This window comes from Ovis aries, chromosome 2 (genome assembly GCF_016772045.2).
Source record: "Ovis aries strain OAR_USU_Benz2616 breed Rambouillet chromosome 2, ARS-UI_Ramb_v3.0, whole genome shotgun sequence".
Taxonomy (NCBI): Eukaryota; Metazoa; Chordata; class Mammalia; order Artiodactyla; family Bovidae; genus Ovis; species Ovis aries.
The window spans coordinates 239,220,900-239,328,755 of record NC_056055.1 but is presented as its reverse complement, the minus strand read 5'-3'; the positions used below and the strand labels follow the sequence as shown (position 1 = coordinate 239,328,755).

The 107,856-nt window shown below is 43.9% G+C and overlaps 2 protein-coding genes, 1 non-coding gene and 1 pseudogene across 4 annotated transcripts; all 4 read left to right on the top strand.

The window, feature by feature from the left end:
* Positions 1-6,968: 6,968 nt before the first annotated feature.
* STX12 (syntaxin 12) lies at positions 6,969-44,662 on the top strand. 2 transcript variants are annotated; one of them, XM_027965430.2, is made up of 9 exons: positions 6,969-7,180; positions 23,528-23,597; positions 25,286-25,385; positions 30,622-30,759; positions 32,895-32,938; positions 34,547-34,652; positions 39,776-39,848; positions 40,538-40,620; positions 41,931-44,662. In XM_027965430.2, exons 1-9 carry the CDS (start codon positions 7,063-7,065, stop codon positions 42,021-42,023), a joined length of 825 nt encoding a protein of 274 aa, XP_027821231.1. In that variant the 5' UTR covers positions 6,969-7,062; the 3' UTR covers positions 42,024-44,662. The 2 variants fall into 2 exon arrangements, with proteins under 2 accessions (XP_027821231.1, XP_060267409.1); XM_060411426.1 differs by lacking the exon at positions 6,969-7,180 and adding an exon at positions 7,869-7,929.
* Positions 44,663-48,339: 3,677 nt separating this feature from the next.
* PPP1R8 (protein phosphatase 1 regulatory subunit 8) lies at positions 48,340-66,473 on the top strand. The gene is made up of 7 exons (XM_004005074.5): positions 48,340-48,417; positions 50,358-50,418; positions 55,455-55,608; positions 56,900-57,120; positions 58,633-58,777; positions 63,745-63,809; positions 65,028-66,473. The coding sequence occupies exons 1-7, from the start codon at positions 48,362-48,364 to the stop codon at positions 65,379-65,381; spliced, it is 1,056 nt and encodes a 351-aa protein (XP_004005123.3). The 5' UTR covers positions 48,340-48,361; the 3' UTR covers positions 65,382-66,473.
* On the top strand, positions 51,994-52,159 carry LOC114113410 (small Cajal body-specific RNA 1). The gene has a single exon (XR_003588446.1). It is a non-coding gene; the product is annotated as a small Cajal body-specific RNA 1 (non-coding RNA).
* Positions 66,474-74,334: 7,861 nt separating the features above from the next.
* Positions 74,335-80,242, top strand: LOC121818841 (mitochondrial carrier homolog 1-like; annotated as a pseudogene).
* The last annotated feature ends 27,614 nt before the right edge of the window (positions 80,243-107,856 follow it).

Sequence of the window (107,856 nt, the reverse complement as noted above, 5' to 3'; positions counted from 1 at the left end):
TTTAAAAAAATAGGAAATTAACATGTGATACAATGGCACCCCACTCCAGTTCTCTTGCCTGGCAAATCCCATGGGCGGAGGAGCCTGGTAGGCTGCAGTCCATGGGGTTGCTAGGAGTCAGACACAACTGAGCGACTTCACTTTCACTTTCATGCATTGGAGAGGGAAATGGCAACCCACTCCAATGTTCTTTCCTGGAGAATCCCAGGGATGGGGGAGCCTGGTGGGCTGCTGTTTCTGGGGTTGCACAGAGTCGGACACGACTGAAGCAACTTAGCAGCAGCAGCAGCACAGTATTATTTGCAGGTCAGGAAGCAACAGTTAGAACTGGACATGGAACAACAGGCTGGTTCCAAATAGGAAAAGGAGTACGTCAAGGCTGTATATTGTCACCCTGCTTATTTAACTTCTATGCAGAGTACATCATGAGAAGCGCTGGGCTGGAAGAAGCACAAGCTGGAATCAAGATTGCCGGGAGAAATATCAATCACCTCAGATATGCAGATGACACCACCCATATGGCAGAAAGTGAAGAGAAACTAAAAAGCCTCTTGATGAAAGTGAAAGAGGAGAGTGAAAAAGTTGGCTTAAAGCTCAACATTCAGAAAATTAAGATCATGGCATCCGATCCCATCACTTCATGGCAAATAGATGGGGAAACAGTGGCTGACTTTATTTTTCTGGGCTCCAAAATCACTGTAGATGGTGATTGCAGCCATGAAATTAAAAACACTTACTCCTTGGAAGGAAAGTTATGACCAAGCTAGACAGCATATTGAAAAGCAGAGATATTACTTTGTCAACAAAGGTCCATCTAGTCAAGGCTATGGTTTTCCAGTGGTCATGTATGGATGTGAGTTGGGCTATAAAGAAAGCTGAGTGCCGAAGAATTGATACTTTTGAACTGTGGTGTTGGAGAAGACTCTTAAGAGTCCCTTGGACTGCAAGGAGATCCAACCAGTCCATCTTAAAGGAAATCAGTCTTGAATATTCATCGGAAGGACTGATGTTGAAGCTGAAACTCCAATACTTTGGCCACCTGATGTGGAGAGCTGACTCATTTGAAAGGACCCCGATGCTGGGAAAGATTGAGGGCAGGAGGAGAAGTGGACGATGGAGGATGAAATGGTTGCCTGGCATCACCGACACAATGGACATGGGTTTGGCTGAACTCCAGGAGTTTTTGATGGACAGGGAGGCCTGGCATGCTGCGGTTCATGGGGTTGCAAAGAGCCAGACACGACTGAGCGACTGAACTGAATGGTATTATTAACTAAAGTATTGATTTTGTTCAAATTTCATAAAATTTTATGCTAGTGTCCATTATTTGTTTTCATATCTTATTCAAGACTCCACATTGTATTTAATTGTATTGAGCAGCCTCAGCTCCATACAACAAACTGGTAAATTCTCCTTTCATTTTTATTCCTTGCAAATTATTTTCTAATTTTCCTTGTTATGACTTAGATACACCCATCACTTTAAAATGGACATTTAATTTCCAAATACATGAGATTTTAAAAGTATCTTTATATTAATCTCTTATTTTAATGATCTCTTTTCTGCAATCACCCTCTGCATTTTTTCAGTCTTCTAACTTTAGTGTGGCTTTCAAAGGCTAAGTCAAAGATCTCTCTCGGTAAATGTCATATTGCACTTGAAAATTATTTTCAAATGTCTTTTGATATTGATTTCTAACATAATTCCACAGTGATAAAAGAACAGAATCTATATGATTTCAATACCTTTGACCATGAAATTTTTGCACCTTGTTTTATGTCCCTAGATATGTTCCAGGGTCTCCTAGTTTATAATGTATGTGAACTTGAATAAAATGTGTATCCTATCGTTGCATGAAAATCGTATGAATCTTAATTATGTTGAATTGGTTCATAGTACTTTTCAGGTCTGCTATATCCTTCGACTTCTCTGTATATTCATTCTATTAATTTTTGAGAGTTTGATATTGAAGCTCCAACCAAAAATCTTATCTACTTAAAAAATAACTATAATATATAATAGAACTATATGTAACCTTGTTATGTATTTTCCAAGTCTCCTGTAAATGTGTTATTATATTTTCATAATTTAAAACATAAAAACAAAATAGATCTAAGAAAAAAACAAAGCTTCTCTGGCCTTCTTCATAATAGCTTTGAACTGGAGACAAAGTATGATCAAAAAACAAAAGGATAAAGTATGATCCCTTCTTGATGAAGCCTGAGAATAGACAAAACCAATCTCTGATGATAAAAATCAGAAAGTGATTTCTGGGGATGAGGGGAATTGATTAGAATGGAGCACAGCTGGGACTTCCCTGGAGGTCCAGTGTTTAAGAATCCACCCGCCAATACAGGGGACACAGGTTCAGTCCCTGGTCTCCTGGTCCAGGAACTAAAATCCCACATGCCCGGGGGCAAACCCGTGTACCACAGCTACTGAGCCTCCAACCCTAACTAATGACTGAAGTCCATGTGCCCTGGAGCCCATGCTCTGCAACAAGAAAAACCACCACACTGAGAAGCGCAAGCATCTCAACTAGAGACAGCTCCTGCTCACAACTAGAGAAAGCCCAAACGCAGCAACGAAGACCCAGTGCAGCCCCTCCCGCAAAAAAAGGACCACAGTTTGAGGAAACTTTCTTTGATAACAATGAAAATGTTGTTTCTCAATTGGGGTGGTGGTTATGTGGGTGTATGGGCTTCCCTGGTGGCTGGTGGCTCAGATGGAAAAGAATCTGCCTGCAATGCAGGAGACACCAGTTTGATCCCTGTGTTGGGAAGATTCCCTGGAGAAGGAAATGGCAACCCACTCATTATTCTTGCCTGGAAAGTTCCATGAACAGAGGAGCCTGGCGGGTTACAGTCCACTGGGTCACAAAGAGTTGGACATGACTGAGCAACTAACACAGTACGTGGGTATATACAAATGTCAAAATTCATTGACATGAACGTGTAATATCTGTGTATTCTATTGTATGTTAATCTTAACACAATAAAAATTAATACAGATGAATTCTGCTTAGTCATAAAAAGTGCTGGTATGAGCTTCCTAATACTTGGTTTTTGGAACACATATGATGCACACCTGTTGAGTATATAGTTAGTAGAATTACTGGGTCATAGAATATGCATGAATCATGGCTCTGCAATTTAATAGCTGCATGATGGTGGGCAAGCATCCAGACCTCTGGAGAACACCAGTTTCTTCATCTGTTACCAAGGAGCTAATCTCACCTTGATGAGTTCAAACTATGAGAAACAGTTTTTGTCAATTAGCAAAAAAGACACAATGCTGAGAAATCTCATTTTCTAAAAGTGGTGCTTTTTCAGAAAATCTGCTATTTGAAATATCAGTAAGACCGGAACATTCCACTCTTGCCTGGAGCATCTGAGTGACTTTGACACAGAGAAGCAGCCTCAATTTCCAACCCAGGTGCAGAGCTTCAGATAAGGGGTTTCTAGATACAGCATTCCACATTTATCTTCACGTTGTTAGTTTCCAAGGAAACAGGATTCTGAGTCCTCTTGTTAGCTCAGGCCCGATGATAATCCCTTTACACATAGCCTGGTATGCTTTGAGGCTATCAAAAACACTGCTTCTTTTAAATGTTACCTACAGTCCTTCCTTAAAAATTCTAGAATAATTCTCTCTCTCCCTGTGCTTGGTGAGATGCCCCATAATTCCTCTAGTTTGTAGTCCCTTTTGCAGCATTAAGTTAATAAATCTGTCAGACCATAGGTGGTCTCTATCAGATGGGTTTCATCTTGGGAATTACCAATAACTTTGTAAAATGTGTTCACATTGCCTGGATGGGCATTTAAGAAATGATACTTATTATTTATTATTCATGTATAAATTCAGTATATACTCATTTGACATCTAGTATTTGCAAGGCACAAATGTATTGCTACAAGTGACAGCACAGATAGCCATGGCACAGATGGAAAACAACTTTTTATTTTAGTTGGAGAAAAACCAGCAATAACAACCACCACTTCAAACCAGGATGAAAACCTTTACTGAACTTCACTTCGTTGAACAGAGTCAAATGTAAATGAAAACATTCCCAAGGCTACTTTCTAGGTAAAAAGTACAATGTACATGATTTACTATGGTGGTGGTGGTGGTGCTGCTGCTGCTAAATCGCTTGTCGTGTCTGACTCTGTGCGACCCCATAGATGGCAGCGCACCAGGCTCCTCGGTCCATGGGATTTCCCAGGCAAGAGTACTGGAGTGGGTTGCCATTTCCTTCCCCAACTATGGTGGTGCTTTAGTTGCTAAGTCGTGTACAACTCTTGTCATGGGCTGTAGCCAGCTAGGCTCCTCTGTCTATGGAATTTCCCAGACAAGAATACTGATTTACTCTACTATGTGTGCTGTGTGCTAAGTCGCTTCAGTCATGTCCAACTTCTTGTGATCCTATGGACTGTAGCTTGCTAGGCTCCTCTGTCCATGGGATTCTCCAGGCAAGAATACTGGAGTGGGTTGCCATGATGTCCTCTAGGGGATCGTCCCCACCCAGGGATCAAACCAGCATCTCTTAGGTCTCCTGCATTGGCAGTGGGATTCTTTACCACTAGTGCCACCTGGGAAGTCCATACAATACTACCATTGTTGTTTAGGTGCTAAGGTGTGTCCAACTCTGTGATCCCATGGGCTGCAGCACACTAGGCTTCCCTGTCCTTCACTATCTCCCGGGGTTTGCTCAAACTCATGTTCATTGAGTAGGTGATGTCATCCAACCATCTCATCCTCTGTCACCCCCTTCTCCTCCTGTCCTCAATCTTTCCCAGCATCAGGGTCTTTTCCAATGAGTTGGCTCTCATGTCAGGTGGCCAAAGTATTGGAGCCTCAGCTTCAGCATCAGTCCTTCCAATGAATATTCAGGGTTGATTTCCTTTAGGAGTGACTGGTTTGATCTCCTTGCTGTCCAAGGGACTCTGAAGGGTCTTCTCCAGCACCACAACTCAAAACCATTAATTCTTCAGCTCAGCCTTCTTTATGGTCCAACTTTCACATCCATACCTGACTACTGGAAAAACCATAGCTTTGACTATATGGATCTTTGCTGGCAAGATATATAAAACTATGGACTTCCCAGTTGGCGCTAGTGGTAAAGAACCCATTTGCCAATGCAGGAGACAGAAGAGACGCAGGGTTGCAAAGAGTCAGACACAACTGAAGCGACTTAGCCGGCAAACATATAAAACTATGGATTCTAAAAGTATATATATGGTTTTAAAAACCAGAATGAGAGCCCCCAAATATCACCTGTCCTTTTCTAAAGAGGAAAAAAAAATGCTCTTATAAATGCTCCAACAACAAAAAAAATAGAGACAGATTTGCTTATAAAAGCTCTAAGGCTGTATGCAGGCTCATTCACCCATTAAGGGTCCCCTCCCACACAGGCAAGAAGCTTCCTCTCTTGGTCATTCCCCAGAGATTGCAAAGCAGACTGGGGTGAAGTGGGGTGGAGAAAACGGAAAAAAAAAAAAAAACAGAAACAAAAACTACTGCCAGGTTCCCCTCACTTATGTCTATTTTGATCTTCCCCAAAGCAAAATCTACACTTGTTTTTCCATTTACCATAAGCTCACAAAATGCAGTCTTCTATGGAAACACTGAGGTCATATATTACAAGTTACTTAAGGGAATGATTTTAAAAATTTGAGAATCTAGTTCTCTAAGAAATCCTGGTTTGGGATATAGATGAAGAAGCTATTTGGAGGGATTTAGATGGAGAATGAATTTGGTAATATGAGAATGCATTTTAAGGACATAGCAAGATGACAATACGATTGGCTTAGTGCTTGGGTTTTGCAGTCAAATCTCAGAAAAGCAAATTAACCTCTGTGGCATTAACTTTCTCACCTGAAATAGGGAAAATGATCATGCTTGTTCTGTTACTTTACTTCAATATTTAAAAATAGATTGTCCATTATCTATGACTTCCCTGGTGGCTCAGATGGTAAAGCATCTGCCTACAATGCCGGAAAGCCAGGTTGGGAAGATCCTCTGGAGAAGGAAATGGCAACCCACTCCAGTACTCTTGCCTGGAAAATCCCACGGATGGAGGGGCGTGGTGGTCTACAGTCCATAGGGTCCGTTATCTAGTCTGAAGGTAAGAATAGTTAGGACATCGTCCCTTGGCGTGAAACAGCTTATGAATAACTGAACTGCAGTGGGGTGTGTGTGTGTGTGTCACACATAATATGTGCTTTAAAAATCTTTTCATTACTATTATTATTTTATTGTTTAGGCTTCCCAGGTGGCGCACTGATTAAGTATCCGCCTGCTAATCCAGGAGACACAAGAGACGCTGGTTCTATCCCTGGGTGAGGAAAGATCCCCTGGAGAAGGAAATGACAACTCACTCCCATATTCCTGCCTGGAAACTTCCAGAGACAAGAGGAACCTGGCGGGCTACAGCCCATAGGTTCGCAAAGAGTCGAACACGACTGAGCGACTAAGCACGCAGACTAGAAGAGGGGTGGAGAGAGAAATGAAAGTGATCTGTAAACCATAAAAGTGCTTAAAAAATCCTCCCAAAACCCTAGGGGATGAAAACAGTGAGGAATCTCAGGAGTTTGGTTTACGGATCTGGGTTTCAAGGTTGTCGAATTCTCCATATTTGGGCCTAAGTTCTCAGAATAGACCAGGATAGGATGTTAGGGCTGAGATCATCTGGTACAATTTTATGCTAATCGAAAAATTCTTGCCTTCTGTCGCCGTGCCCTGACAATAAACAACACCGCCACCCCAGATTCTCTCATCCAAGTCCCAACGGCATGACGTCATCGCTCCGCCCCGCAAACTCCAGGGCGTCGCGTCTCTAAGCTACCTTTCAGCCGCCAGCTCCGGCGGCGCCTGCGCAAATGCGGAGCGGGTCGAGCCGGGGCGGTCGCGAGCGCGTCGCGAGGGGGCGGGGCTAGTGCGCACGCAGCTTCATCCCGTCCCCGCCCTTTCTCTTCCCGGTTTCCCTGTCAGCCTGCGGGTCGGGTCTGGCGGCTGTTTCCGGTAGGAGCGCGGTGCAGGTCGAGTCGCTGTCTGCTCCTCGTCATGTCCTACGGTCCCTTAGACATGTACCGGAACCCGGGGGCCTCGGGGCCCCCGCTCCGGGACTTCAACAGCATCATCCAGACGTGCAGCGGCAACATCCAGCGGATCAGCCAAGCCAGTGAGCCGGGGTACCGCGGCGGCTGAGGGGGGCGGGGGCCGTCCTGACGAGGCTGCCGGGACGGCGGAGCCCAGCCGGGGCTACTGCCAAAGCCACACCTGAGGCCGTCTCGGGCGCTCCGCTCTGGACACGGTGGGCTGCCATCCCCTAATCTGCCAGGCCCAGGCACCCTGCGGGTCCGGCGCCTCAACTGAAGCTCGAGTTTCTTCTCAGGAGTTCTGCCCTTAAGGTGTTTTGGGGCTAAGACAGCAGTTCTGACAGCCCCAGGGTGGGAGGGTGTGTTTGCTCCAGAGCAGTGAGTGAGTCGACCTGATGCAGCGGTCAGCCGAGTTTTTCCTGTCATCTGCTTCCCTCCACCCACTTCTCTTTGACCAGTTTGGATCGGGAGTTGTTTACTGGTTTAGACTTTACATTCCGCTCAGCTTCTGGCTTCTTGAAAGTCAGCTGCTTTCAATTAAGCAGAGTGGAGAATGCATGTGTTTTGGTGACTTTAATACAATTCTTCCTGTAATGTTTGGAAGTCAGTTACAATGATTTGTATTCAAGGGGTCAGATGACTTCTATTTTAATAAAAGAGAATTCACCAAAGACACTTCAGTTTACAGTATTTTGTCTTTTGTAGCAGAAGATTTGCGTGTTTTTGGATTTCAAGCTGATGAGTCTTTTGTTTTCCTTCCCCATCTAGTTACTCTTTTGAACAAGCATGATACACAGAGAAGCTCAGGGACATGGCCACAATCACATAGCAAGTAAGACATGGTAGAATTGGTGGTGGATTTCAGAATGTCATTGCTTGTCTTAAAACTGCTTCCCCACTGTTAGGGTCTAAATGAGACTGTAGATGAGTTAAATCTTGTGCCTGAAGATCAGCTCAGAGACTTATAAACAGGAGGTCAGCAGCAGCAGCAACTACTTGGAAGGAATGGTATCATCATCCTTGTTGTTTATTATTGTGTTTTTGTGAGCTTGGCTGTACCTTGTTAATAGGTAGAACTAGTTGGTCCTGAATCACAATTGTGTTCTATATTTTAAAGAAAAATACCACTTAGCTTTTAAATTTAATATGTAATGTAGAATTTGAGAGAGGGAAAGTTTCTGATGGAAATCATTTGAGTCTTGGCGCCTTGGAAGTGGAAAGAAGACTATGTCATCTGTGAAATCCAGAAATTTGAAACAAAAATTTATATGACCACTGGTGGGATTGTCCTGGTGGTCCAGGGAATTTAAGACTCCATGCTTCCACTGCATGGGGCACAGGTTCAAACCCTGGTTGGGGAACTAAGATCCCATATGCTGCACGGTGCAGCCAAAATATAAAAATATTTTTTAAATATATGACCACTGGTTAGGAAGTATAGTACTTTGTGTTCCAGTTTCCTTTTGTGAGGGAGCTGTAATACAGGCTAGATCAGAAAATTCTGATTCAAAGTCAAAAATTTGTTGTTGAGACCAAATCTAATTTTAATGTCTCTTTGTGAAATGTTCAGTCTGTATGCATTTATTTGAGTATCATGCATGTACTGTGTATAAGAACTGGCAGGGAGCCTTTGGCATACATAGGAACTGAAAGGATTTGGTGCTATAGAAGAGATATAATAAAGTTATAGGTAGTCAGGAGAGACATCTTTTTCATGTGGGAGGGACCAGGGAAGGCATTATGGCATTTGAGTTAGGTCTGGCTGGAAAGATGGTGGAAAGGATTTGAACTTTTTACAGTAAATAGGAGAAGGGCATTTAAGGAGGGAATTAAATGAACAAGGCATGGTAGGGGAAAGCATGTGCTGTGTATAGAAAAGTAGAGTTGTTTAATTTGGCTAGCGTGGTGGATTCTAGAACGTAGTGCAAAGTAGACTTGGAAAGTTTAAGCTGGGACCCAGATATGAAGGGCTTTAAGTGCTAACCTAATGGGTTTGGATTTAATTCTGTAGAAATGTGTAAATCGAGTTGGAAGGGAGAGACTGGAATCGGAGATACCAGTTAGGAACTGAAAATGAAAAGAAAGAAAGAATAGGAGAGGTGTCTTTGGCGATAGAATTCATAAGATTTAGCTCTTGGTTAGGCATCAGGCTCAAGTAATAGTTGGATTCAGCCATTAATAACATTAACAGCTAACATTTTTGGTGCATATTGTGTGCCAGGCGATATAAGTGCTTTACAGGCATTATCTAACTTGATTTTGTAACAACCCTTTGAAGTAATTACCAGTATTATTTCTTTTTATGGGTTAGGAAACAGGCTAAGAAATTTGAAACCAGATCTGTCTCTTATGACCAACATTTAGCTTTCTTAAAATTTTTAATTAATATTACAGTTTTGTAGCAGTTAACACTTCAGCAGGTGAGAAGTGACTTTTTTTTTTTTTTTGAACTCTTCGTAGGAAGCTATGGGGAATACCTGAGCTGTGGAACTTTCTCCCCTTGTGGTCTGTCTACCTCTCCTGCTAGATTGTTAGTGCCTTTGAAGAAATGAGACATGACTTATTCATCTTTATATTTCTAGTACTTACCTCAGATCTATCCATATGATAGATTCACTCATTTGCTGTTCAACAGATATTCTTTGAGCACCTGCTATGCACTGGGGATGGAGTGACGAGCAAGATAGACAAAACCCTGCCCTGTTAGTGGGTGTATATATATGTGTGTATGAATGTGTGTATATACGTGCATATGCATGCATACACATATATAGCTAATGTTGAGAAATAATAAGTGCTATGAAGGAAAAATAAAGCAGGATAAGGAGGCACAAAGTAACCAGAGAAAGAAGTGCTATTTATCTTACATCAGATGGTCAAGGAGGGCCTCTCTGAGTAGAGCCCTGAATGAAGTGAGGGAGAGAGCCATGTGAGTAGCTGAGGGAAGGCATTCTAGGCCGAGGAAATTGCAAGAGCAAAGACCTCAGTGCCTTCAAGAATGGCAGGGAGACTAATGTGTCTGGACTGCAGTTAGAGAAGGAAGCATAGTAGGAAAAGAGGCCCTGGAGATAGCCAGGGATCATATTATTTAGGGTCTTGATGCTCAGTAAATTGTATTTAGTAGATTTGAATGAATGAGATTTTTTCTACCTCTCCCTGCCTCATTTACCTTGTGCTGTGTGGTTCCTACCACATCTTATGACCCTAGGCAGTGTGAGTTGAAATTTTCCCTTTGGGATTGTTTAGTGAGGCTCTGGGAGTTGGAAATGGGTAGGGTGACATCGTCTCTACCCAGTTACCAGGCTGGTACCCCTTCCCCAAACTTGGCCAGTGTACCTAAGTGTACAGTCTGGATGTGATACCACCCTCCCCACCCCGCCTCAGACGTATGCCCGCATCCATATAGTCCTGCAAGGACCTGTACTTATTGAAAATATGAGAGAATAGCTTGTTCTTTTTTCTCAACTTTTCAGCTGCATTTGTGGGTTTGGAATTGCTGAGCCTTTCAGGCTGAAATACGGCAGGCCACTGTGTGGGTTGTTACAGGTATAGCTAAGGTTGACTGCCTGGCACAGATGGTTGTTATCAGTATGTGTGGGCAACAGAAGAAAAATGCTTGACTCCGCCTGTTGTGAAACGAAGGGTCTGGGCAGATAGAGGGCAATAACCTAACAGGCTCCAAGTTATCTCTGAAGAGATTAAAGAACAGCATGTCTGTTCTTTAATGTTACTAATTTACTGATATGATTTTGTTTACTAAAAAATTAAAAGCAGCTAAACTTTTAAAATTGACTGTTGTGTGAAATCCTGTAGGCTGTTCTTTTAAAATTGTTTCCCTTTGCTGTTTATTTCATTGCCCTCTTTGTGAAGTCTTCATGATCTCAACATCCTTTCTAGTTCATCCCAACAATGCTATCAGCAATATGTCTAAAATCCCTCTTACCTCCTCAAGAGCCTACAGTGGCTGGCTGTTGTTGCTGCATCGGGTCTTAGCATTCCGCTTTGCTTCCACTGTCTTTGTCATCTTAATCCAAATTAGCCATATTTTCTCCTATTCGTCACCCTTTGCTCCAGGCAGGCCATTTTTCTTAACATCCCTAAACATTGATTTCTGGAGCAAGCTTTTGCTCATTCTATTCCTCCTTTCTTCAATCGTTCCCTACCTCGCAAACCACCTAAATTATACAAATCCTTTGAGTTGTGCTTAAATCCTGCCCCTTGTAACTTAGCTTTCCCTTGCTTTTCAAAGAATGAAGTCACCAGGAGCCTGGGAGTTAGGCTTAGCAGATCTGTGACAGAGTTCTTGCTCCTCTATGTTGTACTGTTAGCCTGGAGCAGTTCCCCTTTCTGTCTGTTACCCCATCTGTAAAATGAATGCTATTGGTGAAATGGGTTATTTGAAAGTGCCTAGTGTAGTGCCCGGCTGGAATATAATTGGTTGAGTCCCCTGCTCCACTATAGTTTAGTAGTTAAATGAGCGGTCTCAGGAGTCAGACTGCCTGGGTTTGAGTCCTAGGTCTGCTTCTAACTAGCTATGTAAGCATATTGCTGTACTTCTCTGTTTCAGTTTCCTCATCTATAAAGTGGAGTTAACAGTCTTTACTTCATGAGAATTAAATGAGGAAATTTATGTAAAGTGCTTGAAGCAGGCCTGCAACATTGTTTAAGAAATGTTAACTGTCATTTTGTGTTTCTTTTTGAATTCACAAGCTTAGCACTTACTTTATTCTGTATTCTGTGATTAATTCATGCTTTTTGACCTTGTTATTCCAACTGAGAGATCACTGTTAGTTTTGTGAGGATAGCAGCCATGCATTGTACAGCTCTCTTTTAACTACAGGGCCTGGCACTGCAGTGGATATGTGTTAATAGTTGGCATTCAGTATGTACCTAATTGATTTTTATCATTGCTAAGTACATTTTTCTTGGTCTCGAGTTTGATAATAATAGCTATCCTTGATTGAGTTCTTTTAAGTGCCAGACACTGTTCTGAATTTAGCTTCATATTGTCTTAATGTCAGCCTCGCAGCAGCCACATGAGGATTCTCTTGTTATTCCCATTTTTTAGGTGAGGAAACTGAGGCACAAAGGAGTGGAGGCTTTTACTAGGAAGTGTGGAACTGGGAATAACACACAGGTAGTCTCAATTCAGAGTCTATGTTCTTAACCCGTTGTGTGTTCTGTCATAGGTATGGTAAATAGAAGATTATACCTTCGATATTCAGTGTTCATGTTCAGTTTAGTTTAGTTTAGCGCTTTCCTATTATAGTGGCTAAAAAGTCAGGTCATTTTCACTATAGCTTTGCAAAAACAATGCAAACCTAATTTTCAGAGTAAGACACTGAGATGGCTTCATTGTCATGATTTATGTGCTAACATAAGCTATCATGTTCTCATTTTATGTAAATACGATTCTTTCCTTGAATATATGTTTGCTTGTTTACCTTTATGGTAGTTGCTTTCAATGTGTCTAGACTTTGATATGGACTAAGGTTCATTTGGAGATTCAGATTCTGCTCAAAGCTGATATCAGCTAAAAGTCCACGACGAGTGTTCAGTTTAGAGCAGTTCCTAGTGTAGATATTAGCTGTAATGTGCAATAAATTAGTTTGCTTTGTAGTCTTATAAAAGTTTTAGCTAGGACATGCTTTTAAACATGAGAGGTCCGTGATAGGAGAAATTGAGGCCTAGTTTTAAAAATAACAAAATGGCTTACACAGAACTGAAGAACTTTTCTTTACATTTGGCCTAGTCATCTGGTTTCCAGATTATGTAGCATTTCATAGAGGATAGATACCCAGTGATTTTCATCCCAAATATAACAAATCAATCTAAAAGTAAAACTTTCATTTACTGGAATGCTTAGAAAAGTTTTCTCATTAAGCTGACCAGAAAACTCTTAGATTTAACCCATTTTGATAAAAATTATTCCAAAAAGTATCACTTTACTTTTTAACATCTTAAGTGCATTCAAGGGAAAAATAAGTGTGTGTGTAACTGTTTCTTTTTGTGCTTTAGGTTTAAGGGATACAGTTCTTTTCTCTGTTTAACAAGAGTTATTTGTTTATTTTTGTAGCCGGGCTCGGGCTTTGTTGCTGCTGGGCTGCCGGGAGCTTTCCCTAGTTGTAGAGAGCGGGGGCTGTTCTCTAGTCATGGTGTGTGGGCTTCTCCTTGCGGTGGCTGCTCTTGTAGACCACAGATTCTAGGCTCTCAGGCTCAATAGTTGTGGCACACAGGCTGAGTTGTTCCCCACCATGTGGGATCTTTCCAGACTAGGGATCAAACCCATGTCCCCTGCATTGGCAGGTGGCTTCTTAACCACTCAACCATCAGGGAAATCTCAAGTGATACAGTTCTTGGTTGTGAAACAGATGGGTTATTGAGTCACTATTTTCAAATAAACTCTGATGTTGGGGATTATGGAGGGCATTATACAAAGAATTCTACTTCCAGTAAACAAAGACGCTACTGTCCTTATCATTTGAGTTTTGGGGCATCTTGCTGGAAACTTTTAGGAAAATATCAATATTCAGGAATTTGAATAGAATTAATGAAAGCTTGGATTCATTCTGGTGCTTAGCTAACAAGTGACGCTTCCCAATTTACATATTTGAGCAAACAAAAGAAGTCAGAAAAGACTAGGTAAAAAAAGTTCTCAGCTGAGTTTAAGCCAAGAACAGCTGATTTTAAATTGACTTTTCCCCCATAGTCTGTAAAATCCCCTTTGCTCTCTAGGGCATTTAATACATTTTGATCAGTGATTAACAACTTGAAATTTTGAAATCTCTATAGAGTTTCTAAAGAGAATGCTCTATCTAAAGACAGTCAATAAGATGAGATCTGTTTCCTTGAACTGCCATACTAGTAACATTTACCTCTATGTGTCACCCTGTAACCAATTATTTTCTGGAGGAGTGTGTATGCATGTGTGGTTATGCAAATACAAAAATGAGTAGAATGTGGTCCCTCCTCTCCAGAGGTGTATAGTCAGTCCAGTCCCATTTGTACAGAGAGGCAGAGTCTCTCTCAGCCAAACTCTGGCTTGCAAAAAAAAACTGCTTGGTTACACAGCATCATTCTGGCATTAGAGCTTCTTCATTATTGTTGACTTTTATCATTGAGCAGTAGTGGGAGTACTTGGAGGTCATTTAGTCCTTATGTAGTCGTAATAATTGAATGAGGAAGAAAGCCCCGCCCACACAAATAGTAAGTACTGTGACAGACAATAAGTACTCAATATGTGTTAGTTAAACCTGAATATCATATATAATTGGTGAAAGAGACCCAGCAACAGGAAATGATTTATCTGGTGCCGTACATATAGTTAATGGTCCTGTTTGGCTTAGAATTTAGGTCTCATGATGCCTAGCTCATGTTTGTTCACATCTGCTGCCTTGAAAGTGGCATAGCATAAAACCGAGGAAGTGAAGTAAAGTTGCTCAGTTGTGTCTGACTCTTTGGGACCCCATGGACTGTAGCCTACCAGGCTCCTCCCATGGGATTTTCCAGGCAAGAGTACTGGAGTGAGTTGCCATTTCCTTCTCCAGAGGATCTTCCCCCCGTAGGGATCGAACCCGGGTCTCCTGCGTTGTAGGCAGACGCTTAACTGTCTGAGCCACCAGGGAAGTCTCAAAACTGAGGCTAACTGAATTAATCAGCAATTGCTTCCTGCTCCCTGCGTGCTGGCACTCTGCTGGACTCCAGTAAATATGCAGGAACCTTCCCAAAGGTGGCAGGGCCTTAGGGAAGGGAGCGGGTTAGAGCAAGGGCATTAGCCTATCTGGAGGAGAGAGCTGTTAAGTTAGGGAGCTGTCAGATAAGCAGGGTGGGGCAAAGTGCAACACTGGCAAATGGAAGCCTGCCCTAAGTCACTACATTCTGTGTATTTCCTCTAAAGGTCCCTATGCCTATGAGAGAGTCTAACGTGACATAAAAAAATATATATAGTTATTGGAATTAGCCCTGGATTTGAATTCTGGTTTTTATGGACTTCCTTGGTGGCTTAGGTGGTAAAGCGTCTGTCTACTATGCGGGAGACCATGGTTTGATCCCTGAGTCGGGAAGATTCCCCTGGAGAAGGAAATGGCAATCCACTCGAGTACTATTGCCTGGAAAACCTCATGGACAGAGGAGCCTGGTAGGCTACAGTCCATGGAGTCGCAAAGACACAACTGAGCGACTTCACTTTCACTTTTATGACACTGCTTAAAACCATCGGGGGCTTCCCATTTCATTCAAATTGGAAGGCCTTGCTCCAGTTTATAGGGCCCTATGTATTCTGGCTCCCCCCGTCTCTCTCATCTCTCTCTAGTCACACTGGCCCCCTGTTTCTCCATCACAGCAAGTGCTCTTGCCTTCGGGACTTTGTGCTTCATGCTCTCTGCTCAAAACTTCTCCCCCAGATATTTTCATGGTTTGATCTTTCACTTCCTTTAGGTCTCTACTCTGTGTCACCTTATCAGAGAGGTCATCTTTGACTACCTTGTGTAAATTAGTACCCTCTCCCTACCCTGTTATTCCAACCCTTACCTGATTTTATTTTTCTTTATAGCACTTACCACTACCTGATACATGCGTATTATCTCTTCTCCTAAAAAGGAAAGCTTCTTGAGAACAATGTCTTCTAGAGCACATAACTGTAGAATAGGTATTCTAAATGAAGGAATGAGTTTTGGAACAGTGTGAGCCTCAGTGTCAGTTCAGTTCAGTTCAGTCGCTCAGTCGTGTCCGACTCTTTGCAACCCCATGAATCGCAGCACACCAGGCCTTCCTGTCCATCACCAACTCCCGGAGTTCACTCAGACTCACGTCCATTGAGTCCGTGATGCCATCCAGCCATCTCATCCTCTGTCGTCCCCTTCTCCTCCTGCCCCCAATCCCTCCCAGCATCAGAGTCTTTTCCAATGAGTCAACTCTTCGCATGAGGTGACCAAAGTACTGGAGCTTCAGCTTTAGCATCATTCCTTCCAAAGAAATCCCAGGGCTGATCTCCTTCAGAATAGACTGGTTGGATCTCCTTGCAGTCCAAGGGACTCTCAAGAGTCTTCTCCAACACCACAGTTCAAAAGCATCAGTTCTTCGGTGCTCAGCCTTCTTCACAGTCCAACTCTCACATCCACACATGACCACAGGAAAAACCGTAGCCTTGACTAGACAGACCTTAGTCGGCAAAGTAATGTTTCCGCTTTTGAATATACTATCTAGGTTGGTCATAACTTTTCTTCCAAGGAGAAAGCGTCTTAACTTCATGGCTGTAATCACTATCTGCAGTGATTTTGGAGCCCAAAAAAGTAAAGTCTGATGCTGTTTCCCCATCTATTTCCCATGAAGTGATGGGACCGGATGCCATGATCTTCGTTTTCTGAATGTTGAGCTTTAAGCCAACTTTTTCACTCTCCACTTTCACTTTCATCAAGAGGCTTTTTAGCTCCTCTTCACTTTCTGCCATAAGGGTGGTGTCATCTGCATATCTGAGGTGATTGATATTTCTCCCGGCAATCTTGATTCCAGCTTGTGTTTCTTCCAGCCCAGCGTTTCTCATAATGTACTCTGAATAGAAGTTAAATAAGCAGGGTGACAATATACAGCCTTGACGTACTCCTTTTCCTAATTGGAACCAGTCTGTTGTTCCATGTCTAGTTCTAACTGTTGCTTCCTGACCTGCATACAGATTTCTCAAGAGGCAGGTCAGGTGGTCTGGTATTCCCATCTCTTTCAGAATTTTCCACAGTTGATTGTGATCCACACAGTCAAAGGTTTTGGCATAGTCAATAAAGCAGAAATAGATGTTTTTCTGGAACTCTCTTGCTTTTTCCATGATCCAGCATTGTTGGCAATTTGATCTCTGGTTCCTCTGCCTTTTCTAAAACCAGCTTGAACATCAGGAAGTTCACGGTTCACGTATTGCTGAAGCCTGGCTTGGAGAGTTTTGAGCATTACTTTACTAGCATGTGACATGAGTGCAATTGTGCAGTAGTTTGAGCATTCTTTGGCATTGCCTTTCTTTGGGATCAGAATGAAAACTGCCCTTTTCCAGTGCTGTGGCCACTGCTGAGTTTTCCAAATTTGCTGGCATATTGAGTGCAGCACTTTCACAGCATCATCTTTCAGGATTTGAAATAGCTCAACTGGAATTCCATCACCTCCACTAGCTTTGGAGGCCCAGTTGACTTCACATTCCAGGATATCTGGCTCTAGATGAGTGATCACACCATCGTGATTATCTGGGTCATGAAGATCTTTTTTGTACAGTTCTTCTGTGTATTCTTGCCACTGCTTCTTAATATCTCTGCTTCTGTTAGGTCCATACCATTTCTGTCCTTTATCAAGCCCATCTTTGCATGAAATGTTCCCTTGGTATCTCTAATTTTCTTGAAGAGATCTCTAGTCTTTCCCATTCTGTTCTTTTCCTCTATTTCTTTGCATTGATCCCTGAAGAAGGCTTTCTTATCTCTTCTTGCTATTCTTTGGAACTCTGCATTCAGATGCTTATATCTTTCCTTTTCTCCTTTGCTTGGCTCTTCTCTTCTTTTCACAGCTATTTGTAAGGCCTCCCCAGACAGCCATTTTGCTTTTTTGCATTTCTTTTCCATGAGGATGGTCTTGATCCCTGTCTCCTGTACAGTGTCACGAACCTCATTCCATAGTTCATCAGGCACTCTTATCTATCACATCTAGGCCCTTAAATCTATTTCTCACTTCCACTGTATAATCATAAGGGATTTGATTTAGGTCATACCTGAATGGTCTAGCGGTTTTCCCTACTTTCTTCAATTTAAGTCTGAATTTGGTAATAATGAGTTCATGATCTGAGCCACAGTCAGCTCCTGGTCTTGTTTTTGTTGACTGTGTGGAGCTTCTCCATCTTTTGCTGCATAGAATATAATCAATCTGATTTCAGTGTTGACCATCTGGTGATGTCCATGTGTAGAGTCTTCTCTTGTGTTGTTGGAAGAGGGTGTTTGCTATGACCAGTGCATTTTCTTGGCAAAACTCTATTAGTCTTTGCCCTGCTTCATTCCGCATTCCAAGGCCAAATTTGCCTGTTACTCCAGGTGTTTCTTGACTTCCTACTTTTGCATTGCAGTCCCCTATAATGAAAAGGACATCTTTTTTGGGTGTTAGTTCTAAAAGGTCTTGTAGGTCTTCATAGTAATAATGCTTATCTAATAAGATAAGGAGCTTCCCTGGTGGGACAGAACGTAAAGAATCTGCCTGCAATACAGGAGACTGGGATTCAATCCTGGGTTGGGAAGATCCCCTGGAGAGGGGAATGGTAACCCACTCCAGTATTCTTGCCTGGAGAATCCCATGGACAGAGGAACCACCGGGCTATGGTCCGTGGGGTCGCAAAGAGTTGGACACGACTGAGCAACTAGCACAACAACAGGAAGATAATGCTTATCAGGAGTGAAGGGAAAGCGCTTTTCTGATGTTTCCTCCACTCTCAATACTTCTGACACCAGGTATGTGGGTTTACCACACGCCAGTGGTCAGTTTCTCTGGACTTAAGTTGGGTGTCCTACAGTTTAATTCAATTCTGACACTACCTGGAGTTAGCATCAGATTCCACAAATTAAGGGCTTAGTCCCACAAGGCTCCCCCGACCCCACCCCCTTCAGATGCCAATTGTAAGTGTAGGTTCTTATCTGTCTTTCTGACCAGTGAGCTGTATTGGAGGTGTTTCCATGAGCCCCTCTCCAGGTTCAGCTCGTTTTCTAGTCCAGCTCACATAACTCAGGAAAACATTCACTTACTGGTTTATTATAGTGAAAGAAAGTGAAGTCGCTCAGTCGTGTCCGACTCTTTGCGACTCTGTGGACTGTAGCCTGCCAGGCTCCTCTGTCCATGGGATTCTCCAGGCAAGAATATTGGAGTGGGTTGCCATTGCCTTCTCCAGGGGATCTTCCTGACCCAGGGATTGAACCTGGGTCTCCCACATTGCAGGCAGATGCTTTACCCTCTGACCCAACAGGGACTGGTTTATTATAAAAGGATATAATTCAGGAGCAGCCAGATAGAAGAGAGTCCTAGAACAAGGTATGTAGGAAGAGCTCAAATTTCTATTCTCTCTCTGGGCACTGACACCCTCCCTGCATCTGCGTGTGGTCACCAGTCAGTGCTTGTGTGCGTGTGGTCACTTAGTCATATCTGATTCTTTACGACCCCATGGACTGTGCCAGGCTCCTCTGTCCATGGGATTTCTCAGGCAAGAATACTGGAGTGGGTTGGCATGCCCTCCTCCAGGGGATCTTCCTGACTCAGGGATTGGACCCGTGTCTCCTGAGTCTCCTGCATTGGCAGGTAGGTTCTTTACCACTGAACCACCTGGGGAGTCCACCAATCTGGAAGCTCATCAAATCTAGTTCAAGAATTTATAGAGTTTAATCTGTACTTCCTCTCCCTACCCGCAGTTTCCCTTCTCAGAGGTTGGTGGGTGGAACTGAAATTTCCAACCTGCCAATTACTTGGTCTTTCTGGTGACAAACCCTACCCACCCTAGGGCTGTCAGGGCTCAGTTCAGTTCAGTTCAGTCACTCAGTTGTGTCCGACTCTTTGCGACCCCATGAATCGCAGCACACCAGGCCTCCCTGTCCATCACCAACTCCCGGAGTTCACTCAGACTCATGTCCATCGAGTCCATGACGCCATCCAGCCATCTCCTCTGTCGTCCCCTTCTCCTCCTGCCCCCAATCCCTCCCAGCATCAGAGTCTTTTCTAATGAGTCAACTCTTCGCATGAGGTGACCAAAGTACTGGAGCTTCAGCTTTAGCATCATTCCTTCCAAAAGAAATCCCAGGGCTGATCTCCTTCAGAATGGGCTGGTTGGATCTCCTTGCAGTCCAAGGGACTCTCAAGAGTCTTCTCCAACACCACAGTTCAAAAGCATCAGTTCTTCGGTGCTCAGCCTTCTTCACAGTCCAACTCTCACATCCATACATGACCACAGGAAAAACCATAGCCTTGACTAGACGGACCTTTGTCAGCAAAGTGATGTCTCTGCTTTTGAATATGCTATCTAGGTTGGTCATAACTTTTCTTCCAAGGAGTAAGCGTCTTTTAATTTCATGGCTGCGATCACCATCTGCAGTGATTTTGGAGCCCCCAAAATAAAAGTCTGACACTATTTCCACTGTTTCCCTATCTATTTCCCATGAAGTGATGGGACCGGATGCCATGATCTTTGTTTTCTGAATGTTGAGCTTTAAGCCAACTTTTTCACTCTCCACTTTCACTTTCATCAAGAGGGTTTTTAGTTCCTCTTCACTTTCTGCCATAAGGTTGGTGTCATCTGCATATCTGAGGTTCAGGTCCCCTCAATAGGTAAGCTCTGTATGCTCCAAAGGAGCCCTTTATGAATAACAAAAGACACTCCTATCACTCAGGAAATTCCAAGGCTTTTAGGAACTGTTTGCCAGGAACTGAGAACAAAGACCAAATTTGCTTTTTATTATACCACATCAAGTACATAGCCCAGTGTCTGGCACATGGTGAACACTCTGTAGCTGCTAATGTCTGTCCTCTTTCTTAAATTATTTGTTTGTCCAGTCAGTTGATGGCTTTGATTCTGATTCCCATTAGACTTAGGTAAGAAGGACATTATACATCTTAGTGATGAAAAATGGTTATTTATATCTTACATAATGCTTTTTTTAGCAGAATGTAATCTTTTGTAGTGCTTTACATTTTCCTATGGAACCATTAAGCTAAAACAATCCCCATTTAATGGAATAGTTATATTTTAGGAAAGTTTGTCAAAAGGCAACTTTTTAATCATGTGAAATCTATATTTCTGTTATAAAATTGGAGTTATATTTTTGCTTAAAAGATGGTCTTTAAGATAAAATCATGATTTGAAGTGTTACACACATATATATTCTTGACTGTGGAAACTTTTGCTTTGTAACACCCATAATGGCACAGTGATCTGGGCTACGGATGTTGACCTAAAATAGACTGCCAGATATTTCTCCAGCAAAGACAGTTTTATTCAGAGTTACCAGAGAGTTGCAGTTTGGGGGCTGCAATCAGGGCAAGCCAAGTGCAAGCCCCCTCCTAGCAAGGAAAGGGTAAAAGAAAGTTGGTAATAATACAGCAAACCCAGAGTCCATGGCTTTTCATTGGCATAGAGGAGTGTTCCTGCTGGGCTCTGCTATCTGGTAGGTGTGAGAGCTCCCCCTTGGGATCTCCCAACTCCATTTAATTGAGGTTTCCGTTTGTTAGTTTTTTGCAGGAGAAATAACTCCTAGATGCTGTTAAGGGCTAGGTTGTTCAGTTTCCCTTAGCTGTAGAGTCACTCAGTAATCACCTAGAAGATTTTGGCTAGTTATTATTTCTTAACAGACTTAGAAGCTATTAACACATCTGTGTTTTTGTAAGGTAACTGGTCCTTACTAAGCTTGCCTTTTTACTACTCTTGGTGACCAAATTAAGGTCAGGGTTATGACTGTGACCCCCAAATTTTGTTATTTAAGAAGCACCCTATCATAAGGAACAATTAACTTTTAAAATTTAAAATTCTAATAAGTGAAGTTTCATTTTTATTGGACATTGAAGCCTTGTATATAATCTGTTCCTATGATAGATACAAATTGTTACAGTAAGCACTGGTTTCCTCATCTTCTTCCCCTAAGCTAGTCATTTAGCAGTCTGGTGTTTCACAAGTGAAACTGGAGTTAAACCTGAGAGGATAGGAGAGGCCCTCACAAAGGAAACTGTCTTTTGGCCAGAGGAGCCCTATGCCTATTGTGATATATTATCTCTTGCAGTTCTGGTGAAACTTAAAGATAAGTATGTTTCCCCCGGACAAAAAGTACTTTGTTATTATGTTGTGTATTCCAGCTTCTTGCAATAGAAGACAGTTGTGAAGTTGCTCATTCATGTGCGACTCTTTGTGATCCCATGGACTATATGTAGCCTCCCAGGCTCTTCCGTCCGTGGAATTTTCCAGGCAAGAGTACTGGAGTGGGTTACCATTTCCTTCTCCAGGGGATCTTCCTGACCTGGGGATCGAACCCAGGCCTTCCGCATTGCAGGCAGACGCTCTACCCTCTGAGCCACCATGGAAGCCCTATAGAAGACAGTGAATGCTTTTAAAATGCAAGCATGCAAACAAACAGAAAAGTCATACAATGAAATTTCAGGCTCTATAAATGAATGAATCTCCCCCATCTTCTCTGCCAACAGAAAAAGAAGATAGAAAGTAGGACATAGGAAATCAGGGGCTCTGTTCCTGTTGTAGAAGTCAGTGAGCAACAAGGGTGTTCAGATTCCCAGCCAGTCTGTTTCTGACTATCAGTTCCTCCAGAACTCTGCTTTCCTAGTCCAGGGCTAGGGGCTTAAACATCTAGGATTCAAATATGACCATTCCTAATCTTAGCACAATATCTTGGTAGAGTAATCTGAACAAAGCAATGTACTATTTGTCTACAGACAGCATAGTTAAAAGAACATAGGTATTGGAGTATGATGTCCCTGGGATTGAATTTTTTGCCCTACTTCTTTTTGTGTGTGTGCTTACATAAGATATTTAAGTTCTCAATCTATTTCTTCATCTGCAAAATGAACATACATCTACTTCAGACTGTTGCTATGAAAATGAATGAGATTATGTATACAAAGCTCCTAATATAGTACTTGGCACATAGAAGTGCTCAGCTAGTGGTAACTTATTATCAATGATAAATGTATGTTGTCTTTCCAAAGATGTTTGCTGTAGAAAATTATTTTGTATTCATGAATTTAAATTTTTATTGTTGTGAATTGATACTTGGTATCAAGGCCATTCCAAAAGAGACAAACATTTTAACCAGTGCCACTGGAAATCTGGGAGAATGTGGAAGTTCTTTGGGAGTGACAAATAAAACCACCACCTTCTGCTTAGTGTCATAGTTACTCTCTAGGAGAAAGGTAGATCTCACAGGTAGATTTAGAAGAGAATAGTTTAGAAGATCAAGACCAGGGTCTTGATCATAGCATGCTTCCTATTAGTTGTACATACTTATTCAGGATATGGGGAGAGACCAGTGATCTGAGAATTAGGGTGCTTGGTTTTTTTTTTAATTTTTATTGGAGTATAATTGATTTACAATGTTGTGTTAGTTTTAGGTGTACAGCACAGTGAATCAGATATATATATATATGTATATATATATATGTATGTATGTGTGTGTGTATATATATATATATATACATATATATATATATATGTGCTCTCTTTTTTAGTTTCTCTTCCCTTATAGACCATTGCAGAGTACTGAGTAGAGTTCCCTGTGCTATACAATAGGTCCTTATTAGGTATCTACTTTATATATAGTTAGTATGTATATATCAGTCTCAAGTCTCCCAATTTATCCCTTCCCCTCTCCCCAGGGTGCTTGTGATGAATGTATTTTTCTTTTTAATAATTTTTTTTTTCCTCCTCTTCCCAGCCGCTCAGATAAAGAACTTGATGAGCCAACTAGGAACTAAGCAGGATTCAAGCAAGCTACAGGAAAATCTGTGAGTAGCTTCCTAACAAGGTTGGGATTTGTGAGGGCCTTTTGGGGACACACTTAATGCTTTTGCTGCTTGGCGGCTTAGGTTGCAGGCCTGTGAAGTCTGCACAAGAGGCAGTGGGGACATGAGGTCATAGCTGGATCTAGAAGAGGAGCAACAGACTACATTAAAGGGTTGTGATCTCCCTTGCCTCTCAGAGTCCTTAGACTCTGCTTTTCTTCCTCCCTTGGACTGCTTAGCAGAACAATTTAGGGAAGTAGAGAGGGAATCCCTACCACTCTTAAACTGCATTCTCCCTACATGAGCTTCCTTGTTGGCACAGGCCTCCTGATGATCTACAGTGCTTGTCTAATCTGTTGGATTTCCAGCTGTATATAATATTAAAGAAGTGTATTCAGAATGACCCGAGGAGAGAATAGTGGAATAGCTTCTTTTTATTATGTCCTCCTTGACTCTGTCTCTGCTCTTATAAGTTCTAGTTTTCATCGTTAACACTATTTTTGTTTCCTGTCCTAGACATTGGGAAGTGAGAGAATCACTTACTGTTAGTACTTTGAGCTTTTTTGAGGGAGACGTGAGGTAGCTGTGGGTATGTTAGTACTGTCCATGATGCTCAAGCTTCGGATTGACTCTTTTTGGGAGCTTTTGTTTTTTATTTTATTGTTGTTATTTTTTTTTGCTATACCATATGGCTGGTTGGATCTTAGTTCACCAAGCAGGGATTGAACCCGTGCCCTCTTCGGTGGAAGAGGGGACCACTGAACCACCAGGAAATTCCCATTTTTGTTTTTTGGTTTTTTGACTCCCTGTTGGTTTTGACTCTCATGGTTTAAAAAATTTTTTTTGGTTTTGCTTTTTTTCTTTTTCCTTCTATCTTGGAGACCCCTTTGCAGTGAAAAAATATTAGTAATTAGTAGTGTGGTTTCTCTGTCCTCCCTTAAAACCTTTGCAGAAATGGCCAGATAGTAGGAGAAACCATGACTGAAAGGAATCTTTTTTGTATTTCCAGTACCTTTCAATCCCACACATTTTTCCCTCTTTAATTTCCTTTCCCCTCTGCTCCTTACTTTTTTTTTTAACACAGTATAGGGCTTCTTTGTTTTGGAGGAAAGAGCCAGAAAGTCAAGCATAAAGCATAGGTAGGGAGCCAAGGATAAAGCTGAAAAAGCACCAGCTTTAAGCACAAACGTGGGAGTTGATCTTCGGAGGTTGTTCCCTAGGGTAGAAGCTATGCTTCTAATGCACATTTCATCCAACCCCCAGTGCGTGGATTCTGTCACTAGTCAGTGGACTGTGACAGACAGTAACCATGCAGAACTTGGGCAAATCAGCGTGAGAATTTTCAGAGAGAGTTCAGCATGTTAAAACTATTAGATTGAGGTGTAGGGGCAGCTGCTTTTGTATTTCTATCAGAACTGCTGAGAATGCTTTTCTTTTCTCCCCAAAGAATTAAAATACCTAATCAGCAGTTTTCATTGAGGTAGGTTCTTTCTACTCGGTAACGTGAAGACAACTTGAAGTGAGTTTGACTAGGTGGTACTTTTGGAATTTTGTTATGAACCTGAGCATCTGGGAACCCATTCCTTCAGGTGCCTTTTCATTCCCTGCATCTTGAGATGCTCTGAGACCAGACTGATCCTAACAGCTCTCAAGAAGTGAGAATATCCTAAAGCACATCTTTTCTCTCTTAGGCAACAGTTACAACACTCTACAAATCAGCTTGCCAAGGAAACAAATGAATTACTGAAGGAACTGGGGTCCTTGCCCCTTCCTTTATCTACTTCAGAACAGGTTGGTATTTTCTGGGGTTTTGATTTATTTATTTTGAATAAGAAAAATATTGTTTTTTTTGGAGAGGCGGCATGTGAAACAAACTTGGCCTTCAAACTGAACCTCAATTTCCTTATCCATAAAATGGATAAGTATCTACTGTGACAACAGAAAGAATGCATGTACCAGATCTTGCAAGGTATTAGTAGGTACTCAATATGGGTAGCTGCTGTGATAATTAGCAATAATATATTAATATATTAGTAAAATGGGCTTAACTGAAGAAGAATCTCAGTGTTTACATCTTACTGGGATTTGATTAGCAGCTTTATGCTTTCTGGCTTGATTCTAGTGTGCTTGTGTCCAGTATCTATAAATTTCAAGCAAATGTCTTTTTTTACTTTGCAGTCACTTTCATGTCACGTTTTTGTAGGTTTCCAGTTAAGGAAATGCTCTGAGAAAGATTTCTCTACTCAAGTCATTTTCTTCAGTGACCATTTATATCCTTTAAAGACACAGTTTCTATTGGAATTCAATGTTCCCTTGATATGCCATGCCTTTCCTTCACTTGTTCTTGAAGTCAAATGTGTCCCTTCCATTGTAGCTTGACTTTTTAACCTACTGTTCACGGTCTGCCTCACATCCTGTCTCTTCTAGGACAAAAATCTTCTCTATCTTAGACTATTGTGATTTTATCTTGCTTTAGTTTCTATACCATTCATGGGAGCACTTAACTTACATTGTTTTTTATTAGTGAATTTTTAAAAATAATATTTCATCTCTGATGGCTATAAAGATGAAGCCTACCATTTCCCCTTCCTGGGTTGTCTGTGAATTGTAACTGTTGGAACATAATATAATTTTAGTGTATTGTGATCACCATTTAAAAGAAATGAAACAGAATAGAAACATCAGAGTGTGTAACCATGTAATTAAGGGAAATACTGTTACATGAAACTTTTGTTTCACACATATGTGTATATATGATGCTAGGTCAAGATGTCACATTTTTATTCTGGATCTCCATTTAAAAAGTTTGAAAATTGTCAGTTTAACTCATTCCTGGCAAGGCGTTTAATGAAGTATGTGTTCAGTCTTTGGATTTTTGGCCTCCCCTTGCACAAAAGAAAAGAACCAAAACCAGGTGCTTTGTCATCCTGCTACAAAGTAGTCACCTTAACATAATCACCCTTTGACTGCCTGTGTGCTGTTTGTGTTGGTTGTTTCTCATACTGGACCAGTTCTCCTTGCCATTCATTCTTTCAAATTGTTCCCAAATCACCCCTTTCCTCTCCCAGCTGTCCACATAGGGAATACACACTTGTAGATAGTTTTAGCAGTAAAAAAAAAAAAAAAAAGGGAATCTAAGAGTCTGATGTCAACAGAATGTGCTGCAGTCCACGGGGGTCTCAGAGTCGGACATGACTGAGCAGCTGAACAGTAGCAAAGTGTTAAATAGAAGCATAAGCAAAATAGAAAGTTCAATCTGCTTAAAAAAAACTAATATATTCCAAAATCAAATAGAAATTATTTTTGGATTATGCATCTTCTTGTTTCCTTCCATTATCTTGGATCATTCAGTTCAGTTCAGTCGTTCAGTCATGTGCGGCTCTTTGTGACCCCATGGACTGCAGCTTGCCAGGCTTCCTTGTCCATCATCAACTCCCGGAGTTTACTCAAACTCATGTCCATTGAGTCAGTGATGCCATCCAACCATCTTATCCTCTGTGGTCCCCTTCCCCTGCCCTCAATCTTCCCCAGCCTCAGGGTCTTTTCCAATGAGTCAGTTCTTCACATCAGGTGGCCAGAGTATTGGAGTTGCAGCTTCAGCATCAGTTCTTCCAATGAATATTCAGGACTGATTTCCTTTAGGATTGACTGGTTGGATCTCCTTGCAGTCCAGGGGACTCTCAAGAGTCTTCTCCAACACCATAGTTCAAAAGAATCAATTTTTCGGTGCTCAGCTTTCTTTATAGTCCAACTCTCACATCCATACATGACTACTGGAAAAACCATAGCCTTGACTAGATGGACCTTTGTTGGCAAAGTTTGAATCATTAAGAACATAAAACAAATCCACAGAGGTATTATCTCTGGTGAAATATAAATCCTGGATTCCCTTCTTCCTATTGTGCTGAATATTCTTTTCCTTTTCAACTGTTTCTTTATCTAATTAACCTTAGCCCTGTCACTCATCTTTTTGCTACTGGACTATCAAACCATACATCGTACTTTCACATTTCTTTCATACTTACGCACTGTTATCAGTGATCTTCTAATTGCCAAATCCAGTGGAGGTTTTTTGCATTTTTATTCATTTCTCTTTGTTTTATTTGATCCTCCTGTTCATCCTGTCTTTACTGAAATTTCCTTTTTCTTCCCATGATTTCCATAGTAAAGACAACAAAGTAGATTTCGTGTCCCCTGACTCTGGTGACCCCTTTCTGGCCTTTTGTCTCTCTTACCCCAGGTTGAGTCTCAGCGTCTTTCTCTGACTCTGTGTCTTGTTAGAAGTGGGTGTGCCCCGAGGTGCTACCAGTGATCCTCTAATTTTGTTATTTTATGCTTTCTCCCCCAGGAGTCTTTTCTACTTTTATGAATTTCCTGTGACTTTTATGACATGGTCCCCAAATCTTTTTCAATCCCTTGCCCCTGCACCTCTAAGTACTTGGCCCATATTGCTGATTCCTGCTCTGACATCGCCTCTTTGATACGCTAATGAATCCCTTCTGTTTCACCCAAACCCCTCACTAAGCTGACTGACGGTACTTATTGTCATAAAAAAAAGTTTGTGCCTTTTGACCTAATATTTCCACTCATGCAAATGTTTCTAAGTTCTAAGGGAAAAAAACCCAGCTATGCAATCTGGGGCCAGGTTTCCTGGATTTAAATTCTGCCCTTGCCATTTACTATATGATCCTAGGCAAATTGCTTAACCTCTCTGTGCCTCATTTTCCAGATCTGTCAAATAGGTACTTTAATAGTATAGGTTGATAGATGGATTAAATGAGTTATTATATAAAGTGGTTATAACAATATGATATGTGATAAGCATTGTATAAATATTAGTGTTACAATAGGGCTTAGTTTAGCTTTATTTATTTGTAATAGTTAAAAATAGAACAATCTAGAAGGAATGCTTACATAAAATTTACTAGATCAACTTAATGGAGTATTGTATAGCAAAGACTGAATTGTGAAGAGTATGTTAACATGGAAAATGTTTATGATATACTTAAAAGATAATATTTTTGGATAGTGAGATTGAGGAATGATGTTTTTTCCCCTCTATTATTTAATGTTTATGTAAAAATTAAAATCTCAGGAATGGGATAAAAAGTCCCTCATCTAAATTTGCTTTCAGTGTTACCATCTCTCTCCCAGGTGTGAAATGTGAGTCATCCTTTGACTTTATCCTCCTTTCCCACAGCCAGTCGCATAATGTTTTTTAGACTCATTTCTTTGTGTTCTCATTACTGATACCATGTCTTCCTAACCTTAAACCTTGATTATTGTGGTCATCTTTTTGACTTATTTCATTTTCGCATTCCATTGTGTTCACCATTGTGGAAGTTATCATTTTGTACACATCATGGTCCCCTCATAGAAATCCTCATTGCTCTTTGAATCCCAAACTCATTAGCTTGGCATTTTAAACCTGCAGCGGGTGGGCTTCCTTGGGGGTCCGGTGTTTAAGAGTCCGCCTGCCCATGCAGAGGACGCAGGTTCAGTCCCTCATCTGGGAAGATCCTGCATGCCACAGAGCAACTAAGTCTGTGAGCCACAAATACTGAGCCTGAGCTCTAAAGCCTGTGTTCCGCAATGAGAGATGTCACTGCATTGAGAAGCCTTCGCACTGCAACAAAGAGTAACCCCCGCTCTAGAGGAGGCCTGTGTGAAGCAACAAAGACTTGGACAACCAAAAATAAATTTAAAAAATAAAATAAAACCTGCTGTGGGGACTTCCCTGGTGGTCCAGTGGCCAAGACTCCGCCCTCCCAATGCAGGGGGTCCAAGTTCAATCCTTAGGAAACTAGATCCTACATGCCACAACTAATAGTTCACATTCCACAACTAAAAACTCCACAGGCCACAGCTAAAGAACCTGCATGCCTGAGTGCATGGGTCGTAAGTTGCTCCCATCATATCTAACTCTTTGTGACCCTATGGACTGTAGACTGCCAGGCTTCTCTGTTCATGGGATTCTCCAGGCAAGAATACTGGAGTGGATTGCCCTGCCCTACTCCAGGGGATCTTCCAGACTAGGAGTGGAACCCCGTCTCTTAGTCTCCTGCGTTGGCATGTGAGTTCTTTATCACTAGTGCCACCTGGGAAGCCCTGCATGCCACAACGAAGATCAAAAATCCTGCGTGTGCCACTAAGACCCAGTATGGCCAAGTAAGCAAATCTTTAAAGAATAAATATAAAACCTGCAGTGGCCAGCTCCTTCCCTATGTTTTCAATTTTATCTTTTAGCTATTCTCATGAAAAAAACCTCTGGTTCCAGTCAAACTATCTTTTTATAAATCCTCTGCAAATTTCTGCCACCATGCCTTTGCTCACACAGTTACCTTGCATGGCTTTGCCTTTCCCCTTCTCTACTATTCATGCCTTACTCTTCCCTTAGTGTCCACCACCTCTTGAGGCCTTGACCACTTGGATTCTTACTGATTATACTTGCCTCTGTATAACCTATAGTACCAATTGACTATAGCAAGTGCTCTCAGTATGTGCTTTTTGAGACATAGTATCAGTAAGCTAAATAAACATAGCCTGTAACTCTGCAGAATAAGCTTTTAGGTTCTCAAAGATTTTGAACCTCACTTCAGTGTAAAGGCAAACGATTCTGTGGTGTTCAGGTAAGCTGTGAACTAACTATAGATGAATACAGTTGAACATGTAGCAAGGAAACAGTCTCTGAGTCTAGTCTAAATCCATAGGTGTTTATTCTGCTTTTAGATTCTCCTGGGAACTAAAATTCTGAACTGTGGTTCCCTCTGAGATTCCCTTACATGGTAAAAGACACCTAGTTCACAGGTTTGTAAGAATGAAAGAAGGAAAACTCTGACTTGGCCTATAGTATTAACCAGAGATTTGAGTTAGAAAAGAGCAAGTTCATTCATTTAAGGAAGAGCCTATTTCATAGTTCTTTTCCTAGTTGGGAATTTTTAGGGGGTGTACTTTTGCTTTTAAAGGGAATTAAAACCAAATGATTCTGGGTTAATATGAAATGTTAAGTTCTTGTTTAATTTCCCAGCGCCAGCAGAAACTTCAGAAGGAACGTCTCATGAATGACTTCTCTGCAGCCTTAAACAGTTTCCAGGCTGTGCAGAGAAGGGTGTCTGAAAAGGAGAAGGAGAGCATTGCCCGAGCAAGAGCTGGATCTCGTCTTTCTGTGAGTTTATTTCCAAAAGAAGGTCTCTGCAAATTTCAGGATGTTCTTTCCTAAGTTAAAAAATTTTTTTTTACCATTTGTCTTTGCTTACTATCCCTGCGAATAATAAATATGGACATTAGCTGCTATGAAAATGTCAGATTGGTATAACCTTTGTTAAAAAAGTGTACATACGGTCAAAGACTGGAAAGGAATGTGCACAAAGATTTACAAAAATGACAGGTAGAATCATGTGTAATTTTCTTTTTTCTCTCTCATTGTCATATTGATCTTATGTTAAAAGCTTTTTAAAAAGAAAGGTTAAATCCGTTTCCTAGAATGTAGAAGGCCAGGTTATTTGGACTAGCCTTCCCTTTGAAAAGAATTAACAGATACTAGATTTTAACAACTCAGTGTCTCAAAAATATCGAAGAGCCATGAAAATATTAAGATCAAAGCCTAAGAGAAGGTGTGAACCCATAGAGATAAGCAGAGCACCGAAAAAAACTACTTTTCCACCGATTATATTTACTGAGGGCGAACGTAAATTCAGTTTTGATGTCCTTATGGCATGAAGTCAAAGTAATGGGTCCATGCAAGATGGATATTGTAAGAGAAGGTGCTTGCAAATTAAACTGGGCCCTAAAAAAAATGAAAAGTAAGCCCTCCTGTTCCTTAGCAGACTGCTAAAAAGATTGCATTAACACTGAGGACGGCAGGAGGGAGGGGAAATCCAGACGGTAAATTATACCACAGAGTAACCTTCAGGCAGATTTGCTGTCCAAATTCATACTACTTGAATGGTCCAGAAGCCTGAAGAAGCTTCTAGAAGTCCTGGTCTGGTTGAGTACCTTCACGCAAACAAAAGCAAATACAAATCGTCTTTGTTAACACATCTTTTATCCTAGCCCCCAAAGAATACTGGCAAATAATTTTTGCAGTGTAATAAACAGCCCAGGGTACACAAAGGATGTAATGCAACAGGAACTTTCCTACCTGACCAGTGGTAGTATGAGTTGGAAAAACCACTGGAAAACATTTGGCTGTAACTTCAAAACACCTTATGACCCAGCCATTCTACCCCAGAGAACTTTGTATGTTTGTACAAAGATATAAGTACAGGAGTGTTCATAGCAACATTCAGTCAGAAACATTCCAATGTCAATTAACAATAGAAGAGATAAATACGTGGTGGTACTATAATATATTACAACAGAGAAAATGAACCACAGTTATATTTAGCATCAGGGATGGATCTGGCGTATCTAATCTGATCCAATCAAAGCATGAAAGAATACAAACAGTATAATTCCATTCATGTAAAATTCAAAATCAGATAAAATATTAAATATTGATATATATCAATATTTTAAAAATACAAGAAAATGGTGGCCAAAAAGTCGGGATAATGGTTACTGTGGAGGAGAGGGAGGTGGTGGTTATTGGAGAAGAGCACAGAGGTAGGCTTTAGGACACAAGCAGTGTTTCGTTTCTTGATCTGGGGAGAGAGTGAAAACTAATAATAATTTTAAAAACCCCACTGTATTCCTCTGGGTGGGTAGAATTTTGAAATTTTCTTTATGTTGCTTAACTTTTTGATTACTGTTATAAAAAAAGGGAATTTTTAAAAAAATAGATTGCTCTTTTAACCTTTTTTCTTAGTTGTTAAATTACAAAAGTAATGTATCCTTAGACTGATTTTTGAAGTCAGTTTGTCACTTTAGAACCCGATATGCTTTAAAGGTCTATTTTTAAAAGAAATCTTTACAAGTTCTGAAAATGTGTTTGCTTTCACGTTTTCCATTCTTTCCCTTAACCCACCTCTCTCCAGATTTAAAAATGTTATCACTGTTATTAGTTTTTATTCCTTTCTCCTACCATGTTCTTTCCATCCTACTTAGTATAGTTTTGACTCTGAACCCAAAGTGGAGTGCAGATTGGCTTTTGACTACTTCACACCCATTCCTAGTCAAGACAGATTGCCAGAGCCCTGTGTCATCTTATAGATCCTATCAGAGTCAAAGGATGTTGCTTCTTTATACTGTAGCTAAAGGAGGTCATTGTGTGTATGTGAGTGTGTGTGTGTGTGTGTGTGTGTGTCTGTGTCTGTGACATGTTTGTGAATAACAGCAGCAATAATGCCATCTACTTTCTAGGCGGAGGAGAGGCAGAGAGAGGAACAGCTCGTCTCCTTTGACAGGTAAAGGAATTGTTCTAAGGTAGATAGTTGAGATGGGATTTTATACTTTATACTTCCTTTTAATTTTAAAAATCAGTGAGAAAAAAGGAGGAAAAATAAAGGGACCCCTGGGGTCAGTTCAGTTCAGTCTCTCAGTTGTGTCTGACTCTGTGACCTGATGGACTGCAGCACGCCTGGCTTCCCTGTCCATCACCAGCTCCCAGAGATTGCTCAGACTCATGTCCATCGAGTTGATGATGCTATCCAACCATCTCATCCTCTGTCACCCCCTTCTCCTGCCTTCAATCTTTCCCAGCATCAGGGTCTTTTCCAGGGAGTCAGTTCTTCGCGTCAGGTGGCCAAAGTATTGGAGCTTCAGCTTCAGCATCAGTCCTTCCAATGAATATTCAGGACTGATTTCCTTTAAGATTGACTGGTTTGATCTCCTTGCAGTCCAAGGGACTCTCAAGAGCCCTGGGGTAGGTAATTTATAATCCATCAAATTAAAAAAAGTCAAAACAGTGGGCTTTTCCATGATCTTTGAATTATGAAAGGGATAATTTCAAAGTGAATAAAAAACTTTCAAGAAATCTCTGATGTCTGTGTGTTGAGGAGAGGGTTTGGCTCAAGAGGAATAAATAGAAACCCCCAAAACCTACAATTTAGGAGGGCTGAGATTTTACCTATAATTCGGATATTAGTTCTTCAAAGTTCCTGGGTTTCTGTTTACTCATCCCTAAAATGGAGGCAACCCTAGAAAAAGCAAATGATTTGTATCTACAAGACATCCCCTTCCTCCTCCAAACTGAATTAACTAATTCCATAGAGATGTATTGATGGTACTAGTTCAGAACATAAAGTGTTTTGTCACAGGTGTGCATCTATCTTGCCACCCCTATACTCTGAGTGCCTCAGAGGCCTGGAGTGCCCTCTCACTCAGTTTTATATCTCCAGCACGTGGAGAAAGTTCTCTAAGTATTGTGGAGATGACATGTGATTTATGAGTACTACTGGAAAGGTACATTTAATATTGAATTTTCAAAGTGCCATGTCTCATAAGTCATATGCCTTTCTTCTAAATATGGTACCAGAAAAGAAGAGTTGTAACATTTCATTAGCTTTTTCACTTTGCTTTTCTGTTAAGAGACATTTAATAGCCTCAAAGAAATCCTTGAAAACCAGGAGATATAATTCTGTCAGACTAATTGGTGAGGCACTGACAGGTCACTTAACCTGCTCTTCTCTACCCATTTAGTACCTGAGATGCCAACACAGCTTGCACTTTGAGAGTGTCCTGGGAGAGAATGGGCCAGAGATTTCAAATCTCTGCCTGCTTCTTGTCTAGCAACTTTATAGCGTGTATCCCTGGATGGAAACAGCAAGGAGTCCCATCCCTTGTAATTCTGCCTTCTCTTAGTTTTGCCCATGAAAGCTGAGACTTGGTTTTCTTGGTGTTACCAGTTCTTTGCCTCTGGATGTGAAGAATGTAACCCCCAGGGACTTGTATTGTTACCAGAGGAGTTGGAGGCCTGGTACCGTCTTTGGACAGGCTCTGCTGACAGCAGAGATGATATGTCTTAGGTACACCTTTGCGGGGAGGAATCAGCCCATGTGCTTGTCTCCCTGCAGCCATGAGGAGTGGAACCAGATGCAGAGACAGGAGGATGAGGTGGCCATCACCGAACAGGACCTGGAGCTTATTAAAGAGAGGGAGACAGCGATTCGGCAGCTGGAGGTGAGGGCCAGGTCATGTTTTTTGTTTGACTCAGTGTATCTGCAATCTGGTTTTTCTCTCATTGATTATGAAAAAGGATGAAATGAGTTGTACAGTTTGCATATTATGTGTCAGTGTAATCACGGTGAATTTGACCTACTCTTATGACCATATCAGGATTCCCTGGTACCTCAGCTGGTAAAGAATCCACTTGCAATGTAGGAGACCCTGGTTTGATTCCTGGGTTGGGAAGACCCGCTGGAGAAGGGATAGGCTACCCATTCCAGTACTCTTGGGCTTCACTGATGGCTCAGCTGGTAAAGAATCCATCTGCAATGCGGGAGACCTAGGTTCAATCCCTGGGTTGGGAAGATCCCCTGGAGAAGGGAACGGCTACCCATTCTAGTATTCTGGCCTGGAGAATCAGGCCACAAAGAGGATTCAGGGTCACAAAGAGTTGGACATGACTGAGCAACTTTCACACTTCACTAGGATGGTACTGGTCATGGTGCCTGAGGATACCTGGACCCCCTTTTCAGTCACCATATTTTATAAGGTCTCCATGAGAATACCCATGGAGAACAGAACAAGGCCAACAAATATTTTATTAAGACCTTGTCCCCAAACCTCAATGCCAGTCTCTAGGTTCGGTGGGGCTCTACGGAGAGCCCTTTGCTTAGTCTGAATAACCCAGAGTAAAGATAGGCCAAAAAGTTTGCTCCATTTTTGCGCATCTGAAAGTCCAATCACAAATTGTGGATATCCCATCTGTGAGTCAGAGAAACAGGAACAATTTTTGAGGTGAGGGTTGAGAGAGAAGTCTCAAGGCCTTTCTTACCTGAGTTTCCAACTTTAATTTTTTGCATGATGACCAGTAAAATATCCTTAAACCTGAGTACTTTTCTCCATGGAGATGGAAGACTGCCATCTTGGGGACAGTGGGGGGAGGAGGGTTGTAGAGAGGAGAAACTTTGATCTCCTCCTTGACCTTCATCTGTGGCAGTGGTTCTGAACCCTGACTGTACTTTTAGAATCACTTGGAGATTTTTTTTTTTAATGCCCCACCTCTTCTCATCCCCGCACCAATTACTAGTTTGAACTGCATGTGATTTTCTTATTTTTTTGTAGGTTAAAAATGGACAAACATCCACAGGAAGCCCTGGGTGAGGGCATTTTTTATCTTACAAACTTCCCAGGTGATTACAAAGTGCAGTCAAGGTTGAGACACATTTCCCTAGAGCCCTCTGTTTTTTTCTCTTGATACTTCTTCTTTTTTTTTTTTTTTTATTGAAGGATAATTGCTTTACAGAATTTTGTTGTTGCCCTCTGTTTTTTGATGAAACAGTTCATCCTTGTGCTCGTACTTGTGCTTTGTGACCCCATGGACCGTAGCCTGCCAGACTCCTCTGTCCAAGGGAATCTCCAAGCAAGAATCCTGGAGTGGGTTGCCATTTCCTACTCTATGGGATCTTCCCAACCCAGGGATTGAACACATACCTCCTGTGTCTCCTGGATTACAGGTGGATTCTTTACCGGCTGAGCCATCAGGGAAAGCCAGAAGTTTGACTTCAAAGATGTCATGTGTTTTCTTTTTCATCTATTGCTACTAATCATCTAATTGATTCTTTCACATGAGAAATCCCATTCAGCCGAGAGTAGAATGAGATGTGTGGAGCTGAGGAGAGGAGTGTCATGGGCACTTCACGTTCAACAGAATCAAGGTCTAATTCCTTAGCTGTTGCACTTTCGTGTCCAGTCATTTCCTGCATCTAACATGCAAACCCTGCTCTAACAGTGCAGCAACACACTCCGGTGTGCTTCTCTTCTACTCCCACTCTATCCTTCCCACACTCTGGTCACCAAATATGTGTTTTTGCCCCCCACATCAAGCAATTCTGCCACATCATCAAGATACGCTACAGTGCAACTTAGTTCTAATACTGTCTTCCTGGAGTTAGCCTCAGATCCCACAGATTGAAGGTTCAGTCCCACAAGACTGACCCCCGTTTCTGCGACTTCAGGTGCCAGTCGCAAATCCAGGTTGTCACCTGTGCTTCTGACCAACAGGTTGGAAATTGGAAGTTCTCATGATCCCCTCCTTGGGTTTGATTAATTAGCTGGAGCAGCTCACAGAACTCAAGAAAACAGTTTACTCATTAGGTTACTGGTTTATTATAAGAGGATACAGCTCAGGAAGAGCCAGACGGAAGAGATGCATAGGGCAAAGTATATGGCCAGGGGTACATGGCTTCCATGGGGCTTCTCCGGTGGTGCAGTGGCAAAGAATCTGCCTGCAGTGCAGGAGATTCAGGAGACATGGGTTCTATCCCTGGGTCAGGAAGATCCTCTGGAGGAGGACATGGCAACCCACTCCAGTATTCTTGCCTGGAGAATCCCATGCACAGAGGAGCCTGATGGGCTATAGTCCATAGGGTTGCAAAGAGTCAGACATGACTGAAATGATTGAGCATGCACGCATGCATGGCTTCCATGCCTTCTCCAGGCCTACTACACTCCCCATATCTCCATGTGTTCACTAACCAAGAAGCTCTCTGAACTTCTGGTTACATGAGCATGATTAATTAAATAATTGGCCTTTGGTGATTGATCTAACCTTGAGCCCTCCACCCCTCCCCAGAGGTTGGAATTGGGGCTGAAAGTTCCAATCAACTAAACACCAGGTTGGTTCCCCTGGCAACTAGTCCCCATCCTTAGGGGTTTTTACAAAAGCCAAGCTATTAACATACTTAGGAGTGGTTGAAAGGGTTTGTTTTGAATTAAAAAGGACATCTTTATCTCTTTTATCACTTAGAAAAAAATTTTAGGAGCTCTGTGCTCCGGTTGAGACAAAGATCAAATACATATTTCTTATTATGAATCATAATATCACATCCACGTTATAGCCAAACTGGGCTGTTTGTTCTATGTATATGGCTTCTTAAGTCCTGCCTCTTCTGCCATAGTCTTCCTTCTCTGCTTGAGGTAAATGCTATACCACTTATTAGTCATTTACCATATAATACCCTTTCTTTTAAGTGCTGCACTCAATAATGTCAGCAAATTTGGAAAACTCAGCAGTGGCCACAGGACTGGAAAAGGTCAGTTTTCATTCCAATCCCAAAGAAAGGCAATGCCAAAGAATGCTCAAACCACCGCACAATTGCACTCATCTCACATTCTAATAAAGTAATGCTCAAAACTCTCCAAGCCAGGCTTCAGCAATACGTGAACCGTGAACTTCCTGATGTTCAAGCTGGTTTTAAAAAAGGCAGAGGAACCAGAGATCAAATTGCCAACATCTGCTGGATCATTGAAAAAGCAAGAGAGTTCCAGAAAAACATCTATTTCTGCTTTATTGTGGAGAAGGCAGTGGTACCCCACTCCAGTACTCTTGTCTGGAAAATCCCATGGACGGAGGAGCCTGGTAGGCTGCAGTCCATGGGGTCACTAAGAGTCAGACACGACTGAGCGACTTCATTTTCACTTTTCACTTTCACTTTTCACTTTCACTTTTCACTTTCATGCATTGGAGAAGGAAATGGCAACCTACTCCAGTGTTCTTGCCTGGAGAATCCCAGGGACAGGGGAGCCTGGTGGGTTGCTGTCTATGGGGTCGCACAGAGTTGGACACGACTGAAGCGACTTAGCAGCAGCAGCAGCAGCAGCAGCTGTTTTATTGACTATGCCAAAGCCTTTGACTGTGTGGATCACAATAAACTGGAAAATTCTGAAAGAGATGGGAATACCAGACCACCTGACCGGCATCTTGAGAAACCTATATGCAGGTCAGGAAGCAACAGTTAGGACTGGACATGGAACAACAGACTGGTTCCAAATAGGAAAAGGAGTACGTCAAGGCTGTATATTGTCACCCCGCTTATTTAACTACTATGCAGAGTACATCATGAGAAACGCTGGGCTGGAAGAAGCACAAACTGGAATCAAGATTGCCGGGAGAAATATCAATAACCTCAGATATGCAGATGACATCACCCTTACAGCAGAAAGTGAAGAGAAACTAAAAAGCCTCTTGATGAAAGTGAAAGAGGAGAGTGAAAAAGTTGGCTTAAAGCTCAACATTCAGAAAATGAAGATCATGGCATCCGGTCCCATCACTTCATGGGAAATAGATAGGGAAACAGTGGAAATAGTGTCAGACTTTATTTTGGGGGGCTCCAAAATCACTGCAGATGGTGACTGCAGCCATGAAATTAAAAGACGCTTACTCCTTGGAAGAAAAGTTATGACCAACCTAGACAGCATATTCAAAAGCAGAGACATTACTTTACCAACTAAGGTCCATCTAGTCAAGACTGTGTTTTTTCCAGTAGTCATGTATGGATGTGAGTTGGACTGTGAAGAAGGCTGAGCACCGAAGAATTGATGCTTTTGAACTGTGGTGTTGGAGAAGACTCTTGAGAGTCCCTTGGACTGCAAGGAGATCCAACCAGTCCATTCTGAAGGAGATCAGCCCTGGGATTTCTTTGGAAGGAATGATGCTAAAGCTGAAGCTCCAGTACTTTGGCCACCTCATGAGAAGAGTTGACTCATTGGAAAAGACTCTGATGCTGGGAGGGATTGGGGGCAGGGGGAGAAGGGGACGACAGAGGATGAGATGGCTAGATGGCATCACAGACTCAATGGACGTGAGTCTGAGTGAACTCCGGGAGTTGGTGATGGACAGGGAGGCCTGGTGTGCTGCGATTCATGGGGTCGCAAAGAGTCAGACACGACTGAGCAACTGAACTGAAATGAACTGAACTGAAGAACTTTTTATCTAGTACTTCTGAAAATGCTATGAGATGGGTACTGTCATTGTCCACATTTTAGTAGGGAGGTCCAAAGAAGTTCTCAATTTAAGGTTGAACAAGACTGTGAAGGGTTAACAGTCCTCTGTAACTGATAGGCTCCAAGAGACTGTGCTTCTAATTACCTACCAGCATAGTACTCTGCATACAGAAGTCACTTAGTAAGTGTTAATAATTAACTTTATTTTCATTTTCTGTTTATAGAGAAAGCATGATTTATAAGCTTTAAAAACACATGTGTTATGTTAATAGCCAGAACTTTAGGTAAGTAGAGGAAATGAATCTTCCAACATGTTACTTAATATTGGTTAATTTTTTTGTGTGTATGTTCCTTAGGCTGATATTTTGGATGTCAATCAGATATTTAAAGATTTGGCCATGATGATCCATGACCAAGGTGATATCATTGGTATGTATTATTGATACCTTTAACATAAAGGTGAGTGGATAGTTTTTGTATGCAAAGAAGTCGGTAAGCTGTGTCTTAGGAATCTAGGAATACCATTTAAAAATCACTAAATTCATTTTCTTAGCAATTTTCTTACCTTGTCAAATGTGGAAATTAAACTGAGGCTTCCATGAATAGCCCATTCACTTGCCGTAGCCTCATGTTAAGTCTTTGGCTGTTTAGGGAAATTGCTGTCAGCTTCTCAGTTTTTATCTCCAGAAACTTGCACAACTATGGGATTTGAAACCCTTTTTTAAAAAAACTTTTTATTTGGAAATAATTTCAAGTTCACAAAAAGTTGCAAAAATGAAAATAACAAGGAACTCCTTTATAAGCTTTACTTAGATTTACTTCTTGTTAACATTCTACCCCATTTGCTTTTTATTTGCACTGTTTTTATTTACCTGATTTTTTTCTGAACTGTTGTGGATGATTTACATACTTCATAACCCTCTACCTCTAAATAATTCTTTGGTGTTTATTTCCAAAGAAGAGGGCTGTTCTCTTATGGGGTTGGTAACTTTTGATCTCATGGCTGGATAGTTGGAGTGATGATGGTGAACAGGACCCTTAGCATCAGAATGCTCTTCAGTTTGCAGTCTTGAAACATCCGACTGTGGTAAAACATCCTCTGCCCTTCTCTTTTGCAGACAGCATAGAAGCCAACGTGGAAAGCTCAGAGGTGCATGTAGAAAGAGCCACTGACCAGCTACAGCGAGCTGCTTACTATCAGGTAAAAGCAGGTACAAAAGAAAGTCACTCTGCTGTAGACTCTAGGGGCCATGAGAGTCACTGACACATGGAGAACAGCTGCAGCCGTCTGTTTGGTCTTAAGCTGGAGGCAGGCAGTCGTAATTGCCATCCCAGCCCCATTTTTAGTATTTTCCTTTGCAGAGAGATCTACAAAAAAGGCATCAAACTTTGAATAAACTGACATAAAAGCCTCTTAGCTACAAAGCTATCCCGATAAGCTAGCATGATACCTAATTTGGGGTAAGGCTAATTTTCTAACCTAAACAGATGAAATTTGTTTCAGTTAGGATAGTAATAGGTACAAAGTAGGACTTTGCAGATAATTTATGTTGACTGTTGCCACAGAAAATGGACAGAGGCTCAACTTGGACTGCTGTTTATGTATGAATTAGTTGGCTTATCATATGAGGGTTATTTTGCTGTGAACAAATAGGGGTTAATTGTTCTACTTTCTGTAAAGTGGTATTTTTCTACATATTATTTGAAACTCTGATTTTACGAACTTTATCCGGGTCTTCACCTCAGTTTACACATGTTGTGAATGAGGTCCTTCTCATTTCTCCTCAACCTGGTATTGCATGGGTTTTTAGAAACAAATAGCATTTAGTCATTTACCATGTTCCTAAGATAATTGTACTTCCCCTGGGACTGTTCTTAAAGAAATTGTATTTAACAGTAGTTTCCTTTTAAAAAGTGAGTGATGACTTTAATATCCAACAGTAAAGAACAGTCAAGTAAATTATCTACATCCACTTCATGTTATTTTATGTGGGAATTAAAAGATGTTTATGAAGAGTTTATAATATCACAAATTTTATTCTAAAATATTGAGTGAGAAAACCATCAGACATGATACAGTATGGTTCCAATTTTGTCAGATAAATCTGCCTGGATAAAAGATCAGAAGAAAATACAATTAAAATGTCAGCTGTCTTATCTGTGGGTGATTATTTTCTCTTCTGCTTGTCTGTATTTTTTACAGTGAACATAAAATTTTATAATAGGTATAAAACCTTTATTCAAATATACATGTACAAATAACTTATTTTATGGCAAATAACACCTTGCAACATAAACAGTTCCTTTGCAAAACTGTATTTGGGAGCATTGAATGAGGACTTGCACTGCTGTCTAGCACTGGTACCTTGAGATTTTTGAGAAGGTGTCTGCATAGTCATACACAGTTTAATTTTGCATTACCAGGAGCCCGACTGATGAAGCACTCCTGGAGTTTTATAAACATTTTTTACTTGTTTCATGAGTGTCTTCTTTACATATTTCTCTCCTCAGAAAAAATCTCGCAAGAAGATCTGTATCCTGGTGCTTGTCCTGTCAGTGATTATTGTAATCTTGGGATTTATTTTGTGGCTAGTTAATAAATGAAGTGATTGCCTCCAGCCTTCTCCCGCTGAGCTGTTTTCAAGGGCAAGTGCTTGTTGGAGTCTTGCCAGAACAAACTGATCATAAGAAGAGAGAATACACCAGAATGTCTTGTAATAATTTAGTTAGAAACTAACTACTAACTAGTCCTTGGAATTAGTGACCTATGGAGACAGTATTTATCAATTTGTGTATACATTTTATTGATTTCTCAAATTAAGAATTAATTTATGTGGATTTTCTTTTCTCTTGTATTCTGATTGCTCATCATCCCAAGTGTTTACTTAAAATTCCATTCTAGATATTCTTATTTCGGTAGGCTAACACTACAGTCTTGTAATATTGTCTTTTTATGTATATACAAGATTTACCTTTTTACTAGCAACTGAGATAGAATTACTTTCGGTCACCCAGCACATTGGAGTTTGTCAGAAACTGTATAATAAGCCAGCAATTTTTATTATTTAACATTTTAATTTGAATTTCTAAGAAGCCTGTTCCCTATATGCTTTGAAAAATTTTGGCAATGTATTTAACTAGAGAGTAAAAAATTGCACATGTGATCCAGATTCAATGAGAAGTAATGATCTGAGCTGGCCAGCTATTGGGGAATATGTGTTAATCTGGGTTTAAAGTTTATTACTTGTTAGTGTCATTGACTGCAGTTCATCCATATATATGCTAAACCATCTTGTCCACTTTTTGAAGAGGTTAATTGAATCAACATTACGATGCTCTGTGGCGTTCCTCTCCCACCTGTCTGTATAGAATGGGAGAATTAGACAAAGCATGCTTTTGGAAAGCAAACAGGAATTGTTTGGAATGATTTAATCTTCTGTTGTTGTTGCTCAGTTGTGGTTCTACATTCCTGGTAAATGATGACTGTTGCCGTCAAAAGGCTGCCCCCTACCCTAATAAGGTTTGCTGGGCATTTGGTGGCAGGGAAATTTTAAAAGCTAGACTGAAGTTGGTTTAAAATTTAGAATTTAGTCCTGTGAACTGGCAAGAAAACAAAGAAAAGGTACTTTTTTTGTAAATAATATTGGTTTGGAATAGTGATGTTAGAATTATCCTAATTTATGAACAAGAGGTTAATCTCTCCATGCATAATTTTAGACCAAAAAAAATGTTTCAATAAAAGATTGCTGTCTTGTAATATAAATGTTGTCCACTCCCCTTTTTCACAGGTCTAGGGAGGTTACGGGGGAAGTAATTTTTTTAGGTTCTCAATAAATGTGAATTGGGCCAACAATTTCAGTTCATCCTTTAGTGAATTAGAGGATTTGGCTAGGTATATTTATATTTACTTCTTCCATTCCTTTTAATGTTCCTTAATCTTCTTTTCCTAAAATAATGTGAACAGCAGGGAAACAAGGGCTAAATACTTAAGTTTCTTTGCACTCTTGCATCATTTCACCCTCATAATACAAATAAACATTTTAAAACCTTCTATTATAAGTTTCTATGCGTTAACATCCTAATGCAGTAGATATCCGATGATGTGCTGTCCAGAGAAAAACTGAGACCTGCAAGAAAACTGGAGATCAGGTGAGGATTGGTTTGGGGGTGGAAGAGGCCCTTTCCTTGAAGAACAGAATAGAGCTGTTGGGGTGTCACAGAGGCCCAGGCAGCAGCTTCAGAGGTAATTCATTGGTTCTACAATCACTGCCCCTTCAGCTCTAAATTATACTTGGACCTGAATACATCATTTATAATACTCCAGGCAAGAAAAAAAAGGCTTGATTGTAAAAAACAAAACACTTTTCAGTTTGGGTTAAATGAAGCCACCATAGTTCTGTTCTATTATACTATATAATCCCATGGTGGTGTGGTAATAGTAATCATGGGCTGCAAATATGACCTTGGCCTAGAATTGCAATGGCCTAGAACTTGTAATAGTTACCAAGAGGTTCTGCTAAATGGGCCTAACAAACCTGTTCACAGAATTATCCTTATCTGTGCTTTGCCCACCTTGAGGGCACCATGGTTTAGGGCAGTGATATTCTTAACTATGTCTTCACATTAGAAACAAAAAAATACTGATATCTTGGTACCCCTACCACAAGATTCTAATTTAGTTAGCAGGGGTTATAGCTTGGATATAGGGACTTTTAAAGCTCCAGATAATTCTCAGGTATAACCATGGTTGAAAACCATTGGTTTGGAGGTCAAAAACTAGACTGGGGTACAGAAGGCCTGGAGAATCTTAACTCTCTTATTTACTCACTATAGGTATTTGAACAAGTTACTTAACCCATAGGCCCCAAGTGTCCTCAGTTGCTGTCTTATAGCTTTAAATTCTCTGATTATAAGGATCACAAGGGTTTAGTCTGAACATACAAATTCTGTTTGTCTCTTTATTCCTTTCCTTTTCTCTTTCTCCCTTTCTCCTTTCTTTATGGAAAGTTTTCTCTTCAAGTGAATTAAAACTAGTACTGTAGTATAGGGTAAAGTAGAAGTGTCATGCGGGCCACTTCCTCTGTGAATATTCAAGAACAGGAACTTGTTAGCTGCTAGATCTGTGCTCCCTGAACAGGTTTTGTTTTGTTAAGGAGTGGAGATATACTCCCTTGTACCACTAGCAAAAATGTCAAAATGAAATTATGCTTCAGTCAGTGCAAATTAAAACACCTTGAGCCTTCTCCCTTCAGTTTTTGTTTTTGTGTGTGTGTGTTTTTTTTTTTCCCCCTTCTGTTCAGAGGCAGTTCTCAGTCATGGGAGTGAAACTTACTTTTGGTCACTAAATGCAGACCAGAACTCAACTCAGTGTTAGACAGAACTCAATTCTATCATGTTTCTAGGAGTGGGAATCACCTGCTTCCTCCCTGCTTTTCTAAGCATGTTTAGGGTATCCCTAGGTTTCAAAGAATTTTTCAGTATTGCTTTCCAGCACTATGAATTACAACTACTTCAGAATCTCCACCTTGCCAGGGAATAGCTTGAAAGATTTTGATTCTAACCCTTTCTGCTTTTAGGTCAACTGAGGAGTTCATTTGAATCCTTATCCAAAATGAAATTTGATTGACAAATTCATTTTGTACATAGTACTTCATTTTTAAGAGATAAACTTGAAATGATAGAATTTTTAATATGGGACTCTGATTGAGGACCAATTTTTTACAGTCCGTGAAGAAATGAGAAAAATAATGTTAGTGGGCTTTTTAAAGTGCCATCTTTGAGCTAATGGCTTCCTCACTTTTTAAAAAGATTATGAAAATGAAAAGGTGGTGATGTTAGGTCACAGTCTTCATTTAAAATCTCCTTAGTTGGCAAAATAAAAGTTGATGCCACTGTAGTATTTTCTTTTTCCCCTAGTCCATGACATCTCTAATGTCTGAATCACTCATCTAGACTAGCCCCATCGCTTTACAGCTGAAGAAGCTGAGGCCAAGGATGATGGTCTACTGTAGGAATTTAAAGGCTTGTGGAAGTGCTCTCATTGGTCATTTGTGGGGTGATATTAAAGCCCTTACTACAAACAATTCACTATGTTAAATGTTTTACATTTATCATCTTATAGCCACAAAACCATTGAAGAGATGTATTTTTCTTGTCCTCTTTTTATGGATTAGGAAACAGGCATAGTAAGTGACCTGGCCAAGGGCACACAGTTTAGGAGCAGTGGAGCCAGGCTTTGATCTCAAGCCTGACTTCAAAACCATACCTTTTAGACCTATGCACTGTCTCCGTTCATCACTAATACAAACTGTCCTTCCACCACCTCTTTCATAAAGCTTTAACAATCCAGAGTAATGGCAATTTTTATTCACTTTTCATGAACATCTTTTCTTTTCTTCAGTTCAGTTGCTCAGTTATGTCCAACTCTTTGCGACCCCATGAATCACAGCACGCCAGGCCTCCCTCACATCCATACGTGACCACAGGAAAAACTAGACTAGACGGACCTTAGTACCTTGTCAATTTTTTGTTCACCACCCGGCTAAATGAAGTTTCCTCATGTATCTACCATCTGTATACAAACATTTGTTTTTCAGTGTCTCCATCTGATCATTCATATCAAAGATGTTCTAAGGAAGTTTTTTTAATATCAATATATTCCTTATATCTTTATATTCTATTCTAAAGAAGTCTCAAAGTCTAAGAAACTAATCTTTTTTGAGATACCAAAACCCACTGGCAGCTAGTCCAGCAGTCTTTACATTTCAAAAGGTTCACCTCCTAGACTGCTGTCCTCTAGTTTGCATATCTGTACTGACATCATTGGTACCCAAACAAAGAGCATTTTGCTTTATAAGGCCTAGGTAAGTGTGCCATTATATTACATCAGCGGTCAGTGTGAATATTAGCTGTGCTGAAAACAGGGGAAATGGCCAAGGAATAAAGAATTATAAGGGTAAGAATATATTTTAGGTTTCTTGGGTGTATATTCATTATTATAAGGGATTAAATAATGGACCACCCGTGGAAGCTGAGAAATTGAAAGACAAAGCTGACATGTTATTAAGGTCACTGACAGCTAGAAATGCCTTCAATACCACCTCATGCCTGAAAAGGGCATAGGACCTCAAAGGCCCACACAATCTCTCCAGATAAAAGTACCTTCTCTTTTCTGTTATACTCAAAACACTTGAGACGATTTAATTTTTTTTAAGAATCAAGTCCTTGTGCTCAAAGGAGGAAGCTATAGCCTGTTTTCCTGAAACCAAGTTTAGAACTATTGGCCTAGTCTATCTTTGGAATCACAGGGCTGGAAAAGGGGGTATATTAACTTGTTCAGTTGATAAGTGACCTGAGGGAATTCTCTAGCAGTCCAGTGGTTAGGACTTGGTGCTTCCACTGCTGTGGCCCCAGGTTCAATCCCTGAAGACCAGTGGAAAATGTGATTCTCCTAACAGTTGATAATTTAAAATTCTAAGTTAATATGCTACAGTTAAATCTTGATGCCTGGAGATGTCACCCAGGGCAAAATCTTTTGAACAGGTTGATGTTAGATTTAAAATCTAAAGGACCAGTAGTAGGGAATCAGGACAAGAGCTCCACCACAGAAAGAGATAATCTGCTGCGCAATGCCTCTTTATAGGTGGACAGTAATTTTGCATTTGGTTTCCTTAAAAGAAAAAAACAGGTTGGATAATCCTCTCATGTTTTCTACAGAACTGAGAAAGTGTTGGGTTTCAGTTGCATGCTAATAATAAATATGATCATATCAACATCAAAGTGTGAGAGAGAGTGATGATTAAAGAGCATGGGCTTTGGCATCATACAGATTTAGGTTTGAATCCCACTCGTTCTAGCGTGAGGCTGGGCAACTCAGTCTCTCTGAGCCTCCCCTCAGCGACCTATAATACCTATTTCAAAGAGAGTTTTAAGGATTAAATGAGATGATCCATATAAACTACATTCTTGCCCAAATAAGCACTCAGTAGACATAAGCCAGTACTCTTGCCTGGAGAATCCCATGGATGGAGGAGCCTGGTGAGCTACAGTCCATGGAGTCGCTAAAAGTTGGAAACAACTGAGCGACTTCACTTTCGCTTTCACGCATTGGAGAAGGAAATGGCAACCCACTCCAGTGTTCTTGCCTGGAGGATCCCAGGGACGGGGGAGCCTGGTGGGCTGCCGTCTATGGGGTCGCACAGAGTCGGACACGACTGAAGCGACTTAGCAGCAGCAGCAGCAGACAATAAGCCATTACAACCAGAAGCCCTGCTGATGATCTTTCACCCAGTTGTTGGACAAAAGCAGACCTGAATCCTGTCTTCGTTATACAATCTAGTCACTATAACCAAAATTTTAAAATCCAAAGAGGCCTCCACTTGATTAAATAACCTTTTTCAGTCATGCATTTTGATGATCTGGACGCCTGCTATCTGGTTGGATCCGTCCCTGGCTCCTGTTTGTCTAGAGTTTATACGACCCCGAAAGGTAGCTTCTCAGGACCGTTAGAGGAGACACAACAGACTGGTGTTTTTCCAATCCCTAAGCCCTATACCCTCTAGCTTATCTCCATCTTGGGAGTCAAAAGGCTGACGGTGCGAGCCCAGAGCAAGGGTGGCATCACAAGACTTTAGAGCCTGGGAGCGTCTTTGCAAAAAGAACGCACAGGGAAACCGAGCCCATTTTCCTCAGACAACTGCCGGCCGAGGAAAGCTCTGGCCTCCGGAGAAGGTCAACCCTCTCAAACCCTGAAAAACACCCCTAAACGGGAACCCAGGCTCCACCGCTACTACAGCGCCCTGTGCGTGCGTGCGTGCGTGCGTGGGAGTGTGTGTGTGCGCGCGCGCAGACGCACAGGTCGCTGGGAAGCCGCCTCTCCCCCTCTGGGTCTTCCAGTTTCCCAGCGTGCTTCGGGCCCGCCAAATGGGAGGGGGAGACGCAAGATGGCGGCAGCCGCGAACTCCGGCTCCAGCCTACCGCTGTTCGACTGCCCGACCTGGTGAGTGGCGGGGCGACCAGCGCTGGAGTGGCCTGGCTAAGCTGGCCTGTGCCGGCAGGGCGGCTGATTTCTCGCAGCGAGCCGAACGGCCCAAACATCTTGGGACTGACTGAGGGAGAAGTGTCCGTCGGGCCGGGCGGCGTGTGGAGGAGCCCGGAGCTCGGAGCCCGGGCCCAGAAACCGAGGAAACCCAGAGTTGGGGGCTCTGAGGCGCTGGCTTAGGCAGCCCCTCGGGCAGTCAGCCGGCTGCCGGGGCGCTTCGGGGCCTTGGTCTCGAACTTACCCCAACTCCTGACTGAGTGCCTCCTGCCTGAGTGCCTGGTGCTCTTGTGGAGCCCGGTACCTGCCCCCCGCTCTCTGTCCCGAGCGCGCGCGAGCTAGCTTCCTGGCCCCGATCCCCCCTCAGAGCCTCGCATCCCGCGGTTGTTACTGCAGCCTGGTGCGGCCCTTGCCTGTCTCTCGCTGACTGGGAGCTCCCTGAGGGCAGGAACGGCTCTGACCTACTCCTGTGCTCTTAGCCACCAGCGCGAAGTCGGGCACCAGAGGGCATCCTTGCTTGTTAGGATGAACTCCTAACCTGCCTTCACAAGTTCTTGGGAATAATGGAATAATTTTAGTCTTTGAGTGGAGTACACGATGAATTATATGAATTGCCTGGCAAGGCGACCCATCCGAGTTAGAGCTATTTCTGCTCATCACAGTGTGGTGTTTGTGTGTGTTCGCCGTTATATTGAACCCTTCAAGGGCAAGGGCTGCCTAATGTTTCTCTAGAGTCACAGTTCCTAGGCCTGAGCCAGACACAGAGTAGGAGTTCAGAAAGCATATTCTGGATGTAACTTGGCTTTCCCTGGTTTCCAGACAAAATGGGCTTTTGTCCAATGCACTGTCCTCCCAGCAACCAGCATAGAGGAGTTGGGTCAGGCTTGTGAGATGACTATGTTGTATCTTCAGTTAGATGTAAATGGATGCATTTGTGTTTGTGTGTGTGCACGCGCGCGTGCGTAGATGTTGGGACTCTGGTAATTGTTCTTCAGACTTCAGACGAGCAAAGACAGGAAACAAGTGAATGTGTAGCTATTGTCTGGGTCTCTCTGCACTTCTGCAACACGTAGTTGCTCCAGTCTGCAAATTTTATCCATTTCAGTTCCTTGCCGCATTGATTTCAGAATATTTACTTATGTCTTCTAACTACAAGTTTACTGGGCCAGGATAGTAAATTTATAGTTAGAAGAGACTGTATAAGATCACTTACCATTTCCTTAACTTCTGGTGTGCACCAGACATTGTGTTAGCTGCTTTGACATATATGTGTCTCCCTTGGATGGTATGATTATAGGAGTATAGAGAAAAGTTCCCTTATACATGCCATTGTAGAATGACCTGTTCAAAGTTAACAAATATCTCTTGTATTTATTGGTACCTGGTTTCATGGCATACTTTTGGATTGCCCTCACTGCCTAAATTACATATCTGGTTTGACCTCAGAGCTCAGGACAATGCCCTCTCTTTCTTCTGTGAGGAGTCTACCTTGATCAGCCCCAGACACCAACTGATTTATTCTACCTTTGTATGGTAATTATTGGTTATTGGGAGTGGCAGATCTTAGACTCAAACTCCAAGTGACCAGACAACTCCGACTATAGTACTTGCATTCTCTGTCCTGCTTTCTCTCCAAGGTAGATAATTCAGTGTTAAAATACAGGTTTCTTTGGTGCTGCTCTAAATACAGATCCCCTGAAATATGTTTTAGAGCAGTTGAATCACTGGGGAGGTAAGTGTCAAATGCAGAAAGGAGCTATAATAGTAAAGTAGATGACATTTCTGCTTGAACATGAACTAATTATAGGCTGGTAAGAGAGCTGCAGTGTTGAATGGGATAATGATTGTAAATGGCATTTACAAACTCATCCTGAAAATATTTTTTCACTGTTACTTTTCAGGGCAGGTAAGCCCCCTCCTGGTTTACATCTGGATGTAGTCAAAGGAGACAAGCTAATTGAGGTATGGAAATACACATCTTCCCTTTTTTCCCCACCACACTAAAGATTCTTGCCAGTGACTCACTTTTCCACCCCCTCTCCTGTGCTTTGTTTTCCAGCAATGCTACTTTTGTTCATCCTGATTTTTTTTTCCTATTAAAAGCACATAGTGATAAAACACATGCCAATGTGTATCTCTACAGATACTCAGTTTTTCTTGTGACTTTTCTTACCTTCCAAATGAAGGGTTTTAATAGATTGTGGGCCTGTAGGCCTCAGTGAAACTGGATGCCCTATAACTTGGTGAATTCCTTCTCTCTGAGTATGTGGAGTTATGTGGAAGATGCAAGATCTGCAATAATTGAAGAAGAAAGTGAATGATATAGATTGAATTCAACTTTTAAGTTGCTTTTATGACATTCAAGCTAAAACCCTTCATAGAAGATCATAAACTAAGACAGATGTTCAAAAAAGAGAATGGAAATGGTGATGAAATTCATTCACTCATTTAAAACATTTACTGAGTGCTTATTATGTGCCAGTCTTTGTGCTTGGCATAGGGAATACAGCAGTAAAAAAAAAAAACGAACATGGTTCCTGTCTTCAAAGGAATCATCTGGTGGGAAAGACAGAACCAAACAAAAATTTACATGATTATAGTCGAAGTAAGTAGTATAAAGAACAAGTGTAGCAGAATTCTAGCTTTTCTCCAAGTTTCTAGAATGAAAACTGCATAGAACTGCAAGAGAACACGAATTTTGTTTAGCTCTTAGGTTGTGTGGATTTTTAAAAATTCTTTTGTACCATTTATTTACCAAGAAATGGGGATTAAGCCCACTGTGGCCATCGAGTTGTGAGTCTCCATGTCTTCAACCAACTTTAGGTTTGTTTGCTCAGATGACATTTAAATTCAAGGCCCTATTATTGAGTGCAGTTATTTTTCTTTGATGTATATAGTAAAAACATTGCACCCTGTAATGAAAACTGTCTGTGAAATCTCCTGAAGGATGTTCTATAAATACATTGTTTTCACTTTCAGGATGTTGTAGTGATACATGTATTTTGTAAAACATTAAGGCAGAAGTTTTGATGAATTCATCAAGCCCTTAGCCAGTCAGTTAGAACCACTTTGTCATGGGTTCTTCTGTCTTAAAGGTTACAAAATATCAGGATTATTCAAGGGAATAATTTAGCTAAAATGTCTTTTTTTTCTTTAACTATAAACTGTCCCACATATATAAAATGTTGCTGAATAGACATATAGAAATCTATTTTTCTAACCAGAATTTAATAAATCTTCAATTTGCAACAGGGAGAAAAAGATAAGGAGCCTAGCTTTAAAGACAATATCATAATTCTTTTGAGAAATAATATATATTTTCAAAGCACTCTTGTCAAACATCCTTCTGATTACTGGTTTCCATTAACTGGTGATGTTGTCTTTCAGTGCTCTTAGGTGTTGCCACAAAGGTGTCATAAACTGGTGATGTTGTCTTTCAGTGCTCTGAGTTGCCACAAAGGTGTCATGTTACAATCCATAGGCATCACTGTGTTGTTTCTGAGAGAAATAGGCTCCAGATCTGCTTAAGGATTTAGGCAGCACTTGATACTAACCGAGCTATCTATGTCCAAGCCTTATGTCAGAGGCCTGTGATGTGTTGTGATAGCTGGGTTTAAGAAGTGCAATATTAAAACAAAAGCCATGAGTCTTTTAAGCCCGGGGTGTAAAGATACACTCTGAGTTATAACTCAGAGGCACAACTGGATAATGGTATTAGCCATAGCTAGTTAAGCAATTGTGGTTTAGTGACTACTGAAGGGCCAGTGCATTATTTCATTCACGTGGACAGAAGAAGCAAATTGTCTAAGAATTCACTCATTTTCTTGCTTCTGGGGCATACTGTTTTTTCCTCTACATTTTCACACTTCTGTAATTGAGATACCTTTAATTGTGAATGTGCATATTTAATTTGGAGGCCTTTTCTCTTTCTTCTCCTCTAAACACCTAAAGCTCTGGTATTGACACCTTGTGGTGGTGTTTAGTCGCTAAGTTGTGTCCAACTCTTTTGTGACCCCATGGATTGTAGGCCACCAGGCTCCTGTGTCCTTGGCATTTCACAGGCAAGAATACTGGAGTGGGTTGCCATTTCCTTCTCTAGCAATCTTCCCAAGCCAGGAATCAGACTTGTGTCTCCTGCATTGGTAGGTGGATTCTTTACCGCTGAGCCACCAGGGAAGCCTGGAATCATAGAAAGGTGATCAATTTTGTATTAGAACCCAAGAGCTCTGGTGGTCTTATGACTTGTTTTAAGTCCAGCCTATGAGCTCTGCGGTTAGCAAATTTAAGTTTGTGAAGACATCATGTATGTGCATATAGAAACGAATGGAAAATGCATCTATGAGATTCAACTTGCATAGATATTGCCTAGAGAAAATAACATGATGACATTTTAGGGCTCTCTCAATTCTAAAGCAATATCTTATTTTTAACCCACATCTTAATATTTGGGTCTGAGCAGGCATGGGACAATTGTGGCATTGAGCTGTCAGACTGTTGTTGAATCTTGAGGCCCCCTAGCACTAGGGGTCTGGGACAAGCTCTCCCAGCAGCAAGTGGGCTCTGCTGGACAGTTTCCCAAAGGTGACCCCCATCCCTTTGAGCCTTAAAGTATAAGCTGGCAAGTAACTGGGTAAGTGTTTAAAAAAAATTAAGAGTGTGACCTATACTACTTGTTCACTCCTTAAATGTTTGCCATATGGTAGATTTTTTGATGCAGGAAGAGTGAAGAAAATATATAGTGGTTATAAAAGCTTAGACTCTGTAAAATCAGACCTGAATTTCTAATCCAGTTTATAAATATCTAGCAGTGTGAACTTGCATATATTAATTAATTTCTTTATGCCTCACTGTTCCTATCTATAAAAATAGGAATAATAGTACCTACTTAGCTCACAGAGTGGCTGTAAAGATGAGATGACATAGCATAAAACTCATAGCACAGTGTGTGCACTTAAGTACTCAGCAGTTGTTAACTGTTACCAGTATGTGAGGTACATTTCTGGTTTTGTAAGAACACTGAAGCACAGGGGAGAATAGTAGCCCACTGTGAGTTCAGTGACATAGCCAGGAACGAAAAATAAGCCTCTTGAATCCTAGCCTGGTACAATCCTAATTTGACTGTACTTCCTTACTCAGCTTTGTGCTGTCTTCTTTCAGGGATTTTAGAAGGAGCATAGTGTGAAATGTGAACTAGAGCTTAGTGAGACATTCTGTTTAAAGAGAAAAAACGGAATTCCCTGGGATTCCAGTGGTTAGGGATCGGCGCTTTCACTGCTAAGGGCATGGGGTCAGTCACTGATCTGGGAACTAAGATCCTATAAGCCACGTGGTGCAGATAAAAATAAAAACTGTAAAGGAACAACATAATGTATGTGAATGAGGGTTATTCTTCAAAGGCTCAAATTGTAGACCTTAAGAACTGAATGAAGTGTTAGCAAAAATTTAACCTAGGGTCCTTCATCTGTGACAGCCCAGTCCACAACCAATATGTGGCAAAATCTTTACTGATCAAGGATTAAAAGAAAAAGACAGGGTAGTGAGTTTTTCATAAAGCTAAATTCAACTCAAAGAGTGGCCTTTTATCCTTGTCTTCCCTGCTTTTTTGTTAAAATGACCTTTCTTTTATAAAATGATTGGTGACAATTTTAAAAGAAAGTTCTTTTTTGGCAAAATGAAAGTTAACGGTACTACATCAGCCCCTGCAGTTTTTAAAATAACAGTTTGCTGCTCTGCAAAATCCTCTTTTCTACTATTATATTGAGACATTATATAGTTCTATTTTTTCCAGTTCCACAGGAGTGGTTAGAAACATTTTGGAGTTCTTCTCAGAATTATTTCAGACCCATGGCACTGTTGTTGAGAATATTAGCCTTGCAAGTTATTCATACCTGAGTTTAAATCCCACATCTGCTACTTAACCAGCCTGACTGCCTTGAATGACTAGATTCATCTCTCTGAATTCATTTTCTTATGTTTAATAACAAAGGTGATAGGCTTCCCTGGTGGCTCAGACAGTAAAGAATCTGCCTGCAATGCAGGAGACCCCAGTTCGATCCCTGGGTCAGGAAGATTCCCTGAAGCAGGTAATGGCAACCCATTCCAGTATTCTTGCCTGGAGAATTCCATGGACAGAGGAGCCTGGCGGGTTACAGTCCATGGGGTTGCAAAGAGTTGGATACGACTGAGCAACTAACATTTTCACTTTCAATAATAAAGGTGATACTTAGTTCACAGACCTGTTTTGAGGATTAGATGAGATAATGCTTAAAATGCCTAGCAAAAAATAGCCCTTCAATAAATGTGAATCTCTACATTCTCTTTCCTCAAACCTGGAAAATCTTTCCCCTGTGAGGTCATACCATATTTGGACAAAGCAAGTACTCATTTAGAGTTAACTCTGAGTAATGCTTTTTTGTGGCCAAAATGAAATGGGACCATAAAGTTAGATCTAGAGGCTCATACGGTGATGTCTAACGTAATTCTGATTTCAAGGGGCTTCCAAAAATATTTTGGGGCTCTGGCAGCATGATTAGAATATAGGTAAGTGTTTATACCTCCCTTCCTTTGCAAACCAGTTGATAGTCTTCATTTGAATATGTATTTTTCTGAAAAGAGGTCTTATTCCTTTATAGGCATGCCTTATGTTTTTATTTGCTGCTCAACCTCAAGTTAAGTGAAATCTTAAATTTACAATGAAAAGAAGACAGCCTCTCTTGCAGGCCATTTACATCTAATAGGATTAGGGAAAGTTCTTTTCATATCGGCACTCAACATTTGACCACTATATTTGGGGATTAAAATTGCCATCCCCAAAAAATGTTAGTAAATTTTTCTGAGGTCTCTATCTTGAAGAATAATAGGAAATATATATAAATATACATATATATATATATTTACTTTGACAAGGAATTTTACGTTAATACGCTCTACTTTTATTGGAAGAATTTTTGCTAAACCCTGTTGAAACCAGCTTTAAGTAGTATTTTATATTTATTTAGAAACTGATTATCGATGAGAAGAAGTATTACTTATTTGGGCGAAACCCTGATTTGTGTGACTTCACAATAGACCACCAGTCTTGCTCTCGGGTCCATGCTGCCTTGGTCTACCACAAGCATCTGAAGAGAGTTTTCCTGATAGATCTCAACAGTAGTAAGTAACTCGTATCCCATCCCATTTTACACATTCCCTTTTGGGCAGTGTGGAGATGCTCTTTGGGTTCTTCAGATTTGAAATTGTGTTTTATTGCTCATCAAGGAAGTTTATGTTTGGTTTTTGAATCAGTCCTTCTCCATTCCTGTGTTATTTCCTATTTTACTGAAATAATTAATGAGTGGAGAGAGAAGAAGATTTTAGGGATTGCTTTGCTGAAGAGAGTAATAGGTATATAGAGAGAACAAAAAAACACCTAGGAACTAGGGAATGTGTTTATAGGCCCCTGAGAGATTGTGATCCAGTTTAAGCAGAAGCTTTGGTTAGCTCCATTAATGTAGCAGAGTTGTGGGTACAGGACATTAAAAAAAATCCTTATTTTGAGCAAGTTCATTTTTTATAATAGGTTCTTTATCTCAGCTACATTTTGCTTTGACTACTACTACTACTAATATCAATTTTAATTCTATGAGCACACTCCGACTATAAGATTTTCAAGTTTGTCAGAGATAATCTCAGAAATGCAATTGAAACTTGACTACATGGGGCCTTGGAAGTTTGTTCGTTTTCACCTGTGTATAATTAATTGCAGCATGGAACGTAAAGGATCTCCTTCCTGGGTTGATCGTGTTTTACTCCTTTTTTCCCCCTCTGCATACATGTGCACACGTTACCCCAGTATGGTTATATGGTGGTTTTGGAGAGCCTTGTCTCATAAGTACTTACTTGCAAATTTATCTCGTCTTTTCTCTCCATTTCATAATATGCAGAATGTAGACATGGAAAAGTATCCAGACTCTGCAGTAGGATTTTTGGCCTACCTTGCCATTGGTATTACACGTGTTTCAGCCAGCCTCATTTTTTATTCTGGGGAAACCCCAAGTATAACTGCTACCCATCCAGCAGTTCCTGTATTCCTTAGGCTTGGGGCTGGAGAGATCAGACCTCAGCAGTTCCTGTCCTCCTCCTTGCGGGGCATGGCTTTTGCCAGGTTGGAGCCTTTCCTGCTGGACCCAGAATGGAGTCAGTCTGATAGCAGAGGTACTTGTTATGTGGGGTAACAGCAGGTCTGAAGATGTGTAAGAAATCCACTGTAGTGATTCAGGATTCAGTGAAGGAGTTTCCTTTTCAGTGTGACTCATGACAAGGGATGCAAAGTAGACCCAATGCCATTTCTGTTTTAAAAAGCAAAACTGATGTGCTGGCAGAAGCTTCTCTTCTGCAATTCAGGTTTGTTTTTTATTTGTTTTTTTCTTTTCCTCTCTTACATTTCTGATTTGGTTATTCCTAGCACACGGCACTTTCTTGGGTCACATTCGATTGGAGCCACACAAGCCTCAGCAAATTCCCATCGACTCCACGGTCTCATTTGGTGCATCCACAAGGGCATACACTCTACGTGAGAAGCCTCAGACATTGCCATCAGCTGTGAAAGGAGATGAGAAGATGGGTGGAGAGGATGATGAACTCAAGGGCTTACTGGGGCTTCCAGAGGAGGAAACAGAACTTGATGTAATTCTATTGTCTATGTCATTGTTATGTCTTGGAGACTGGTTTTTGCAGTAGCTGTTCTGTGTAGCTTGAAATGCCAATGACTTAGCACTGGAGGTTTTCTTGAATAGAGTGGTAAGCCTTTGCCACTTTGGCAGTGTGGTGTGGCCCTTGGAAATCTGCACTGTGTGGGTTTGGATATATATAACCAGGGCTGACGAGCCAGTAGACCCTTATGGCTGTGTTTTGCACCTTTGCTGCATGTTAGAAGCCAAGGCTGGGAGTTACCTTTCTTAAGAGCTCTACCATCCAGTGCAGTAGCCACCAGCCACATTCCAAGTGCTCAGTAGTCACATGGAGCTAGTGGCTGACCAAACTAAATAGCTCTGATAGAAAACATTTCTATCATCCAGAAAGTTTGTTTGAACAGCACTGGCTTACAGAGATTGGCGCTTTCATTCATTTATGTAGCTTTTTTTGATACTGTCCAATCAGCCCACGAATCTTCTGAGTAGAACTAGACTGCTTTTGCTCTGGACCTGGCTGCCCTGAATTTTACAAGATTTAACTTTAATGTGTTAAGGTTTTCCTTGTCTAGAGTTGACCCCAGTAGTTTGTGATGTAGCTTTTGTCTTCACATGCCTGTCACTGTATTGGTGTGACTGGTCTATCCAGGTAGATCAAATGGCAGCCTGTCCTTAACCACCCACATACATTTACTCTTCTTGTATACAGAGTCAGTTTCCCAGATCGTAGGAAGAAAAAGGCACAGTAGAAATCTTAACAACTTAGAAGTTAGTTGGCTGTAAATAAGTAGCCTCATAGCCAGGGGCCTGGTTGGCAGTCCCTCTTGCCCATTCTTTTCCAGACTGCTTCCATGCCTCCTCCTGTCATCTCTAGGTCTTGTTCTCAAGACATTTGGGATGTCTCAAATTGCAGCGCAGATTGGAATAAGCCCAAGGGATTGAAAAGAGGCAGGCAGCAGTGCTGAGGCCAAGTTAATCACTGAGATGGATGGATAGTTATGAATAGAAACGGGGCCAGACAGGGATGGGGAGTGACAAAATATTAATGCCAAATATTCCGTGCACTGGCAGCATCCTAACTAGTTTTAAAGGAGAGAGCCACTGGGAAAGAAACTGTCAATTTTTCTTTCTCATCTGTTTTGTTACTTTAAACAGTTCTTGAATTTCGTCCCATTCGTTTAATTCTCAGCATGAAGACATGATAACCTTCTTCAAAAAACCCCCAAACCTCAACTCAAGGGTTTTTGCACAGATGACTTGATTTCAGCTCAAGGTCCTTCAGCCCCTTTTGAATATCACTGGTCACTGAAGATGTTCCACACCCTGTCAAATGAGCCTTGCTGGTGTTAGCTATTTAGGGACAGTAATCTTTTCTGGATGCAAGGAGAACTTCCTCTGTGTGAAGAGGTCAAGGTTAGCTCCTCATCCCTTCCTGCTCTTCGGTAATATTTTCCTTCAAATTCCTTGTGTACTCATTCCTGTCTTTCCTGTGTGAACTCTGGCCCAGAACCTGACAGAATTCAACACTGCCCACAACAAGCGGATTTCCACTCTCACCATTGAGGAGGGGAATCTGGACATTCAGAGACCAAAAAGGAAGAGGAAGAACTCACGGGTGACCTTTAGTGAGGATGATGAGATCATCAACCCAGGTGAGGTGTCCTCCTAGTTTTTTCTGATGAAAAGGCTGTGATCCTAGAGAGTAGTTTACACAACCTGTAGGTCAGTTGTTTCTCAACAAGGTTTAGAATAACAAGTGCTATATTCAGGGGAGATATTTTTGTATACTACAGGCATACTTTGGAGATATTGTGGGTTTGGTTCAAGAATTTCAGTAAAGCAAGTCACACACATTTTTTGGTTTCCCGGTACATGCGAAAGTTACGTTTACACTACGCTGTAGTCTGTTAAGTGTGTGGTAGCGTCATGTCTAAGAAGACAATGTACATCCGTTAATTAAAAAATACTTTCTTACTAAAAAACACCAGCCATGATCTGAACCTTCAGCAAGTTGTAATCTTTTTACAATAGTGACAGCAAGGATCACTGGTCATATACCACTGTAGGGAAGTCGCTCAGTCGTGTCTGACTCTTCGCGACCCCATGGACTGCAGCCTATCAGGCTCCTCCATCCATGGGATTTTCCAGGCAAGAGTACTGGAGTGGGGTGCCATTGCCTTCTCTGACTATAACAACTGTAACAATAATGGAAAAGTTTGAAACATGTGAGAATTACCAAAATAACACAGAGCTAGGAAGTGAGTAAATGCTGTTGGGAAAATTGCACTGAAATACTTACTCAATGCAGGGTTGCCACAAACCTTCAAATTTACTGAAATAAAAAACTCAGTGTCTGTGAAGTACAATAAAACAAGCTATGCCTTTTCATTGATGGAGTGCCCTGAACACTCAAGCATTATCCAGTTGCAGTGTGAAAGAAGTAGCTAGAGGAAGGGCCCATACAATTCAGTATACAGAGCATGGCTGTAGTTCTCCTTTGCTGATGCAGTATGTCTGTATCATAGTGGAGTTTAAGTATAGGTTAGAGCAGACACTGTTGTCTTTATGGGGATCTGTGTATGACTGGTAACTTAAAATTGGACAACTTTCTGCCACTATTAACTGCATTGAAGTCTTGCCTCTTTAAGGCTCTAAGTTAGTTAAGTCACTCAGTCGTGTCCAACTCTTTGCGACCCCATGGACTGCAGCCTCCCAGGCTCCTACGTCCATGGGATTCTCCAGGCAAGAATACTGGAGTGGGTTGCCATTTCCTTCTCCAGGGGATCTTCCCAACCCAGGGATTGAACCCAGGTCTCCTGTATTAGAGGCAGACGCTTTAACCTCTGAGCCACCAGGGAAGCCCATTAAGGCTCTAACTTCTACTAAAATACTAAATGTGTTTTGTAGTCTTAAGGGAGAAGGAGACTCCCAGCTATGGACAGTGGTCCTTGAATGCTGGGAAATGCGCATGAAGGAGAGCAGATTGGGGGGAGGCACCCTGAGAATAGATGTTTGCAAGGCTGACCTTCAGGAGGAAGGAGTGGGCGAAACCAGAGCCTGTGAGTAGCAAGTATTTGGCTCAGCATTAAAAGCAACAACAGATCCTTATATTTAGAAGAAAATTAAAAGAATTCCTGTGAAAGAGATTGAAGCATTCATTCTAGTGACTTTTGTTCACTTTCTGATGATGTGTGAAGTGGAATGAATTACTTGTCAAAGTAGTGAATGTCCAAGGGAAATGTTCAGTCAGGAGCTGAATGACTAATCTAGAAAGTTTATTTCTGGATGCCAGATAAGAGTTTCTAGGGGTTGGACATAGAAATTTGTAGTTTTACTAAGCTCTTATTTGTACTGATGAACAGCGTACAGTATGGGAATGACTGAACTAGATAATTCATTAAGTCTCCCTTCAAGACCTAGGGTCTGATATGTTCTGTTTTTTCTCTTGAAAATTATTGTGGAACTTCTCTGGTGGTCCAGTGGTTACGACTCTGCTCCTAATGCAGGGGCCATGGGTTCAGTATCTGGTCAGGGAACTAAGATCCCACATGCCACATGGGGCAGCTAAAAAGAAAAAGAAGAAAATTATTGTCCTGGAACTTTATGAAGGCAGTATGTTCAGGGAGAGTATGGCAGAGTGTTTAAGAGCGTGGACTCTGATCAGAGGGCTTGGGTATGAAATTCACATCTCTGCTTGGTAGCTCTGTGACCCTCTGGTCAAGTGACTTATCAGACTTATGGCCCCATAGGATTGATGGAGAGATTAAATGATTAAGTGAAAATACCTCCGATATGTGCTCGGCACTCAGTTCAGTTCAGTCACTCAGTCATGTCTGACTCTTTGCGATCCCATGGACTGCAGCACACCAGGCTTTCCTGTCCGTCACCAACTCCCAGAGCTTGCCCAAACTTAGGTCCATCGAGTTGATGATGCCATCCAACCATCTCATCCTCTGGCATCCCCTTCTCCTGCCTTCAATCTTTCCCAGCATCAAGGTCTTTTCCAATGAGTCAGTTCTTCACATCAGGTGGCTGAAGTATTGGAACTTCAACTTCAGCATCAATGAATATTCAGGACTGATCTCCTTTAGGATGGACTGGTTTGATCTTGCAGTCCAAGGGACTCTCAAGTGTCTTCTCCAACACCACAGTTCAAAAGCATCAATTCTTTGGCACTCAACTTTCTTTATACTCTAACTCTCACATCCATACATGACTACTGGTAAAACCATAGCTTTGACTTTGTTGGTAAAGTAAATGTCTCTGCTTTTTAATATGCTGTCTAGGTTTGTCATAGCTTTTCTTCCAAGGAGCAAGTTTCTTTTAATTTCATGGCTGCAGTCGCCATCTGCAGTGATTTTTGGAGCCTAAGAAAATAAAGTCTGTCACTGTTTCCATTGTTTCCCCATCTATTTGCCATGAAGTGATGGGACTCGATGCCATGACCTTCCTTTTTTGAATGTAGAGTTTTAAATCCAGCTTTTTCACTCTCTTCTTTCACTTTCATTAAGAGGCTGTTTAGTTCCTCTTTGCTTTCTGCCATAAGGTGGTGTCATCTGCATATGTGAGGTTACTGATATTTCTCCCAGCAATCTTAATTCCAGTTTGTGCTTCATCCGGGCACTCAGTAGCTCTTGATGAATGTTAGCCATTATCCCAGTCATCATCTGCCAGCCCTGTCACACTTACCTGTGCAGACTTTCCTATACCAGAAGTAGACCTGGCAAGGAACTTCTTGGTAGATCTTCCAGGAGCAGAGATTTCCTGCAGTGGGTAGACTCCCTCTTTAGGAGTCAGATGGCTCGAGAATGAGGAAAGGGTGAGGGGACCGAACACTGTGCAGCCAGCACAGGACAGGGTCTCCTCGATGGCCTCGTCCTCACTTCCACAGGCCTGTTGTGTTCGTGGGGCACATAACCTGTAGCCACGCCTCTCGGGCTCCAGTTGCTCTTGTGCTTCATTTAGCTTTCCTGAAGGGCTGATTGGAACAGGGCTCCTGTGGTAATGAGAGAAAATAAGTGTGCCTGTTTTTAGAGACCTTGTCTCCTTCCTGATGAGCCTGGCTACCTTTTCCTCTTTATTTTTCCGTATAGAAGCTGTTCATTCGTTCGTTCATTGAACAACAATTGTTTGTGTACGTAATTCCAGGATATATTCTTTAGAGGCATCCTAATATGTGAAAAGCCTGACTTAAATAAACCAGGGGCTCTTCAATTAAATAAGGAATACTTTATATCCCAAAGGGATTCACAGGAGTGTTTCTTTAAATAGCAAACACCTTCATTACATTAAAATAAGGTGTACAATGTCTGCTCGGGAAACAACTCCTTTCCTACCACTGTATTAAGGTAAAAGGGCCAGGGAGTTGGTTTTTCTAGGAATGATAGTAAGTCTGTGCTTGCCTGTCTCCCCACACTTCATCTTCAGTGAGGAAACTGTTCATTCTAGGTCATCCAACCCAGTCTCCCCTCTGTGCTCCAAGATGACTACTTTCATACTTCCCTTGAAGCACCTCCATTGTATTGTGACCCATCTGGCTTTATAGCTGTGAGCTCCTTAAAGGCAGGACCATGTCTTGCTCTTTATTTCCATGCCTTCTGTCCAATAAATGAGAGACTGATTGCAAGGATGTTACTTGATCTTAGTGCTTTCTTCTGGCAGAGTGAATGAATGAAGCTGGAAGCTTTGTAGGGTGCAGTAGTGTGTGTGTAAGCTGTGAAAAGCTCTCCCACCCTGCCTGGGCAGGGCCTTCAGATCTTTTAGTGAGTCTTCCTTGTATAAGCATGCATTGGAGATATTATGGGTTCCATTCCAGACCACTTCAATAAAGCAAATGTCAAAGCAAGTCACGCAGATTTGTTTGGTTTGCCAGTGCATATATAATGTACATTTACAAGTGTACAGTAGCATTATGTCTAAAAAATAGCATTATATCTAAAAAAAACCCATGTCCTTATTTCTTTACAGTGCTTTAATTAAATACTTTATTGCTAAAAAATGCAAACTGTCATCTGACAATGCACGGTTGCCACCAACCTTCGATTTTTTTTTTTTTTAAACCCTGCAATATCTGCAAAGCACAATAAAGTGAAACACAGTAAAGCGAGGTATGCCTGTATTCAGTTCAAAAGGCAAAGTTAAGCTAGAAGCCCTGGGTGTGGATCCTAATTTTGTTTTTCGCTTATGAGCAGGTGTTAGCAGAGTACGTGGTGTGTGACCTCTTGAGGTGTCCCTCTTTTATTACTAACATGAGATTGATGATGTCTACTTTTTTTTAATCTCCCCTCAAAAGAGGGAAGTATGTGGAATGGGAAAGTAGTCTAGAGCACAGGCCTGCTGAGCTTTATATCCTGGCTCCTCTCCAGCGAGGTGACTGGGCCTGTCTTTTTCCTCCTCCAAGCCTGAGTTTGTTTTCTCATCTATTACATGTTTACTCCAGTGGTACTTAGCTCATAGGGTTGTTGTGAGGATTGAACACATACCCAGAAAACGCTTGAAGTGTTAGCTGTATTTTACTGTTGTAATATGAGTTATTGTGGTGACTGTTCACACTGAGCCATGTGACATTAATCCTCCCAGTTGATTACTGAATTAACCCTGCTCTCGTGTCTTTTTGCAGAGGATGTGGATCCCTCAGTTGGTCGCTTTCGAAACATGGTGCAGACTGCAGTGGTCCCAGTCAAGGTAGGAAGCATGTTTGGAATGTTATATAATCTGGGTTAAAAACCCACTCTTCCATATGTAGGCTTAATTTTAAAACACATTCTTTGCTCCTTTCTGTTTTTCATACTGTGGGAATACTTTGACCTGACCTGTGTGTTGGGATCCTGGAGTGCCCTAGAGAAACTGCAGGTGACGAGCCAGCTTAATGCTGCATGTAAATTATGATGTGATGCAAGTCTGAAAATTTACTTCTCAGCAGGGTAGGGTGCAGAGAGACCCATGTTTCCTTAGCCTTCCCTTCTTAACTCAGAGTAAGCTGTTAGGCAGAGAGGAGGCATAGTTGCCTTCTGCATGGCACCTCTGGCTTTTGCCATGGCTTTGTTTTGTGAACAAGAATGACACAGATAGGAAAGCCAGCCCACAGTGGGTTAGGTTTAAGGATAGCTCTATTGCAGAACCAAGGAGTGGAAGCTACAGAATGTTCTGAGTGCTCATGGAGAACTACCTGACAGCTAGGGCTCCAAAAGGGAACAAGTGGCCCCTGGAAGCAGATCCCTGTTGGCAGAGGTGTTCAAATGGTGATTGGAAGATGCTGGTCAGAGCTGCCAGAGAGAGTTGGGTTTTTTCCTAATCTTCAGAATATATTAGATCAAGAAATGTGTCAAGTTTCCGGTTAGTCTTTGTTTCAGGAAGATCTTCCGTTGAACTTTAGTCCAATGTGAAAAACTACAAGATGAAATTTTTTCATACAACTCCATAGCATTTGTGTCACATTTCCCCTTGAGCACCTTTCTCTTCTTTCTTCTTCCTTTGGAATTTTCTGCTGTCTGTTTCCACCAAGAAAATAAAAATTAGAATACTTGCAACCATCTATTAATCACCTTTGTTTCCTAAAAGGGCATTTTAACATCAAAAACAGAGAGAGGCATGACCTTAGGGTAAAGAATAGTCCCTTAAACTGGATAAGTCTTACTTTATGAAAAGTTTACACACTGGCCTCATTTTTCTTGGTTTGGCATAGGATGATGAGCACTGTGTGTGGAGCAGTGTTTGGGAGCCACGTGTTAGAGGACCACTGTAAGGCCTCTTCAGGCCCTGAGATTTGAGGACAGTGAGATGGGTTGTTTGGGAAACAAACGAGTTAGAGGTTCAGGGGCCTTCCCCAGTTTTTCTAGGACTGCAGTAGAGGAACCTAACAGCACTCTTCTGTCTCACTTCTGTCTCCTCTGTAAACCACAGAAGAAGCGGGTGGAGGGCCCTGGCTCCCTGGGCCTGGAGGAATCGGGGAGCAGGCGCATGCAGAACTTTGCCTTCAGTGGAGGACTCTACGGGGGCCTGCCCCCCACGCACAGTGAAGCTGGCTCCCAGCCGCACGGCATCCATGGGACAGCGCTCATTGGTGGCTTGCCCATGCCATACCCGAACCTCGCTCCTGATGTGGACTTGACCCCTGTTGTGCCGTCAGCAGTGAACATGAACCCTGCACCAAACCCTGCTGTCTATAACCCCGAAGCTGTCAACGAACCCAAGAAGAAGAAATACGCAAAAGAGGCGTGGCCGGGCAAGAAGCCCACACCTTCCTTACTGATTTGATATTTTTGGTCATGGAGGAGGGTGGGATTGGGTGGGAATAGGGTGGAAGGGTGCTGGGGGGAGCTAATGAATTAGGGAGAAAAACTTTTCATGTGTGCAGTATCGTCTTTCAGAATGTCTCCTGGGGTCCTAACCATGTAATATTAAAACGGGGGGTGAGGTTGAAATATCCCAGAAAGACCTGTCTTCAGAACACTTTCATTGCGGAGAAATGTTTCATATAGCCTTTTAAATAGATTGCCCTGGCTTTTCCCCAGCCTTTCCTTTTCTCCTTTGTTTTTTCTCCCTCTTTCTAGGGTCATTTTTATTTAAGGTCACATACCCCAGGGAGAAACTCTAGGCCCTCAGGTTGAATCCAGAGCTGTGGGGGTGACAGAAGCCCCGCCAGCCTCATGGGTCCAGTAGCCTAATTTATACCTACTATCCCTGGGAGTCCAGGTAGCAGAGGAGTTGCCGCAGATTCCAGGTTGCTTAACAGGAGGGTTTAAAATTCTCCAGTTAAGCTAAGATTTAAACACAGAAGTGTTTTCCTGGGTCAGTGGTTTTGAGGTCCAGCAGTTTGGCTTTTCTCTTTTGTCCTTTCTGTTTGAATGAGAACATTTTTATTTTTCTTCATCTGACCAGTGCCATAGACACAGGTTGATAGTTTTAAACTTACAGTATTGTTTGAACTCTGCCTGTTTTTCTTGTGAAATCTGAGTACTTGCGGAAGTTTCTCACTTGATTTCAGGGTACTGTCCTCTACTCTCTAAGGTATTACTTTCCTTTTTGAGTGTGTTATGAAGGCAATTTTTAAAGGATATGACCAGTTAGAGCAATTCTGATTAAAAAGGAAAAGATTTTTACTTTGAAGTAACGGATGTCTCTAAGAGGACATTTTTAGATGATGGTTCGGAGGCTCTTTCCCCCACTCGACCCAGAGCTCCAAGACTAGAAGACCTGGCTAACAAACATAGGAGACGAAGGTAGGACACATTGATAAGAGCTTTGTACAGAGATTTGTACATTTGTGTAATAGGCCTTTTCACGCTTTATGTGTAGCTTTTTACCTGTAACCTTTATTACATTGTAAATTAAATGTAACTTTTGTCATTTGGGTGCAGTTTGTGATTCAGTTGCCATCACCTACTTCCACTGCCACGAGGGAATATTTGTCAGAGGTACAGCTGTCAGGCTTGGGAGGTGACGCTGTGTTCCCATTTTATTACCACAAATAAAGATGCCCCCTGACGAACTGGAAATTCTAATTAGAGATTCCAGTCCCCTGATGAAGCCTCACTGAGCAAAGTGGGTTAAGACAGAGAGACGGGTGCCCTTGTCCCAGTGTAACCACCACTGTCTGGCTGCAGCTGCGTGCATTTGAGCTACAGCTCAGGAAGCACAGGAGTGAGAGCAAGCAAAGTTGAGGACATTTAGAGGGGATCTCAGCTGGAGTTTGAGCTGGGTGGATGTGTCTTGCATGCTAGGACACTGTGCAGGAAGCGCGCTTTGTGCATGGTGAGACAACGCACGTGACTGTGGCTAAAATGCCAACGAGGCTCCAAATCCCTTAGGTCGAGAGTGTGGACTCACAGCAGGAGCAGCCTGGTAAAAGGAACAGAGATCTATAAAATCACAGCTAGACAGAAGTTTAACTTCTCTGCTGGCTTCTGTAACGATGACTGTCCTCATCTTATGAGGACACCTTCCTGTCATCATAGCAAAGGTTACTATTAGTGCTGGTTCAAAATCATTCATTGAGTACCTGCCTACTGTCAAGCAACCATCTGCAGCATTTATTTAATTTTAATAGCCCTAAGGAATACTGTTTTTATCCCTATTTTACAGATGAAACAGGCTCAGAGATAAACTTCCTTATGATTTTCATGTAGTGAAGTCAGGATTGGAACTGGATTCTGACTCCAGAGCCTGAGCACAGGTTAACACGGCCTCCGGGATGAGGTAAGGGGAGGAGTGTACGAGCCGTAGTTGGCTTGCCATCGGGCTCTGTAGATTGGAGCTAGATGTTTGGAAATTGAAAGAAAAGTTTTTCCCAAACTGGACAACTTACTAGAAAGTATAATAAAGGATTTAGATGTATTTTAGGTAATAAAATCCTTCTGGTAAGAGATTATGCCATGTGTTATTTGGTTTCGGAATTTGAGTTGCAGAGTAAAACTTCAATTTGTGTCTCAAAGAAGGCTCACTAGGGAATATCCAAGCCTGCAAAGCTCGCTCTTTTCAAAGGTCCGTTTGACTTTGGTGGAAGCTGGAATGGCTGAATTTGGTGCTTACACAGCAAATAGAGGCATGGTATGGAAACCTGGCATCCCTGGCACCCAGATTTCTGATTTATTCCAACCCTGTTTTAGTGCCCCTCTAAGGGGAATACTGCAGAAAGGGGCTTAGCTGACTCTTGCCCCTAACACAGCTGTAGCCAATGACTGGGGAGGTAAACCCCTCCTGTTCACCAGGATTGGCAGATGGTCTCCATTGCTCCAGTGAGCGTAGCGCTGGGGAGGGATGCAGAGATGAGAAGCGACTGTTGGTTCCCCAGTGTCCTATGCCCCTAATGGGCCCTCTGCTGAGAAGGGAGGAGATGACTCCTGTTTACCTCCCCAGGATGGGAGAGGGTGGTGAACCCCATGGAGAAGGACCTTTTGGCAGAAAACAACAGGTTGATCACAGCTCAAGAGCAACTGTTTGGTAACTGCTTGCCTAAAATATGCTTGTCGTTATCAACTCAGAATTTTTAGAGTCAGAAGGGTTTGTGAGATCCTGGCTGGATCCCTCATTTTGCTTGTGAGCGAACGATGGCAGTGGGGACTTCAGCTAACATGGATTGAACACGTGTGAGTTGGGCGTACGGAAGGGCACTACCCCTGCCCGCTAGAGGCCTGCCTTCTAGAGGGAAACAGGCACACTTACGGTGCTGCTGCTCAGATGCTGAAGGCTTCAACTGAGGGATAGACGGGATGAGGACAGCAGAGATGAGCGAGACTGGGGTGTCAGGGAGGCCTCTAGGGAGATGACATTTGCGCTGAGCATTGATGATCAAGTCGGGATTTGCTGCATGGAGGAGTGTGAGCTGTAGTTCTCCAGGGAGAGGAACCAGTGAGAGACGCATGGAAGATGGATGAGGGGATGACTACTCGGCAGAAGGGAGGAATCAGAAGACAGAGGCCAGGTCCTATGCTGTGAGCTTTGCTGGGGAATTTGAAGGTATAAGGAAGCCAGTGAAGGACATATGTGTGAAGACATAAATATGGGGAAAATCTAGAGACATACACATCACACAGACACGTACCCTCCCCACCCAGGGTGGGGAGGTTTCAGGCAGGGCAGTGATTGATGGGATTCTGGTGTCAGAAAATAACAGATGAATGAGGCAGTTCCTGCCCTCGGGTGAGTCTCAAAGCAGGGGAGACAGGTGTTTCGGTTCTCTCCACACGGTTTAGCCAATCTAGAGGTTAAGTCCAAATGTTGAGAGAATGGGGGAAAGTTCCCCAGGAGTTCTCTCTGTGAGAGTGAAGGGGCGCTAAGAGGTGAGTGTCGTGGAAAGCCCCGGACCTCTGACATTTCCAGATGGAGGTGGGGGCACTCCAGGCAGGGGCAGCTGCAGGAATAAAGGGGGTCAGGGTGTATTAAAGCCCCTGCCCCGTGATTGTGGAGGTGGTAAGAAGGCCTGAGTGCTCACCTACCGAATTTGCATGGTATCTGCTGCCATGGAATGAGATTGCTGGAAGAACTGGATGTGCATGTAGTCTACCTCTGGACGGGGGCAGAGGAGCAGTTCCAGAGTCAGCCAGCAGGCGGGGCCCTGCTCCCATTCTCGGAGCTGCTGTAGGAACTGGTGTGAAGATGTAGGATGGTCCCCCGGGGCGGGAGATGAGAGGGGAGAAGGAAAACAAATCTGGCTCCTTGTCAGGCACCCCGATGGTACTTTTATGTGTTTTATAACCCCTAAATTCTCCCAGAAGACCCAAGAGGAGGTTGGTGGTGTTCTCCCCTTTATAGCTGGGAACTTGAGGCTCACAGAGAGTGCTCAGCTTGACAAGTGAATTTCTCAGCAATTCAAACCTGGCCCTGATGCTTAGGGCTGTGAACAGCACAAGGTAGCTTCTGACTCAGGTTGCGGGCCCTGCCTGTGCCTGGGGTCTGTGGGAGACGGTTGAATTTTGATCCCTTTCTGGTTTTTCTCTTTCTCAGTTTCCTACCCTTCTGTCTCCATCTCTGGTCCCTTTTGGGGTCTGTGGAGCTTCAAGTGCAGTCTCTACACCTGGGCCAGGCAGGGTGTCTAAAGGGGCCCCTGCAGACACTATTACTACACTCGTGACCTGGGGGCAAGGTTACTGACAGGAAGTGCAGCTGAGATGTGGAGGGAGGCTTTCCACAGAGAGCCTCTGCTGAAGTCTCCCAGCCAGCCGGCCTGCCTCAGCCCTGCAGCCCGCCCCTCTCCTCATTACCATGGTCTTCCTCCACAGCCAGGCCACCACCTGCACCTGGAGCCTGTCTTCCCTCCCCTCCGGTTATGCCCTCTCCAGCTGACACCGGCAAGACGGTTTCTCCTCCAGACTTTCCCCAGCAGCGTTCAAATGCACCGTCACTGCTTTCAAAGAGAAACAAAGCGAAAAACCTTCTTGATTCCACTTTCTCACCAGCGACTTCCTGTTTCTCTGCTCCACTTTTCAGTACAACTTCTGGAAAGAATTGTCTCGTCTTGTGTCTTCACCCTCCCACTCGCACGCAAATCCACTTCAGTCAGGCTTTTGTCCTAACATTCTTATCAAAACCATGCCTGCTGATGACTCCAGTCCTGGTGTTCACTGCTCTGCTCAGAGCATTCCCGAGGCCCCTTATTTCCTGCAGTGTTAAGAGCCACTGTGTACATTGCTCTGCAGCCCCTCCCATTGCCTCTCTGTCCCGCTGCCTCTCTCCCCCTTGCTCCCTTGGCCACAGCCACCCCAGGGACTGGCTGGCCCTTAAAGGCACACTCCCATCCTGCCCTTGTGGCTGGAACGCTTCCCCCAGATGGCTCCCTCCCTCATTGCCTTCAAGTTGAACAAGAGGACAGCAGGCCCTGGCCTCCAGTGGCTGGCCTGGCTCCCACAGCTGGGCCTTGATATTTTCCTCCTGCACATAAAGTTTCACAGAACATCAGTGTCCAGACAAGACCGCTCTGTGACCATGATGAGTCAAGACAATCATGTCTGAACATAGAAAAAATGTGAACGTTATCCAAACTACAAAAAGGAATAATTACCTTAAATGTCAATGGACTGAATGCTCCAGTCAAAGAACAGAGTGGCAGACAGGATGAAAAAACAAGAGCCTAGGAATATGCTACCTACAGGAGACCCACCTTAGGGCAAAGGACCCACACAGATCAAAACTGAGGGGATGGAAAAGGATATTTCATGCAAACAAATGAAAGCTGAAGTTGCAATACTCAAGTCAGAGAAAACAGACTTTGAAGCAAAGGCTGTTAAGGAAAGATAAGGACGGACGGTGTATAATGGTAAAAGGATCAATACGAGAAAAGGATTTTATACTCATCAACATGCAGGCACCTAATACGGAAGCACCCAAATATCTAAAACAAATACTAAGACATAAAGGTTGAAACTGATGGGAAAACAGTGAGAGTAGGATACTTCACACCTCACATCAATGGACAGACCTTCTGGACAGAAAGTCAATAAGGTGACAGAGATCCTAAATGAGACAATAGAACGGTTAGACTTAATTGATATTTTCAGAACATTGCACCCAAACCGCTAAAAGGACCAGCCATCCCTATAGTGGGTTGACTCGTGACCCCAAAAGGTACGTCCACTTGGAACTCAGAATGTGACCTTATTTGGAATAAGAGCTTTTGCAGATGTAATTATAGTAAGCATCTTGATATGCAATCATCTTAGATAAGAGTGGGCCCTAGGTCCAGTGATAAATGTCCTTGTAAGAGACAGGGAAAGACATCAAGACACAGAGGAAACTTGTGAAGAGCATCTGGAAGCCCAGGAACACGAGGGGCTGCCATCAGCCACCAGAAGTAAGGAGTGAGGCATGAAACAGAGCCTCCAGAAGAACCAACCCTGCCAACATCTTGACAGCAAACTTCTGGCCTCTGGAACCGTGAGAGTTAATTTCTGTTAAGCCACCAAGTTTGTGGTAATCTGTTACGGCCATCCCCCTACAGTTCATAAGGAAAACTTGTGTCATGCTAATAACAGCGGTAGCCTGGGTCTGGTCTTCCGTCCTCATTAAGGTTCATTAAGATCCCCAGTCATAGAATTGCCCCTGCAGCCCTTGACAGCATCCAATCCATAGGAAAATCCTGGTTCCTGGAGCCCTCCTAAATCATCTAACCCAAGTCCAAATCCTAGAGTAAGGCCTTTCTAAGGCTCTCTGAGTGGCCCCACGGTCCCCATGCTCCCCATGGAGGGCGCTGTCCCTCACTATGAGTCAGAAACCCAAGGTGATAATTTTCCTGTCTTCCTGGTGGTCTTTGGCTGGAGGTTGCTGACAAAGTCTTCACCCAAAGGTTACCATCTCCAGTGAGGACTGCAGTCGCCCCACCCCCCTTCTGCCTCCCGCTTCCCTTGCTCCATTTTCTGCATGGCACCCATTGCCTTCACCCACACTGGATCAATTGCTTATTCACTCTGTATTGTTTATGGTCTGTCTCACCCATCCCCAACCCCATTTGAATGTGAGCTCTACTAGGGGTATGGATGGTGGTTGGGATTGTTTCTGGATGTATTCGAAGTGGCTGGGACAGGGATTAGCTCATCTAGTGAAAGTGAAGTCGCTCAGTGGTGTCCGAGTCTTTGCGACCCCATGGACTGTAGCCTATCAGGCTCTTCCATCCATGGGATTTTCCAGGCAAGAGTGCTGGAGTGGATTGCCATTTCCTTCTCCAGGGGATCTTCCCGACCCAGGAATGAACCCAGGTCTCCCACATTGCAGGCAGACGCTTTACCGTCTGAGCCACCAGGGAAGCCTAAACAAGCAGTAAATATTTGTTGAATGAAAGAACCATTGCTAGGAGAGGCACTCCTAACCAACTTGGTCATCAGGAAGGCTTCCCTAGAAATGGAGTGTGAAGGCTGGGATCTGATGGGGGAATAGAGGTGATCCTGCATGAAAATGGTGAGGAGCTTTCCCAGCAGGTGCAAAAGGCCTGGGGTAGCAACTGGGTATTTCAGGATTAATGGAGTACAAGCGCTTCCAAGTGGCTGAAGGGGGAGTTCTGGAAAGGGAGGGCAAGAGATGAGATTGCAGAGTTGTCAGGGACCAGACGAGCTGAGTCATTGGGAGCTCAGACTTCACCCCAAGTGCCATGGGGATAGTTACTCCACAGCAGGTGGAATCTTCCTGAACCAGGGATCAAACCCATGTCCTCTGAATTGGCAGGCGGATGGATTCTTAATCCGGACCACCAGAGAAGTCCAGAAGGCAGCATTTAAAGGGCAGATGGCAGGACGGTGCTGAGGAAGAGGTGAGGCTGGAGGCAGTGGCAGAGACTGAAGACCAGTGGCAAGACTGAAGGCGCCTGGGTCGAGGTGGCAGCTGCAGAGAGGAGGCGGAGTCCTGGGAGAAAGAAGACCCCTGGCCTGGGCACCTGGCCTTTCAGAGGTGCCATTCACTGCGGAGGGGAGCGTGGAGGAACGGGTTTCGGGAAGGTGCTGAGTGTGAAGACCTTCAGGGGAACATCAGGGGAGACATCAGGTGGGCTGTACGTATACCTGGAGCTTAAGGTCGGACTGGAGATTCAGGCTCAAAAGATGGCCGCAGCGGGAATGAAGCCTTGGCGGAGTTTTCTGAAGACTTCTGCCTGAGGAGCTGCAGCCTCAGGGGCTCAGAGCAGGCAGGGTGTCAGGAAAGGTGGAAGGAGACCCACCACCCCTTTTCCACTCTCTCTGGGGTCTCTAGGTCTCACTTTGCTCCCTGGACCCCCCTGGCCCACATGCCTGGAATCACTTGCTAGGATAGAAGAATCCTCTCCTAATAATTCACCGCCCCTGGCTTGTTTAGAAGAAAGTGGAAGAGGCTCTGTGTTGCACACAGCACACACGCTCTGGAACCAAAGCCCCACCTGGGGGTGGAGATGGCAGCCCGGTCCTCCCTGGGACTCAAGCCCTCATTATTCTGGGAAAGTTCAGAAGTGGAGCCACATCAGGGGTCAACCAGAGGCAGTCTGGGCACAATGGCACCATCAGCAGCTCCCAGACAGCAGGGCTGGGAGGCAAGTCTGGCACAGGCTGGTACACTCCCTTCCCACTCCAACGGCCCCAGCCCCCTGCCCCTGAGACTCTGACTAGAGCTGGAGGCAACCCTGTTCATATGGGGAGGCTTAACCCAGGCTCTCTGGGCTCCACCCCGCTTCCTTCTGCCTCCCCCTGCCGTCTGCCAACCAGCGAGACAGGGCTTTCCTCCTGCCTCCTTGGAGCACCAGCATCTGCAGCCCCCTGAGTGTCCCTCCGTGCCTACCAAGCCATGTCCCACACCTCCTCTGGGAACTTAAAATACAGTTCACAGCACATCACTCTTCATTCCAATGTCCCTCAAGCAGGGACTTGTCCCCAAAGCTTTTGGATCAGAGGCCAAGCTCCGGGGCCTCCCATGCTGCCACTTGACACTTTTTTTTATTGTCAGTTCCTCAGTGCGCATCCTCCTTCGTGCCCTCCCACTTCGTTTCCCACTCACCCTTGGCTCGCATCACTTCCTCTGAATGACCTTCCTTGGTCCCAAGGTTGCTGCAGGAAGGTCAGCTTGAATAAGCCTCACTCTCTGGGTTTTTTCCACCAGGGTTTCTGGAAGGCAGAGTCTGGGTCTGTGGTGTTGACCATGGTTTCCCAGTAAACCCACAGTGGGCCAGCCAATAGGGATGGCATTGAACTGAAATGTATCATGAAGCACTTCCACTTTCTCTCCTCCTAAGATCCTTGGGTCCTGCCCCCACTAGATCGGGTCAGCAGGGGGTGTTACCCTCCATCCCAGCAACAAGCAGCAGCTGAGTCCAGAGACTGCCCCCGCCCACCCCACCCCTCGCTCCAATGCTGCCCAGAGGGTCTCAGCCCTGAACCCTGTGACCTGGCAGGGTGTTGGGAGGAGACATCAGCAACTGAAGTCGAGTTTCATCAAAGTTCCTGGTCCCTTAGGGGAAGTAAGGGTAACGAGATAGAGTTTCTGTGGGAAAGCTCCAGAGGGCCCCTGAGAAAGGGAACTTGCCCGGGGTGTCCTGCATGGAGCAGCGAGCAGCAGAGGGGCTGCTGGATCCTGGGACCCTGATTCTGTCCCTTCCTAGCAGCAGACCTTGGGCGCACTGTTTACCTTTCCCCTGCAAAATAGGAAGCACCAGATAACCCCGTCTTGGGTATGGTGAGCTGAGTGAAGCCATGCACCAAGAGCCTTTTGCATGGCGCCTGGTGCGTGGGAAGCCAAGTTCTTCCCAGGCCTTCCCATCATCTTCCTGCTTGTGAAAATTCAAATGTGTGCCACGTCCTGGCTAAAGATGGCTGGGCCAGACCCAGCAGAGGAGACAGAGGACATCAGGGCAGACATGCTGACTAGGGGCTGTGGGACAGGGCCCTGGGGCTGAGGAAGACCAGAAAGTCCTAACAGGAGGAAGCGGGGAGACCTGTGGCCTCCTTCAACACCTTGTCATTGCAGCTGGGGAAACTGAGGCTGAGAGGTGGCAGGAGTTGCTGTCGGAGTGTTGCCTGGAGCCAAGGTTGGTACTGCAGTTCTCCTGAACCTGCCACACTGAATGTAGGCTTTGAGGGCACATGCTTTAGACACAGACAGTTGTGTAGCTCAAGATCACAAGGAAGGACTTTCCTGGTGGTCCAGTGGCTAAGGATCCATCTGCTAATGCAGGAGACATGGGTTTGATCCCTGGTCCATGAAGAGTCCACATGCCGCAGAGCAACTAAGCCCGTTCGTCCACGACTGCTGAAGCCCATGTACCCCAGAGCCTGTGCTCACCAAGAGAAGCCACCACAATGAGAAGCCTGCACACGACAGCCGGCTCACTGGCACTAGAGAAAGCCCACACACAGCAGCAAAGACCCGGCAAGACCCCAAATAAAGCAAAGGTCACAAGAAAGGTTGTGACAAGCCAGGGACGCAGGGCTGCCAACTCCCTGGGACCCTTCTCTCTACCCCAAGGAGGTCAGGGAGTGAGGGTAGATCCCATGTTCCAGCATCTTCCCATCATCTACTCAACAAACACCAGGTTCTGTGAAAATAGGAGAAAGAGACACAGCCAGCTCTCAGGGAGTACGCAGCCAACTAGGGAAGAGATGCTAAGAAATCACAAGAAAATATTAGAGTATGACTGTAAACAGGGCTGTGGAGAAGGGGTTCATGGAACTGTGCAGGGGTGTAGCTAAGGAGGATGCTCCATCTGTGGGATCAGGAAGGTCTTTTGAGGATGTGATGCTTAAGCTGAAACTCAGGATGAAAAAGGTCATTGTGAGATAATAATTATATATCAATACTGATATCCACCCCTGGCTCCTGGCACAGAGTTCCTATAAGCTTGTAATTTCCTGACTGAAGTGAACACTAGGAGCATCTTTCATTTTATTGTAGTCATTTGTGGGGCTGGGGGGCTGGGATCCTGGCTGGGGGCTGGTCACCAGGAAGACCAACCATGATTATAAGCTTGGAATTTTCACACACACACACACACACACACACACACACACACACACACACCCCATGCCAACTTCTCCAGGGGAGAGGGCTTGAAATGGAGGTTAGTTATTGATTATGTCCACATAAAGATCCCCAGAGCATGGGTTTTGGGGAGCTTCTAGACGAGCCAACGCATCCCTGTTGTGGGAGGATGGCACATCCCAGTGCCACAGGGCAGAGGCTCCTGTGCTCGAGACCTTTCCAGACCTCACACTGTGTGTCTCTTCATCCGGCTGTTCATCTGTATCCTTTGTTGTGACCTTTAATAAACTACTAAAGGTAAGTAAGTGCTTCCTTGAGTTCTGTGAGCCACTCTAACAAATGGGTCGAACCCTAGGAGGAGGTCATTGGAAGTGTTGATGTATAGATGGCTGGTCAGACTAGCCTCTGAAGTGTGTGGAGAGGGGCAGTCTTATGAGGCTGAGCCCTTAACCTGTAGAATCTGATTATATCTCTGGGGTGATAGTGTCAGAATGCAGTTGAATTCTAGGGCACAATTCTAGTTGGTATCACAGAGAATTACTTGGCATGAGGGAAATTCCCTGGGAAGATAGGGCTTTTCCCAACACGGTCAGCCAGGCAAGAGGGTGGAGTGTATTCCAGGCAGAGGGAATGGCATATGCAAAGTCCTGTGGTGGGAGGAAGTACTCCAAGTTTGTCTTTTCAAGGTAGTGGGTTGAAGGCATCTTCTTCCTCTTTTCTTCTTGAAAATCATCCTGGCCCCCGACATACACACACACACACACACACACACACACACACACACACACACACACACACACACACACACACTCACACATACTGAGGAAAACAAGAAATAAGAACTCCATCTTCTAAGAAGATATTTCTGACCTCAAACTAAAATATTGCAGAAAACAACCAAATACTCTAGATTCCAATATGGTTAAATAATGGTTATTAAACATTTTTTTTTCTCTAGCTCTAGAACTTGGCCTCCTCAACCCTTCTCTTTCTCACTGCATTAACTAACAAAATTCCAGTGCCTGGCCCTAAGAATGAAAATCTCAACTTCTATAAAAACAAGCCTCAGAAAAATGGGGAGGACCTGTCTTTTCTCCCCTGAAGCTGTAGAAACAGAAATACTTACTATACTCCATCATAAAAATGAATTTAAGGATCAGACATGATAGAGGTGAAAGCAAGAAATTTTATGAGCATGTCCAACTTGTTTTCCTGTCCAATGTCTTAGAAAGATTGAAGGTAGGAGGAGAAGGGGAGGACAGAGGATGAGATGGTTGGATGGCATCACTGACTCGATGGACATGAGTTTGAGCAAGCTCCGGGAGCTGGTGATGGACAAGGAAGCCTGGCGTGCTGCAGTTCATGGGGTCGCAAAAAGTCGGACACAACTGAGTGACTGAACTGAACTGTAAAGACTGTGGGGCTATGCGTGAGAAATGTGTTAGCTCTGTTAATGCACGTCAGTCCTGGGAAGGGTTCCAGACAGCCAGGCTTCAGATTGTTCAACATTCTGTGCAAGTAGCTTTTAAATTTCAGACTTAAGACTGGGATGGCAACTGGCGACTTTAACTGATTATTTGAGCCAGGATAATCACTGAAAGGGAGCGGGATGGTATGGTCCTTGCCCCACCAGCACCTCTGCCTGCCTTTTGTCTGTGGAAAACTTAGTCAAAGAATAAGTTTAAGCTCCAGGTGGTGCCACGGGGATGGCAAGAGCCAGAGCTGAAGCCCGAGCTCGCTGTGGGATGGTGGCGGGAGTCAAGGCCTGAGCTCAGGGATCTGCTGCCTGCACCTCCATGCCACCCTCAGCCTGTAGCACAGCCCTCCACCTGAAGGGTGGACAGCGCATCTGGAGACTTGGGCTCTGGGGACAATGCCCTGACCACTGGGGCTCTTTTCGTGGCGCTGGGTGCAGGAGTGATGGTGCTCAGTCACCACTGAGTGTGACTGCTACTCATCCAGGTGGGTCATGAGGCAAGGCCCTCCACCACTGGGACCAACGTGCTCGGGAGGAAGGTCCTCTACCTTGCATGTCAAGCACATCATGCAAGTGGACGGAAAGACAGGGCTGCTTCTAGCCTGAGCCCCCAGGCTGACGTCCAACGCCCTCTCCATGGTGACCCAGGGCAGCAGGAAGAAGGTACCAGAGGAGATCCAGCAGGTTTCCAACAAGGATGACATGAAGACATCTCTGAAGAAGGTGCTGAAGGAGACCTCCTACATGATGGTGATGCCGTGGGTGGTCGCGCATCCTGGCCTTCCCCCTGCAAGTCATCTCAGCGTGCTGCGTGGTCCAGTTTGCGGGATGGGAGGCCAAGTCCAGTGGCGTGTTGACCTCCATTGGGAAGATTTTCAAAGAAGAGGGCCTGCTGGGATTCTTTATGGGCTTAAGCCCCCACCACCTGGGAGATTTTCTTGTGGGGCTGTAACCTGCTGGCCCACTTCATCAGTGCCTACCTGGTGGATGGCAGCATGCGTGATGCCCCGGTGGGGCTGGGGCACGACCAGAATCTAGGTTCCCAGTTCAGCCAGGCACTGGCCATCCGGGCTGACACCAAATTCGTGATGGGGATTGCGATGAGCCTGCTGACCTCCTCCTTCCCGCTGGCTGGTGATTTCTTGGCCATGAAGGACTGTGGGCTGGGCTCCCTCCTTAGTCCCCAGTGTTCAAATCTTGGATCCACCCCTGGAAGTACCTGAGTGTGCAGGGCCAGCTCTTCCGGGGTGCCAGCCTGCTTTTCCGCCGGGTGTCGTCAGGAGCGTGGTTTGCCCTGGAGTAAGCAGAATCACCTGAAAAAACAAAACCACGCTGTCTCAGCCTGGCCACCGCAGGTGAGGCCTGATCATCTTGGGGCACCTGTCAGACGACCACCCCAGCATCATCTACAGGTGCTCTAGCACGGCGAGGCATCAGTTTCCATATTTCCCATGCGTCTGTCCAGAAGCAGGGACTGGATGGGGGTGAGGCTGCGTCCAGTGGACTGGGCACTCTTAGACCCGGGGAAGGTGGGGTAGAGCTGGGGAACAGGGGCCGAATCCCCTCACTCTGCAGATTTCCCGAGTCTCCCTCGTGCATGGGGCCAGAGACAGGCTTGTGGAGGCCCACGTTGCACGGGCAGAGGCTCATGAGTTCGAGTCCCACCCCCAACTCACACCCTTCGAGTCACCCCCTGCTCACATTGCGCAGCTCAGCTGGGAGCTTCATGCTCTTTCTTTGTAAATAGGATGTGATCCCCTTTTACCAGGCTGCCGCCACGTCCAGGCTAGGAGTCTATCTTTGTTTTTCTCAACACTACTTGTCTAAGAAGACAGCACATTCTACATGGGAAATCGTATGACTGCTCAGAATGTATTCCCCCTCCTCGCCCACACCCAACCCTGGTCAAGTCAAAGGCTCCTCAGTTTAATGCTGATGCCTCATGTGCAGGATATGGTTATCTGTGCAATCGTGAACGCTCAGATATTAGGCAGATCTATGTCTCTAGTCGTATCTAGTTTAAAGTACCTAATAAGATCTGACCCTTTCTCCAACAAATAAATGCATTGGTGGTGAGTTGGGGGAAAAAAAGCAAAAATTCAACCAGAGAAATGAGAACATGTGAAAAACAAAGGAGACCAAATAGTAATAATGTAGTCATTAAGCATAGCCAAGAGTCTTTAGTTCCTTCTCAGTGGCTATACGTAATCTTCTGAGTCATATCCTGTGTGCGGTCTTATAGATACTGAAACCCCAGGTGGAGAAGTTAACTGCATGATGGTCAGAATGTGCCCACTCTGCCCACCACATGAGCTGCCACAGTTCCGAGAATGGCCTCAGAGAAAGGGAAACAAACCAGCCCTGGAACTGAAGATTAACTGTCCCTAAAACAATCAAGATGACACTGGCCAGACCACTGATGACCAACATGAAGATGACTGTCAGAGCTGACTGTGCTGTTTCTGCATGCAGCCCCTTCCTTCTGTCTATAAAGTACTCTTGCCTGCAAAATCCCATGGATGGAGGAGCCCGGTAGGCTACAGTCCATGGGGTTGCAAAAAGTCGGACACGACTGAATGACTTCACTTATACTTCTGTCTATAAACCTCTTGCCACTGGCTGCCAGTCGTGAGGAGTCAGCCTTTGAACAGACTTCTGCCCCTCACCCCCGCCCCCAGTTGCCAGCATCTGAAATAAAGCAAACTTTCCTTTCCGCCAACTCGGCTTGTTTATTGGCTTTCGAGCAGCAAGCAGCCAGATCCTGCACGCTTTCAGTAACATGATAATTGTCATGTTATAACTGTATGACTGTTGGCATAACTGACACCATCTTGGGCCCATTTGGCTTCTCCTGTCCTTCCTTCCACTGACCCAAGCCAGGAATGTACGGTGTGGCAAATCACTTCTCTGTCATCAAGGGCTTTGCAGTAATAGATGTTGTTTAATAATTGTTAGGTTCATGTGGTTCTTCGCTCTGTTAGTCTCCAAACAGTGATGAAGACCTTTGCTGACTATTCCTGGTACCCATGAGACTAGCTACCCACTTATAAACCTTGACTTGGGTTTATAAATGGGTAACTTTTAGAAAAAGTTCCTGTTTCCAAGCATCTACCCCACACCCTAGGTTAACCATAAAGCTGTCCCCAGTGGGCCCTCAGCAGTGAATCTGCAGCTGCAAATGTTTCTGTTTCATTGTCTGACCCCACCCTGTGAGGAACAGACCCTAGAATAAACCGATCCACCGATTATATGAAGTGGTCTGCCTTGTTTTTTTGATCTCAGGATACCTGATTCTCAGGGACTTCCCTGGAGGCCCAGTGGTTAGGACTCGACACTTTCAATGCCATAGCCCTGGGTTTGACTCCTGGTCAGGGAACTAAGATTATTCAAGCCTTGAGGCAGGGCCAAAAAAAAAAAAAAGAAGATGCTTCTCAGTTTGGTTTTTGTTACCTCCTGTAGGCAACAACTGGCAAACCAGCTAGGAGACTGAAAATGACACAGAAGTGGGCAAAGGCGTAGTGTAGGGGCTGGGGTGCGGGAGCCTGCTGTTGGTGGGCTGGCAAGCTGGCAAGCTGCTGCCACGCAGGGTGACCTGGAGAGGTTCGTGGAATGCTTCCAGGCCAGTGCGTGAGCACAGGGTGCCAGGAAAATGCGAGAGGGCTTACTAGGAGTATTAACCCAAGCAGTGGGAAAGCAAAAGTGGAAAAAAGAAAGTGAGCTAGCCATCAGCTATTGCATGGCCTTTATTGTGTGCCCTGAGGATTAGCGCAGAATAGGCACTGCAGCTCAGCAGGGTACGAGAGACGACAGAAGAGGTGCAGGCTCTAGAGAGGGACGTCCAGACACCTCATTGTTCCGCCACCTCAGACGTTTTGCCAAAGAAAATACAAGAAAAGCACACAGAAGTGAGAGAGAGAGCTGGAACCCCAAGAGGTGGGATTCTTGGGATAAATACTCATCAGAAGATGAGGACATAATTATATAGGAAGAAGACCTGACAATGACCTCTGATCCAAACTAAAACCCAGGTGGGGGTTCCCTGGTGGTCTCCTGCTTAGGATTCAGCATTTTCACTGGGTTCAATCCCTGGTTGGGGAAATGAGACCCCACAAGCTGTGACGTGTGGCTGAAAAATAAAGACCACTTCATGGCAAATAGAAGGGGGAAAAATGGAAACAGTGGCAGATTTTATTTTTCTGGGCTCCAAAATCATTGCAAATGGTGACTGCAGCCATGAAATTAAAAGATACTTGTTCCTTGGAAGGAAAGCTATGGCAAACCTAGAAAGCGAATTTAAAAGCAGAGACATCATTTTGCCTGCAAAGGTCCATCTAGTCAAAGTTATGATTTTTCCAGTAGTCATGTATGGCTGTGAGAGTTGGGCCATCAAGAAGACTGACTACTGAAGAACTGATGCTTTCGAACTGTGGTGCTGGAGAAGACTCTTGAGAGTCCTTTGGACTGCAAGGAGATCAAACCAGTCCATCCTAAAGGAAATCAGCCCTGAATGTTCATTGGAAGGGCTGATCCTGAAGCTGAAGCTCCAATACTTTGGCCACCTGATGCGAAGAACTGACTCATTGGAAAAGACCCTGATGCTGGGAAAGATTGAGGGCAGGAGGAGAAAGGGGCAACTGAGGATGAAATGTTTGGATGGCGTTACTGACTCAATGGACATGAGTTTGAGCAAACTCCAGAGGATAGTGAAGGACGACAAGCCTGGCGTGCTGCAGTCCACTGCATCACAGAGAGTCGGACACGACTGAGCGAACAGCAGCAGCAGTGCAGGCTGCCCTCTGGGAACGTTTGTGTGCAGCTGGGCTAGGAGAAAGCCAGGGTTGCCTCGCCAACTGGATTGAAGGGGTACCTGCAGGTATACACCTGGCTTGGCCAAATGAGGGGGACGTGTAACCTTCACCTTTAAGATGGGTCTCTACGGAAGACAGATAGGAAATAGTGAGGGAGTTGGGAATGAAATGTGCCATCTATGCTCCTAATTTCCAAGTTATCTACAGCAAGTGTGAAGAATCGTATCCTGCAGTTCGCTCCAGGAACTTGGTACTGGACCGTAGTTTCAGGTTTGGCCTCGTGGTTAATCAACACATTCAGGTGGTGGCAGCGGTGACAGCTGATCTGAGTGAATCTGAAAAGGTCTGACATAAGGGAAGTAGGTGGGTAGATAAAGCCAAAGAGAAAAAAAAAAAAAAGTGAGGCAACTAAGAAAGGGGCCCAACTAGAATTTCTTGCAAACAGTTATGACAATATCTAGTATCATAAGTAAACAGGACTCTATGGGGCTTTCCCAGGACAGAACCCCAGCATGTACTTCGCCTGCCTCTTGTTTGTAGAAAAACTTTAGCCACCTATGCTTTCCCAACTTCCAAAGGATAAATTTACTCAGGAAAGTTGAGAAAATGCAGGAACAAAGGAAAAGAGTCAAGCAAGACAAAATGGTAATCGTTTATCCATAAAACAGAGTCAAGGGCCTTTAGCTCCTCCTCTAGGGCTAGAGATAATATCCTGAGCCCTGTCTTTTGAGCTGTTTTGCAGATACTGAAAGCCCAAAAGGTGGAAGTTCTGTATGTTGCCCATAAGCACGTAGACCCCAGATCAGTTGGAACCAGAAAGTTGATGTTAACTGTCAATTACCTTACCACCAACCAATCAGAAGAATGTCCACGCACTGATCACACACCTCAAAACCCTCTCCCCTCACCCTGTCTTTGAAAACCTTTCCTTAATAGCCGTTGGGGAGTTTGGGTCTTCTGAGCATCAGCTGCCCTGGATTTCTTGCTTGGCGCCCTGCCGTAAACACTACACTTGCCTTTGCCACATTCTGGTGTCAAAAGACTGGCTTTACTGCCCTTGGGCAAGTGGACCCAAGTTTGGTTCAGTAACTGTATTAGCTGGGACTCTCTCAGGAGAATATGGATAAACACCCTAATTCAGTCCTTTTCACCCTATGAGAAGCATTACCCAAATAAAACTAGTTTATTCCCCTAATAGCAGGAGTAAAAGGGGAAGAAGCACACGCCTGTGTCCCATTGCTATGGGAAGATGAAGAACAGGGATGGGTACCCCGACATCTAGACATTGGTCTGGGGTCAAGCTTGCTCATTGGTGCCGGCTACAGGAGGCAAGTGGAGGCCCCCTGTTGAACTATTTCTTTATCCTGCATCAATAAACAGACTATTCTGGCTTTAGCTGATACTGGCGTTGAGTGTACCCTGATTCATGGGAATCCATCCAAGGTCCAAAGGGAAATATGAACCATTGATGGACATGAAGGCCAAACAGTACAGGTGAAATAAATGCACTTGTATTTACAGATCAGAAGGCTGCCTCCCTGTCCCTTTCTGGTTTCTATTCCGCCCATACCCGATAAGGTGCATGTGGGTGTCCTACAGGACCTGGGCCTTGCAAGCACCATGGGTGAGTTCTGTTTACAGATGCCAGCAATCAGGCTAAAGGAGACCCTGTAACACTGCCTGTCCTTTGGACAGTGGTGGCAATAAAACAATATTGCCTATCTGGGGGACAGGAAGAACAGGCTACCATGAAGGAATTAGAGAAGGTGGGGGTTATAAGGGGCTTCCCAGGTGGAGTAGTGGTAAAGAATCCTCCTGACAGAGATGCAAGTTTGATCCTTGGGTTGGGAAGATCCCCTGGAGTGGGAAATGGCAACCTGCTCCAACATTCTCTCCTGGGAAATCCCATGGACAGAGGAGCCTGGAGAGCTACAGTCCATGGGGCCACAAAAGAGTTGGACATGACTGAAGTGACTTAGCACGCCTGTTGCAGGAAGGGGGACCCCTACCAGAGCCCGAAACTGGGCTCTTGTCTAACACTTGGAAATGATTTGTCCAAGGAGACACAGGCTGACAAAGCAAGAGACTTTATTGGGAAAGGGCACCCGAGTGGAGAGCAGTAGGGTAAGGGAACCCAGGAGAAGAGCTCTGCCTCATGGCTCACAGCTTGCAGTCTCAGATTTTATGGTGATGGGATTAGTTTCCGGGTTGTCTTTAGCCAATCATTCTGACTCAAAGTCCTTCCTGGTGGTGCACGCCTTGTTCAACCAAGATGGATGCCAGCGAGAAGGATTCTGGGAGATGGTGGTGTCTCCTCTTGACCTTTCCCGAACTCTTCCGGTTGGTGGTGGCTTATTAGCTCCGTGTTCCTTACCAGGACCTCCTGTCATAAAACAGCTCATGCAAATGGTTACTATGGTGCCTGGCCAGGGTGGGCGGTGTCAGTCAGCGTGTTTCCCCTAACACGCCTGCACACAGGGTTTCTAAGACTGGTACAAAGCCCATTCAATAGCCCCATGTGGCTGGATGAAAAGCCAAACAGCACCTGGTACATGACAGTAGGCTAACACCTCATATCTGTATGAGAATTCCAAACACAGTCAGAGTCTTGGATACGATCTCGTCTCTCAAGACACAATACTGTGTCTTGGATTTTTCTAATGCCTTTCTCAGCTTACCCTTAGACGGGGAGTCCTGGGACCAATGGGCCTTCCCATGGGAAGGGAGACAATGGACTTTTACTGTCTTGACTCCCGGTTATCAGTCCTACTATATGGGATGGTGGCCCAGGACTGTCTCCCTCTTTTGTTCTCTGTTATTACACTGATGATATCATGATAACCTGTGATGACTTGCTGTCTTTCCCAAGCCACTGCATCTTTTCAGGAACATTTAAAATCTTGAAGATGAGAGGTAAACGCTGACAAGTAAATGCAAAGGCAGGGACAGTTGGTCAAGTTCTTGGGTGTTCTCTGGTCTGGTGAGACCAAAGGGATGCCTGAGACTGTCTTTGATAAAAAAACACAGGCGTATCCACATCCTGCAATGTAAGAGTTACCAGCCTTTATAGGGCTGAGGGGGTACCGGTGGCTTTTTTTCTCTCCATCCCCACTTGCCCAGATATTAAGACCCTATATGTTTTAGTAAAAAAGCGACAATCTGGGACTGGAATATCCCACAAGAGCCTTTTGAAAAGACCAAATGGGTTGTCAAACATGTCCAAGGACAGAGCGTGTTAATGCTGAACACAAGGAGTGAATTGGATATAGGCGTATATCTGGAAGGGTTTGAATGGGAAATGTTTGACAGCAACAAAATGGGAAAAGAGCCCTCCTGGGGTTCTGGTCTCAGTTACAGAAAGGGGCAGAGAACTGGTCTCAGTTCAGCTCAGTTCAGTCGCTCAGTCGTATCCGACCCTTTGTGACCCCATGAATTGCAGCACGCCAGGCTTGCCTGCTGCTGCTGCTGCTGCTGCTGCTTAGTTGCTTCAGACTTGTCCAACTCTGTGCGACCCCATAGGCTTGCCTATCTCTCGCCAACTCCCAGAGCTTGCTCAAACTCATGTCCGTTGCGTCAGTGATGCCTCGGTGATGCCCAGCGAACTGGTCTAGTCCTATAGAGAAACAATCCATAGCAGTGTTAACTAAAAGATATAGTCACAGCCTGAAAGTGGAGAGTCATTTTATTTGGTGGGAATGTTTAGGACTCTGAACCTGGGAGATAGTATCTCAGTAGCTCTGAGAAAACTGCTCCAAGGAGGTGGGGGGCTGGGGGGTGGGGAGGCAGGCTATATACAAGTTTGCAACAAAGGGAGCAGGCAGTCTGAATGACAAAGATTAGGTATCACGTTAAAGAATTTGGTGTTCTGTGTACAGGAAGATGCAAGTCTGGGCTCCCTGAATCCATTCCTCACTCCTTCATATGCACCTCAGCTCTCCGGGGCCAATCCTGTTTCCTTTTTCACTTAAAGGAATGGCAGATGGCTGCTTCTTGCGTTCCCCCAGCTCCCCAGCCATCACCATAGGGAGTGGCAGCATCTGCTGGATGGCAGAACTTGCTGATGGCTGTGTCATTTCTTACTGATATGGCAACCCCATGGATTGTAGCCTGCCAGGCTCCTCTGTCCGTGGAATTCTCCAGGCCAGAATACTGGAGTGGGTAGCCATTCTGTTCTCCAGGGGATCTTCCCAACCCAGGGATCGAACCCGGGTCTCCTGCATTGCGGGTGGATTCTTTACCAACTGCGCCACCAGGGAAGCCCCGATATGGCAGGGGGTATTTTCAATTCATAGCAGTTTCCCTAGCTTTACAACAAACCGAGCATCTGACCGCCAACTTACCCTTCAGCTTACTGGCTCCTCTGGCTGTGGGCCGATGGATTGAGGACCTGCTTTCAAAGCCTAAGTGTGCCTGTGCACAGCTGAGTACTTTACACAAGTGCATTCATACCTTCAACAGAGAAGCGCCTTTTACACCGATCCCCTCTCTCAGGTGTTCCGGTTTCATTAGGCCCAGTGTTCTTGCCTGGAGAATCCCAGGGACGGCGGAGCCTGGTGGGCTGCCGTCTACGGGGTCGCATAGAGTCGGACACGACTGAAGCGACTTAGCAGCAGCAGCAGCAGCAGCAGTGGCCACCAGAGCCGCTCTGCTGCTCCTCTGCGGCGCCCTCTGTAAAGCACAGGTATGAGAAGGTTTGGAACGCCCCCTGCTTGTGCATGGCACATGGAAGGCAGCTGTAGGGGCAACCCACCTCCGTACTGGACAACTCGTTCAGATTCGTTTGGATTCTGACGTCATCTGGTTCAAGACGGGACTAGACAAAGCAGCCGGTGGGCAGAACTCAAAGTGGTGACTACTCACCAGTCCAATGCCCCTCAACCTTGCCGCGGGCAATTAGGCAGCGTGGAGAGGCTTGACAATGTGGACGTTTCAGTGGCATCGAGGTAACTGGAAAACATTCAATAAACCTCTGCAGGGATTGAATTATGGGCTGATATTTGGACTGCCTGCAGGCAACTAGGTGCCAATGTGCCCATGTGGCTCATTTCAGCCCATTCAACCTTCACTCTGCCTGGCAGTCAGGTAGCTAGTGCATTAACCAGATCAAGAGCCCTATTATTAGAGGAATTATAGACCCCCTCTGATGTGGCAGAATGGCTCCACTGAAAGAAAAAAGGCTCTGTTTGTCCTCAAATATCTGGATTCCCAAAGTGTAGATCATTTGAGGTGCTGACCCTTGAGACACTCCAGCAGGTAACTCAGATGCTCTGACCATCTGGTTCCCAGATGGCGAGTGGATTACATAGGGTTTTGGTGAATGTTGGAAGGGTATCCGTGTGCTTTAAACCTGTACCCACACAGCTAGTGGAGGATCAGTGGAGACCTTTGCCAGTAAGAGCCAATCAGGCCATTACAATCAAAGGACTGTCAAAATTGGAAGTTAAGCAACAATGGCCCATATTGATGGTGATCAAGGAACTCATTTCAGTGGACATGAAATACAAGAGTGGGCAGAAGCCTGAGGAAGTTTTTGGACTTTTCATTTTCTTTACAATCCCACTACAACTGGACTGGTTAACTGGATTTTTTAAAAAGTATTTATTTATTTGGCTGCACTGAGTCTTAGTCGTGATATATGGGATCTAGCTGCTGCATGTGGGATCTAGTTCCCTGACCAGGGATGGAACCCAGGCCCCTGCATCGTGAGTGCAGAGTCTTAGCCACTGGAACAGCAGGAAGTCCCTATCTTGCTCGTGCTCAGTTGTACCCGACTCTTTGTGACCCCCTGGACTGTAGCCTGCCAGGCTCCTCTGTCCATGGGATTTCCCAGGCAAGAATACTGGAGTGGGTTGCCCCTAACTGGATGTTAAAAGCCACCTTAACAGGCGTATTTTCGACAGCACAGTGCAAGGTTGATCCCCTTGGATCCGACAACCCGCATATGAACAGCTTGGACAACCAGGGCACTGAGAAAGCAGGTACAAAAGGGAGGTCTTTGCCTGGCCACTGGGAGGAAGGTCTTGTTTTTGTTTGTTTGCTTTGCAGCTGCCGCTGGACTTCCCACCTGATGTTACTTAGTTCACTGGTATTTAATTTGGTCTCACCTCCTGGGTGACTTTTATCCCAAGCCCTTGGGTGATGGGACTTGTCTTGGTATTGCCTTCACTCTGAGATTTTATATGGGAATGGGCCCCACATAGACCCAGATCATCTCTTCTGAAAAATAGCCCAGGAGTTGAAGTGGGGTTACCCATGCAGGTTGCCACTGAGGTCCCTGTGTAATTTCAGTTTAGCTACTGAAGACATTAAAGGACAAAACATGTGGCATCATGGCACCATGGTGAAAAATGCCGAAAGCAGGGGTGCTTTTAGCCAGCGGAGATCAGATGGCTACAGCGTTCCTTGCGAGCGAGGATCTGCCTTATCTTCCTCCCTTATGGCATCTGTTTCACCACCTGGTGCTTGCCTCATGATCTTCTTGACTCCCGCTACTATGGGAAATGTCTCCCTCTCCTGGCCCCCCCAAACACGTGAAGTCCACCGTAGTTTTGCCTGCTGGGTCTGCAACCTGCTGCTCTCCAGAGCCCGGAGGAAGTTGTGGACAGTGCATCTGCGTATCCACATCTAATGGGGATAATGACTTGGGTTGGTGACCCCAAATCCCCTTGGTGATCTGATTCCTATTGATGAAAGTTTTATGTTTGATTATAGTGAGCATCAAAGAATTGATGCTTTCGCATTGTTACAGCTGAGCATATTTACTGAGGATCAGGTCTAGTCCAAGTTGACTTGTCTGCCATCTTGGACCCATTTAATTCTAATCAGTTTACATTGTGTCCTCAGGCCATGTCATTCTTTCAAAGGCTGTATTCTGCCCCCTTTCCTCCTATTTCAGATGGGGGCTACTGACTTCAGTAGTCCATGTTCAGCTCCCAACTACCCCAAACCATCCCATATGCTAAGCTATGGGAATCTAAGAATCATTTGACCAGTTTTGCACCAGGGAAACTAACATATTGTTTAGAGTCACTATTGTAGTTTAGTTGCTCAGTTGTGTCTGACTCTTTGCCACCCCGTGGACTGCAGCACGCCAGGCTTTCCTGTTCATCACCATCTCCCAGAGATTGCTCAAAGTCATGTCCATTGAGTCAGTGATGCCATCCAACCATCTCGTCCTCTGTGGTCCCCTTCTCCTGTCTTCAATCTTTCCCAGCATCAGGGTCTTTTCCAATGAGTCCGTTCTTCATATCAGGTGGCCAAAAGTATTGGAGCTTCAGCTTCAGGATCAGTCCTTCCAATGAATATTCAGGATTGAATTCCTTTAGATTGACTTGTTTGATCTCCTTGCAGTCCAAGATCCTCTGCAGAAGGAAATGGCAACCCACTCCAGTATTCTTGCCTGAAAAACTCCATGGACAGAAAAGCCTGGCAGCCTATAGTCATGGGGTCACAAAGAATCAAACATGACTGAGCGACTGGCCACACACAGCCAGAGGTACCCTGACAGTTCCAAGACCAGCTGTCAAAGATCAAAAGTGGGAGGTGGCCCAATTCCTGGGAATTTCTACCCCTTCCCCAAAATACTCAGAATAACCCTCCTACTTATTAGCCTATGAAATTACTCAGCCCAAAAATCTTTTGAATTTTAGGTGCTGGAGAAGACTCTTGTGAGTCCCTTGGACAGCAAGGATATCAAACCAGTCAATCCTAGAGGAAATCAATCCTGAACGTTAATTGGAAGGACTGATCCTGAAGCTGAAGCTCCAATAGTTTAGCTACCTGATGTGAAGAAACAATTCATTAGAGAAGACCCTGATGCTGGGAAAGATTGAGCACTGGAGGGGAAGAGAGAGACAAAGGATGAGATGGTTGGATGGCATCACCGACTCAATGGACATGACTTTGAGTAAGCTCTGGGAGATGGTGATGGACAGGGAAGCCTGGCATGCTGTAGTCCATGAGGTGGGTTGCAAAGAGTCGGACATGACTTAGTGACCGAACAACAACAAAAAGCTAGCCATACCACATTTTGAGGCCAAACTTGCCTTTTGCAATGGCCCACACTCTGAGGAATGTGTTTCTCCCAAGGCCTCTCTTGCCCTCTGAGTTGGCCTGCACTCTGTGTGTGGAGTGTGTTTCTCTCTAAATAAATCCACTCTTACCTATTACTTCTTCTTTCACTGAATTCTTTCTGCAATGAGACACCAGGAACCTGAGCTTCATTAGGTCCTGAGAGCAGGTCTATGATCTCAGTTGCAAGACTGTGGGTTTTGGCTGGGTTTGAGTCCTGGCACATGGTCTCAAGTCCTAGTGAGAAGTGAATAGTTTCACATGTGCGTAGAAAGGACCAACCATGTTCAAACAAATCACAGGCATATTATAGATGGCTTCCTAATGAAGTCTGCCAGGTGACCCACAGGCATGAAATACTGACTAGATAGGAAAAGAAGCAGCTTCCTATAGGGGGCCCCTTTGTGACACCCACACAAGGGATCTGGGTATATGGAGCCTACGTGTGCCTTATCTGCCCTATGGGAGGATGAGGTAATGCACCTTGGGGTTTCCTTCCCTCTCGGGCCACGTGTATATACACATGTTCTTACTGGAAGTCCCCCACGATTTCCTACTATGAAGTCCAGGTGGCACGTCCATCATAGTATGTCATGCTGGGAACGGCCAAATCTATTTTCCTTCCCCAATACACAGGTGTGAAGGCCATTCTGGTAATCCAGGCATAAGCACAGTTCCCCACATCAGCTTTGAATGACCCCCTCCAAAGCATCTCTTTATTAAACCAGGAAACTGTTTGAAAGAGAAAGGGGGTGATACAACTATACAGTTTTAGACAGCTGGGCAGGGAGGAGCTTGTGCCTTTACCGGGCAGGAATGCTGTCCATTTATATAATTACATCTGAATCCAACATAACTGATTTACTGTCTCATACGAAAACAGTCATTAATCAAAGTTTCCTTTGCTGATGCTTTTACTCACTGGCTTACTTCTCTCCTGAGTAAATGGGGAACCCTATGTCCTTAGTATGTTTTTATATTTAGTAGGAATCCTTTGTTCTTGCTGCCAATGAGAAACAAAAGCCACCTTCCAAAATCTGTCCCTAGTGTGGGTGCTGTGGAACAATGATGGATAAGGCTGGATGGCCATGAAGACATTATCAAGATGTCAGGATTGGAGTGATGGCTGCTGGCATAACTGACACCATCTTGGGCGCATTCAGCTCCTCCTGTCTTTACACTGACCCTACCCAGGACTGGACAGTGCAGTAAGTAACTTCTCTGTCATCAAGGGCTTTGTAGTAATAGATAGTGTTTAACAATCCTTAGCCTCATTATAGGAGAAGGCATTGGCACCCCACTTCAGTACTCTTGCCTGGAAGATCCCATGGACAGAGGAGTCTGGAAGGCTGCAGTCCATGGGGTCGCTAAGAGTCGGACACAACTGAGCGACTTCACTTTCCCTTTTCACTTTCATGTATTGGAGAAGGAAATGGCAACCCACTCTAGTGTTCTTGCCTGGAGAATCCCAGGGACGGGGGAGCCTAGTAGGCTGTCGTCTCTGGGGTCGCACAGAGTCGGACACGACTGAAGTGACTTAGCAGCAGCAGCAGCAGTAGCAGCCTCATTATAGATGGATCCTGTTTAATGACCAGGTAGCCCCTATGGTTTATTAGTCTCCAAACACTGATGAGGACCCTCGATGATGTATTCCCAGTGCCCACCAGACCAGTTGCGCATTCATAAATCTTGATTTGGGAATGCACTTCCTGTTTCCAAGCACCTACCCCTACCCCTTCAGTTCAGTTCAGTTCAGTTCAGTTCAGTCATTCAATCATGTCCAACTCTTTGCAACCCCATGAATCGCAGCACCCCAGGCCTCCCTGTCCATCACCAACTCCCGGAGTTCACTCAGACTCACGTCCATCGAGTCCGTGATGCCATCCAGCCATCTCATCCTCTGTCGTCCCCTTCTCCTCCTGCCTCCAACCCCTCCCTATATGCAGGTCAGGAAGCAACAGCTAGAACTGGGCATGGAACAACAGACTAGTTCCAAATAGGAAAAGGAGTACATCAAGGCTGTATATTGTCACCCTGCTTATTTAATTTATATGCAGAGTACATCACGAGAAACGCTGGGCTGGAAGAAGCACAAACTCATGCCGGGGTCCAGCCCCGATGGATCCAGGGAATTCAAAGCGGGGACAGAGTTGGCGTCCTAGGAAAGAACTATTTAATTAGAAATATAAAGAGAGATTAGGAAAGAATAGTGTAGTAGGAAAATTAGTGGAGAAAAGAGGCTGAATATCTTGGTTTACGTGGAGAACCAATAAAACTCTGAGACAAGGAATTTGCACCACCTACGTAGGCCACAGGCATCTTCCTGGTCTCCTGAAGGAGTGGAGACACAAAGTGCCTCCCCGTTCAGATCTTAGAAGCCCAGGCAAAATTAGTAGGCTTGGCGAGCCTCCGCACTCCAGATGGGAATTCAGCCAGAAAAGAAGAGAACAAGAAAAGACTACACGGGGGAAACCAGTCTTTCCTGGAACTGGTCCATTTCTTTATTTTCCAGGTCCACTTTTATACTTTTAGTTGTACATAAGGATAAATGTAAGAAACAGAGTCACGCAGGGTCAGCTGCTCCGACCGTTAAGTAAAGACAGTGTTCTCAGCATATCTTTGTTCTTACAAGGGTCTTACATTTGTTTACAATATCTTCTGGTCTGGAGACCAATTAACATTTTATGGCCCCACCTTTCTTTCTATTCGGTTAATCGATCAGAAAACTTGTTTCCCCTTAAGATCTACTTAGTCTTAAGATAGTGATGAAGTTACATTCTTACATAGCAAGGACACAATGATTTATAACGAAGAAAGAGGAGTACAGTGATCTATAACAAAGAGAAAATTCATTAACTCAAAAGTCTAGTATTGCTAACATCAAAACTACTCTATTTCTTCTTCTACATTCCAATTACATCGATTAACATACTCCCAGGTGCCTAAGGATATGGAGGCCTGGCGGCAATCATTAACTCAGCAATGAAACCCTTCACCAATGTGATTTTTATCTTTAGAAAAACCCTGTGCTAACTAAGACTTTCAAAATACTCCAAACTCTCTGTGCTGTTTATGGTTGAGAGGTTGTAAACAATCATGTGCACAGTAGCAGGAGTGTGGATAATCCTGTCACACAAGCTAGTCTGCCAGCAGAGGGGTTTTTGGACTGAACACCCTCATCATGCCCAGGAGATTTATTAACTGGAGTCCGAAGTTAACTCTTTTTCAGAGAGAGGTGGTGGGGGATAGCCCCCTGTATAATGTCAGAAGAGTGGGCGAAAAGCACAATGCAGTAAGGCAGGCAGACGCTGGTTTGGGGCAGATGCACGAGCAGATCCAGCGAGGCTCCCTTAAGGCCAGACTCGCCTTTGCCTGTCGGGCCCCTTAACCTCATGACCTTTGCCACAGGCAGGACTCCTCGTGCTGGCTCCCAGCAAGCTGGAATCAAGATTGCCAGGAGAAATATCAATAACCTCAGATATGCAGATGACACCACCCTTATGACAGAAAGTGAAGCGGAACTAAAAAGCCTCTTGATGAAAGTGAAAGAGGAGAGTGAAAAAGTTGGCTTAAAGCTCAACATTCAGAAAACGAAGATCATGGTATCTGGTCCCATCACTTCATGGGAAATAGATAGGGAAACAGTGGACAGTGTCAGACCCCTACCCCTTAGGTTAACTATTAAATTGTCCAGTGTCCCCTCAGTGGTGCAGAGTACAGCTTCCAGTGCTTCTGGATCACTGTCCACCAGATCCCACCCTGTGAGTAAGTTACTCTCTAATAAACTAATCTATTCATGGAGCTGCCTGCCTCGATTTTCAGTCTCCAGAGACTTTCTCAGTTTGGTGGGAACGTTTCATTTCCTCCATCCTCCAACAGTCATCTCTTAATTACTTTTAAGGTTTTTTCCTCTGGAAGAGTAAGTCAAACCAGAAGACAATTTTTTGACACCTCCCTCTCTTCCTCGTGATATGTAATATCCATGAAATAAGAACAGGATGAATTAAAAGCAGAATTTTAAAGAAGTGTTACCGAACCAAACTTGGGTTCACTTTCGGTGTGCAATAAAGCCAATCTACTGATGCCGGGTTATGGGGAAGGAAAGCACAACATTTACTGCAGGGCACCTAGCAAGGACTCCAAGGGGAGAGGGCTCAAAAAGCCCAAACTTCCTGATGACTTTCAGGGAAAAAGTTTTAAAGACGGAGGGGAGGGGGTGGCAGTTGCGGGATATATGATTAGCATGTGGACTTTCTCTTGATTGGTCGGCGATGAGAAAATTAGGAGTCAACATCAACATTCTGGTTCCAGCCTTTTGGGGATCTATGTGCTTGTGGACATTATACAACTAACTTTTTCCAATAATGAATGTTTCAATATTTGAAAAACAGCTCAAAGAATATGGCTCAGCATATTATCCCTAACCCTTGAGGAGCAAATAAATGTCCTTGAGTTTGCTTAATGGTTAAACTATTACTATTTTGTCTTGCTTGACTATTCTCCTTTGTTTCTGCATTTTCTCACTTCTCTGATTAAATTTATCCTTTGGAACTCAGGGAAGGCCTAGGAGGAAAAAGCTTCTTCACAAAAAAGTGGTAGGTGGAGGACTTGGGTAGGGTGTTGTCTGTCTCAGGAAGGCACCATAAGGTCCTTCCTGGCAATTAAAAATATATAAAAGCAGAAAAATGTAAAAAGTGGTGGAATGGTTAGAAGGTGAAGTCTATGAAATCTGGAAAGTAGCACAGAAGCTCAAGAAGATGAGAACTGGTCCAGAAGCTACAATATATGACTAAAAGTCACTCCCAGAAGGGAGAAAAAGAAAAAAACAGACAAAAAAACAAAACAAGAAAGTTTCTAGAACTGAGAATGAGAGATTCACAAGTGCCCAGAAGCAAGAAGGAAAGCCCTGCAGAGGGCTGAGCATGTGAAAACTCAGAGCACCAGGGAGAGAGAAGGCTCTCAAACCTTCAGACGCAAGGGGTCTGGGATGAGAGCGGCGCTGGACCCCCAACAGCAAACATGTTACTCCAAGACCATGGAGCCACGGAATACTGTTCACAGAATACTGTGAACGGAATACTGTTCACAACCTGGACCTCCAAACCAGGCAGACTGTTTTTGAAGAATAAACAACACTGTACATTAGATTTAGGCTTAGAAACAGTCTGAGATAACTTTTTGTTTTTTATGAAGTAACTTTTTTTAAAGAAAGTTCATAATAAAACACATATAACAAAATTTACCATTAAGGGCATAGTTCAGGAGTGTTAAGTATATTCACGTTGGACTTCCCTGGTGGTCCAATGTTTAGGAATCCACCTGCCAGTGCAGGGGACATGGGTTCGATCCTGGGGTTGTGAAGCTTCCACAGGCCACAGGGCATGCGCTGCAACTACTGAGCGCCTGTGCTCCAGCTGCTGAAGCCCGCATGCCCTAGAGCCTGTGCTCCGCAACGGGAGACGCCATCATCGCGAAAAGCCCGCAAGCCCCTGCTCTCGGCAGCTAGAGAAAGCCCATGCGCAGGAATGAAGACCCAGTGCAGCTAAAGTGAAATATTTAATTAAAAAAATGCATGTTCACATTGTAATACCAATCTCCAGAAATTTTTCATCTTGCAAAACTGAAACTTGATCCCTACTAAGTAATAGCTCCTCATTTTCCCTCTCTCCAGGCCCTGGCAACCACCCTTCCACTCTGCATCTCTACGGTTTTGACGACTCTAGATACCTTGGTTTGGTTTTAGTCGCTAAGTGATGTCTGACTTTTGTGACTCCATGGACTATGGCCCTCCAGGCTCCTCCATCCATGGGATTCTCCAGACAAGAATACTGGAGTGGGTTGCCGTTTCCTTCTCCAGGGGATTTTCCCAACCCAGGAAGTGAACCCAGGTCTCCTGCATTGCAGGCAGATGATTTACTGACGGATCCATGAGGGAAGCCCCTAGACAGCTTACGGAAGTGGAATCACAGGGTGTTTGTCCTTTTGTCACTGGCTTATTTCACTGAGTATAATATCCTCAAGCTTCACCCATGTTGTAGCACGTGTCAGGATAGCCTTCCTTTTTAGACTGGATAATATTCCATTTTACGTACACACTACGTTTTGTTTATTCATCGGTTGCTGGACACGGATTTTTCGACATTCTGGACATGGTGAATAACACTACTACGAACACGTGGGTGTACGGATCTCTGTCTGAGTCTCTGCTTTCTGTTCTTTTGGGTTATACCTAGAAGTAGTATTGCTGGATTACATGATAACTGCATTTTTAGTATTTTGAGACAGAGAACCTCTTTTCATCTTTGCTGAGAGGAGCCTGCAGACCCAGCTGTTTCCCCAAACCCAGAAACTACATAGAGGTTTTTGTGGTGTTTGGAGCCCAAAGCCTGACCCCTGCTCCCAGAACTGAGCCCGTTTCCTTCCCTCTGTTCACCAGCCACACAGGCGCTGCAGTCCCTTCTGGGACAGAAATAAACGCCACAGAGAGCAGAGAGTCTCTGCTTCCAGCCCCTCCCAGCTAGGACGTGCGGGGGCGATGCTCCTGGACTCACACCCACTTCCCCAGGCCTAAGGCCCCTGCTTCTACTTTCTCTGTTCCCGTTCTGCTCCACCCCCAGCTTCTCCTTTTGGAACCTAACCTGTTCCGAGGCCTGAGCAGCTCCTACCCAGAACTCCTCAGCTGCCTCCCCTACTGATCTGGGTCCTGCCAGATGTCTTGGGACCCCCACTACCCCCACCCCCAGGGCCAGTATCCCCCATGCCTTCCCTGAGGTCCTGGGACTTGAAGAGGGCTTGCAGCTAACTTTCGGAGCTGCACACAAGACAGAGCAGCAGAATCAGACCTTCGAAGCTTCACCACCATTCACAGCTCCCCCTCGAAGCACATCTCTCACGATCGTCAGGGCTGGTGCTCGAGGAGGAAGTCCACCAGAGCCAGGGGCAGGCTTCAGGCTGCGGGACAGAAGCCTTCTAACCTAGCAACCAGTGCGCAGAGGGCTTCCAGCCTCCGCCGGCTGGCTCAGCCCTGAGCAGAGGCGTCCTCCTGCTCTCTCCACACCGGCCTGGACCCTCCTGATGGCCGGCGTGTTTTCCGTCACGGTGGGCCAACTCGCCACGCTGGCGGCCACTGAAGCAGACAGCGAGACCCTGGACCCACCATGTCCAGCGCTGCCTCGGCATGCCCTTCCCTTCCTGGAAAGGACCACCCCGCCCCCTTGAATGTGGCCCAATAACCCCAGGCCACAGGACATCACATGCCAGAGTAGATGGTGCAAACGCAGCAGCAAGGGCCCTGGTCAGCCCGAATCACCCTGACCAGTGGAGGCCCACAGCAGGCCGTCACCTTCAGACTCTGAAAACCTGACAGAGAGGCCACGGAGAAAACTCCAGCCCTGGGTCCTGGCAGGCACCCTCCTTCCCACAGCACCTCCCCAGCCTCTCTGTGAGCCTGGGCTTCCCCGTTCACAGCCCACCCAGCTCTTGAAGGACCAGGGATGGTCCAGACAGGTGTTCCCGTCTGGAAAGGGCTCAGGTGATGGCATCCACAGGACTGGCTTCAAATTCCAGGTCCTCCATTTGTATGTTGTGTAACAGCAAAGAACAGTTTTTCAGTCAGAATCTCATTTTCAAAAATAGAAAGCAGGAGGTTGGGAGAAGGAAATGAGAGCTGAGGTCTCTGAGAAATGTCTCAGATACAAGAGGCCCTTGGGAAACAAGAGTGATAACAGCGAGCACTTGGCATGCGCCCAGATGCCTGTGTTCCACTCTCATTTTCAGCAATACGCCCCTTGCCAGTTCCCACTGTACAGAAGGGACTCACTCCGAGAGGTTAGGAACTTGCCCAAGATCACACAGCTAAGCGATGGAGCTAGGATTCAAGCCCAGCTCTATCTCCAAAGCCTATCTTTTTTATTCACTGACCTCTCCTGTAATCCTAGGCAAGACTGGGCTGTGCAGAAATCTGTCACACTTATGTTATGTGGTCCCCTGAACCAACGGCAGAGAGATGAATTGCTGTTTTCGGGACTTCTCTTGTGGTTTAGTAGCTGAGACTCTGTACTCTTAATGCAGAGGACCCAGGTTCAATCCCTGGTCAGGGAACTAGATCCCATGTGCTGCAACTAAGACCCAGCACTGTCAAACAGAAAAATAAATAATAATATAAGTAAAAATATATGTTAAAAAAAAAAAAAGAATTGCCACTTTGGCCTGCTGAAGGAGCAGCAGAGCTGGGCTAAAATCCAAGCATCTCCCCTTTTTCAGTGCCCGATCTTAGGCCAGTCCTTTCACTTTTCTGAACCTCAGCTTCCTCATCTGTAAAGTGGGACTGTGTTTTGTCTTGCTTACTAGTTTTGTCTTGTTTATGAATAGGGAGGATTAACTGAGTGAACCATTGTATAGGGCCTGCTCGGAATAGGGGCTCAGCGAACACCCTTGATGGTGTTTCTGGAACACGTGGAAATGCCCCCTGCATCCCATCTCCTCTGCTTAGCAGAGCCTCCTCCTGGGTCTGGAGCCCTCTTGGGTGAAAATGCCTCTCTCCTCCACTGCCTTACTGCATCCAGCAGAGGTATGGCAGCCTGCCCCAGGACTGAAATACACCATCGGAGGCTGTAAAAACAAGCACATCATTTGACCTAGAAATTCCACCTCAGGAACCTATCCTAAAAAAGTAGTTTCCACCCATCAATAACGATGCTGATCATTGAGCACCTACTGTGTGCCAGGCCCTGTTCAATATGCCGGAGGTACAATGGGAGGGGATAAAGCAGACTTGTACCCTGGTCTCTGCCCCCTCAGAAGCTACCTAATTGCTTAAGAGCAATTAAGCAAATAATGGGTTGGCCAAAAATTTCCTTCAGTTTCTAAGTAAAAACAAAAGACACATTTTTCATTTTCACTAAGAACTTTATTCAACAAAATATTCACCATTCTGTTCCACTACATTCTGCCATTTCTTGGGCAACTTCACAATCCCATCTTCCCCAAATTTTGAATCTTTTTGAGCAAAGAACTGTTCCAGGTACATTTTACAGTCTTTCAGAGACACAGGTTGGATCCCTGGGTTGGGAAAATCCCCTGCAGGAGGAATTGGGAACTCCCTCAGTATTCTTGCCTGGAAATTTCCATGGAGAGAGGAGACTAGTGGGATACAGTCAATGGAGTCACAAAGCGTCAGACACAACTGAACGACTGAGCGAGCACACACCCAGGGAACTGAAACTTTGTCCATTAAGAGAATCTGGTAAAGACTGAAATAAATAGAAATCCAAAGGTGCAATGATGAATGAATTAGAACTTCTCAGCCACACTGTTAACAGTTTTTGCCAAGAGATATGTGGTCTTGCATTACCCTGATGGACGATTACACGTTTTCTGTTGACTAATTCTGGATGTTTTTCATTGAGTGCTGTTTTCAGTTCTAATCTGGAGCAGTACTTGTTGAAACTAATTGTTTGGTTTTCTGGAAGGAGCTCTGAATAGAGGACTCCCTTCCAATCTCACCATATACATAACATTACCATCTTTGGATGAAGACTGGCCTTTGGTGTGGTTGGCAGTGGTTCACTTCAATTGCCCCATGATCTCTTCATTCCACATTATTTCAATTTAATAATACTGGAATTCAACATGAGGGTAGTGGGAATTAAGTCCTTTTTATGCAAAAACTATCAGTATGTAAGCATGTTGGGTTTCCCAGGTGGTGCTAGTGGCAAAGAACCTGCCTTCCAATGCAGGAGACACAAGAGATGATGGTTCAATCTCTGGGTCAGGGAGATCCCCTGGAGGAGGGCTTGGCAACCCACTCCAGTATTCTTGCCTGAAGAATCCTATGGACAGAGGTGACTGGCGGGCTACAGTCTATAGGGTGGCAGAGCTGGACACGACTGAAGCGACTTAGCACGCCCACTTTTCATCACTTGTCACAATTTGTTTTAAAAATGGAACATTTTCGTTACACTTAAGTAGAGATGGCATACACAAATATGGTCAAGGAGGTTTTTTTTTTCACTTAACTTCTGCAGAACCCAAACCTCAAAGTGATTAACATAACCAAGCTAGTGTAAATGATTGTCAGTGCTTGACTGGAATATTTTGAGTATGTCAGCGATCTCCTGCATGGTATAACACTGATTGTTCTCAATTTCTGTCTTGATTTGATTACTATAACTTCAACCGGTCTACCTGGCCTTGGAGCCTGGTCCAGCAAGAAAGCTCCAGAACGAAACTTTGCAAACCACTTTTGACACATTTGATTAGTCACAGCACCTTCTCCATACACTGCACAAATCTTTGTGTGTGTGTGTGTGTGTTTTTTTTTTTGCAATTTTTACCTTTCTTGAAATAATAAAACATAATATGCTAAAAATGTTGCTTTTTTCTTCCATCTTCAATATTTAAATGGCTACACAAAAATTCACCAATTTTCATGTTGTTTTTTTAAACACACACTGATATGACAGCTGTCACAATACAAACTAACAACAGTGCTTCGAATGAAGTTAAAGGCAGCTAAGTGCCACTAGAGCCATCTTACAGAAGAAAACTAGACAAATTTTTTTGGCCAACCCAATAATTACGCAGATAAATACACAACTGCAAGTTGTACTGGCAAGGAGATGGTTTCTATATGTCAACAGTAGTACATTTTGCCTACTCAGTTTTGGTAATCCCACCTCTGCGCCCAGGAATCCAGGAAAATGCTCACAAGATAAACACCAAGTGAAAAGGGGAGGATTTGAAATTTTCTGTTGAGAATTATTACTCAGGAACAACTTAAGTTCCTCCTTTTCCTCCTTCTTCAGTAGCTGTGTTTATTCATCTGTCTTCTAGTTTTATGGACATATATTACTAACTGATGTACAGCACTATATACATTTAAGGTGTCAGCATAATGGTTTGACTTACACACATCGTGAAGATTAGTGAACATCCATCAGTTTATATAGATACAAAAGTAAAGGAACTGAGAAAATGTTTTTCCTTGTGATGGGAACTCTTCAGTTTGTCCTTAACCACTTTCATATGTAACACATAGCATTATTAACAGCATTTATCATGTTCTACATTATATCCCTAATACTTACTTATAAGGAATTTTGTACCTTTCGCCTATCTTCATCCAGTTTCCCCTACCCCCACCCCTACTTCTGGTAGCATAAATCTGATATCTTTTCCTATGAGTTTGTTTGCCTTTTGAGGTTTAATGGACCTATGACACTATGTTAGTTCCTGACACACAACACAGTTCAGTTCAGTTCAGTCGCTCAGTCGTGTCCGACTCTTTGTGACCCCATGAATTGCAGCACGCCAGGCCTGCCTGTCCATCACCAACTCCAGGAGTTCACTCAGACTCACATCCATCGAGTCCGTGATACCATCCAGCCATCTCATCCTTGGTCGTCCCCTTCTCCTCCTGCCCCCAATCCCTCCCAGCATCAGAGTCTTTTCCAATGAGTCAACTCTTCTCATGAGGTGGCCAAAGTACTGGAGCTTCAGCTTTAGCATCATTCCTTCCAAAGAAATCCCAGGCTGATCTCCTTCAGAATGGACTGGTTGGATCTCCTTGCAGTCCAAGGGACTCTCAAGAGTCTTCTCCAATACCACAGTTCAAAAGCATCAATTCTTAGGCGCTCAGCCTTCTTCACAGTCAAACTCTCACATCCATACATGACCACAGGAAAAACCATAGCCTTGACTAGATGGATCTTAGTCGGCAAAGTAATGTCTCTGCTTTTGAATATACTATCTAGGTTGGTCATAACTTTTCTTCCAAGGAGTAAGCGTCTTTTAATTTCATGGCTGCAGTCACCATCTGCAGTGAAGGCAAACCATTCAATATCACAGTTATCCAAGTCTATGCCCCAACCAGCAATGCTGAAGAAACTGAAAGTTGAACGGTTTTATGAAGACCTACAAGACCTTTTAGAACTAACACCCAAAAAAGATGTCCTTTTCAATATAGGGGACTGCAATGCAAAAGTAGGATGTCAAGAAACACCTGGAGTAACAGGCAAATTTGGCCTTGGGATGCAGAATGAAGCAGAGCAAAGACAAATAGAGTTTTGCCAAGAAAATGCACTGGTCATAGCAAACACCCTCTTCCAACAACACAAGAGAAGACTCTACACATGGACATCACCAGATGGTCAACACCGAAATCAGATTGATTATATTCTTTGCAGCCAAAGATGGAGAAGCTCTATACAGTCAACAAAAACAAGACCAGGAGCTGACTGTGGCTCAGATCATGAACTCCTTATTACCAAATTCAGACTCAAATTGAAGAAAGTAGGGAAAACCGCTAGACCATTCAGGTATGACCTAAATCAAATCCCTTATGATTATACCGTGGAAGTGAGAAATAGATTTAAGGGCCTAGATCTGATAGATAGAGTGCCTGATGAACTATGGAATGAGGTTCATGACATTGTACAGGAGACAGGGATCAAGACCATCCTCATGGAAAAGAAATGCAAAAAAGCAAAATGGCTGTCTGGGGAGGCCTTACAAATAGTTGTGAAAAGAAGAGAAGCGAAGAGCAAAGGAGAAAAGGAAAGATATAAGCATCTGAATGCAGAGTTCCAAAGAATAGCAAGAAGAGATAAGAAAGCCTTCCTCAGAGATCAATGCAAAGAAATAGAGGAAAACAACAGAATGGGAATGACTAGAGATCTCTTCAAGAAAATTAGAGATACCAAGGGAACATTTCATGCAAAGATGGGCTCGATAAAGGACAGAAATGGTATGGACCTAACAGAAGCAGAGATGTTAAGAAGAGGTGGCAAGAATACACAGAGGAACAGTACAAAAAAGATCTTCACGACCCAGATAATCATGATGATGTGATCACTAATCTAGAGCCAGACATCTTGGAATGTGAAGTCAAGTGGGCCTTAGAAAGCATCACTACGAACAAAGCTAGTGGAGGTGATGGAATTTCAGTTGAGCTATTTCAAATCCTGAAAGATGATGCTGTGAAAGTGCTGCACTCAATATGCCAGCAAATTTGGAAAACTCAGCAGTGGCCACAGGACTGGAAAAGGTCAGCTTTCATTCCAATCCCAAAGAAAGGCAATGCCAAAGAATGCTCCACCTACCACACAATTGCATTCATGTCATATGCTAGTAAAGTAATGCTCAAAATTCTCCAAGCCAGGCTTCAGCAATACGTGAACCGTGAACTTCCAGATGTTCAAGCTGGTTTTAGAAAAGGCAGAGGAACCAGAGATCAAATTGCCAACATCCGCTTATCATGGAAAAAGCAAGAGAGTTACAGAAAAACATCTATTTCTGCTTTATTGACTATGCCAAAGCCTCTGACTGTGTGGATCACAATAAACTGTGGAAAATTCTGAAAGAGATGGGAATACCAGACCACCTAATCTGCCTCTTGAGAAATCTGTATGCAAGTCAGGAAGCAACAGTTAGAACTGGACATGGAACAACAGACTGGTTCCAAATAGGAAAAGGAGTACGTCAAGGCTGTATATTGTCACTCTGCTTATTTAACTTCTATGCAGAGTACATCATGAGAAACACTGGGCTGGATGAAGCACAAGCTGGAATCAAGATTGCAGGGAGAAATATCAATCACCTCAGATATGCAGATGATACCACCCTTATGGCAGAAAGTGAAGAGGAGCTAAAAAGCCTCTTGATGAAAGTGAAAGAGGAGAGTGAAGAAGTTGGCTTAAAGCTCAACATTCAGAAAACGAAGATCATGGCATCCGGTCCCATCACTTCATGGGAAATCGATGGGAAACAGTGGAAACAGGGTCAGACACACAACACAGTGAGCCAATATCTCTACACATTTCAGGATGATCCCCATGATGACTCTAGGTATGATCTGTCACCATACTAAGATATTACATAATATTTACTATTCCCCACACTGTATATTTCTTTCCTGTCACCCATTCATTTTGCAAGTGGAAGTTTGTACCAGAGGAGCTTCTTCTTGGAACTTAGGGCTGTACCTGACATCAGCTGGGTCATGGGGCAGGAGGTGGTGTCATGCAAGGGTAAAAAAAAAAGACAAAAAGAACAGGCAATGCAGTAGCATGGAGACTCTCAGCAACTCGAGTGTGGTTTCTAAACACCATTCTCCGATGAAAGGAAATCCTGGCTTCTGGGAGAAATGGCTGATTGTATGGTGAGGGCAGGGAGAAGACAAGATGACCCGGGAGTGTCTGATAGCACCAGGCAGTAAGGAAGCGCTCAGAGAAAGGAACAATGGGGCTATGGCAAAGGGTCCCAGGAGCCAGACTGGAGGAGCTCCCAAAGCTGGAAGAATTTGAGCAACTAAGTAATGTAGTATTAGATTATAGTCAACGTATAAAATAAATATACATGAGTCCATACTGACATAAATAACTGAATAAATAAATGGGGGGAGGGTCTCCCTTGGTGGTCCAGTGGTGAAGAATTTGCCTGCCAATGTAGATGATGCAAGTTTGATCCCTGATCTAGGAAGACTCCACATGCTGGGGAGCAGCTGAGCCCTCCTGCCACACCTCCCATGTTCTGTAAGGAGAGAAGCCGCGGCGATGAGACGCCCACACGCGGCAACAAAGAGCCGCCACCACCCACTGCAATTAGAGAAAGCCCTGGTGCAGCGACAGAGACTCAGCGCAACCAAAATAAACGAAATAAAATAAATAATTAAATGGGGGAGGGACAGTTTTTAAAAAAATAATAACTTCATTTATTTATTTTTGGCTGCCCTGGGTCTCTCTTGCTGAGCCAGGGCTTTCTCCACTTGCGGTGCACAGGCTTTTCACTGCGGTGTCTTCTCTGGTTGCAGAGCAGGGGCTCTAGAGCTCAGGCTAAGTAGCTGCAGCACGTGGGCTTAGCTGCTCTGCATTATGTGGAATCTTCCCAGACCAGGGACTGAACCCGTGTCCCCTGCATTGGCACAGGCAGATCCTTAACCACTGGACCACTAGGGAAGCCCAAGACAAATCTTTCTTATAGAAGAATTCCAAATAATTTATTTGGATGCTGCACCCCAGCGGTTAAGGTTAGCATCACAGTGAGAAGTCACGTGGATATGTTATGTACGCCCCAGAAGATATGATGAGAAGGGCACCTCACCTGGGAAGTAACAATCCCCTAAAATTCATAACCCCAGTCTAGCCATAGGAAGACATCAGAAAACAGCAACAACAATAACAACAAACTGAGGGACAATATCTGACGAGTACTCTTCAAGACAAGGTTATAAACACAGAGTCAGAGAAAAGTTGAGACAGTGTCACAGACAGGAATCATTATGACTAAATGCAACATGGAATCTTTGCTGGGATCCTGGACCAGAAAAAGGACATCAGTGAGAAAACAGATAAAATTCAAATAAAGTCTGTGGTTCAGTTTACAGCAATGCAGCAATGTTGGTTTCTGAGTTTTGACAAATGCACCCTGGTAATGTGAGATGCTACCAACAGGGGAATTTGAAATTAGCTGAGGGATATATGGGAAATCTCTACTATTTCTGCAACTTTATTGTAAATCAAAAATCAAAAACAAACAAATCACCACACACACTCCCAAGCAGCATAAAGAGTAGAAAGTACACTGCAAAATGTTAGTTATATTTGGGTGGTGAGAAAAGAATGTCCTCTTTTTATTTGTCAAATGTCTTGTTATTGTTATTTTAAACTTTGCTTATGATTTCTGATTAGAAGTCTTCTGTTACTCTCATAGTGACAAAAACCTAAATAAAGCATCTGCACAGTATCTATATTATCTCACTTAATTCTCACAACCAGCTCAGAAAAGATTCTTTCTTCCATTTTACATGTAAGGAAGTGAAAACTCAAAATCAAAGGGATTTGCCTAAAATTACACAACAAGCAAGAGAAGGAGCTGGGATTTGAACCTTAGTTGGTCTAACTGCTGAGGGACAGGGAGATGGAAAATCCTTATCCATCTCTCTGCGGTCACTGGAAATAGTTGGTCTCTGTCCTAAGCAGATTTCTCTTTAGCCCAAGGAAGAATTTTTCAGGAGAATTGTCCAGAGGGAAGGAGCATCCTGGAAAGTTAATGAGTTCCCTGTTGGTTGAGGGCCGTGGAGTGTCCCTGAGAGGGATTCAGGAGACCTGATGTTTTATCTTTCTCCTCAAACCCAAAGGGCAGGGCTGTGTCCCTCTTGTGAGACTCAGAACTGGACTAGGAGTTCTAATTGACCAGGGCAGGGGATGTTGGGGGGGGGAGTGTGGTGGAATAACCAGGGTGTGGGGGCGGGGGGAAGTAGCAGATTTCTCCTTCATCTTCATCCTCCTTCCCCCCTCCACGATGGAGTACATCACTGAAGCCTAGGCACATGGGGACCAGCTTTTATTTACTCAGAGCCTCCCAGGACGGAGGTTCATGACATTATACAGGAGGCAGTGATGAAAACCATCCCCAAGGAAAAGAAAGGCAAAAAGGCAGAATGGTTTTGTGACAAGGCCTTACAAATAGCTGAGAAGAGAAGCTAAAGGCTAAGGAGAAAAGGAAAGATATACCCATTTGAATGCAGAGTTTCAAAGAATAGCAAGGAGAGATAAGAAAGCCTTCCTCAGTGATCAATGCAAAGAAATAGAGGAAAATAATAGGATGGGAAAAACTAGAGATCTCTTCAAGAAAATCAGAGATACCAAGGGAACATTTCATGCAAAGATGGGCTTGATAAAGGACAGAAATGGTATGGACCTAATCTATGGGGTTACACAGAGTCAGACATGACTGAAGTGACTTAGCAGCAGCAGCAGCAACAGAAGCAGAAGATATTAAGAAGTGGCAAGAATACACAGAAGAGCTATACAAAAAAGATCTTCATGACCCAGATAACCATGACAGTGTGATCATTCACCTAGAGCCAGACATCCTGGAATGTGAAGTCAAGTGGGCCTTAGAAAGCATCACTACGAACAAAGCTAGTGGAGGTGATGGAATTTCAGTTGAGCTATTTCAAATCCTGAAAGATGATGCTGTGAAAGTGCTGCACTCAATATGCCAGCAAATTTGGAAAACTCAGCAGTGGCCACAGGACTGGAAAAGGTCCGTTTCCAATCCAATCCCAAAGAAAGGCAATGCCAAAGAATGTTCAAGCTACTGAACAATTGTGCTCATCTCACACACTAGCAAAGTAATGCTCAAAATTCTCCAAGCCAGGCTTCAACAAAGCATGAACCGTGAACTTCCAGATATTCAAGCTGAATTTAGAAAAGGCAGAGGAACCAGAAATCAAATTGCCAACATCTGCTGGATCATCAAAAATGCAAGAGAGTTCCAGAAAAACATCTACTTCTGCTTTATTGACTATGCCAAAGCCTTTGTGTGGACCACAACAAACTGAAAAATTCTTAAAGAGATGGGAATACCAGACCACCTGACCTGCCTCCTGAGAAATCTATGCAGGTCAAGAAGCAACAGTTAGAACTGGACATGGAACAAAAGACTGGTTCCA

What these genes read in the sequence shown, in the direction of transcription:
- STX12 (XM_027965430.2), top strand. Translation starts at nt 7,063, where the DNA reads ATGTCCTACGGTCCCTTAGACATGTACCGGAACCCGGGGGCCTCGGGG. An exon ending in CTTTATCTACTTCAGAACAG is followed by an intron (nt 25,386 to 30,621) that starts GTTGGTATTTTC and finishes TTAATTTCCCAG; the next exon opens with CGCCAGCAGAAACTTCAGAA. An exon ending in CAGCGATTCGGCAGCTGGAG is followed by an intron (nt 34,653 to 39,775) that starts GTGAGGGCCAGG and finishes TATGTTCCTTAG; the next exon opens with GCTGATATTTTGGATGTCAA.
- PPP1R8 (XM_004005074.5), top strand. Translation starts at nt 48,362, where the DNA reads ATGGCGGCAGCCGCGAACTCCGGCTCCAGCCTACCGCTGTTCGACTGC. An exon ending in AGGAGGAAACAGAACTTGAT is followed by an intron (nt 57,121 to 58,632) that starts GTAATTCTATTG and finishes ACTCTGGCCCAG; the next exon opens with AACCTGACAGAATTCAACAC. An exon ending in TGATGAGATCATCAACCCAG is followed by an intron (nt 58,778 to 63,744) that starts GTGAGGTGTCCT and finishes GTCTTTTTGCAG; the next exon opens with AGGATGTGGATCCCTCAGTT.